Genomic DNA, 144,179 nt, shown 5'->3' with positions numbered 1-144,179 from the left:
ACAAAAAACACAACAAAACACAGATAAAATAAAATAATAAAAAAAAATAACAGGTTCCCAAACTTTTTAGCTTGTGACCCAAACGAGAGATTAGACATTTGCCTACGACCCAAACTAGTGACTGTTTTCACTACATTTGTTTTCTAATTCATGGAAAATGTAGTTTATTTGTCAATGAAATTACGTTGAAAAAATTACTCATAGCAAAGGACATTATCTAAATATCATGCACCCTCAGTGAGAATGTACAAACATGAAATGACCCGACCCGCGTCATTTCATCCATGTTTCATCTCTGTGACAACCCAGCCATATTTACATCCTTGACTGCTAATACACCAGATGTTGTTGTGGTTGATGAAGAGTCCAGGGAAGTGTCTGTATTAGAGATGGCAGCACCTTTGACCCTTAGCCTCGGACATTATATCCACAGATTGGTCACAGATTGGTCGCTAGAGGGTTTCAACTTCTTGGGATGCCCAAAAAGGAGGCAAAAAGGCTGGCAAAGTAATGTGATGTCTCTGCCATGATTGACAGCCGCCACATATGGCGGAGACTCTGTTACGTATACCCATACATGTAGATTACTGAGTGACATACTGAAGCAATAAGCCACAAGAGGCGAGTGGTTACCTGGTATTTTACACCGGCTTAAAATACAGGTAACCACAAGCCTCGCGTGGCTTATTGCTTTTCTAAAACGGTTACAATATGGCAACATGAAAAATCATAGACGTGTACCAATTAAAACTGTTCTACTTAACTAATAATACACAATAAGGTCTGCTCCGCAAGAAAGTAGTCCCCAGCTACAAGAAAGTAGTTCCTGACCAGGCTGCAGAAACAACACAGGTGCAGATAATTGGTTCACTGTGGAACACTGTGGAAAGAAATAACGCACCTGGGTTTGATATAAACTGATTCAAGGTGTGGATTGTAGTCTCATATACCCCAGCAACCAGCCAATCAGAATCAAGGACTGGAACTAGCCGTTTTAGAATGTTACTTATACCACTGAGTGGACTGTCCATTGTATCCTGAAAATGTACTATGCCATGATGTTGTGAATGTATTCTTGCTGCACCAATGATATTTGTGTCCCTGTATGTTTCTCCCTTATGTGGACATAAATAAATACTTAAAATGTGTGTCTACGTGTGTGCGTGTGTGCGTGCGTGTGCGTGCGTGTGCGTGTGTGTGTGCGTGCGTGCGTTTGTGCGTGCGTGCGTGCGTGCGTGCGTGCGTGTAGTTTGTACAGTGGAACATCCATCAGTGTGGGGTAAAGCTGTCAGAACAGGAGTTGCCTCAGGATGCTACTGGACCCTTCGTACTGTCTGGATACAGTGGATACAAACAGGTACTAATTAGATCTTGTCATATTATAAACTCCTATTGATATTAAGGTGGAGGCAACGGAGGCGTGCCGGTTCAAGTGGACTTGACCCACGCGAGACACCGACCAGCGAGCTAAAGCGAGCGAGTCGCCGTGTCGAGCGATGCGACTCAGCGCCGTTCCCCCCAGGCTCCACCGGGCGCGCCGAGCGTAACGTCAACGCTGGGAACGCTCCCGTTTTAATCAATGAAGGGTGCTCCACTGCCAACGTCGCACTGCTGTGTGCTGCGTACGTGACGACGTCCAAACACAAAAAAATCCCCCCTGTTCAAAGTTTTTATGCCGTCCACAACAGTCCAGTATGTATAAAATATGATTAAATGTAATTGCATCTTATTGCGACCGTCAGGTCGCACTTACTATCAAAACCTCCACCGCCTGTCTGTCTGTCTGTCCGTCAGTCCGTCCGTCAGTCTGTCTGTCACGTCACACTTTTGCCCTACTCATATCTCCGCCATCGTTGCCCCTATCCATGTGAAATTTTGCACACACACTCCTTGCCTGTCAAACCACAACCTCCACCCATCAATTCTCACATGGCCCTCTTCTAGCGCCACCATGAGGCCGATTCTTGCAAAACACATTTTTGGACACTGCACCTACAATTTTTGCCCTAAAATCACGCAAATCTGTACACAGTATGTCTAGACTCATCTCATCAACATGGATCTGTCCCATTTAGCGCCACCTTTTAAAACACATTTTTGGACACTACTCCTACAGATTTGGTCCTAAAATCACGCAAATCGCTACACAGTATGTCTACACTCATGTCATCAACATGGATCTGTCCCATATAGCGCCACCATCAGGCAGATTTTTTCAAACACATTTTTGGACACTGCTCCTACAAATTTTGGCCTAAAATCACGTTGCGACCTGACGGTCGCTTATCTCCCGATTAGGGAGTCTTACTGGTATTTAAATGTATTTAAGTCCTTTTCTGCTGTTGGCTATCCATTCACAAGGATGACTAGATGTCCCACAAATCCTAGCATATTTTTCATGTAATTACAGTGGTCTTCTTTGATAAAATGATGTATAAACACAACAGGCTATAATCATGACAAAACAAAGTGGTCAGTTGTGCATTGTTGCTCTCTGCTGTTTGTGTGACAACATGAACATTCAGGTCGGTCACAAATAGTTTTAGTCCTGTTTGAAAGTGCAATTTGAAATTTTCATGTTGTGTTGGAAATGGGATATTGCCATTTAGAACGAATAACTCACAGCCACTGCGGGGGAGCCGGTCGGACGTCAACGTGACGGCATCAATGAAGCCGCCACGACGCAGAGCAGCACAACGCCCCCCAGTGGAGCCCTGGCCTTAGAAGTTGTAAACCAGGGGGCCAGAATAGTCAATCTTTTGGCACCTGTACGCAACCAATCACAAGCTTCCGCGGGCAGGTCTTGCCATAATCGAGGTCCCGTTTCAGAGCAGATAAACCTCCCCCTCCCCCCATGTGCTCGGTCAGGCTCTACTGGGGAATTGACGAACACTCGTTATGGCAGCGTGAAATGAATGACGAGCGTTCGTCACGGCAGTAAGAGTGTTGATGAGAAAGTGTAATTAATGATAAATGATGTGTTATGTGTTATTACCTATACAGGTTCAGGTTCCTAGAGGTCGTCTGTTTGCGTTCGACTCCGAAGGGCAACACGTTCTGACCTGCTCTAACACTGGAGGAGTCATCTACCAGGTAACATGTATAAAACAATAACATCTACCAGGTACCATGTATAAAAACATAACATCCACCAGGTACCACGTATAAAACACAACATCTACCAGGTACCATGTATAAAACATAACATCTACCAGGCACCATGTATGAAAACATAATCTATAACATTGTAACATAATCATGGGTGCGTTCGGAAAGGTGCGGAGACGTAGAGTGCACTCACTGTGGCTTATTCACCAACGACCAGTTAAGAGGCAGCTGTGCCTCTGAAAAGCAGCCGTTGCTAACGTAACGTTGCTATTGAGAGGTAATTTAACTCATAACAACTCATAACAGCAGGAAGTGCTGTTAGTTTACACGTTGAAGTGTGTGAAACACAAACGACCAAAAAGCAGCAAATCTTGAAATTTTGCGATCATTTCCTCCATCGTTCACCGCTGAGAAGCGCTCGAGACACGGCCATGAAAACCAACCAATCAAAACACTGACGCACCACACTGTAAAACCCCATCGTCCGAGTAGAGTCTTTCAGTGCTGCACACTCAGCACTACTGGGTGTTCGAATGACACCACACCAAATAAACAAACGACAACACTATTTCCGAACGCACCCATAGTGTTCAGTATGTTAAGTTGACCATTTTCCGCCCCCCTCCAGCTGACCAATGGCGAGGAGCCGTGGCTGAACAACGTGCTGTCGCTGGGCGGACATCGCGTTTCGGTGGTAACGGTGGATTGGTGCTGCGCCGTGGACTGTGGAGCCTGTCTGACCGGCAGCATGGACGGCAAGATCAGACTGAGCACGCTCCTAGCCCACAAGACCTACTGAGCATGTTCTGTAGCCATCAAGACCTACTGGGCATCGGAAATCAGAAGCACGCTTCCACTTGCATCACAGAAACTTAAGTTCTCTAGGCCAATCAGAGGCAGGTGGGGCCGGGTATTTTCGAACGCAGCGCTCAAGAACAGCTTAGCCGCGCAACATCAGGGATGCTTGCTTTGGCGATGTAAACATTCCTAGCTTTTTACATAGATATAGCGATGTTTCTGGTTCACATTGGCACATTTCACCCAGTTTTTTTTCATCTCACTCATGTCACTTTGTCTGCTGACCTCACTCAGCAACGAAATAAAAATAAAATAAACAAAAAATAAAAATAAAACAATTCACAGGAGGCAAGCAGTGATCATCCCATGATGTGCACTGCAATGTAGTTTCAAATGCACTACATTGCAGGCGCTTTTTGAGAGTAAAAAACTAAAAAAGAAGACACGTGTGGCATGCATGAGCTGGGCAGATTGCCCCAGGAAATGTGCCAATGTGAACCAGAAACATCGGTAGAACGCCAGGCACCTCGTTCGTCGCTGCAGTTCATTGGAGCGTCCTGTAAAAAAGGGAAGGCACTCTGCCACTCAGTCACAGCGCATCTTTTCCAGGACTTCAATTCAATTAAAAGGAGCTTTATTGGCATGAGGAGACAAACGTTTACATTGCCCAAGCAAGTGCCTCTGGGAAAGAGGGAGTCCTGCCTCGTTGGCCTACCGAACATCCGTTTCTGTGACACACAAGGAAGGATTCCTTAAAAATTGCCTATACGTTTTTTACAGACGCCCCAGAGCTGGAGGAGGCGTCTACCTTTCTATGTCTATGGGTTTGTATACCTACCTACTGAGCATGGCCAGTGGCCACCAGGACCTAGCCTGGCGGGGCCTGACGTCATACTGCGTTCACTCACTCATTCCTTCGGCCTATTGGCAGCTTGAAAAGTGGGCGGGAGTACTTGCCATGACAGACAGACTCCTCTAACCAATCAGCGTAGCAAAACATCTCTCAGCCAGTCGGAAGAACGGCAAACAAACACGTCTTTTCGGCCGATGAACTCCGCTAGTGCATCCCCCGTGTTCCTTTTTAATTGTTGTAATTGATTCCAACTCTGAAATAACTGCACTTATTGCTTGTTTTATCGTTGGAGCGTTAACTGTTACACTTGTTGCATCGAGGGTAGCCATTGTTGTTTTGAAAATGCTGCAGCATGCATCTACATCACCGTCTACACATGGACCAATCAGGGAAAGCTTTTCACTTGTTGTCAGGAAGACTACGTTTGCTGTGCGGACAGCAGTCACTGATTGGCCCCGATCAGAAAATAATCAATATACTCACTGCCTATACCCGGAAGGCCAGACGTTATACTGGGGAAGGAATGAGTGAGTGAACGCAGTATGACGTCAGGCCCCGCCAGGCTAACCAGGACCTAGTGAGCACGCTCCTAATGACTGATTGAGGACCTGATTGAAGTCTCTCTCTCTCTCTCTCTCTCTCGGGCCTAGACTGACAGAGAAGTTCACATTTTATTGTCTAAATATAGTATATATTCTCTAAACCACTGGTTCTCAACCTGTGAGTCGGGACCCCATGTCCCCCAGAGGGGTCCCCACATCATTTTGAAGGGTCCCCAGATAATTAACTCAATGTACAACATGGTTTTCTCACTCAACAGTAAACAAACCAACATAAGGTTTTAAGTATTATTGAGATTATTACATTTGGGGGTCCTTAATGTCCTCAATGGGTAAATAAAGTGTGAGACTCTTTCATGTCTGCTTCTTTACTTATTACCATCGTATTTCCATTGTTCCACTGACTGTTAGTCCAGGCGTTTCGGGCAGTATGTTCATGGAATCGTGCACTTCATGATAGAAGCATGAAATGTGGCACACAGTTAGAACATGCCATATACGAAAAACATTCCTTTCAGAAAGGAATGTTATTCGTGCCAAAACAAATGCTTGCATTGGATTCAGAGTCCCACAAGTTTCCAAAGACAAATATGCGATGGCCCTATAGCCAAACATGTTCCATATGGCATGTTCTAACTGTGCCAAATTTCATGCTTCTATCAAGTGCACGATTTCTGCCCGAAATGCTCGGACTATGTACCCTGTACTGTTCCACGACTTGATTACTGGGTGTACCAAACTTTTCTCAGTTGATTCTAATGTATTTTTTTCGTAGAATCCAATTCTGCTTGGGACATTTTTGTATTGTGCATAGTTAATGAGATAATTTGCATATTTGAATAAACTAGCAGAATTAACAAGTAGAGGCGTATCCAACTTGTGTTTTGGTGGGTTTCTAGTAAAAGAATGAAGATTCTGTCTCATGCAGGTGTAAGGATATTTTCAGTGTAACCATTGGCTATGTTTATGGTAGTTGATGAGCATATTTTTATGCATATGTTACGGCTTAAAGCAAACACATGTTCATGTTCTGTTCAGTGTTATTACAAGTACTTATTTTTGCAAATATTATTATTCCTGTACATCTGACCACTACTGAAGCAGTAACTATCCAAATAAACTGCTCTTTGTTCATGTAATAAGCTAATATGACTAGACTATAAACGTAATTTGATTTCTGTATATCATTTATCATGACTTCTAGATCATATCTTTTGAAAACAATGGTCACTCACTACAAAATGTTCTTCGGTAATTCTTCTTGTAGAATCCATTTCTGCTTAGGCGATGTTTGTATTGTGCATAGGTAATGAGATATTTTGCGTATGTAAACTAATGATATGGTTAATTAATGTTGATTATGTGGGTGTAAGACAGTAATGTATTTAGTTTATGGCGCCAAATATTACCGTTGCATCATTCCTTATTACTACCGTATATCAATTAGTCCAAGGGTCTTAAACAAGGGGACCGGCACCCCTATGGGGTCCTCAGAGTTACTACAGGGGGTCCTCCAAATCTTTGTGATAACTTTGTTCTCCTTTTTTTATATTAACCACTTGAATCCTAGCGTCCATATCCTGAGAACTTTAGCCAAAAATAGCCGACCTAGATCGTCTATTTTCGGCAAACACGTTTGGTGTAGAGGGGAAAAAGAGCAGACTATGTACAGAGTGAAATGTCAAGTTATGTATTGACGGTTCAAGGGGATTAAATATGTATCTGAAAACACACATTTTGAATCCAAAATACAACGAGGATTGTGCTTTCAAACAATGAAACTAGGCCTATATGGAATCTATGAAAAGATTGTGGAGGTCCCTGCTTCATCTCTCTCAACTATGGGGTCCTTGGCCAGAAAATGTTGAAAACCTCTGAAATAGTCATTTAGTGATGCTGATGAGAATTCCAAACCTGCAGCTGTTTAGGTGCTGATAGAAGAACCAAACACACCTCGATCCACTGAGAATGGATCATGAGCTACTGTAGCACCTCTGCTGGAACAGATTATAGCCCCTTTTCGACTGCAGTTTTAGCACCACACAACACAACACTACACTACACCACACCACACCACATACAAATATCTACATTTTCCATTACACAAAAGTAACCCTAACGGTAAGAAACAAATTTACCCTTTTAACTGAGATTATAAAACAATATAAATTTGTATTAACTATCCTAAATTATAACACTATAATGTATTACTATGATAATTATAATACACTATAATAGATTAGTGGTTATAAAATAGAATCTATTATGTATTACATATATCCTGGTGGTCTAAATGAAAAGTCAATGAGTGATCAGTCATTATGAATTGTTTGGCCAAGCTCAGACCTATACTCTAGATTGGATACTTTTTAGTATCAAGTGGGCGGTGTGGAGTGGTGTGGTGTTGGGCCATGTGGTGTTTGTCCCCAGCTAAATGATGGAGAGTTATGTAACCAAATAGATCTTTAACTCTTGAGAGCGTAAAATGAAACCAAATGGACCCTTACAGGGCTTTAACTCTAGAGAGAGAGTATTGTTGAACATCTGCATGTCTTAATTGCGACCGGTCGCAATTTAGTATATGAATGGTTACAGCTTGACCGTATCTCTGTCTCTCTGTAACACCTGACACTGTGGTTCCCCTGACACATCACTGTTACATCACAGTGATGTCAGATACTCAGAGCAGGGATCTCCATAATACAGTATGGGCATAAAAGGGATCTCCATATATGGGCACAAAAGGGATCGTAGTCTGTCAGACGACAGAATCCATATGGCCAAGACAAATGGCTGCTTTTTACTCTTAGGTGTCTTTGGTTTAGAGAAGTCTACACAATTAGAGAATGTAGAAGATGTGTTTATTTAACATTTGCCTGTTATATCTCCTATATGGCACCAACATCAATTTACAGCATAGGCCTAACAAAAAAATCTATAGGCTATTTTTGCGTCATGAGAGGCTAATGGGGCTCAAATCCAGAATAAATAATGGACCTGAGTGATTGAATATTTTATTACAGTAGGCCTATAAACAACTCAAAACACACAAATGTAGTAGCCTCCAGTACAAGTACAGTTAAACACTCTGCCTAGAAGAAACACCCCAAAGAAGTCTTGTTTACGTTGGAGGTCCTTGGTATTCAATTCAGCAACATATAAAATATAATGACAGACAAATAAAACACAGTATATATATATATATATATATATATATATATATATATATATATATATATATATATACTGTGTTTTATTTGTCTGTCATTATATTTTATATGAGTTTAATAAAGGACCCCAATGACTCTCACAACGTTACACTCTTCATACAGCAGGTGGCGAAATGCTAGCTCTGTTCCATAGCGTTAGAAGTTCTCCTTAACACTATGTCACTGATGATCCGGTTGGTCTGCAGGAAGCCTGCTCAGCTTCTCTTCTGTAGTAAAAATAACAAATACACTTTCTCTACTCCAAAACAAAGAGTGTTTTCTGGAGGGGAAAGCCTACTTTCCTTAGTGGCAACACTCTGAGCCCCCACCCCACGTCTAAAATACACTTTTATGGACAGAAAAGATGATATTTCACCTGAAGGTGAAAATCTGGTCAATGGACATTTCAATTGACAGGATCTGTAGAGGGCGCTGTGGAGTAGCTAAAATGTCAGGTGAAATATCATCTTTTCTGTCCATAAAGTGTATTTTAGACGTGAGGTGGGGGCTCAGAGTGTTGCCACTAAGGAAAGTAGGCTTTCACCTCCATAAAACACTCTTTGTTTTGGTGAGTAGAGAAATTGTATTTGTTATTTATACTACAGAAGAGAGGCTGAGCAGGCCTTCTGCAGCGCAGCGGATCATCAGTGACATAACGTTAAGGAGAACGCTAGCGAAAGCCAACAACAGCGCTTCGGTCTTTATTGCGCATGCGTGAAACACGCTGACCCGGAAGTGGTATGTCCGAGTAGTTTTTCCTCGTGTGTTCGTGTAGCTGTGTGGTGTTGTTGTTGTTTGATTTAAGACTTTATTCTGCGTTCAAAATGCCTTCCAGAGGAGATAGAACGGTCCAAATGGAGTCTGTACGGATGGCCATCAATCAACACATGACGTCAGTGTTGGGAGAGGACATATTGTGTGTTTTGGAGAAACAAAGTGCTCTTGTCAGAGTGTTTGTGTTGGAGCGCCTCAGTGCGGCTGCAGAGTGGATGTGCAAACTCTTCCAGAGAGAGATAGAGGCACTAGAAACTTTGCTGGACCATCAGTCAAAGCTGCTGGATATGGCTTTTAATGTGGACACACAACTACACACTGCAGGTATGTGTCTGCTACACACTCACACTCACACACACACACACACACACACACACACACACACACACACACACACACTGCAGCTATGTGTCTGTTACATGTAGGGTTGCCACCCGTTCCGTATAATACGGAATCGTTCCGTATTGGACAATTAAAAGATGCGTTCCGTATTGAACCAATACGGAACGCGGTTTGTTCCGTATTTAACCAAATGCCCCATAAAGGTCTGTCACACAAACCTCAACACAGAATTTAACAATAATGAATGAAATAAAACACAGGAAAAGACAGCAAAAGGAGGGAGAGGCACGAAAGACCGGTGAGGCGGCTTGCAGTCTCCTCTCCTCTCCTCTACCCCGGCCCCTGTCTGCATATGCACTGCATGTCGCTATCAATCACCGTTGCCTAGTTACAGTCAGTGTGATCACTGCACACCGCACGCTTTAAAAATGTCGTCTGAAGACAATACTCCACCGCCTCAAAAAAGGACAGAAGCCTATAAAGGTACTGGTACAGACGCGAGTGGGAAGAAACAAACCCGTGGCTTGACAGCGTCAGTGAAGGTTGCTTGCCTACAGTGTGTGGAGAAAAATAACATGCAGTTGCCAGGTCTGATAATATAAGCTATGTTGGGCTAGGTTGGATGAAATTCCATGCAGTGTTGCCAAATCTGACTATTATAAGTATTTTGCGCTCTTATTTCTGTAAAGTTGCTCAGGTTTAGCTAGTGAAGCCTATTCAGCTTAAAGTAAAAATGTTCAATGTTCATAAAATAGGCTATGCTCAGGTTTAGGCTAGTGAAGCCTATTCAGCCTAAAGTAAAACATGTTTAATCTTCGTTGCTAATAAAGCACTTTAAACTTTAAGTATATGACTTAATGGTTTCTCGACTACCTTCTCTTTACTGACCACCAAGTGACCCAATACAAGAGCCAGGTTCAAATCATTCATACATTGCTTTATTTCATACAAAATTAACTTATTCATATTTTAGAAACAATTGGCCAGTTCAAACTGCAAAACAATATAGGTTATACCATGTTGTGTGTTATAGTTATAACTATTCTATGCATTTCATGGGTTTGGGACTGCATTTTTTCGCCGGCCGGCGGCTGTGCCACGCGCACGGAACGCACGCACCGCGTGCCCGGAAGAGGTGTTCCTTATTTCAATTTCTGAAAGGTGGCAACCCTAGTTATATGCACACCATACACTGTAGAAAAATATGGACGAAGCGAAGCCATTGGTTTCTATGCAGCGCAAATGGCCCTTTCTACCCCTTGGAATGGGACGTCGCCATCATAGAATTGTAAAGGCATCAGAGATGCTATTGGCTGCCAACGGTCACGTGCAACGCAGGGATACATGGGAGAATGTGGTCAGAGCCTCCCGAAATACAGCACACAAAGAAGAACACAGCCGGCTGGTATCAGTTTAGTTGGCCACGCCCCCCGCAACTTTATCATTTATTTAAAAATACATTGGACCACATTTCGACAAAACGAATATGATGGTGATTGAAAGGCAATTTTTAACTTGCGATAGGAACCATACAGTATTCATGAAAATGTTAATTAAGGTTAGAAAATGAAAGGGGAAAATGAATGAGATCCAATGGAGGGCAATTCTTTTTGCGATCGGCCGGGGGGGGAAACAGCGCAACTAGCGGCCAATCATAGGAAGTTTTAGTTCCGTATTGGAGTCATTTTAAATCGGCAGAACTATGCCCCTGACACACACACACACACACACACACACACACACACACACACATACACACACACACACTGTAGGTGTGTCTGTTACATGCACACACACAGAATTGCATCTTTCTAGTTTATTATTATTATTACTTGTGCCAGCAGAGCGTGCAAGTATGTTGATCGACCGGGTATGTTATGTCGCTGTCCTCCTTTGTTTAGGCCCGTAGCCCAATTAGGGTTGGACACGGTAACCGCCGTACCGCCGTACCGCGGTAAACCGAGGTCTACCGCGGTGTCAGTGTGCTTACCGCGGTAAAAAAAGACAAAAAAAAATCTATTTTTTATTGGAAAACAAGCGAGTTTTAAAACAGGGGAGAAGCGAGGACCGCATGCGCTCCATGCCGCTCTGCTCTGGGCCGTGTACCACACTTTGGAAGCCACATACGTCACTCTCACTCTCAGAGACAGACAGTCAGACCTACGCAGGGCAGCACAGCAGCAGCGAGGAGTAGGCTACAGAGCAGCGTAAACTTCCTCTGTAATCCACACGACACAAGGATGTTAATACATACCTTGTGTTGTGGCATATCTTTTTTTATTCATACGGATTACTGGCGGAGCGCGGGCCGCGTGGAGTAAACTGAAAATGAAACTATTTTACTTTTTCCTCCGCGTCGCACGTTGTGCCCCGTCTGGCGGCGCGTCGGCGATTTTATAACCTTTTCTGTCAAGTGTCTTGTAACTAAAACCTGTATATAGCAGCACTCAATCACTGCGATGTGAGAGTTGAGACATGACGTGAGTTTACAGAATCACTGTACACGATCTGACTACCCGTCCTCTTCTGGTTTGTTCACACAGCTGTTTGTGTCTGAAAAGCCCAAGTAGCTAGCCTACGTTACTATGGTAACCCGACAGTGCAGATCTAAAAGCTCAGAACGCGTCGCGGATGCGATGTGTTGTGAGCTTGTAGATCTGCTCCTTTCAAAGCCATACCCGCTGTGCTGTACGGAGAAGTATAACTCGGGCAGTCAGGCTGTGGAGAGGCGACTTTAGGGAAGATGATTGCAATATTTTGGCTTATCGCCGAACCTTAATTAATAGATACGGGGGTGCGGTAATTACCGCAGTACCGGCGGTAAATGGGAAGACGGTAATCGCGGTAACAAAATGTCGATACCGCCCCAGGCCTAAGCCCAATCAGGGACCAGCGTTTCTGGCAACGTCATCATTAACAGCCAATGAGGGAATGGTGATGCCAGTGGAGAGAGCACCTCATGCCGCACTCTGCTGGCGCACAAGTAGGCCATACAAGGCGCAAGATGGCACCTCGACAGAGTGCAGTTCTCAGACTATTGTTCTAGTCCGGCCTGTTTTTTTAGCCATTGCGCTCGTAATAAACAATATCCAAACAAAAACATTGATTATGACAAAGGACACCTATTAAGAGCTACAATCTGTTTTAGGTTTGTTTCGATGGCGTATGTAAACAGACTGCAACGCAAGACATAACTTCCGTTGGTTCCTTTCTGACATGTCTCCATTCCGACACTAACCCTATCTCTAACCCTTACCCTAAACTTAACCTCTATGGAAGTGTCACCACTCCGACAATAAGAAGTCAATGTCTGAGTGGCGACATGTCGGAATGGAGAGCAGTCACCACTTTGGTTAACCGCAGCACTTCCGCCACTTCCGGTGTCTACAGGTTCATGCCATTTACATTACATATTGTGGCCAGGGTGCCATTACTGAGTAAAGGGCTTTGCACACAGGACCGTTGCGTTTCTTTCCGTTTGCTGGTTATTTCCGTTTGCTGCATGATTAAAACGCATTGGATTTGGTGTGCAAGGCTGTGGGAATCCACACTACGGATCCGAAGAGGAGTCATAAAAGGAGTCAATGGGTTTTTACCGCATGTGACAAGACGCCCGAATCGAACTGGGTTCAATCGGGGAAAAAAACGCACAGCCGCAGCCACCTGCCGCATGCCAAATTCGGAGCCGGTGTGCATGAGGTCATAGAGAATCATTGTTTTCTTGCATGGGGCTTAAGTCCATTGAGTTCAATGGGGGAGTGATGCTATTTTGAGTCGAGCTTCACATGACAATCTGGCCATCCAGACAATAAATAGGCAACCACACTCGCAATTTCCAATTGCATCCTTTCTAGTTAGTACTTGTGCCTGCAGAGTGCACAAGTACTGCGTTCTGTGATTTTGTTTGTGGCCTATATTATTTATTTATTATCACTTCGCACTTGTTGATGGTGCCGTCACTAAGAATGCTGGTCCCTCATTGGCTACGGCTTGGATGGCCCCTCTGTGATTGGCTACGGCCCGTACGGAACAGTCTGTGGGATTACACTGGGCAGACAGATACGCCGCATACACTATCACCCAACGCAGTACTTGCGCGCTCTGCTGGCGCACAAGTAGGGCATACATGGCCACGAGTGCACAAGGATCAAGTTTCTCTGTTTTTGAGCGGCTCAAACAGCTCCTATGTTTCACTTCGTGTTATTACAAACATTAGAAACGGACAGAATCGAAAGCTGTTTTGTCCATGACGTCACGTAGCCAAAAAGAACGGATCAATGGAATGCCGTTTTGTCCATAACGTCATGGACACAGGCTTTCGAATTCTGTTCTTTCCATGAAATAACTTGTTTAGCTAGCTCCTTTCGGAACCTCTCCCTCCGCTATAGCTCCGAGATGAGGTTCCTGCTCATTACGAGCCCATATGAGTTATGTTCCAGGGATAGTTCGCCACGTTTTTGACCATTCTTACCTTCACCAAACATTGTATCCAAAAAGTAACGGTCCTATACCCATCGCTCACATGTCTACTTTTTTAACGGTGGGGGTAATCCAAGCGATATGTTGAAAAACAATACTTTTTAAATTGATCGTTTTGCCAACCAGTTCCATGTTTTTGTCAGCCTGTGGCCATTTCTCGCCCCATCTCGCCCCATCTCGGCCATTTCTCGCCTGTGGCCATTTCTTGCATCGCAATGCCATATTTATACTTAATTGTGTGCCGAAAATAGCCGATCTACAAGCTCTGCTCTGAGTGACATCCATGCGTACGACGTCGACAAATCATACAATTACTAGTTTTACTTCTACTGGATCTCTACTCCACTAGTCTTAGTTATACTGGATCTATTCTGCACTAGTCCCTCCCTAATGTTTAAATTGTCACTGTATTTTGACATAGTTTTACTCACCATAGCTTAGTTTTATTATTTTGTTTTCATCATTGAAAAATAGATTGTCGTCACCGCTTAAGTCAACAAAATGAACATTTGAGTTTATGTGCTGATGCTGCCTCTTTTCTCTCTCCTTCTGTCTGTGTGTAAAGAGGAGAAGCGCTGCAGGGGGGAGGCCCAGGAGGAACCACAACCTCCACGAAATGAGGAGAGGAGCTCCAGTCTGGTCCAGGAGAAACCAGAGCCTCCACAACATGAGGAGAGGAGCTCCAGTCTGGTCCAGGAGGAACCAGAGCCTCCACACAGTAAAGAGCCAAAGATGGAGCTTCTCCACAGACCAGAGGAGGCTGACGGCTCAACAATGACAATGACCGGTGAATTACTACCGGTGAAGAGTAAGGACGATGATGAAAGCAGAGACACAGAGCCTCCACAACGTGAGGAGAGGAGCTCCAGTCCGCTCCAGACAGAACCAGGACCGCCACACATTAAAGAGGAACAGGAGGAGGTGCTAATTTATAGCCTGGAGGAGGCTGACGAGTCATCGTTGACGTTAGTAGAAGTGAAAAGTGAAGATGAAGACGACGATGACGACACAGAGCCTGGAGCCAGCACCTCAACTCAGCTCATGGAGACAGAGGACTGTGGAACATCTCAACCAAACAGAGATGACCAGCTCCCCTCTGAATCTGTCCCTAGAGACGGTAATGAGTGGGAGTCGGCCGTAAACACGCTGATGTCACTGCAGACGCAACGTGACGAAGGACAAACGACGTCTCTGAGCGACGACCCGTCCACGAAGAAAAGCTTTTGTTGTACATATTGTGGCAAAAGGTTCAGTCGACAGGGAAACCTGACTAAGCACACCAGGATCCATACGGGCGAAAAGCCACTGACTTGTACAGTCTGTGGCAAAGGTTGTTTTGAAATGAGTCATCTGAAACAACACATGATGACCCACAGCGGGGAAAAGCCCTTTTCCTGTACCATTTGTGACAAAGGCTTCATTCAGAAGGTTAATCTGAAGAGGCACATGAGAAGTCATACGGGGGAAAAACCCTTTAAGTGCACAGTTTGTGAACAGATCTTTGGTGAGAGTCATCATCTGAAGAGGCACATGAAGACTCATACTGTACACGAGGAGAAGCTTTAACTTGTACAGTTTGTGAGCAAAGCTTCAATCGGAATGTTGGGAAAACCTTTTAGCCATACAGTTTGTGACCGACACTTAGGTCTAAAATTATCATTTGAAAACACACACGAGGACTTCATCATTCAGGGGAAAACCCGTTAGTTGTACAGTTTTGTGAACAAGGACCCAGTGGGAAATGTAATTTGGAGACGACCGTGAGAACTCATACAGTTGAAATATAAAACGTTAGTCGTAGTTTTGTTAAAAGATTTACTACTTACAATTTTTAGTTTTGTGGAGGTGTTTATTTATTTCATTTGTAGTTATGTTTCAATAAAAGGTATAAAACTGGACACAGGGATCAAATGCTGATCTAAGTACAAGTACTGTATGATGTATGTAATCTGCTGTAACCAAATACATACATTACTCTAATAGACCACCAGGTGTGGTTATATGTTTTTTATGTGTCTATGGAGTTAACATTACTCTACTAGACCCCCAGGTGTGGTTATAATGTTTTGTATGTGTAACACTACTCTAATAGACCACTAGGTGTGGTTATAATGTGTTTTTTTATGTGTCTATGGAGTTAACATTACTCTACTAGACCCCCAGGTGTGGTTATAATATGTTTTTGCATGTGTCTATGGAGTTAACATTATTCTTAGACCACCAGGTGTGGTTATAATATGTTTTGTATGTGTCTATGGAGTTAACATTATTCTAATAGACCCAGTCAAAAGGCCCAATCGAAAAACACAGCTTTAATGACATCATAAAATCGCTTTTTTTCCATACAGTCTCTTTAAATGATTGGCAACAAAATGGCGACAAAAACTAAAAACAAAACAACAAAAATCCACACATTCAAGGGGTGAGTAATCGATAGAAAAAAGTTATTTTGTGGGTGACCTGCCCCAACATATGTGACCACAACTTGTTATTGTAAAACTGTAGCTTTAACTGTATTTGCAACCAGGCAGTGTTTAACTCTTAACTATATAACTAACAGGCAGGGTTTAACTCTTAACTATATAACTAACAGGTGGTGTTTAACTATTAACCACCAGGTAGTAGGGGTGAAACCATTAATCGTAATCGAATCGATAATTTAATTACATTAGTTGTCAACTAATTTAGTAATCGAATCGGTCAACTAATCGCTGGAATTTGTAATAATACTTTGCAGGAATATAGGGTCAAGGACAAAACAAATTACTTGAATATTTATTTTAATGACCTATTCTTTAATCAAATGTATGGAGTCAGAAAAAGGTAAAAAAAAAATATAGTTCAAGGTTGTACTTTATTGTTACGTCTTTTGTACAGGTACATAAGAGTAAAATTTGTTTTTGTTTGGCATCCTTCAGTCAATGCAGTCATATATCAAAGAAAAAAACAATATAATAACATCAAACCACATCTAAAATAATAATAATAATAATCTAAAAAGGAGTGCAAAAGGCAAAAAGAGCAACAGGAAAAGAAAAGAGCATCCTCAGATGTACTTGTGCAAAAAGTTTGGCATATTTTATACGCCAACAGCATATTTTTCCAGTAGTAGTTGGGGTTGGGGGCTGGGGGCTGGGGGGGGGGGGGGGGTGCTAGCGATTCCCTTTTCCCTGGATCTTTCTCGTTTTTGACAGTTCGTTCATGTGCCTGACTGTCCGTGGAAAGAAGCTCTTTTGCAGTCTGTTGCTGGTAGCTTTGAGACTGCGTAGACGTTTTCCATGAGGCAGCATCTTGAACAGACTGTGGTTGGGATGGTGAGAATCGTTCATGATTCCACAGGCTTTGTTGACACAGCGCTCATCGTACAAGGCTTGGATTGGCCACTGATGCGTTCGGCTGTCCGCACAACCCTCTGCAGGGTCTTGCGATTGAGGTCAGTGCAGCTGCCATACCAGGCAGTGAAGCAGCCAGTCAAGATGCTCTCCGTGGTGCCCCTGTAGAAAGCCCGTAGGACTTTGGGACCCATCCCAGCTTTCTTCAGTTTCCTGAGGAAGTAGAGGCGCTGTTGGGCTTTCTTGACCACCTTTTCTGTCTGCACTGCCCAGGTCAGATCCTCAGTGATGTGTACCCCCAGGAATTTGAACTCTTTGACTCTCTCCACTGCAGCACCCCCGATCTTGAGGGGTGAGTGGACTTTAGGAGGCCTCCTGTAGTCAAAGATAATCTCTTTTGTTTTGTCCACATTGAGAGATAGGTTGTTCTCTTGACACCATGCTTCCAGATTCCCCACTTCTCTCCTGTAGGCTGTTTCATCATCATTGGTGATCAGGCCTATGACTGTGGTGTCGTCCGCGAACTTGATCACTTGGTTGGAACTGAACAGGGCCACGCAGTCGTGGGTGTACAGGGAGTAGAGGAGGGGGCTCAAAACGCATCCCTGGGGGGCACCTGTGCTGAGAGTCAGAGGGGCAGAGGTAATTTTTCCCATCTTCACCACTTGACGGCTTTGTGACAGAAAGTTGAGGATATATATATATTAGCAACCTAATAGGCATATATATATTAGCAACCTAATGATCAAAATGTAATAAATGATGTAATTTTTGAATGAATTATGATTGTTTTGTTAGAACAGTGTCTAAGATAACCTCAAATCTAATGTATAAGGTAATAGCTAAATAAGTACCATAATCCGATTAATCGTTTAAATAATCCTCTGATTAATCAATTACCTATGAAAATAATGGTTTGTTGCAGCCCGACCAGGTAGTGTTTAACTTCAAATTCAATTGTTCTGCTTTCAAATGGTTTGTAGGGGAACCTTACAAATTGCATTGTTTGTTCTACTGGCTTAAACATGTCAGGTTTCTAGGATACTTTATTCTTCCCTTTGTGAAGTTTCCTCATAAGGTTACATAGGCCTACTAGTGTACTGTTTTACTGTAATGTACACTTAGCTATTAAAAGCAGGTCTGTCTGATCAAGTCAAGTGTCTTAGTTTCTAGTGTTGACAGCTAACACATGGGGTGCCATTTTCGCAGATTTGTGGTTTCTGCTCCAACAGGTTCACAAAGTACTGTAACCGGTACCATATGAGGACAAAAAGCATCACAGAATAAGTGTGAGACGTTAATAAACGGAACGGCAAATTGTGCACAATTCAGACTCATTCATGAATCATTTAGATAGATAGATAGATATAGATACCTACCTACCTACCTACCTACCTACCTACCTACCTACCTACCTACCTACCTTCCTTCCTTCCTTCCTTCCTTCCTTCCTTCCTTCCTTTATTATACCAAGGGGGAAATCAGTCGCCCAGATGCAGCACAGCAGTTTAAGGTTACACAACAAAGAAGTAAAAAAAAAAAAAAAGAAGAAAAAAATTACTGTTTACAGTAAAAAAAAAAAAAAGCAAGGCACAATAAAAAGCAGAATATAAAGTGTCAAAAAGCTGTCGCAATAAAAGAAGAATATATATATATATAGGTCTATATATACGGTAAGTATGTGATCTTAAAGACCTACTTTGTGATCTTCTTGTCATACTGTCCACACTATAGAAGGTAATTTCATTGGCTTTTTGAAAACAGCAGTTGTGAGGCTTGAGTTTCTAGATCTACTATTTTCAAAAATATTAAATACAAATGTGGAATATTCTATGAAGCATTTTAACAACACAGATCTTGTATGGGGGTTCCTGGTACAACACATGTTCAGATGGGGGTCCCGCCTGTTACAACACATGTTCAGATGGGGTCAGGGGACCAAATACATAAGGGTGTTGCAGTGTGCAGTTTAGAAGGTCAACTTATGAAGTTATGTTATTATTTTGCAAACAAATATGTTATGACATCTTTAGTCATAAAGACCAGATGTAATAAACACTGTTGTGTTGTTACTAGACTCCAACATCACTGAACTGTCCACAATAATCATATTGTTCTCTTGCGATGCTCACTTTGTCCACTTGAGGGCGACAGAGACCGTGGAATAAAAGCAGAGGCAACCTGAATGTTTCTGACACCACAGCTTTGTGATATGTTACAACAACGTAAAAAATGTACTTTAATACAGCTGTTGATGAAATATAATAGCTACGTTCTGTACATGATAAAAAAACATTTGAATTACAAAAATATATGTGTAGGCCTATATTAAGGTTAAAAGTATTGCATGTAATACAATAAAAAAAGAACAGCGCCTCGGTCTTTACTGCGCATGCGCGAGACACGTTGACCCGGAAGTATGTCCGTGTAGTTTTTTAGCGTGTGTGTGTGTGTGAAGCTTCGAGTTGTGTAGCTCTGTGTTGTTATTGTTATTGTTATAGTAGTTCACGTTGTGTAGTTCTCCAATGCCTCCCTCAGGGTGTAAAATGGTCCAAATGGAGTCTTTACGGCTGGCCATCAATCAACACATGACGTCAGTGGTGGGAGAGGACATATTGTGTGTTTTGGAGAAACAAAGTGCTCTTGTCAGAGTGTTTGTGTTGGAGCGCCTCAGTGCGGCTGCAGAGTGGATGTGCAACCTCTTCCAGAGAGAGATAGAGACACTAGAAGCTCTGTTGGACCATCAGTCAAAGCTGCTGGATATGGCTTTTAATGTGGACACACAGCTACACACTGCAGGTATGTGTTTGTTACATGCACACACACTTACACACTGCAGCTGTGTGTGTGTTACTATCACATTATAGAGGTATGGTCTCCGCCAGGCTGAAAGGCATGGGGAGACTATGTTTTGCACCCTGCCCGTCCTTGCGTCCGTCCGTCTGTTACCAGCTAATCTCCGGCGCCGTTGGCCCGGTCGCTGACAAACTGAGCACACACACTCCCTGGATGGCAATTCAGAACCTCTGCCCCGCATTTTTCACATGGGCCTGTTTTAGCGCCACCAAGAGGTGAATTCTTGCTAAACACATTTTTGGACAATACTCCTACAGATTTTGTCCAAAAATTATGCAAATCGGTAGACAGTATCTCTACAGTCATGTGATGAACATGGATCTGTCCGATTTCCCATATTCCATCCTGATTGGCTAAGATTGGCTTCCAAAGTTTGCAGGATTACTCCGTTTTGAACAAGATTCCTCAAATCATGAACTCAGCGTGCAATCTTGGTGAAATTGTGCACATTCCCACTAGGCAGAGGAAGAAATGCCACTTCAAATCTTTCACATCAGCCTGTTGGTGGCGCTATAACAGCCAGATTAGTGTTTTTACCTATAATTCAGTTAAAACGTATGCGCACTCCCTAAGAGGGCAAGGAAAAGCTTTTGCCCTGACTTATTCACATCAGCCTTTTATAGGGCCACCAGGAGGCTGACTTATGTAAAACATTTGTTTGATATTCCTCATTCAGATTTTATCCAAAGACCACGCAATTCAGTAGCCTACACAGTCTATATAGTCATGTGATCAAGAGGGATCTGTCCAATATTACATATTCCATCCTAATTGGCTAACATTGCCTTCCAAATCCAAACTTTGCAGGATTGGTCCATCTTGAACAAAATGCCCCAAATCATGAATGCAGCTTGTGATTTCCAAAAGATTCTGCACGCACATTCCCACTAGGTCAAGGAACAAATGCCACCCTTTTCACATTGACCTGTTATAGCGCCACCAGTTGGTCAACTTTTGCTAAACTAATTTTTGCCACAAAATGCCTCAAATCATGCATGTAGTGTCCGATCGCCATGAAAGGCCAAAGAAGACATGGCACTCTTTTCACATAAAAGAGTGCCATGTTGTAGCGCCACCATGAGGCCACAATAACCTACATGACCTGGTGGACACCTGTGCTCAGAAGAGCACTGCTTCTAGTTTAATACTGTTACTGATATGAACAAACACAGAAACACTCTATAGCAATGATTACTGTCACAATATACAGTAGAGCTATTTAACACTGTTACTGAACAAACACTCTATAGCAATGATTACTGTCACAATATACAGTAGAGCTATTTAACATTGTTACTGAACAAACACTCTATAGCAATGATTACTGTCATATAGATACTCATGCCGGATACTCATCGTCAGTCTTCCGTTGCACCAGACTGTATTGATTGATTGAAGTGTTTATTAGAGGTTTTGCATAGGAAAAGGTATAGTTTCATGTAGGGCTGTCACGATATGACATTTTACATGACAATTAATTGTCACTCAAATAATTGGCGATTAACGATTTAATTGTGTATTTGTCGTTGATAATTACATTTCTGTTTGGCTTTTAGGCTTTGAAGTTGCATATGGTAGATATGACACATAACCTAAATATACAAATACATTACTGACATATTTGACAACTTACTACTTAAAAAATAACATTGATAGTGGAAATAGCCGATCTACAAGCTCACAACGTGTCGATCTGCTATTTCCACTATTTCTGACATTTTTCAACATTCACGATTATGACGATTATGACAAAATAATTGCGATAATGTCAAATAATCACGATTAGACGATTATGTAATAATTGTGACAGCCCTAGTTTCATGACTGTACAGTTCACTGGGAAACTAAAAGGTAAGGCAAAGCTCATTTCCGCTGAGATCCTTCTCTTTAACTCATATAAACGGGAGCATTCGCAAATCACGGGAGTCAACAGTCTGGCCCCGCGAGACTATCGATGACGTGACATCCTATATATTGTGTATAGCTTCAATGTACCTTATTTAATTGTTTTATCCAGGTTCCAGTGCAGCGGTGAAGACGATTGGTCCAGAGTCAACCAGGAGTGTTTCTATTAAACAGGAACCTGAAGATCACCTGGACACCAGTGAGTTTACTCATCACTAGATTGATTTATTTGTGTATTTATTTATTAGGCTGGTTGCCTGACTCCGCCAGATGGTGGCGTATTGAGTTCCTCATACTCCATCTGGAACCGCTCAGGACCAACCGCTGAAGAAGGCCGTCCCTTTTTTCAAGCTATTTGGCAGGTGATTGGATGGGACCGTCTGTCTATCACAACCTGGGCGTGCGCACTCCAACCACTCATATTGACGTGTCTGCATGACGTATAGCAGCTGTGCCGGCAGGAAAGTAAACACTAAACGCAAGCCTCTTTTTTTCAAACGCACTTCACGGCGCGACCCCCGATGGAGACCGAGGCGGGGCGCGGGGGAACGTGACGTGAAGTGTGTTTGAAAAAGGAGCCTTGCAGCAGCTGGTGGTAGAGGCAAATATGAATAGTGAAAGAACTAATAGTGCAACTGCAACACCCGGTCTCGCTCAGATCCCGCCCATAGCTGCCGCTGATTGGTTGGAACTGGGCTCTGTGTGGTGAAGCACCAATCTCTGAGCGGTTCCGAATGGAGGCTGGATGAGGAACTCAATACGGAGTAAGGTTAGGTTGCTATAGGCAACCAGACTATTGTTCTTTATCAGGTTAGGTTGTTATCACTCTAAGCTAACGCGGACAGTTTCTGTATGCAGATGGGCGGGCGCGGCGAATCCTCGAGTCTCTGGCCAATAGCATGTGTTCTCCTCCCCCCACCCCCCTCTGCTCCTCTGCTCAGTGCAGAGAACGCTGCTGCGTCATGACGTCAACACATTCGGTGCGGCGCTCTCTGCACTCTGATTGGTAATAGGGAAATTCTACACTTCCTACAACAGTGATCATAACGCGTTCACCCAGGCTCCTTTTTCTTCTTCTTCCGATCGCCAAAAGAAGCCTGGGTTTCCGAGGCTAGGTTGTTATAGGCAACCAGACTATTGTTCTTTATCAGGTTAGGTTGCTATAGGCAACCAGACTATTGTTCTTTTTTTTTTTATTATCTAACCTCGAGTAAACCTTTTTCATGTAAAATCTTCTGTAACCCCAGCGGAGTCCTTTCTAGTTTTTTGATGTCTTGTTGTAGATCTATCTTTTAACATGGTTTCTCAAAGTGGACGCTGTGATGCAGGTCCAGGAGAGCTGCAGGATACTTTGATAATGTTTGTAATTCATCAATAATATCACTTCAGTTGAACCACTCAGACCCTCTAGAGTAGACGTATTGCTTGGTGCGTTCTTTTTCAATCTACACCAAATCCCAACGCTAAAAAGCTAAAGTGATATTTCACCTTGAAATAAAATTAGACTAACCCTCACAAATTAGATTTTTTTTTGCACGTTGATTAAATACTGTATACTGTATATATTGCATATACAGTATGTATGTTTCATGTTTATTTCATTTGACAGTGAAATATCCCTTTAATGATGAATCTTTTGACTGATATATTGTCAGAGAATTTTAAACCTTCTAATCTTTTGACCGATATATTGGCAGAGAATTTTAAACCTTACTAATGAAATTCGCTCTTTCAACTTTTATGTTTTTTTCGCAAACAAACGCCCCACTTCATCATACAAGAGTGTTTTCCCTGCCTGATTCATGGTGTCCACCTCATATTGACCAGCCAGGGCCTGTGGACAATAGGGACAACAAAAGCATCCAGGACTCCTCAGTATTTTCATGAACCATTTAAACCTTATAGGCGGTATAAGGAAAAGTGCTTAGAAAATGAATTTCGTTCCCACGTCTGGGCACTACTCATTCAATGCATTTTTGCATAGACAATACCCTTGTGGACTTTGGGTTAAAAGTTCTCCGCACGAAACCTGCACGACTTTTGTCACCAACCAGAATTGTATATAAAAGTGAATAACAAAAAAATTAAAATCTTGTGCTGCTGTTTTTGCTTGTAAAATGTACTATATTAATTTTGGCAACACAAAATCTTTCTCAAATGTCATAAATACATCTACTTAACATCTGAAACAAGTATTGGTGCCTTAGTATTCTCATATGTGAATTTAGATCGTGAAATATAGCAAATTTGTTGAAGAAAACGCCTCAATATATGTGATTGGCATATCACACATCTCACAGCCAACTGTGTAATGAAAGGTACCTTGGCCAGAAATGGATGGAAATCAATCAAACTGCTATCACACCCCCCTAAATTAGAAAAATTCCCAAAATGGACAAGACTATAATAAATGCACAAAAGGTCATGTCAGGTATAAAATATGTATTTAAGTACCACAGAGTGTCCCAACATTTGTCATTTGTAGGCTACATCAAGACACCCCCCAACCAAAACAAAAACGCATACAAATGTTGGCAGCATAAGCAGGGCCGGTTCTAGGATTCTGGTGGCCCTAAGCTAGATATATTTTGGTGGCCCCCCAAAACCAGGGGTGAAAGTGGCTTGAAGTTCTTGCCGGAACTCCCGGAGATGAAAATCAGGGACACCTCTTGGCCGCGGCTGAATAAAAATCATAATGAAATCTGAAAATGAATGATAGTGATCCAATCATTTTGATAGTTTAATCTGTTAAAAAGAATGTCAAACGAACCTAGAGTAGCAAGTTCACACTTTTGAGTGTTACTTGCATAATATCCTATGTAAACCACACTTCACACCCAAATATGTCTGAGAAACTTTAACATTTCCTTCTTCTGCTGCGTGTTTTTAAGTGTTGCGAGTAGCCTACTGAAAACTTAATTTTATATTTTCATGCCCTGTGGTTTTAACAAGAAACGTGGAGACTGCCATGCTCAACTAAAACGTTTTCAGACTTATCAGGATGAGAAAACAAAGCAACCTAACCTACAGACATCGTATTGCAGGGTGGAGAGCAACTGTGGTTCAACAAGACTGTCATTGATTTTTTTATTATGTATTGTAATTTTGTATTTACATGTTTTTATAGGATATTTGTACATAATGTTTCTTCAATGGACCCCAGGAAGATTAGCTGTTGCTCCAACTTCAGCTAATGGGAATCCATTATATACCCTTTATGTGCACCAGCACCCAATGGAGGCAATGCATGCTACACAGGTCACAGGTTAAACTGCATGCTACACAGGGACTAGGAAGTCAGTCGCTGCCAAATAAATTAGTGCTGAATTGTCAGATGTCATGAAAGCTGTGAAGAAGCTGTGAAGAACACACTGCTCTACTTCACCATTCTGAGGCTTGATGGATTTTATATTGTCACACATTTTTAAGTTATGTGTTTAGTCAGGAGTTTTTACTTCTCCAAATTAAAGTTTTGTATCTAGTCAGGAGTTTTTACTTCTCCAAATTAAAGTTTTGTATCTAGTCAGGAGTTTTTACTTCTCTGAATTAAAGTTGTGTATCTAGTCAGGAGTTTTTAGTTCTCCAAATTAACAGCACAGAGCTGGCTGACAATTTCAATGATGATGTCTGGGTTGTGAGCTGCACAGAATGTTAAGGTTCTATGCAAGGCTACAATGCAAGCACCATTCACGTTTCTGTATGACAGAATGGAAAGCATTCCAGGAAAAACGAATATACAGTATGGGGTCCCTGCTTCATCTCTCTATCAGCTAAGGGGTCCTTGGCCGGGAAAAACATTGAAGACTCCTTATCTACATAAAAGCAGAAATAATTCATCCAGGGCAGGTGCACAAACCTATCCATACTGTATATCCAGAGCCAAAAATCTTTAGGGGGGTAAAATTCCCCAAAATGCTTAGAAAACTGCATGTTAGCACAGTTATACCTAACACTCCCAGCACAACCATCCTCTGATGTGGCCCCCCTAGTGTTTGTGGCCCTAAGCAACCGCTTATATTGCTTATAGCAGAAACCGGCCCTGAGCATAAGTAAACGTAAGGCTGTGCTGTGACAAAATACAGCAAATGTTAAGCTTTCTCCTCCCACGTGTATGTATTGCATTTAAATGTGATAAAAGCAAATCTTGAAACAAAACGAGTATTTAGCTAATTTTACATGCTGACATTGTGCATATATTACTCATCCCTATCACTTTCATCCAGGGGTCATCAATATGTCTGTACTACGGACAAAATGTGTCAGTGGCTGATTTTATATCTTGTAATGTCTTGTTTTTGATCATATGACCCAATTACTGAATTCGAAGTCAACAGGTTTTCTTCAGAATATCTATGGACATTGTGACATTTTGGCATATTAGGAGTCCAACCAGTACTAGTACGCCCTTAACTCTGAGATTGTACAAATGGAACCAAATGGTTCTCAGAGTTACACACATGTTATGGTAACTCAGGGCTTGCTCTTCTATGTGTTTCTGGTATATATTATTGTCCACTCATTTAGTATGTCCGTGGCAAAAAATATATATTTTGACATAAATCTCCACCAAAAGCCAGCATGGTGATGAATGACCCTTGCTTAATCAGAGTCATCATCCCATAAAGCTTGTTTCTTTTGAAACATTCTCACAATTCTGGCACTCCGTTTCCGACCTGTTCTGGCACTGAAATAAATCAGTACAAGACAGTATTACAGACATACTGTACAGCACACTGTCCTGTAGATATGTTGAGCAAGGATGATGTGGTCACTGAAGATGGGTTAGTGTCCACTGCTGACATGGTGTGGGTTGGAGGGGTGGAGGTGGAGCATAGACTTGAGCTCTGCAGAGACAGGGCTGAGTGTAATGCCATCCAGACCGCTTGCTTCCTTGGCATCAGCATTATATGTCTGTTCCAGTAGCAAGTCAAAAGAAACACTACTGTTGTGGCTGCCATCTGCTCGTCAGCCAACAAATACACCTGCCATCAATGCTTCATGTACCTTCCACTCATGCTGGGATGAGTGGAAGGTAGCCAATAATGCTAGCCTGTGGGTGAAAGTTTACACAGAATGCTGAAAAGCCAGGTAAACCAGCTTCTGCATCTGGAGGAGAATTCGGCAACTGTGATGTTGGAAGCTATTCTACCTACAGTAGGTGCCACACAAGTAAAAGGTCTTCAGCCAGGCCATCTGATGAAGTCTCTAGAATCTCCAACTTCCCAGTGCTCAGGAGACCTGGACTTCTGTCTGTCTTTGCTTGCTGACAAGAAACACTTGGGAGTAGGTGGTTCAGCAATGTGATGAATTAAAAATGTCATCTTTAAGATACATTTAGCTGTATCTTAAACGATGTAAATAGATGTAAATAGAAACAAAAAAGCCAATCTACATTGTTGTGAGCTTGGCTTGTGGATTTATACCTGGATTAATAGGGTTCAAGAGTGTATTATCTTGCATTAGGCCTATATACCTGGGAAACAAAGAATAATCATAGCCACAACAAATAATATGTCAATTATAATTCCCGCAATATAGGTTCTCTACCGCAAAAAGCATTAAAATGTTGCGGTGTATGAGACCATGTGTTGCGGAGAGGGAAATCTCGCTCTTTCGAACGACCGCCATTTCGACAAAGGAGCGTCGGGAGGGTTAGCCACTCGACCCACGGAGGTTAGGTTTAGGGTAAGGGTTAGAGTTGGGTGTCGAAAAGATGACACGTAGTAAGAGCGAAACACTCCCGTTGCGGAGGATGATAAAATGTTGCGGTGTATGAGACAGGGCATTCACGAATAGTGATTTTTAGTATTCGAATTATTCAACCTCAAAGTATTTGAATAGTCAAATATTCGACAGGACTGGCCAAACTGTCAAATATTAAGTCAGCAAGAGGCGAACATTGTGAAATGAAAATAGCAGATCTACATGCTCACAACGCCTCGCGTTGCGAGGCGTTGTGCGCATGTAGATCTGCTATTTTCACAATATTTATCTGCGGAACCGAGTCACATTAAATGTAATACCTACAATTCCAAGTGCTTGTCAGGGTGAGGGTCCCCAGTTCAAATATGTTTATTTTGGGGGTCAAGGCCTAAAAATCGTTTGAGAACCCCTGGTATAGAGCATAAACAAATTCATCCACCAGGGGCATTGACAACTCATTCTTATGACTTCCTATCTAGCCAAGCTTTATAAACTATATATTTTTTAAAGAGAAAACAATAGAAAAATAAAAATAAGCAAATATTCGACGTGAACAACGTCGAATAGTGACTTTGATATTAAAATATTCGAATCGAATAGTGACTTTGATATTAAAATATTCAAATATTTGGTGAATGCCCTAGTATGAGACCAACAACATGTTGCATCTTCATGTTGCTGGATGTAACAGGCTGTGGCTCAGGAGGTAGAGCAGGTTGGCTAATGATCCGTGGGTTGGCGGTTAAAATCCCGGCTCCTGTCCACATGCCGAAGAGTCCTTGAGCAAGACTCTGAACCCCTAACTAGGGATGGCCAACGGTTAACCGTTACCGGTAAACCGATAAGAAATTGGTAAGCACTAACGGTCAATTTTGACCGATAAAAAAGAAAAGAAAAAGGAAATCAACCCATGTGTCACACCAAAAGCCCCGTACACCAATATCTACGCAACATCAAGTCATCAAGTCATCAACCATGCAACTATACGCGCTGTGGTCACACATTTCTGGGACACCAATATCTGTGTAACATCCACGCAGCATTCACGCAACTGCGAGTCTGCGACGCTGCTTGATTTTGGAGTCGTACACGCTGACTTGACTTGTTCAACAAATGCTCCGTCGTCGATTGGATTTTACAAAACAGACCCCCGTCACATTGAATCCCGTTAAGAAGAGCTTAAAACACAACTTTCTAATGTTACATGTTGACGACGTGAGGAACGCTAAAGTCGTCTTGGTTACAGAGAGTAGCCTAGGATATGCGAAAATAACACAGCTCAGAGTCGCAAATTCAATGATCGCTGCATCAGCACACACAAAACACGGTCGAGAGAGAAGAAAATGAATGAAATGGACATCACGTTTAGCCGATTCAACCACTCCAAAAGTCATACGATTGAAAGTTATTGCTCTACATGCGAGCATCTCGTTGCTGCTGTTTTTAGGCGAGAGCCAGGGAGTGCACAGAATTTTAGAGAGTCATGGGCTGAAGGGCCTTTTGGTGGACAATTCTGTTGATAAAAGTTAAGGGCTCCAGCCCCCTTTGCTGTATGTGCGCACGTGCCTGGCGAAAGCGCATCACATTACAGATTGATCATTTCAATCCCACGTTTCTTTGCAAAAACACATTTCTTTTAGAAAACATTTGTATTCTTGTTTCTCCTAGTTTTATTGTTTGTAATGTGTAAATATGGCACTTTATTATGGCGAAAAACGGATGTATTTTCCTTTTTTTTAAATCGCAAAAATAGCGCATTTTTGAACACATGAACACCCATGTGTGTGAATGGGTGAATGTAATGCACTTTAGCCTTGGATAAAGGCGTTATACAAATGCACCATTTACCATTTATTTTTAGCCAGAGACACTGTCGGTACCGCAGAGTTAAAAATGTGTCTGTACTAGTAATAAATACCACAATAACTACAAAACATTTAGTTACAGCTGAAATACTTAACGGTTGACCCTGTTTTTTTATCTTTTTGTCCAGAATTCCTGCACCTGCCTGCCTGCAAAGAGGACATTTCTCCTGAGCATGAGGAGAGGAGCTCCAGTCTGGTCCAGGAGAATCCAGAGCCTCCACACAGTAAAGAGACAAAGATGGAGCTTCTTCACCGACCAGAGGAGGCTGACGACTCAACAATGACAATGACATTACTACCGGTGAAGAGTAAGGATGATGACGATGATGAAAGCAGAGACACGGGGCCTGCAGGCAGCACCTCAACTCACCACATGGAGACAGAGGACTGTGGAACATCTCAACCAACCAGAGATGAGCAGAGTTCCGACTCTGACACGGAAGACAGTGATGAGTGGGAGGAGACCAGGGTAAACACTGTGACGTCACTGCAGACACAACGCCAGGAAGGACAGAGCGACGAGCTCTCTCGGGACGCGGACTCGCCAAAAGAGACCCACTCCGCGAGGAGTCGTAGTTTGAAGCTCTGCTCTTGTAATGTCTGCGGCAAAAGCTTCAATCGAACGGACAATCTGAAAACGCACATGAGGATCCACACGGGGGAGAGACCCTTCGGTTGTACGGTTTGCAGCAAAAGCTTCACGCTCAAACAAAACCTCAAAACGCACATGGGAATCCACAGGAACGAGAAGCAATTCCGTTGCGCGATTTGTTTCAAAGGCTTCACTCGGAACGCACAGCTGAAAAAGCACCAACGGGAGAAACACGCAGGTGAAAATCCTGTAGGTTTTACAGAGCCTGAGCCTGCAGCCAGCACCTCAACCCTACGCATGAAAACAGCATCTGATGCAGAGGACCGTGGAACTCCTCAACCAACCACAGATGAGCAGCTCCTGGATTTACATGTTTGTGAGTCTGACACCGTGGACGGTGAAGAGCAGTCAGCTTCACACACGCTGCAATCACCGAAGACACAGAACGTAGAAGGACAAAGATTAGGTTGTACAGTTTGTGGCAAAAGCTTCAATCGGACAGACAATCTCAAAATACACATGAGGATTCACTCGGGCGACAAACCCTTTAGCTGTGCAGTCTGTAGCAAAAGCTTTACCCTCAATCAAAATCTGAAAACGCATATGAGGATTCACACAAATGAGAGACCCTTCAGTTGCACTATTTGTGACAAAGGCTTTGCTCAAAAGATTAAGCTTAAAACACACATGAGCACTCATACAGGGGAGAGACCGTTTTGTTGTACAGTTTGCAGCAAAACCTTCAATCGAACTGAAAATCTGAAAACACACATGATGACTCATACTGGCGAGAAACCGTTTAGTTGTACACTCTGTGGGCAAAGCTTTCGTCACCGGGGTACACTGACCAATCACATGAGGACTCATACGGGGGACAAACCCTTTAGTTGCACAGTGTGTGGCCAATGCTTCAGTCGAACTGCAAATTTGAAAATACACGAGGATTCACACAAGCAAGAAAACCTTTAATTGTATTTTTTCCTTTTTTTTTTTGGCACAGGGTTTGGTTTATAGGAAAATCTTAAACTCTTGTGAGTTCATACAAATGTTTTCCAGCTGAACTGACACATGATGTATGACATCTGTAGAGCCTTTAGCCGTAGACCTACAGTGAGGGGCACCGGGTTGCTTCAGTAAGACGCGTGCGTGATGAAATTCAATGTCCAGAAAGTTGTCTTAGTTTGGATATGTCAATCCATTTATTTTGCATATACTTTAAGACATACAGTGATCCAAAAAGCATTGAAAGCCAACCAAAACCCTGCGTGGCGACACACGACACGGTCTAAAACTGTTTGGCGTTTTCCCCTTTGCACACCTGAGTTGCCACGGCCATTGCCAAGTATAAATGTACCCACCCCTTGTGGTAGTACCCACCCCCCTATGGCAGTTGCCATGGTGACAGATAGTACCACACCTCTGTGATGAATGAAAATAATAAACAAAATAAACAATTGTATTTTGGCTCCAACAACATCTATGACCATGAGAAGTCATGTAATGAATGAAAATAAACATGGCCAATCAATTACTGCAATATATGTATCTGATTTTACTTCTCACTAGTTTGTGTGTGAATTTGAGCAGATTTATTACATCCGGTGAGGACGCAATGACCGGAAAACTTCTGAACCAGTACATATCTGACCCAGTACATATGTGACCAATTCAAAATGTACTTGAGTAAAAGTATTAAAGTGCCAAAAGTAAAAGTAGACGTTTGAAAATACATTTGATCTACAAGCTCACAACGCGTCGCATCGCGACACATTGTGAGCTTGTACTGTAGATCAGCTATTTTCAAATAGCCTAGGTATAAAATAGGGCTAAAGTGGATTCATGTATGTTTTATAATATAATCATTTATATCTATTTTACACTAGCAGTGATCAGAAAATCACCTTCTGTGGTATTGTGTAAATATTCAACCAATGAAATCTATTAATACTAGTAAGACGCCTCAGGGCGACATGGGTGAGGTCGGGGGAATGTTTGGCTATCTGGCCAGTGATGTATATTGGACCAGTTACCCATGTGCTGGAGGTTGTAATGTATGTTTTTAACTCATTCTGTGCCAATGACTGCTTATGACGGTTTTTTTCCAATAGCCCTGTGTGCCAATGACGGCTTATGACGGTTTTTGTGTTTTTTACATAGAAAAAAAAAAAATCGTTTTTTTTTTTTTTTTTTTTTTAAAGATGTCAAAATGACCTGAGATCAGAGAGATGCTTTTCTCTGTTTGTGTGTTCGCTCCCTCGTTTAGCTGATTGAGAAAATGTGTGTTCATGTGTGTCCATTCTAGTGGATGGACACTTTTTTTCATTCAAACAGCTCTATCTCTGGAACCATTTGTCCGATTGACAAAATTCTTTTTGCCACTGAATCACAACAACTGTGTCTGTTTCTGTGGGGAAAAAAATTATAAAAAAAAAAATCATTTTTTTTTCATTGCATAGTAAAGAAAAACATACAAAATCTCGGCACAGCTACATTGGAGCCATTTTGGCATCTGGCACAGAATGAGTTAGGCCAAACAATCAAAATCTACAAAGTAACTATGTTTTCAAATATTGTAGTGGAGTAAAAGTACACTATATGCTTCTGAGGAATGTACTGGAAATTGGAAATACTCCAGAAAAGTAAAAGTTAAAAAAAAAGAAAAACAAGGATTGAAGTACAGTACTTGAGTAAATGTACTCAGTCACTTTACACTTTAATCAAGGCCTAAAAAGTACACCATCCCTGCTGGCATTTTGTGAAAGGGTGTGAGCTACAGCAGCATAGGGAACTTGTTCAAATTGATGGCAAGATCAGTGCAGCTGCAGCATGATATCAGAATACTCTAGGACAGTTTGCACTCATCCGCAGGCCAGGGTATTCAAACATAATGCGCCCAACTGTATTATGTGTTCTGACCATTCAGACGTAATATTGATATCGGAGACATGTTTCAAAAAAGTAGTTACCGTAATATGCACAATGCACATTATAGTGTGTTACTGTTAGAAGCAACTTTTGATTTTAAATACATTGATTTAATTGTACATTTTTCCAGCTACATTAGGTATGGACTACGGACATACCTGGGAAGGGACGCATCCAGTTCTGGTGTAGTGGGAAGGCAGCATCTCCTATGAAGACGTGGGGTACCGGTCTTGTTTTACCGGGCAATGCTACCAATCCAGGAAGGTCTAGTTTCCCGTACAGCAGACCTGACCCAAAGTCAGACTGAGAGAAAACTAACCCGTCCGACTCTCTTCCGTAGGCCCCCACGTCCACCATGTTGAACCTGTACCTGGCGTCTCGGACAGCCATTAACACGATGGAGTAAAGCAGGGTTCCCCAATTAGTTTTCCCCAAGGGCCAAATTATGTACCAAGCCGAGGGCCACAACATTGCAGGGGGCGACGGCGGCGTTCCCGCTACTACAGTGACAGTTCAGATATCGTCGTAGTCGGGTGAAAATCTTGTATGTCCAAAACCGTTCGTTTTGGATTTATAATTTTTAAAATTATTTAAACTAGTGAAATAATTTTCACTACACACGAGGCGTTGTGTGCTTGTAGATCTGCTGTTTTCACTACTTTTGTGCGACGGCCTTGTATGATTTGCGAAAGAACGTACAAACTTGGAGATACGAGATATCGAGCCGACAACGACGATACACTAGTGTTGTTGCTGCTCTTATACTACCATTATTACTGGGGTTTGTGTGGGCCGCAAATGGCCCGCGGGCCGCCTATTGGGGAACCCTGGAGTAAAGTAATCACTGCCCCAGTTTGGTGGTGCCTCGAGAGTGACATGCTTCCCATCGATGTTCCCGAGACAATTGGGGTATAGTTCCATAGACGCCAGAAATCCCTTGCTATCTCTTAGAACTGCGCCCTTGACAGAAAAGCAACAAAATCGTCCTTCAAGGCCTGCCAGATGGCCTTGCAGACCTAGGCTCTGACATAATGGTGCACACTGTTGAATAGCCCAGTCTGTAGCTATTGGCCACGATCTGAGGTGCCGCTCCAGATGCTAGCACGCGAAGAGTAACCGCCAACCTCTCCACGGGTGGGACCGGCATGCTGTGTGTAGGTGCATGGTTGATCAGCGGCTCGACGCAACATAGAATGTCGTCAAAGCAACTGGCTGACATCCTAAAATAATCCAAATGGATCTCCTCGTCCATGGCCCAGTGTGTAAAACCATAACATGTTCCCACGGTTGGCAGGTCTGCATCTCCCATTCAGAGCATCTCTCTTTTTAGAAAAAACAAGTACAAAATCTCTTCAATTCCATTTTATTAAAACTGTAAAGTCACACACATGTCTCGATACAAAACACGTTAAAATCATGGAGGCAATATTAACATCAATATAAAACAATGCATTATGAAAATCACAAGGCACAAAACCCATCAAAACTATTTGCTCATAATATACATTTATACAAACATCTCAATCTAGCTCACATTTGTTTGTTGATTTTCTTTTCATATTTACAATTATACAAATATGTATGTGTAAGATATGTATGAGTAAATCCATGCAACTTCAACCAAGAAATACAAAAACAAAACATAAATCCATCTGCTGTGAATTTCAACTTTACAACTTTCACAGTCAGAATGCAAGTAATAGTACAGTAACTCAGTTAGCGTTTTCACAGCTTAAGGGAGACCAGGGAACTTAGTAAAAACCTCTGTGTTCATTTAACCGTGGGTCTGAGAACACAAATGTAACCAAACTAGAGGTTCGCGGCCCTTCGGGCCGCTCACATCTAGAGTCCACGCCCGCTTCTTTACTAAAAAACTTTTTTTTTTTTTCAAAAAAAAAAAAGTTTTTTGAAAAAAAAAAAGTTAAAAAAACTTTTTTTTGGGGGGGAACTATTGTGGCGGAACTATTGTGCCGCAGCGCACGTTTCCGGTCGGACATATTTGACCGCCGGACGCACTTCCGGTTAAGAACTCCGTGTGCCACGTGATCAGTCCTAGCCAATTGGACTGCTTTGGGTCGTCGGTCGAATGCACCGTTCTGTCAGTTTCAAATTGTAGATAGAGATGGACCCGCTGTCTGAGGGCCAGGAGAAGAGAAGTGAGCCTTTTGCCTTTCCATAGCAGGCCTTCTCACCGCGCATTGTGACGTGCTGCTGTGAGCGATCACAACCGCATCGTAAATCACAAATAATAAATCACCGGACTACTTTTTATGACTTCATGACATTAAGTCCCACTGCGGCAAATCGGTAGCATTAGCATGTAGCTAACAACATATCACAGACAGCTGAATGTGACGTTGCCTTTCCAAAGTAATAAAACAAATCTCCAATAAACATTAACATAACTATAATCGATTATATCACATCGCTGCATGGATTCAGAACTGTACACGGCCACATCGCAATGCATCTTAGAACCCATTATTTTCCGTAACTCTGATTTCTAGTCATCAGACAACATTAGGACCCTCAACGGAAGAGGATTCTATGAATGACAAATCAGGGTTTGTCCAAACCCAGTTCCTCATGAAGGGTTGGATCTAGTTGATGAAGTCCAGTGATCATCTTCCGCGAAGCTTTGTTCCCTTTCTTTCTCACCATGTCGATTAGTCGTCTCGCTTTCTCAGCTCTGCCCGTCAAATCTCTGACCTCGTCCATCTCTTCACAGTTGAGAACCTTATCAGCGTACAGGTTGTCCAGCAGACCTTTGATCACGGCCTCTGACACTCCGTTGACGAACTCTGACCGCACGGACTTCAATATCTTTGCTTCCTGTAGGGGTGTGGTCACTGTGGACACAGGAAGTGGTTGCATCACTTCCTGAAGGGGCGTGGTCACTGTGGACATGGCTGGCAGACGTGGTCTGGTGGCTGGATGGGATTCTGGAGATAAAACAATGCAGTGTTTTTAGTTAGAATAAAAATACATTATTAAACTGTCGGATTGACACTGACTGACTGCATTAAGCACTGTGAGAAGCAAGAACTGTATATGAATTCGGCCATGGACCCCCTATCTATACAAGTACAAGTATTTTGTTCCAAGGACCCCCATTACAATCAGAGGTGGAAAAAGTACTCACATTTTGTACTTAAGTAAAAGTATCAATACTGCACTGTATGTACTCCGTTACAAGTAAATGTCCAGAATTCAAAATGTACTTGAGTAAATGTATGAAAGTATTGACCTCCAAATGTACTTAAAGTACCAAAAGTAAAAGTACTAAAAGTTTGAAGCTTGTGAGCTTGTAGATCAGCTATTCTCAAATAGCTTAGGTATAAATTAAGGCTAAAGTGGGTTAATGTGTGTTTTATAATATTATAATTTACACCTGCAAAGTAACTAATAACTAAAGTGTTCAAATAAATGTAGTGGAGTAAAAGTACAATATTTGAATCCAAGATGTAGTGAAGTAGAAGTAAAAGTATTGGAAATTGGATATATTCAAGTAAAGTTCAAATACCTCAAAAGTGTACTTAAGTACAGTACTTAAGTTAATGTACTTAGTTACTTTACACCACTGATTACAATGTTTGTGTTATGTTTCAAAGATATTCCATATTTTCAAGATTTTATAATAGCAGATTTACAATTGCACTGTGATGCTTGCAGATCTGCTATCTTCAAATAGCCGACGTATATTAAGAGGTTCAACTGATTTTGATGTTAAATAAACATAGTTAGCCACTATAAGGGACCCCCTGCAACCCCGCAAGGACCCCATTTGAGAACCACTGAGCCAGAGGACGCCACACAGTGCTACAAGTGACACTTCCATCTGTTGACGAAACCTACTGTATTTGAGGAGTGGGGAAGAGACTGTGTTGTGGTCCCACCTCTGTGTTAAACTACATAATGCTAAATGGTGCATTTATATAGAGCTTTTTATCCAAGGAGCTTAACAATGATAAAGCATTACATTCACACACACACACACACACACACACACACACACACACACACACACACACACACACACACACACACACACACACACACACACACACATTCATTCACGGGGGGAGCCCGGGATCGAACTGGAAACCTCATGGTTGCTGGCTGCTCTACCAGCTACCCCTGAGCCACTGCTGGCCCGCCATTCAGACATTCAATGAAATACTACCTTCCAGTATGATGTCGTCCTCCCACAATGGGTCGTCCTCGGGTCCCAGTAATGTCAATGGGAGTTCTGCTGCATTCACATCAACCTTCACCATGAACGTTGGATGGTAATTTGGTCCATAGTTCAGATGATACTTGGTCTTGGTCTGAAAACAGAGATATATTGACTTGTATTACTTAATAGTGTAATCCTTATTATTTGCTTAATTCACAATATATTTATGAACGTTAGACTTGCAGTAGAAATGGAATTGACAGGACAATAGTCACACTATTTTAACATTAAAAGCGGGGTTGTAATTTGAACATACCTCAGGTTTCACTTTACAGGTAGGTGAAGCACATTGCAGTCTGTACAACTGGTTGTGGGTGAGATCACACGCAGAGGAGGTCTTGATGAATTCATCCTCTTTATGTTGCACTTTCACCTGCAATGGCACCAACACAATAAACCAGACCCAATGAACCACCAGACCAGACCCAATGAACCACAAATGACCCAATGAGCCACACCTACAGACTAGACTGGTTGTCTTTTCACATTCTGAGTCCATTTCAAGTCTAACAAAACAAGATTCAAACTCTCTAAGATATTAGCTACTGAACAGATGACATATTTTACCTCGTCGAGAGGCACATTGCCTGGGAGCATCAAGACACTCAGTTCCCGTATGCCACGTTTGGGTGCTTGAAGGAACAGCAGAACTTGAGCACGAGATGGAAACAAGGTGTCGTAAAGCCTCAGCCACAGTCCAAACAGAGACAGGTGGGGAACATTCACAATCACGTGAGTCTGGGTCACTCTCAGTGGTTTTAGGAGGTGTCTCCCCTCGTCTGTGATGTGGACCACACCAAGGTCATCACCTGGGAAAGGTTTTTAAAACATACATTTAATTTTATGGTAAACAAAACTTAAAAAGAAACCTGAAAGTGATACTGTCTGCACCTCATAAAATGCGCTAAACCGCCACAATACATTCAAAATGTCTGACTTCCTGTTGGGTTTAGGCCATGGGTCCAAGAGACTTTTCCGTAAGTAAGTACATCATATAGATGTGTTTCAATTCTCATACATGTAGATGAAATCGTATTGCAGGGCTTCAACTTTAAAATGTCCTAAAGAGCCATTTAGTAGGGCAGGAGAGAGGGGTCTACCAGCACCCCAATGACACTTTTTCGAAACCTGTTTTTTTTGGACCGTTATGATGTCTAGTTATGATTTCTGCTTGTTGCCGTCGCCAACTAATGTCCCATGGGGTTCATTTTTAACCTTTTCTCACAACTATTCCCAATCTGAACCATACAATGGTCATAACAGAAAATGCCATAACGCTTGATGTAAACAACCTACAGGGACAAATGAACACACTTTTCTATATGATTTTGACCCAGGGAATTCATTAAAGTGGTTATTTTTTACATTTAAGCACATCTTGACCCTATTTCAGGACAGAAACGGCGAAGAATAACCCAAAAATGTTCAAAACACGTCTATACTTCTCTTTGTACAGATGAATTAAGGTGTATTCTTTTGATACCACAGGTTTTTTAGGACCCTTATGATGTCTAGTTATGATTTCTGCTTGTTGCCGTGGTCAACTAATGTCCCATGGGGTTCATTTTTAACCTTTTCTCACATATCCCCAATTAGTGTGAGGATTTAGGGGAGCAAATGCTAATTTCGTGCAATTTTGACTTAAAGCGTGAAATTTTGCACAGATGTAGCCCAGGGCTTGCTCTAATGATTTAGCTAGGGCGCCCGAGTCTGCGACCTTCGAGGTCTCTACAGCGGTCAAATCAAGTTGGGCTTCCATTGACTTTCTATACAGGAGGAAAATACCCAGAAAAAGATTTTTTTTCTGGGTATTTAAGGAGGATCTGAGGGGTCTAACTAGAGGTTTGTCATGATGCTGAATCCATTGCAGGCATTTGTTTTGCACAAAAAACATTCAGTGGGCTAGAAATGGCCTTAGAAAACAATACACGTATGGGTGAGTATTCATGTTAGTCGGAGGCCTTAGGGTTTTTTTTTCTCGTGCTAATCAGTCTAAAAGTTCAAGATTTTGCACAGATGTAGCTCAGGGCATGCTCTAATGATTTAACTAGGGCGCCCGAGTCTGCGACATTCGGGGTTGCCACAGCGGCCAAATCAAGTTGGGCTCCCATCGACTTTAGTGATGAAAAGTGATGAGTCATCACTTTTCAGAGTTGTGTGGGTGCTGTGGCGACCCCGAAGGTCGCAGACTCGGGCGCCCTAGCTAAATCATTAGAACATGCCCTGAGCTACATCTGTGCAAAATTTTGAACTTTTAGACTGATTAGCACAAGAAAAAAAAACCCTAAGGCCTCCGACTAACATGAATACTCACCCATACGTGTATTGTTTTCTGAGGCCATTTCTAGCCCACAGAATGTTTTTTGTGCAAAACAAATGCCTGCAATGGATTCAGCATCATGACAAACCCCTAGTTAGACCCCTCAGATCCTCCTTAAATACCCAGAAAAAAAATCTTTTTCTGTGTATTTTCCTCCTGTATAGAAAGTCAATGGAAGCCCAACTTGATTTGACCGCTGTGGCGACCCCGAAGGTCGCAGACTCGGGCGCCCTAGCTAAATCATTAGAGCAAGCCCTGGGCTACATCTGTGCAAAATTTCGCGCTTTAAGTCAAAATTGTACGAAATTAGCATTTGCTCTCCTAAATCCCCACACTAATTGGGGATATGTGAGAAAAGGTTAAAAATGAACCCCATGGGACATTAGTTGACCACGGCAACAAGCAGAAATCATAACTAGACATCATAAGGGTCCTAAAAAACCTGTGGTATCAAAAGAATACACCTTAATTAATCTGTACAAAGAGAAGTATAGACGTGTTTTGAACATTTTTGGGTTATTCTTCGCCGTTTCTGTCCTGAAATAGGGTCAAGATGTGCTTAAATGTAAAAAATAACCACTTTAATGAATTCCCTGGGTCAAAATCATATAGAAAAGTGTGTTCATTTGTCCCTGTAGGTTGTTTACATCAAGCGTTATGGCATTTTCTGTTATGACCATTGTATGGTTCAGATTGGGAATGGTTGTGAGAAAAGGTTAAAAATGAACCCCATGGGACATTAGTTGGCGACGGCAACAAGCAGAAATCATAACTAGACATCATAACGGTCCAAAAAAAACAGGTTTCGAAAAACTGTCATTGGGGTGCTGGTAGACCCCTCTCTCCTGCCCTACTAATTAGGCCATGCACCTTTTCAAGACCATTAACAGTTCTACTGCCATATTTATTATGTATTTATTTGTGCTGGTTCCAGCAAAAAGTAGATTACCTTTGCGATGTTATAGAAAATTATCTATGGATTATATCAAAACCAAATCTTTTTCAATGGACACATACTGTATATCTGTACTGTAGAATGAATGTGAAATGGCCCTCCCCTCTTTCCATCGTTCAGAGTGTAGAAATGCATTTCCTTGATCAGGTCCACAGAGAACAGCCAGGAATAGAATTGGACATCATTGATGTTTACGTGTAGTGGAAATTTGGGAGCAGCATTACGGGAGTTGTTTTTACTGTACACACCCACGCGACCCCTCATCAGCTTACAGTCATCAAACAAGGTAAAAGAACAAGCGTTCGTATTGCGCCGCGTTCAGAATTGGGACAAGCTTTAACGCTCAAAGCAGTAAAAGAGTTAAAATATGTAATATATTCGCCACGAGTGATGTTTGTGTAAAAGTGCTAACCTTTTTGAGTAGTTTAGGCCCTCAAAAATGCAATTAATTTGAGCATAAAATAATAATCGTTGTAATTTCAACAGGGCTTCACACTTGTGCAATGCTCGGTCTCGATGATAGTTGATGTCTTCTGTCAAGATACATACCTTCACCTCCCTTATGGCTTCTTGGATACGTGTCTGCTGTCTTAAAGACAAAAAAAGAGAGATAGGGTTTCATTATTATTATTATTTTATAAATGTAATGCTAGCCACTGAAAATAAGAATCTCTAAAACAATAGAAAGAAGTGAATGAAATCATTTTTACTCTTATCTTTTATATTCTTTAATTACAATCTAAAATATGAACCCTTGTGATAGGTATTTTGTTATGGTTCATATCATCTTTTTATCAATGGTGCCTAAGACACAGTGACTGTGTCCTGTTATACTCATGTCATGTACAGTACCCACAAGGTCTCCGTCTGGTACAAATCAGGCCTTATCAACTGCCTGGAGCCTGTACCTAAACAATGAGAATTGTTTTGGTATTCTAAGGCTCGGCCTGGGACATTTGGTGTCATCCAGACACCAGCAAGGACATCTCCCCCCAGGAACCCTGTATATGGACTCTTTGTCTTGTCATTTGTGGACAAGAAACATATCCTATGAACTGTTGAAACGTCATCTATACTGACTGACCAAATGACCATACATAAACTCATGTCAAAACATAATTTGTCGGAGAGAGCACGAACCATTGACTATTCTGTTGTACCTTTGTCTTGAATACTCTCTCTCCATAGTAAAACGTTCCATTCTCACTCTGAATCACTCACCTGTCTTATTTCTGTGTGATGGATTATTGTATCTCATATGGGAATAAGAAGGTGTTGTTGTTTACAAATAATATTTCCACCACCTTGTTGTAAAAAACTAAAGTTGTCCTTTAAATGTAACTTATAACGCAATTTCCAAAGTGCCTCCGGAGTAAACTTAAAGTAAATGTAGTGTAAGGAAAATGAATAATTTCTACAAAGTAACTACACAAATAGTTAAACATAATGCAGGTGAATAAACTATATATATATATATATATATATATATATATATATATATATATATATATACATATATCTATTTATTTTATTTTTTTTTGACACTAAGGCTTGCCCACCTGCCCCCGGCAGGTAAATAAAACGTAGAGTTTGCTTTCAGGTTGCCCAAGTGCTCATTTAAGAGGGGACGCAACTGTCTAACACAACACAAGATATCTGTCTAAACAGTGCTCTGTCTTCTGGTCTGTGGAATTTAAAATAAAAGTACCGTTTACCTATAATGTGCTGTTTTCACTGTTGCAACACTACACAGCTATGTAGGAATTTGGATAAAAATGTAGTAGCGAGATTTATCGCACAGCCCCAGGGGGTAAAAAAAGGGTTAAATTGAGTGGTAATTAAAATCTAACCTATCATTTTATAATGGAAGATTTACTTTTCGGGCAAGTGGGCATGACCTTTTTTTTATGAAAAAATAAATATGCTAGATTGTAGTGGCATTGAAAAAAAAATCACTTCTGCATCAGTGATAACATTTTCATATTTTTTTCAGTATATTGAAAACTCAAAAGTACCAGAAATTCACTATGTTGGGCATGTCCCTAAATCAGACCTTTGAACTTCATCTCCAGATTAAAGTAATACAAATGGTTAAATTAATTATAAATGTACTTTGTATTTCCACATAACTTGAAAAGTCATATTTCAATTTCATATTGTTAATTTATGTGCAATTTGAACATTTTTTTCAACTGTTTAACTGTTAAATATCACTGTCCCTCATGCATGCGTCATTAACATCACACCAAACATTTATGAGAACAATAAAGTTTTATTCAAACAACCATGATGTGGTTGCCATGGAAATTAGCAGTACCAGATCACATGACCAGACATGGTCATGTGATCTGGTACTCCATAAATGTAAGTAATTTAACGGTTTATACGCCCTGATCTGAGAGTACCTTTATTGGGTGTCATTACCAAAAAAGTTACTATTTGAGCACTGTTAAGCTAATGCTAAAAATGCAAATGCTAAGAATGCTAATGTTAGAAATGCTAATGCTAGCTAATGTTAAAAATGCTAATGTTAATGTTAGAAATACTAATGCTAAAAATCTTAATGCTAAAATGCTAATGCTAGCTAATGCTAAAAATGCTAATGCTAATGCAAAAAATGCTAATGCAAAAAATGCTAATGTTAATGCTAAAAAATGCTAATGCTAAAAGACTAATGTTAAAGCTAATGCTAATGTTAAAAATTCAAATGCTAATGCTGATGTTAATGTTATAGCTAAAAATGCTAATGCTAACACCAACCACAACACAAGGTTGCACACACTTAGCGAGCTGCAGGCACATGTAAAATTTCGTAGAAATGTTCTTTTCTAGTTGAGCACTGTTGGTCAGAAATAAATACAATCATGTTATTTATGTATAGGCTATTCAATGTACATTAGGGATGCGAATCTCGACCACTGAGGCAATACAATACGCACCTCGATACACTGCCAGCGATACAATATAATTGCCCGATTGAAGATGGCGCCGAGGGGCAAGGCTGCCGTGTCAGGAGTTCCTCAATGACAAGCAGTTGTTTTAGTATTAAATAGTTATTTTATTAATCTTTTTTTTTAATGATACAGTACGATGGCTCCTAAAGACATCCTAAGTAGAATCACTTATGATAGGGAGACATTGTTAAGTTTTAAAGACTTCTTTACTCACAAGACTGATGGGGTCCAGTTGGAGTATGTGGACCCATTGTTTGTGAGGTGCGACACCGAAGGGAATGGCGTTCAGCATCAAGATGACAACCCATTGCCAGGTGAAAAGAAAATAAGCCGAAAACGTGGAAAGAGAGGGGGGATTCTAATAAAATTAAGGACAAGAATCGACAAAGGCAAGAATCCTCCTCTACCCTGCATCTTGTTGGCAAATGTCCAGTCACTGGAAAACAAACTGTGTGAACTGCGCGCCAGGGTTTTATACCAAAGAAAGATGAAGGACTGCAGCCTTATCTCTTTGACTGAAACCTGGTTACGGCCCGACATGCCGGACAGATCTATTGACATTCCTGGTTTCAGTGTATTCCGTGCCGACCGCTGTCCTCGGCTTTCAGAGAAGGCGACAGGCGGAGGAGTGTGTTTGTATGTAAACAACAAGTGGTGCGAGCCAAACAACATCCATGTTATGAAAACTTTCTGTTCTCCTGATGTGGAGTTTCTTGCTGTGAAGTGCCGACCCTTTTTCCTACCGAGGGAATTTACATCAACTATCGTGATGTCTGTCTACATACCGCCCAGCGCGGATAAAGACAAAGCCCTCAGAGTACTGCATGAGGAAATAAACAGTGCAGAGAATCAACAGCCCGAGGGGCTTATAATTATAACCGGAGATTTTAACCAGGCTTCCTTGCGTAAAACACTCCCCAAATTGTATCAACATATAGATGTTAAAACAAGAGGGAATAATACGTTGGATCATTGTTACACGGCCCACCGGGGGGCATACAAGTCCATACTGCACGCTCCCTTTGGAAGGTCCGATCACTCTGCTATACTGCTGGTGCCAAACTACACACAGAAGCTTAAACGAACTCCACCCACCGTGAAGTCCGTGCTCTGCTGGGATAGTGAATCGAGCGCACAGCTCCAGAGCTGACTGGAACAGACGGACTGGAAGATGTTCAGGGAATCAGCAGGTAACAATGTTGATGAATTCGCAGACACCGTGACAAGCTATGTCAGTAAATGCACGAGTGACATTATCCAAAGGAAAACAGTGAAAATATTCCCGAATCAAAAGCCATGGCTAAATAGCCAAGTGCGCACAGCACTTGTAGAAAGAGACGCAGCTTTTGCTACAGGTGACAAGGACGAAATTAAAAGAGCAAAGTATAACTTGCGCTGCGTGATTAGAGCGGCTAAAAATGAATACAGAGATAAGATTGAGACACAGCTAAGCGACAATAACTCGCGCAGTGTCTGGCAGGGGCTGCATAATATAACAGACTATAAAAGCAAGCCCAAAAATGCAGCCAATGTCCCTGCATCCCTCCCGGAGGAGTTAAATAAATTCTATGCACGCTTTGATGTGGTAAATGTAGACCCCCCGCCCCAAAGAGCCCCCACCACCGTCGCCCTGCCCAGTGCTCTGGTCATCACAGAAGGGGAGGTGTGTAAAGAGTTTAAAAGAATTAATATTAAGAAAGCAGCAGGTCCAGATGATATTTCAGGTAGGGTGATTAAAACGTGTGCAGAGCAATTGGCTGGTGTCTTTAAGGATATATTCAACCTCTCTCTTGCCACGGGTGTCTATCCCTCCTGTTTTAAATCAGCTGTTATTGTACCAGTGCCAAAAAAGTCCAAAATACTGAGCTTAAATGATTGGCGACCTGTGGCTCTCACATCTATTGTGAGCAAATGTTACGAGAAGCTAATACAAAAACGAATTCAAGACAGTTTGATGCCAGGTCTGGATAAGCACCAATACGCATATCGTAAGAACAGATCAACAGAGGATGCAATAGCCACAACTCTCCATACAGCTGTCACTCACCTGGAAAATAAAAACTCCTACCTGAGGATGTTGTTTATAGATTATAGTTCTGCATTCAACACTATTGTCCCCACTATACTGGACACAAAACTCAGGTTATTAAACCTCGACCCCCTCCTACGTAACCTGATTTTGGATTTAGAATAGAAATAGAATATGGTCCCGCGCCTTCGGGACTGTTTTTGTCGCGTACATTTGCACATACGTGAGATTTATCTCTGCATTTTACCCATCCTATAACAACTAGGAGCAGTGAGCAGCCATACATAGGCGCTCGGGGAGCAATTTTGGGTTAAGGTCTTGCTCAGGGACACATTGACACATTGCTGCCTGACCGGGAATCGAACCAGGGACAACCAGGGGAACTGGTTCCCCAGGCAGGCTCCCTAACCACTCAGCTACTCATGGTCACTGATCTGAAGAGACGTTTGGGTTGTGTTTTCCTTCGATGTCTTGAAGAACGTCTGTGGTTGAGCAGCTTGCAGCTCTTAAATACGTCTGTGGTTGAGCTGCTTCCAGCTCGCAGGTCTGTACTGCTCTTATGTCAGTTTTCAGGTCTGTGACTCTGCCTGGCCTTGTTATACTCTGTCGCTCAAGCTGATGTCACTGTGATGTCAGCCATGACCATATATAGACTCTCCACAGCAGCCAAATGTGGCGTGTGTGGTCTAACCTAGCAAAAGAGAAAAGAAAAGAATATGGTCCCGCGCCTTCGGGACGTTTTTTTTTGTCGCGTACATTTGCACATAAGTGAGATTTATCTCTGCATTTTACCCATCCTATAACAACTAGGAGCAGTGAGCAGCCATACATAGGCGCTCGGGGAGCAATTTTGGGTTAAGGTCTTGCTCAGGGACACATTGACACATTGCTGCCTGACCGGGAATCGAACCAGGGACAACCAGGGGAACTGGTTCCCCAGGCAGGCTCCCTAACCACTCAGCTATGGTCACCCTACCATTTCCTGAGGAACCGACGTCAGGTGGTAAGGATGGGTGCCATGACCTCCACTTCTCTGACCATCAACACCGGAGCCCCCCAGGGCTGTGTCCTGAGCCCCCTCCTCTATTCCCTCTACACACTGGATTGTGAGGCCAAGTATGGTTCGAACATGGTGATTAAGTTCGCGGATGATACAACTGTGCTGGGCCTGATTAAGAACAATGACGAGACGGACTACAGGAGAGAAATAGACAATCTGGCTCAGTGGTGCGAGAAGAATAACCTATCCCTGAATGTTGACAAGACCAAAGAGCTGGTCATTGACTTCAGGATGAAGGGTCAAAAGGAGAAGCTAGACCCCATCATTATCAACGGATCGGTGGTGGAGAGAGTTGACAGCTTCAAGTTCTTAGGAGTCCACATCTCTGATGATCTCAGGTGGAACGTGCACACTGAGCATGTTGTAAAGACGGCCCAACAACGCCTCTATCACCTCAGGCAGCTAAAGAAATTTGGCATGGGAACAAGGATTCTGAGGACTTTCTACAGAAGCACTGTGGAGAGTGTTCTGACCGGTAGTTTCACTGCCTGGTTTGGGAGCTGTTCTGCTCTCAATCGCTCTGCAATGGAGCGGGTGGTGCGGACAGCACAGAAGATCTGTGGGTGTGAGCTCCCCTCCATCCAGAGCCTCTACAACAGCCGGTGTGTTGCCAAAGCCAGGAGGATCATCAAGGACCCATTCCATCCGAACCATGGAAAGTTTGTGGAGTCGCGGTCCCATCGGAACGGGACAAAATACCAAAGCCTTGTGGGCAAGACTGAAAGAACACAAAAAACTTTCTTTTATCAAGCGATAAGACTCTTGAACAAATAGTGCTATGAGATACAAATGTGAAGTTTTTAATTTAGGAGTTACAATTTAAGATAGTCTTTGTTACTTTTTAAACTTAAAAGCAACCTTTTAGCTAACTTTTAATATTTTCATTATGTGATGATGTTTTTATATATATATATAGACAATTTATATTATTTTTATACTAATGATGAACTGCAAGTCTGAGGAGCACTGTCAAATGAATTTCACCCTTTTATATTTTTAAGGTGTGACAATAAAGTATTTCTGATTCTGATTCTGAATTGCGATACATTGAAATCCTGCCGATACGATACATCACGATACACCCCTGTTCCCGATACGATGCGATACGATTCACGATTCACCACGATTCAAGCCCACATCCCAAAATTTACAAAACATAGCGACTAAAAATGTATGAAATTAAATTCAAGGCAATTTATTGTTTCACTGTAGTACTAGGCTCTGTCTAACAACCCAACATATAGTATTCTGGGAGAACACAAAGCTGCTGGCTATTGTAGAATTGTTTGATAACTAATCATATAGAAGGCCTATGTCATTATTAGTATTGATGGCTTAACTTAAGGTAGCACCGGGACACTACAGTATACTATATGTCTTCAACTGGGGGTCAGGGACAGGGTCCCCAATCCAGGGTTATTACAGGGGGCCTGCCAAATATTTGTGTGATACAGTAGGCTATAATGCCTAGCCTACAGCGAGAGTCCCTGCTTGATCTCTGTCTGAGCTAAGGGGTCCTTGACCTGAAAAACAATAAAGTCCCTCCCTGGTTTGTATTATTATATTATATTATATTATATAATATAATATAATATAATATAATATAATATAATATAATATAATATTATATAATATATATTATATTTAATCCAGGATTATGCATTTTTTATAGCCAAAATGTTTTAAAACAGACAAACAAGCTCACAGCGCGTCGCATCCACAACGCATTGTGAGCTTGAGGGTCTGCTATTTTAGGTGCGACACCCTTGTACTGCGATGTATAAATTAGCAGGGCTGCCAAGTCTCACGCTTTGAGCGTGAGAGTTACGCAATTTAACCTCTTCTCACGCCACACGCCACACATGCCATTTCTCACGCAATTTTACAGCCATCCCACGGACCTCTCCCGAAAGTTGCGGGGGTTTTCTCACTCGGTAAAAGTCGCACGGAGAATTCTAAGCGCAGTGAATGCAGCTGCTCTGCTCCTCCACTCTCTCTCCCCTCTACACATACACACATGCAGGCGACGGAGCGAGAGAGAGAGCCCTACAGACGGCGGCTTTCTCGCTTCGATCTGCGGGGCCGGGGATCGCGGCGCCCCCGCGGTGGAGAAACACACTCGCTCCGCGAGTAAACGCCGGGCAATATTTCACAAAGATGACCACAATCCAGCTCTTGCCTCCCGCGAGCGCATGCACGAAAGAGCCCACGCGCAATCATTTCATGGGTTATATCCACTTGTCTTGAACCCTAATATCCCCATATTCTGAGGAGGGCTTTAGAAGAGATAGGGAGGTTTGCACCAACACTAGGCCTACTAGTCTACTACTCTACTAGAGGGAAGAATCCCAGTAGCCCAGTGGTTCTCAACATGTGGGTCGGGACCCCCAGGGGTCCCCAAATTATTTTGTGGAGGTCGCCATGATTAACTTAATGTGAAACATTGTTTTCTCACTCAACAGTAAACAAACCAACATAAAGTTTAAGTGTATAGAGGGTATCTGCACATTTCTAAAGTGACAAAATAGCTCTAAGATGACAAATTAAACATTGGCCAAATTGTCAAGTAATAGAGGCAGACATTGTGAAAATAGTAGATCTACATGCTCACATGTCTATTTTCACAGTAGAACCGTGTTATAGCCTACAAAATGTTGCCTGAACGCTTATAGGGTGGAGAGTCCCCAGTTAAAATATGATTATTTGGGGCAGTCTGAAAAGGTTGAGAACCACTAGCCTTACTAGTAGTACTGTATTCAGTATTAGTAGTTTTACTAATAAATGTATATTTATTGGTCATTCTTGTTGCAAGTTTATTTCTACTTGTGCTGGTCACTCAGTTTGAATGCTTTATAAGCATGAGGTAGTGACCCCGTCTGCGCCAACCAACTTAAGCCCCACACGCCACGAAATCGCTCTAAATCGATGTTAAAAAGGCCAAAAAATTTCGCAGCCCCCCCCCCAAAAAATGTCTCACTCTTAAAAATGTCTGAAACTTGGCAGCCCTGAATTAGGCTTCTTTCCCAGAGCAGAACTAGCAGCAGAGAAAGTGAGAGAGTTGCTTGCATCAAACAGGAAAGTTGTAGAACAGTGACAAATACTTTGTTTTAAACGCAAGCAGTAGTCCTACAACACCCAGCAACATTGTTGTTGTGTGTGCAGTTAATATAGCGCAGAAGATGATCTCAATCAATTGTCCGTCGGAGATTCGCTAAGAAACGGCTGTTGATTACATATCACTCAGCCTGTGCTACTCTGTGACAACAATCAGCGCAGCGGACTTGGATGTTATAAAGCTAAGTAGGCTACTGTACTACTAATCTTGCATCTTTTTAACCCGCGGGGCTGCTAGTTCGTCTGTGTTGAATCACTCGCATTTCGCTGCACTGTCTGTCTCCCTGGTTGCCTGCAAGCCCTGCATGCAGAGCGCAGATGTTGTCCAGTCGCAGCTCGCGTTAAAGACTGGCTTTTGGGGAGGGGGCTGAACGCTGATGATGGTGCATTCATGGCGCCTCGGAAACACAGGATAGAATTAAATACTATATGGAAGAACCGATACAATCGCGGAATTTACCGATCCAGACACTCACGGTACGATCCATCACGATTTCAGCCGTCTATTGTACCGGTACACACTGAATGAACCGATTCACTCGTATCGCGGACGTTTGTATCGCGATTACGATCCGTACCGCCGGTACCGGTATATCTTTGCATCCCTAATGTACATTGTATGCTAGCAAACCCGTTTCCTTAGCAAGGCCATGAATTAGCCATCTTTTTCTCCAGAAAAGTGAATAATGTCATTAACATTAATGGCAAAAATGGCAAAACACTTATTGTAATCCGCCATACTTAGTTAGTTCACAAGAATAATGATCCCACAAATTTCGACATGTCATAACTGCCGCACAATTTACACCACCCCCGCAATACATACATCAAAATGTGCGGTTTGGCCAGGAATAGGTTGCTATTACTTTTCTTTCTGATCCGCGTTACCATGGCGACGTAATTCGCAAAAAAGAAATCCCAAAAACCCCTTTGACTTTGAATGGGGGACTCAAAAAAACTTTGGTGCCACATAACTCTGGCATACTTTTGCCTAGCAACGTGATTTAAAACTTTAATACGCTCACACGACTTTGGACTTTTTCAGGCCAATAGGGACGAGCTGTAATTGATTAAGCCCCACCCCCTCTGTGTTCCTATTGGCTATGCTTTAAACAGCCATAACTCCAGTTCACAGCATGGTACCGTCTTGAAACTTGGTGTCTGGACTTAAACGACCAATAGGGACTTATTACTCAAGCCTGGCCCCTCTTAAGCCCCGCCCCTATCTTCCTATTGGCTGAGCTTTAAACAGCTATAACGCCAGTTAGCACTTAGCAGCATGGTACCGTCTCGAAACTTGGCGTGAGTACTTAGATGTCCAATAGGGACGAGCTGTAATGATTAGCCCCGCCCCCTCTGTCTTCCTATTGGCTGAGCTTTAAACAGCTATAACTCCAGTTTGCAGCATGGTACCCTCTCAAAACTCTGTGTCTGAACTTAAACAGCCAATAGGGACTCAAGCCCCGCCCCTCTTAAGCCCCACCTGTCTTCCTATTGGCTGAGCTTTAAACAGCTATAACTCCAATTCCTAACATGTTACTGTTCTCAAACTTGACGGGTGGTCTGACAGATCTAAAGGCTAACCGCTAATGCTAACAGCTACTTCCACTAATGCTAATGGTATAAATGCTAATGCTAATGTTAAAATGCTAATGCTAATATAAAAAATGCTAATGCTACAAATGCTAATATAAAAAATGTTAATGCATACACTTAGCGAGCTGCAAGCACACTTAATTTCATAGGAATTTTCTTTTCTAGTAATGATTATATTCTGACCTGGGATGGGGGCTGGATGGACCTCAGACGGTGGTATTTATGAAGCCCAGTGTACTGACAGGCAGTGCACAGGTCATAGTCAGGACACACTGTACACTTATACCTGGTCCCCCAGATACCTACCTCACAGCAGTCACAAACCATTCCAGGGTGCTGGATGCAAGGATCTGGCAAACACAACAAGAGAAATGTATCAGTTAGGAGCACAGGTCTGAGCCAGGCCAGGTAGCTAAAACTGACCTCATGGTGGCGCTATACCAGGACAATGTGAATACTTTTACATGGGGGTTCCAGGATTGTGCATTCAGAGTTTCTCACTGATGGCTCCAGCAGTGCTTATAGCTTTGTGCATTATGTAGATTATGTAGGTTACATGCAAATTGTTGCTACTGAGTAGGAGGAGTAGCAACAACTGTTGTGTTGTAATATTGTATTGTAAAAAATAGAATAAAATATGAATTAAATTGCCTGTTATAGCACCCCCATGATGTCAACTAGAAAAATTTGTTTCATCCTTGACCTAACATTTACAAGGAAATATTAATCACGATCATAGACTGTAAAAACTCCAATGGCAAATTAAAATCCGCCATCTTTGAAGTTCTGGTTTCGAAAAGAAACCGGAAACGACTGATATTGTGCAACTTTTGGAGTACGTTTAGTTCCTAAAAAATGCGATCCATTATGGGTAATAATAATAATAATTTTGCAATTTCAATAGGGCTTCGCACTGCTGCAGTGCTGGGGCCCTAACAAGGAAAACATGTGAATTACTGGGAGGTCACCTGGAGTGTAGGATAAAACACATGCGCACACACACACACACACACACACACACACACACACACACACACACACACACACACACACACACACACACACAGTTTGTTATACTGTATAATTGTGGACAATGCTGAGAGCTGCTCCTCACCGGGCATGACGGCACAGTGTGGCAGGCCTAGCTGGCGGACACACTTCTGAGGACACTGGATGTCAAACAGAGGCCCTGCAGGAGTCCCTGCTGTTGTCTGGAGCCATCTTTCATCCCAACAGACAGTCCTGAAGACCACGTCTCCTTTCCCTGTAGTTCCAAACACCAACCCTGTCGCTCTGCACTGGAACAGCCCCGCCCCGGGGAGCTGGAGCCTGAGACACAAAACACACATTGTTATTGATATCATCTCTATTGACTTCATGAGGAGTCATGTTGTCACATGTTGCATGTATTCAGTCATATCTATTGACTTCATGTGTCGCATGTTGCATGTATTCATTGGTCATGTGACTTAATTAAGGACCTGTATTCATTGGTCATGTGACTTACATACCTGTATTCATTGGTTGAGTTTTCTGTGATCACGATGGGAGAAACTCTGGATGGAAGGGCCGCTCTGAAAGACCAGAACAAACCAACATGTTATAAAACACATCAAATATCAGATCTATAGAACATGTTATAAACACATCAAGTACCAGATCTATAGAACATCTACATGTTATAAACACATCAAATACCAGATCTATAGAACATCTACATGTTATAAACACATCAAATACCATATCTATACAACATATACATGTTATAAACATAAAATAACATATCTATAAACATTTACAACATGCAACGTGTTGTGAGCTTGTATTGAGGCTTTAGGGTAACAAAAGAGAGAGAGAGAGAGAGAGAGAGAGAGAGAGAGAGAGAGAGAGAGAGAGAGAGAGAGTGTGTGTGTGTGTGTGTGTGTGTGTGTGTGTGTGTGTGTGTGTGTGTGTGTGTGTGTGTGTGTGTGTGTGTGTGTGTGTGTGTGCCTTACTCTATCTGACACAAAGACACTGAGGAGTCCTTGAGCATACAGAACCCAGCATAGAGTGGTTCAGTGAAGGAGGCCTGGAAGGTGTGCAGGTGTGTGTGTGTGTCGGAGGACACTCTGTAGAAGGACAGACGGCCAGCAGGACAGTCCACATACACTGCTACTCTGTAGCAGCCAGAGGGACGGACACGGAGGATGGTTAACTTCTTATTGTGACGTACAGAGTATCTGTTGTCTGGACCAACACATTCCAGAACCCAGGACCTGTTGTTGTATCCTAACATAGAGTCATCACCCCATCCTTTCCTAGAGATTCCACTCTCAGTCACTGCTATACAAACACATCTACTCCAGGTGACCTCCCAGTAACTGCCTCCAGTCAGAGCCTCTCTACACAGAACCTGTGGGACGCCATGAAATCTGTTTGGATGATCTGGATATGATTGGTCCTCGCTGGTCCGTCTCACCTTTCTGTTGTTCTCAGACAGAGAGAGGCATGGTTCTGCTGTGTTTGTGTCCAGTGTGAGAGGACAGACACCTGATGGACAGAACAACACACAATGTTTGATTACATCACAAAGTACTGAGTAGAGATGTGACCATGTGACATTTCATACAATGCTTCAGTGTGAACTTAAATACCACAGATTGCATATTTATTACTTTAAAAATACAGTATACAAATGACCAAAAAGCACATTCAAATGCAAAAGAACACTATACTTTAGCTCTGCCCCTCCTCCCGTGTGTGTGTGTGTGTGTGTGTGTGTGTGTGTGTGTGTGTGTGTGTGTGTGTGTGTGTGTGTGTGTTTGTGTGTGTGTGTGTGTGTGTGTGTGTGTGTGTGTGTGTGTGCGTGGCCATTCAAGGTTCGAGGTTTCAAGGTTGTACTTTATTGTTACGTCTTTTGTACAGGTACATAAGAGTAAAACTTATTTTTGTTCGGCTTCCTTTCAGACAATGCAATGGTATATATAAAAATAACAGCAGAACAACAAAAAAACAACACATCTAAAGATAAAATACCAGTAACACTCCCTAATCGGGAGATAAGCGACCGTAGGTCACTGATCTCCACAAATAGGGCAAAAATGTGTTTTGCCAAAATCTTCCTGATCCATGTTGATGACATGAGTGTAGACATACTGTGTAGTGATTTTCGTGATTTTAGGGCAAAATCTGTAGGAGCAGTGTCCAAAAATGTGTTTTTAAAAATCGGCCTGGAGGTGGCGCTATATGGGAGAGATTCATGTTGATGGGATGAGTGTAGACATACTGTGTACCGATTTGCGTGATTTGAGGGCAAAAATTGTAGGAGCAGTGTCCAAAAATGTGTTTTGCAAGAATCGGCCTCATGGTGGTGCTAGAAGAGGGCCATGTGAGAAATGAGGGGTGGGGTCTCCGCGCCGGCAAGGCGGACGAATAGGTACCGGCCCCGGCTGTCCCGGTCGCTCCTAGCCGGAGTTACGGCATTTTATGTGAGCTGCAGTGTAGGGGGTCCTCCACTGGGGGCGCCACCACTTTTGCATCCGTTCTGGAGCACCAGGAGTGGGTGGTCCCCGGGAATTCCCCGTGAGCTGCCCCGTGGGGGTGGTCATTTGGTCAGTTTAGCACATTTGGTCATTTTTTACATCTGGGGGTCCCCCAGGGACCTGGGGGTCCCTGGAGCTCCGGGGGTCCTTGGAGGTTGTAGTTTGGCAGGTAAGGAAGGTGTGTGCAAAATTTGGCATGGATCGGGGCAACGGTTGCGGAGATATGAGCAGGGCAAGAGTGTGACGTGTGAGGTGTGACAGACAGACTGACGGACTTACACTTTGTGTGTGACAGACAGACTGACGGACTGACGGACGGACAGTAAATGCGACCTATGGTCGCAATTAAGTCGTAATAATTAATAATGTCACAGTTCGCTCCTCGTGGACCTTCGTGGCCACATGGAGCCATGCCACAGACACTTTCTCAGTATTATCATGCACTACATAATAAAGACTCAGTCCGCTCCTCGCAGTCCCTTGGAGCCATGCCACGTAATCAGATTCAAACCTCGCATACACTGGACACTGAATGTACTGTCTCTTTAAGACTATGTGGACAGAAGGCTTCAGCTTCTCTGTAGAAGCTTGCATCAAGTTTCTCTTGTCAAGACTGAAGAATTATTGCTATTGCCATTCACACTGTACTTTCTTGTCAGTCTGGACTTTAGTTTTTGAACTTTGAGGCTTTGCCCTTGTTTTGAGTTTTGGACTTTAGGCCTTGTTGCCTTTCTGTATCTGGTCTTGTATTTTGGTTTTGCCTTATTTTGTACTTTTGTACCCAGTGTTTCCTGTCTCCCCCTGTAGTTGTTTTCCTGCCTTGTCTAACCTCACATTGATTAGTTATGTTCTCCTCCTGTGTCCTGTTATGCCCCAGCCAATCCCAATGTTGATTGTATTTTGAGTTCACCTGTGTCTAGTTGCCCTGTGTATTTATGTCATAGTATATTAGAGAAACAGCACATTCGAGACGCGGAGCACTCGTGGTGCGGCACGGGGCGGAGCAAGCGGTCGCCACAACAACGTACTCCAGGCGGTGCGCCGCTCTATTGTCCACGACACTGCGAGCGGCTACCGAAGCCCCCCTGTATCCACGAAGCCCAAACGAGTTACGAGGCCCCCCTGGGTCCACGAAGCCCCAAGCGGCGCGAAGGCCAGCGGACCTTGGTCCTGCTCTTCGCCCCCGAGCGCCGCAGGCGCGAGTGGCCGCGAAGAGCGGGCCAGGGCCGCGCGGCCGGCGGAGCGCCGCGCGAGTTACGAAGCCGTGGTGAATGCAATCGTTATATTTATGCCCAGGCCGTAAGGCCTGGGCAAGCGCACGTTAAACGCCCTGTCCAAGTGACTACAATGGAGCTAATGGCTAGGCTAGGCTAGGCTAGGCTAGGCTAGTAAATAAAGAGTAAACACTTCCGGTCTGCGGCGAGTTCAAAGCGTGACGTAACTCTCTTATATACACTCTGGTGAATGGCAGAGCAGTGGCTGACGTCGCCATCTGGTGGTGATTAGTGTGTGGTGAACGTCAAAACGAGTGCTCCTTGACAACTTTTACTGGTTTCTTGAACATACTGTAACATATATACTCCCCAGTGTGTTCTGTTCATTGTCGGTTCGTCATCGTAAGTTGTGGTTTGCTTTGCTGTCTTGTTGCCTGCGCTTGTTATCTAGTGTATCCAGTCTTTTGAGTATTTTGTGCCTTGTGTTCATGTTCTGCCCTTAGTTTTTACCAGTTTAGTGTTCCCCTTCTTGTATTGCCTTTGATAATTAATACATTTCCTCACAACTGCACTGCTTTGCCTCTGACCTTCGTTCTGCTCTTGAGTCTTAAACCTCCTGAACCAAACCGTGACAAATAATGACTTAGGAAAGAAAGAGTGCAAAAGGCAAAGAGAATGACAAAATTATCTTCAGATGTACATGTGTATACAGTTTGGTATATTGTATACACCAATGACATTAGTTTCCTGTAGTAGCTAATGTACTTTAACTTTTTATAAACAACTTCACAGTGTGTTCTATGTGCAACAGGTTGGTATAATTAAAAATCGCACCTGTGCGAAGTGAGCTGTGCAAACACATTTAGGGAGTATGATATACTGTGGACTTAGATTTTCAAGCGTTTTTTTCTTTAAATAATCATATATGCTTTTCCCTTTTAAATTGAATATATTAAATAATACAAGAGGGTTTTCAAAGGCCTTTTATTTGTATTTTATACTTGTATTAGCTGCCTGTCATTTATAACCTGTGAAATTATCCAGTCTGTCTAAAAGTGTGGTTATTTTCTCCGCTTATGGGTGATATTCATCTAATACGAATTTGAAATTCAAAATCAATGGTCTGTTCAGTCTGGTCAATTGATTCATAACATGAACGGTAGATATTGGCTAAAGCCAACCAATCAGAGGTATCCGTGCCTCCGTGTTTATGACACTATTATTTGAGGGCAAAGCCATTCGAAAACCAAAGAGGCCAGAAAATGAATATATTAGTAATATCGCATCTACACTGAGACCTTATAAGAAGTTTGGACCAGCTCTGCTACCAGAGCCTGAGGACTCTAGTGGTCCTTGTCGTCAGTTAGTCGACCAAGTCACAATGATAAGTGACCTTATTTGCCTCTAGAGCTCAAGGCCAAGACCAAGACCTAAGAGGTTTTTCAAAGGCAGTTTATTTGTAGTTTATATCAAAGTGGATTCCAGGGACACTGTGGGTTGGGGGGTCTAAATTGACCCATACAACTCTGGACGCTGACAGGTTCATTTGGTTCCATTTGTACACTGTCAGATATAAAGGGAGACCTTGAAATCTAAAACTTTGGGAAACACTGCACTAGCCTTGGCCATTAGATCAATGTAGGCCTATATTGTACTGTGCTGTTTTATGACAAATTGTAACATTGACTTTTGTGTCAATATTTTAGTCTGGTTACTACCATAACCAATCTCACCAATTCAAATGTACTTCTTCTACATGCAAGACTTTCTAGTTTCTACATAAGAGATATACTGATTCTGCATGAAAATCTAATCTGAATAAACCTGAATAAACCAGTGTTGTCAAACTCCCTGAACGTTTTTTTTTTAAATTTTTATTATTTTTACAAATGCCATATTGTTTGGCTGTTGTTATGCAGCTAAACAATATGATATTGCGTTTAAAATGGGGTTTCATACCGAAATGCATTTATAGTGTATAAAATACAACATAGCGTTTTCACAATATGTTTACACATTCAAATAACTTTACCATTGACTAGATCAAATTGAAATCGAGACAATCCAGTTTATGTATATCAAAGCATCATTTTATTATTCATTTTTAGATCATGTCAGTCTTTCATGCAGAACATTAGTGATGGAAACGAAACGACTGCTCAGAAAATACAAATAAAACCTTTTAGTTAGCATATGTATGCTTTGTTGTTATGTGCTCTTCACAAGCGAAGATAGATCCAGCACTCCAGATCAGTAGCAGCGATGATGAAACACAAGGTATCTGTATGAAAACAAAGGGTAAAGAACGATTAGATTTTCATAAATAAGCAGTCATAATAAATGCCTCAGTCTATTGAATACTGCAGTGTTATTCATTTATCGATAGACCCCACAGCATAGATCATTTAGCAGCTCCAAAGTTATAAATCCAGATACAGGGTCATCGTCCTGGTGGCTTGTGTGGACATACTGTATGTCAAAATATATTTGTTGCCCCAGACATAATTTGACCAGACAGTATAATTACCAGAGCGGCAAAGCGCTAGCCCTGAATGACCAAACAGGTCTGTAACCAAAAGGACCCGTAGGGTTCGGGTTAGTTATGATGGTCTAAATACACGTTTTGAGTCTGCTAATGCCTAGATTGTAAACTACTGAACTAATAAAATGCCACATTTTCGTAGTAAATCAGTATCATACATATCCTGAAGCTGGAGAAGTTGGCCTACCGTAATTGGGTCATATGATAAAAATGAGAACATTATAATGGTGTAATAAAAAAATAAACATTTCCACGCTCTAAGGCCAGTAAGGGACAAGATGACCCGGCCGCAGGCATACAAGTCATACGGTAGCGTTAGTTAAATGTAATTATCGAAATATGTTTGCATTTGTAAATAAAGATGACCTTTTATTTCACTTACCGATTGGAATGTGTAGAACTTGATCGTTCCATGCTGTATAGAGTAAAGATGTTAGTTTGTTTCTTTCGAGTTGTTTACGATCTGGGCGCCATTTCTGGAAACTGCTGTTCTATGCGTGTTCTTATGATGGGCAAAAAGCTCCTCTCCAGCGCCCTCTGCTGGAGAGGAATCACATTTTCATTGTCCCTGAATATAGCTTTAACGCTTCCAGTGCCAGCCCCTAGATGGCGCCATATAATGCCAGGCTTTCTCCCATAGGCGAGCGCTTTAGCATCCGGGGACTCACGTTGCAGTGACGCGCGTGCTCACGTTCGTGCACGTCATGGAAAGGTCCCGGATGAAAAGGGCTACAGAATAGCTATTAGCATTTTGTCATTTAAAAGATCATTTTTAGGCGATTTCGCCGTAAATAAACCTCGCGCCGCTTCCCTAAAAACACAATCCAGAGATATGGGCCTCCAAAGATGTGGTTTTTCATTGGATTCGGCGACGATTCGCGGCGGCGTTCGCGGCTAACGGCCGGCCGGGGGCGCCCGGATTTGGAACACCCTGCTTGAAAATTTAGGCACAGGCTTCAGAAGGCCTCGGATCATTTTATTCATTTCATTAAAAAAGCCGAACTAATTCAGGATCGGCACACTGGACTACGTTCCGGAAGAGGTGCTGAACATTCGGTAAACATTGGGGGGCTCAAAAATGTATTTTAAACCATTTTTAATGGAATATATCGTCGGACCATGCTAAATGGCTAGCTGGCTAGCGTAGGACGAGCCAGGACCACCCACGACTCTACAAGCAGCTCAGGGTAAGTGAATTAATAAAAAAAAAATTGTATTGGATTGAAATAAAGCCGAACTAGTTCGGGATCGGCACTCAACAAGTTAACTCATTCTGTGCCGATCCCGAACTAGTTCGGCTTTATTTCAATCCAATACAATTTGTTTTTTATTAATTCACTTACCCCGAGCTGCTTGTAGAGTCGTGGGTGGTCCTGGCTCGCTAGCCGTTAGCCAGCTAGCCATTCTACTCTGTCCAACGATATATTCCATTAAAATGGTTTAAAATACATTTTTGAGCTCCCCAATGTTCACCCAATGTTCGGCGCCGCTTCCGATGAGTACACGAGTGTGCCGATCCCGAAGTAGTCCGGCTTTTTTTAATGAAATGAATAAAATGATAAGAGGCCTTCTGAAGCCTGGCCTGATTTTTCTAGCTACTAGCCGAAAGCTAGCAACCTCCCGGCCGGCCGTTATTTGCGAACGAAATCGCCAATCTCCGCCTAATCCAATGAAAGACCACATCTTTGAAGGCTTATATCTCTGGATTGTGTCTTTAGGGAAGCGGCGCGAGGTTTATTTACGGCGAAATCGCCCAAAAATGATCTTTTAGATGACAAAATGGGAATAGCCATTCTGTTAGCATTATCATCCGGGACCTTTCCATGACGTGCATGAACGTGAGCACGTGAGGTCCTGGAAGGTGAGGTCCTGGAAGCTAAAGCGCTCGCCTATGAGAGATACCCTGGCATTCTATGGCCCCTAGAGGGCGCTGGCACTAAATGAGTTAAGCCCCGCCCCTATCGTCCTATTGGCTGAGCTTTAAATAGCTATATCTCCAGTTTGCAGCATGGTACCGTCTCTGAACTCACTGTGTGTACTTACATGGCCAATAGGAATGATCTGTAATTGCTTAAGCCCCGCCTCATTTGCCTTCCTATTGGCTGGGCTATACACATCCATAACTCCACTTCCCAACATATTACTGGTCTCAAACTCGGTGGGTGGTCCCACAGTCCCATCGGCTAACTACTAATGCTAACCGCTACTTCTGCTAATGCTAAGCTAAAAATTATAAAATGCAAATGCTAATGCTAACAAATGCTAATGTTAAAAATGTTAATGCTAAAAATGCTAACGCTAAAAAAGCCAATGCTAAATATGCGAATGTTAATGCTAAGAATGCTAATGCTTTAAATGTTAGTGTTAATGCTAAAATGTTAATGCTAATGTTAACAAATGCTAATGCTAACACATGCTAATAAATGCTAATGTTAACAAATGCTAATGAAAAAATTGTTAATGCTAAAAATGCTAATGTTAAAAATGCTCATTTCCTGCGACCCACGTAGAACCCGTAAATTTTCCGCTGTACGGCCCTGCCATGCCCGTAGATCCCGGAAGTGTGCTTTTAAATTATGTAATGCTAAATTACACTCTTACCCAGCCCCTGACAAAGTGTGAGCCTTCTGTCATAAAGGGAACCAAAAATATCACACATCAAAGTTAGTGTGTTTGAAAACAAGAGTGTAATAAATGTATAAATCTCAATAAAAGTGTATAATTCTCCCCATAATCCACAGTGAATGCACAGTGAAGGCATTTCACACGCACCACTGCAGCCTGCAGCCCCCCCCCCCATTCCTACACCAATCCTTGACCTAACATCTATGGAAGTGTCACCAGAATTAGAAGCATGTCAGAATGGAGAAGGCCCCCCAAGCGGAGGCTATAGCAACAACAGTGCGGCTCGATCTAAGAGACCATTATAAATAAATCAAACACAATCCCGTGACATTTTCACTTGAAAAGCCCCAAACTGCCATGGGCCAATACAATACACAGCTCCATAACGCCCCAGAAATGTTTCAAAGTCTCCACAACAAAATAGTAGGCTATGTTGCAGCCAGTCCGGACAACAACAGCTAGCAGGGTTGTCACAAGGGGGGGGGGGGGGGGAGTATGTGGGGCTGAGTTACTAGGGCCCAAGGTGGAAGGACCTTTGGTATTTTATACTTTTGCTATTGAAAAATAGCAGATCTACAAGCTCACAGCGCGGCACCGAGTGCCGCGCTGCGAGCTTGTAGATCTGCTATTTTTTAAATCCCCATATGAAGAACATTCATGGGGGGCCCACAGTGAATCCTTGTACCCAGGGCCCAGAACCGACACCCTTGGTTCAAATCAAAACCACCAGTCCACCACAAACACAGACACAAACAATACATCTACATACCGCGGCTTCCTCAGACTTGGAATATCCACCGATTCCGGGGTCCCGGGGGTGGCGAAAGAGGGCAATGGACTAAATGGAGACTCCGCCGGGCCAACCTCCGTGGAGTGAGTCGCTAACCCTCCGGTTGAGATGATGGGCGTTTGCAAAAGCGAGAATCAGTCTCCGGACAACCACAGAGTAGACAACAAATACGAGTCAATGGTCGCCTGCAGACCGGGGCTCCCCGGGGGACCCCTTCTCCTTCGCCGCTGGCGCCCCGCATCTTGTCTCGAAGCAGCCACGGGACACCTGCGAGCAGGGCCTGACTGGTCGCGTCGGTAAAAATACATCCTCGAGTGTGCGCGACGATTCATTGAAAGTAAGTTGTTTTGTTTTCATGCAAAAGTTTTCTGTGCTTCCCCCACAGCGTGTCGGCGTGCGTGTATGCGCAATTGCGCATGCATGCAACGCATGTGCATGTGAGGTGCACATGCGTGCAGACTGAAAAGAAAGTGAATATCGATCCATCGTGCGCGCGCCTGCATCTCCCCCTGAGCGTGTGATGTGATCAGCATGTGTGATCGCAGGCGCAGCAGCAGTGGGATGTTGTGATGCGTTCTTCTTCTTTCGGTTTTCTGGCGGCTTGTGATCCGTTCTAATTAAAGCCCGCCTACTATATCCGGTTATTTACACACTCACATACATGCAAGAAACGTTTCTGCATCCGGTGAGTAACGTAATCCCAACCAATTCAATTCGGTGGAGCTTTATTGGCAAGAGAAAACGCAAGTGTTTTGTACAAAAGATTGTTTGCTGGGTTCTCGCCAAAGCAAGTGTCACAAATAAAATAAAAGCAGTTGAAAATGGGTAACATAATATATACAGTTGGAGGGGGTACCATTCCCCCCTGCTTTTACTGCTTAGCAATATATATTTATATTTAGATCTGCTATTATGTATATGTGTGTGTATAGCCTACAGTATTGTGTGTGTGTGTGTGTGTGTGTGTGTGTGTGTGTGTGTGTGTGTGTGTGTGTGTGTGTGTGTGTGTGTGTGTGTGTGTGTGTGTGTGTGTGTGTGTGTGTGCATGTGTGTGTGTGAGTGTGTGTGTGAGGAGGTACTGCAGACCATCGTGGGCCAGTCCAATATAAAAAGCGTATTTCTCTTTGTGTGAAGTAAGACGCCCTAAGGGCAAGAGGTGGCCTATTACAGCACTATTACACAATTCCAGTTATACACAAGTACACTTATTACACTAGTACACTCATCTGATAAGTGCCTGAAGCCATAAAGACAGATATCAAGTGAGTTATTTGCTTGAAAAGAGAACATTCACAAAAACTTAAATAACTCCTTTTCATTTGATTTTAAAGCTCGGAAAATCAAAAAACAAGGGTTTTGAAATGGCAATAACTATAGAATGGTACATCGTAAATGCAAGATTATATTTTTTTGGTGCAAACACAGAATTTAGGAAAAATGTAAATATAAAAAAAATATATTCATTATACAAAATGGCAGAAAAGCCATATAGTGGAGTTCTTTGTACATGCAATTTTTAGTTTTCATTGTCAATTTGTGTTAAAGTTTATTTTTCACTTCCAATTTGTAGATTATGGTCTATAGAACAATTTTGGTTCGAGTGTCAAGACAGTAGATTGAAGAAAAATATATTTTTTGCCCTATTTCTAAAATGAACAAAATCGGAATTGTGTTTTTTGAACAGTGTCTTAGTTTTCCCACAACTGCTGTGTAATATATATATTTTTATTGCTATATCAAGTCAATACTGTGTGGGGAATCAATTGGAGTCAAATATTTGTTTTGAATATTATGATATTTCACACAATGAGACAATAACATGGTTATTACACTCATACAAAACAATATGGTTACATTTTTTCCTGTACCACAATATAGTGCCATTGACTTTAACAACTATTAGAACAATATTCTAACATAGACAAAATAAATCTAACACCTATATACAGTCTGCTCTTGTCTAGCTAGTTCTCACAAGTAGGCCTACATTTGCACAGATGTGTGCATTTCAACTTTTCCTTCATGTAACTGCACCGAGTGCAGGTTGGCATACAAGCACTTTTACAAGACAGTGCACTTCACATTTTAATATATCCTTGGCAAGGGGCAGAGTGGTCCAAATGGGACCACTAATCCCATAATCAGTGGGACTGTGGACGGGCATCATGGACCTGAATGAACCAGTAAGACTCCCTAATCGGGAGATAAGCGACCGTCATGTCGCATACACAAACTTTAGATCCATGTTGATGACATGACTAGAGATACTGTGTACCGCTTTGTGTGATTTTAGGGCAGAATCTGTTGGAGCAGTGTCCAAATGTGAGAAATGAGGGGTGAGGTTGTGGTTTTTGCAGCCAAGGAGTGTGTGTGCAATGTTTGGCATGGATCGGGGCAACGGTGGCGGAGATATGAGTAGGGCAAAAGTGTGACGTGTGACTGACAGCCGGTGGAGGTTTTGATTGACAGAGTACTACTACACATATGCAGATACATACATATGTGCTGTTGCCCAGGGACTTGCTTGGAAGACTGTTCAGATGTTGATCCAAAGCATCAGTTGCGGGGGTTCTTTCCATATCCCTAGTTTTCTGTGAGAATTGTGTCATTCAAACACAATCAACATCATTGCCCTCGTTTGAGTCATCAGGGTACAGCCTACAGACAAAGTTTGTCACCACCTTTTTTCAGCCTTGGAGATGCTTATGTTGGAGTGTCAGTGAGGGTTACAGATTCCTACATGAGTGATGGCACTTTGCACATCACCTTGCAGCAGGATCACTTACCCTTGAATTTGAATGACGATGTGCTGTCTGAGCCAGTGAATGCATGGATAGAGCCATGCCCTTGCATGTTGTCATGCCCAGGTTTGTGGCGATGGTATTCTAGGAGATCATTCTAGTAGTCTTTACAGCTTTGAAGGAGATCCAGATTTCCACAGCTGATACTAAACCGGATTCGGCATGCCATCGACCCTCACTTGAGGGAATACCAAAACAGCTTTCGAGAGGAGAGAACCACAGTAGCCCAGATCTTGGCCTTGAGAAGACTGATCGAGGAGGTGAAGAAGAACAACCTGACAGGCTGTATTGTGCTTTATTGACTTCAAAAAGGCTTTTGACTCAATACACAGAGGCACCATGGTGAAGATCCTGAAGGCCTACGGTGTCCCTCCCAACCTACTCCGGGCAATAGAGACCATGTATGCAGGAACACGGGCCAAGGTGGTGACCCCAGATGGCAACAGTGAGGAGTTTGACATCCTGGCTGGGGTACTGCAAGGAGACACCCTAGCCCCCTTCCTCTTTGTCATAGTCCTGGATTATGCGGTCAGGAAGGCCATCAGTGGACAAGAGCAGGATCTTGGCCTCAAGACGGCACCCTGCAGTAGTCTTGACAGACCTAGACTACGCGGATTACATCAGCCTACTCTCCAACCAATGCCAAGAAAACTGAGGTGATCACCTATAAGATCCTCTCAGAACATCCACCTCTCACAACAACAGGAGGGAGTCAAGGACTTCAAGTACCTGGGCTCATGGGTCAACTCTACAGAGCAAGATCTTTAAGTGAGGAAGGCACTTGCATGGAGGGCCCTTAATGGCATGGCTAGTGTATGGACAACCTCCCCCGACAAACCAAACTCAGCTTCTTCTATGTGATGGTCTGTTCTCCTATATGGCAGTGAATGCTGGACCTTGCTCTGCAGAAGTCTCTAGACGGGTGCTACACCAGAATGTTACGTGTAGTGCTCAACATCAGCAAGAGTTCACATGTCAGCAACAAGAATCTGTATGCTGGAATATTAAGGGTGAGCGATAAAATAGCAGCCAGGAGAATGAGACTTGCAGGACACTGCCAAAGACAACAAGAGCTGCCAGCCAGTAAACTGGTGCTGTGGGAACCAACACATGGGCACCGGTCACGAGGACGTCCCACAATAACATATGTGGATGTACTCAAGAAAGACGCAGGAGTGCAAAGCACCAGCGAGCTGGCCGGATGTATGGAAAAATGGGATGACTGGAAGCGACGATGGAAGGCTCGTCTGAGGACGACCTAGAGAGAGATGGCCGCATTCAGAGCTTGGATATGATGAAAATTACACAGAAGCACTACAACAACATCTGTGTCTCCAGTATGCACCATCCCAAGTGATGATGTTTGAAGGGCATATAGAAGATGTAGGCCTACTAGGACACAAGTGTCAGCTTCCTCATGGTTGCATTGATCCATTGTTGGTGGACTGTTTCCAACGTGGTGGACTTGATCAACTGCAGTAATGTAGACATCCTTGTCATCTGGAAACTGTGAATCTGTTAACTTACTTGAAAGGAATGAGTACAGCTCCTTCTTACTTAACAGCTCCTTCTTGTTGTCAATGTTTGCCAGAAACTTTTGCCAATTTCAGTACTCCACCATCAATAACAAAAGTCATACACAATTGGTACTCTGAATGTGGCCGCGGAAATCTGGATCTCCTTCAAAGCTGGAAAGATTACTAGAATGATCTCCTTGAACACCATCACCACAAACCTGGGCATGACAACATGCAAGGGCATGGCTCTATCCATGCATTCACTGGCTCAGACAGCACATCGTCATTCAAATCCATGGCAGGGTAAGCGATCCTGCTACAAGGTGATGCGCAAAGTGCCATCCCTCATGGAAGAATTTGTAACCCTCGCTGACACTCCAACACAAGCATCTCCAAGGCTGAAAAAAGTGGGCAATGATGTTGGATCATGTTCGAATGACACAATTCTCACATAAAATTAGGGACGTGCAAAGGATTCCCCCCCCCCCCAACTGATGCTTTGGATCAACATCTGAACAGAAGCGTCTTCCAAGCAAGCGCCTGGGCGAGAGCACGTAACTATGTATCTGCATGAATAGTATTGTAGTACTATGTCATTCATTCATTCAGGTCCATGATGACCGTCCACAGTCCCACGGATTATGGGATTAGTGGTCCCATTTGGACCACTCTGCCCCTTGCCAAGGATATATTAAAGTGTGGAGTGCACTTGTAAACGTGGCACTGCTCTGAAGGGAGTCAAGGACTTCAAGTACCTGGGCTCATGGGTCAACTCTACAGAGCAAGATCTTTAAGTGAGGAAGGCACTTGCATGGAGGGCCCTTAATGGCATGGCTAGTGTATGGACAACCTCCCCCGACAAACCAAACTCAGCTTCTTCGGATTATGGGATTAGTGGTCCCATTTGGACCACTCTGCCCCTTGCCAAGGATATATTAAAGTGTGGAGTGCACTTGTAAACGTGGCACTGCTCTGAAGGGAGTCAAGGACTTCAAGTACCTGGGCTCATGGGTCAACTCTACAGAGCAAGATCTTTAAGTGAGGAAGGCACTTGCATGGAGGGCCCTTAATGGCATGGCTAGTGTATGGACCACTCTGCCCCTTGCCAAGGATATATTAAAGTGTGGAGTGCACTTGTAAACGTGCTTGTATGCCAACCTGCACCTGCACCTGAAAGAAATGTTGAAATGCACACGTCTGTGCAAATGTACTTGTGAGAACTAGCTAGACCAGAGCAGACTATATATTAGATTAGAATGTTTATTCTTTGTTAAAATATTGTTCTAGTAGTTGTTAAAGCCAATGGTACTATATTGTGGTACAGTTAAAACAAATGTAACTGTATTGTTGATGTTGAGTGTAATAACCATGCATGTTATTGTCTAATTTGTGTGAAATATCAGAATATACAAAACAAATATTTGACTCCAGTTGATTCCTCACACAGTATTGACTTGATATAGCAATAGAAAAATATATTTTGCACAAACAATTGTGGGAAAATTAAGACATGTAAAAAAAATCTTAATTCCGATTTTGGTTATTTGTGTTAATAGGGTAAAATATATATTTTTCTTCAATCTGCTGTCTTGACACTCGAACCAAAATTGTTTTATAGACCATAATCTACAAATTGGAAGTGAAAAATAAACTTTAACACAAATTTGAAATGACTGAGTGTCCAGGCACCCCACTAATACAGTACAATGTTAAAATGGCAGCAAATGAGTTAAACATGCTAATGCTAACAAATGCTAATGCTAACACATACTAATAAATGCTAATGCTAAACATTTTAATGCTAAAGCTAAAAATGCTAATAGCAAAAATGCCAATACTAAAAAATGCTAATGCTAAAAAAGCTAATGTTAAAAATGGTAATGCTAATGTTAACAGATGCTAATGCTAACAAATGATAATGCTAATATGCTAATGTTACAAATGCTAAAAATGCTAATGCTAGCCATGCTAAAAATGATAATGATAATGCTAAAATGCTAATGTTAATGTTAAAAATGATAATGTTTAAGCTAATGCTAAAAATGTTAAAGTTAAAAAAATCTAATGCTAATGCTAACACTAACCGCTACACAAGGTTGCACACACTTAGCGAGCTGCAGGCACACTTAAAATGTCTTAGAAATGTTATTTTCTAGTAATCTTTACAATTACAATAGGGTCCTCACACTACTCAGGGGTGCTTGGGCCCTAATAAACATTGCGATTACAATAGGGTCCTCACACTACTGTGTAGTGCTCAGGCCCTAATTAGTGTCTGGAGCGAGGAGATATGTGTGTCACACACACACACACGCACGCACGCACGCACGCACGCACGCACGCACACACACACACACACACACACACACACACACACACACACACACACACACACACAGTGTAACATGTACTTACATGTTTTAAGGAGTTGAGGTGGAAGTGAGTTTTCTTCTTGATCCAACCTTTAAAAGGAAGCACGTGTTTTTTTTTACGACACATAGACATGTTCAGTAACAGTGTTAAATATCTCTAGGGATGCCACGATATGAGATTTTGCAGTACGGTACGGTATGAAAGAAAAAATACAGTGGTGAACGGTTTCTATGGTCTTTAGCGGCGTTTAACCCTGCAAGGCCCAATGTAGCTTTTTGACACATTTATATTTATATTCACTGTAGCTATTCCTCACACAAACATACGTAAAATGCTTGTAATACAGTATATATATATTTTTTGGTGATCATTAGAATGTCTAGAACATGTACATTATGTTATCATTGTGAAAAATATCCCCAAAATGTAACTTAGAGAGCATGATTTATGATTTATGGCTATAAAACCTTTAAAAAAGGATTAGGACTCCTACAACATCATCTGATTTTTTTTCCACAAGTAGAAGTTAATTCGGGCCTTACAGGGTTAAAATAAATCAAAAGTATATAGAGTATATTTTTGTATATTTGTTTGTATATGTATATCTTTTATACTAGGGGCCATTAAAAAAACACAAATATTATTCTTTGAAATTAATATTGTATTAGACTATCAAATGAATTGAGTAAAAGTAAATCATGATTATAACTCTTATTAATTAATATTTATAAATAGGCTATGTATGGTTGTATCATTTAGATTTGTTATATCTATAAATGTCAAAATCAATAAAATACATAAAATATAGGCTACATCTGTCTTTAAATGCTACAATATTGTTGTAAGACAAAGGAAGTTGTTCTGCCATCAATAGGGGGAGCGAGAGAACTAGTGGGGGAGAGAGAGAAGAGGAAAAGTGTAGTTGACAGTTCAGTTTCAGTTCACTGAAACTGAAATTGTAATGTTGACATTACATTGTCACTGTTACTGAAAACAGATCTACAAGAGGACAACATGTGGTGCAGGGATACTTTATAGAGATCAATTTGGAACGTGCAGGACCCCTAAAGGATTATTTTGTTCCATATGGCCAATGGAATATGATCTGTTGTCAACAGCAGCACACAGGTAGGAAAAGGTCTGAGCGTTTTGGCATCTCTGCTGTGGAAGAGTTCATGTTTCTCTCTCTCTCTCTCTCTAGTTGTGATCATTGCTATAGATTTTTTGTTCAGTAACATTGTTAAATAGCTCTATATTGGGATAGTAATCATTGCTATAGATTTATTTTTTGTTCAGTAACAGTGAAGGGCAGAGATGAGCCATCAGAGTGATTAACCTCTTAAAATGATTCTATACTGCCTGAATGACATCATATTGATTAGCCTCTTAAAATGGTTCTATACTGCGTGAATGACATCATAGTGATTAGCAGAGATGAGGGTTATATTGGTGCTAATGCATCGCAAAGGATTGTTCATACTCTCTCCGACCACCAAACCTTTGGTTGGAGAGTACCGACTTTCCGACGTGTAGCTTTCCGAACTCTAATTCGGAATAATGCTTTTCGGAAGCTGTGAGTGAGGTCATTTTCTAGTCATTTTGAACCGGACCTTTCCGACAAAAAAGTGGTGTTTGGAGAGAGTATGAACAGGCCTTAACACGCTGAACAGTCAGTTTGACAAATGGATGCACAAGACGCTCCAATGCTCGACCGCTCCAAGTATTCATAAACTCTAAAGGCCTGTCCATACTGTCTCCAACCACCAAACTTTTTGTCGGAAAGGTCTGGTTCAACAAAAATATTACGTCACTCACAACTTCTGAAAACCCCGAATTAGAGTTCGTAAAACTGCAAAAAGTCGGAACTCTCAGATGAAAAGTTTGGTCAGAGACAGTATGGACAGGTCTATAGAACAGACAAGCGTATTTTCATTTTGACAAATGGGAGTACAAGACGGTCATCCCGACAATCTCCAAGTATTCATAAAGTCTTCTGATAAAGCCAAGTAGCCAGCAAGTATTACACTCTATTACCCAGCTATTACAGCCTACATAACACACTAGATGTGTTGTGACGTCCTGTTTATGCCCATATATGGTGTTCTTCATGTGATGTCATGTCAGAGTACGTGTAGAGTACTGATAAGACATTACGTGAATGAATAGTTAGAAGTTAGATAGATAGATGTGATACAATCTGGGAACCCATTCAGTTTGTGTCTTGCAGAGCATCTCTCAGCAACCATTTGATCGTTTCAGCATGGACTGACTTCACACCTCTACTCACTTGAGAGTCTGGATTCCAAGGTCCAGCTCTTTCAGATGAGAGAGGTTGGCCAGACAAGAAAAGCCTTCCTCTGAGACCAGACAGTATGCCAGCCTGAAAAGAGAAAGAGAGAGAGAGAGAGAGAGAGAGAGAGAGATCAATCTCTTGCTGATATTCAAGTAGAGATCCACACAGAACACACATTCTAAAACGGCTAGTTCCATTCCTTGATTCTGATTGGCTGGTTGCCGTGGTATCTGAGACTATAACCACCACCTTGAATCAGTTTATATCAAAGCCAGGTGTGTTATTTCTTTCCACAGTTCCGTGAGGCTGAACTAGAGAAGCGAGCATTTGATTTTCTCTCAAATCCTGCCGTGCAGGTCCTTCTAAGCACCGCCCACATGCATAGGACAGTGACTGAATGGCTCCGGGCTGGGCTTGTAAAGGCGAAAAGCGCCTCTATTCTCCAGGCACATACTCGGCTGTTAGTTTAGGTTGCTATGCTAGCGTTTTTGATGTGATGTTCACCCACATAGCAGCTAAATCTGGATGAAAATAAACATGTGTATGGATCAAATATGGTTCTTAACTCATTTAACGCCGATCCCGTGATGACTCTCGACATATTAAAAGGTGTCCACAGTGCTGATCGCGGGATGACTCGCGAAATATATTGTATATACAGGCTGAGAGCGTCGGAAACACTGGGCTGACGCCTTGTGTTTCCCAACGCCTCTCAGCTGGTGTATAATACCCCGGTAACCACTTTGCTTTATTATTCACCTCAGAATCTCCAGAGTGCAGTGAGGACTCTTCAGTCCAGCAGACAGGATCTTTACGCCTTCATTCTGCAGCTCGTTCCAGCTGAGATCCAACTCTCTCACACAGGATGAGTTGGAACTGAGAAGTGATGACAATTCCTTGCAGCATTTGGCTGTGATGCTGGTTTGTCTCAAGCTGAATAATAAAATAAATAGCAGTTAATTCAGACAAAAACTGGCTTAATCACATATTTGAATACTCAATGACTAACCCTTACCTCAGTAAAACTATGCCTAAACCTAACCCAAACCCTAACCTCAGTAAAACTCATGCGGCTCAGACGGCATGGCTCCGTTGTGGATAGTGGCGTGATAGGGAACGTTCGGTGGCTGGTAAACCCTACGTAGTTGTTTCGAATCCTAGTTGGGGAATAACTTTTTTTTTCTCAGACCACTGGGCATACCCAAAGCGTCCCCTACTTGAAGCAGTAGGCATACCCAAAGTGTCCTCTCTTGTGATGCTGTAGGGTACTTGACAGGGCGTCAGGTGTGTGACACCTTGGGGGTGAGAATGTGTTGTTCATTCACATTATGTCAGTATAGCCAACTAAAGTTTGATTTGTTAAGATGAAAATAATGCATCATTAAATAGCGAATCACGTTTGAACCTCCATAACAGTGTAGTCATATCCACTAGCAACAATCATCTTCCTCTTATGTTTTTCCACTATGCTGAGCACAGTGCATGTTGGATTCATGCTAATGTGTATTTTCAGACATTTAACCATATTGGCAAAACATAATTATCCCACGGTTTTGTAACCCAGTGCTAAGCTGTAATCCTGGGCTCTGCTCTCCCTCTGCCAACCTGGGGAGAGCCTCGATCTGAGCTCATGCCTACTTCAGTGCATGAGTAGTCCAAGACGCTTCTTTTCACCTGACGGGGGAGTTTCCCCAGTTGGACGTAACGCATGGAAGGAACACGCTAGTCCAACCAGTTCCGTTCCCCTCCATCAGGCGAGTCCATGAATTAAATACAGAGGGCTTCCAATGTAAAAAACAGTGAAAAGTCTTATTTGGGATGTTCCTTTTAGGCAGGGTGTTTAACTGTACTTGTACTGTACTACATTTCAATTGTATTGACTATACTTGTACTGTTCTCCATTTTTGTCTAATACAATAATCAATCAATCAATTAGAGAACAGGATTACTGTGTTTTTATTGTGAGAGTATCTACCCTAGGGGACACGGGGAGAACATGCAAACTCCACACAGAAAGGCCCTTTTGACAACCCCACCTAGGTTATGGGCACTGATAACGCAGAGGAGAGAACACGGCGAACCCAGCGCCCCCAGGTGGGAATCATACCCAGGACCTTCTAGCTGTGAGGCGACAGCACTACTGACTGCACCACCGTGCCTCCTAAAGTTCACCTTTTACTCTGTGCTTGCTAAACCAAAATAGCCGATCTACAAATTCACAAGGCATTGTGAGCTTGTAGATATTGTAGATCTGCCCTCCCCCCATCCCCCTATTAACTCTGAGGACCCCTGGTTTTCCAAAGCTATCGAGTAAATCTAAATAAGAAATATCTAATTTTGCAGTAGTGATTTGCTACTTTCAAAAATGAACATGCTTTTTCACACAGTGCCACATATTGTCCACATAAAGCACATAACTTACTTATTCAGAATTTAAACTGATGTTGAACACATGTATTTAAAAGCATCACATTTCTATAGGTATAATGGAAATCAACAGCATGATCTGATCTAACCTGAGAATCTCCAATCTGCATTGTGTACTCTGCAGTCCTGGAAACAATTCCTTCACCCCATCGTCTCCCAGGTCGTTTGAGCTTAAATCAAGTTCTTGAAGACTAGATGACTCGGAACAGAGAACAGAGGCCAGATATTCACAGCTGCTCTGGTCGAGGCGACAGTGACACAGCCTGAATGGAGATAAAAACATATAAGCATGTCTTATTCAAGTGTATTTGCTGTCTGCACTGATGACAATCTGATAAATAAATCTCATTCTCAAAACATACTGTCAGCAGCTCTGACTCACTGGACAATGATAATATATCCTGTTAGATCTGTTAGTGTTTCCACCTATGCTGAAAAGGACTGTTTCACCTGTTGCCAATTTAAATAGTTTATTCAGTACATTACTTAGTATGTGTGGCTTTATTTAATCACCTCTTGCTATCTGGATGTCTACTTGCATTGTGGAATAATAAACCTCTGAGCTAGAGTTTTTATTTTTTATTTATTTTTAACCAGTTGAACTTTTGCAAGAGGGCCTGGTCTCTTGTCTGTGGACAAAGACCACTCTATGTATAATGAAAGTGTGATTTATTTCTTTTTTTTTAATATGTAGTACATTGAAATCTGAAAATTGTTATAGCATATATCATTATTTAAACATTGTTTCACCCCAATTTAAGAACCATGAAAAATCTGATCAAAGATAACCTTTTGCATAATGTTTCTAAATCTACCATGCAGGGCTGGCTACAGTTTTGCGCCCCAGGAGAGATTACAATCTGGTGCCCCCAGATTTTTTTTCTTTTCTTTTTTTCCCCCCTCACACACACATTTAATGCAGTAAAGTGTTGTGGTTTCACCCGTTTCGGGTCATTTTGACCCAGTTTTCAATTTTCTCCATGACATTTCTTCTGCTTGGCTTATTTGCTGTACTAATCATGTGATATGAAAATGTTACATGTCATGCATTTGCAACACCCCCCTGTATTAACATATAACACGCAGGGCCTTCGGTCAATTTGACCCAGCCATTGAAAGTGTAGGCTAAAAGGCTAATATTTAGACCATTTCTTTCTGAGAAAACATTGGACATCGATTTTCTAGTACATAATTTGCTCACCATAACTAACTACGTGCTATATTCAATCAATACTAGAAAAGAGAAATTCTAAGACATTTTACGTGTGCCTGCAGCTCGCTAAGTGTGTGAAACCTTGTGTATCGGTTGGTGTTACCATTTTTGGTTGGTGTTAGCATTTTTAGCATTAGCATTTTTATTAACATTAGCATTAGCATTTTTAATAGGGACTTATTATATTCACATTGGCCGTTTGAGTCCAGACACCAAGTTTCAAGATGGTACCATGCTTTGAACTGGAGTTATGGCTGTTTAAAGCCCAGCCGATAGGGAACAGGTTTCCATTTCGACCCCCCCCCCCACTTCGAAACCCCCCACTTCCCCCCCCCCTCCCACTTCGACCCCCCCCCCCCATTTCGACCTCGCCTCACCCCCCCACTTCGACACCCCTCCCACTTCGACCCCCCCCATTTCGACCGCGCCCCCCCCCCCCCCCACTTCGACCCCCCCCCATTTCGACCGCCCCCCCCCCCCCCCCCCCCCCCCCCCCCACTCGACCTGGGGTGTGCAAGCGACCTCCACGGATCCCGCAGTCTCTCTCATTCTCTCTCTCCATCCATCTCTCTCTCCCTCTTCTCTTTCTCCATCTCCCTCTCTCTCTCTCTCTCTCTCCTCTCTCTCTCTCTCTCTCTCTCTCTCTCTCTTTATTATTGCTATTATTATAATTATTATTATAATTGTTATTATGGCGCAGGTTTTGTCCGTGCTGGTGCGTAATAGGCTACTAATGACTAATTCCTGCTCTCATACTCTCTCTCCATCTCTCTCTCCCTCTCTCTCTCTCCAGACAATTAAAACATGATTTATATACATTGAATGAATACAGACACATCACAGATATACAGTACTTAAAATTAGAAAAATCCTTGAGAATTGACCGAGCAATAAGGCTTTGTGTGTCCACCGAGGCGGCGCAACACCCAGGCAGCATCGGAGCTTCCTCCGGGGGTCCCCGGGCCCCGCGGACCACCCGCCTGTCACCCCGCCGTTCAGTGGGCACCTGGGCCAGCCTGCCAGGCCCACCCGGAGCCCCGGGCAGCCCCCTACGCCCTACTGGAGTGGAGCCACTGACAGCAACGACGCGCCATTCCCGCATTAATGATTGAATAATATCCTACAGAACAGATGAAATCACGTAGCTGTAATGTAGGCTATATTGCTGGCTTAATTTGTTAATTATCAGGAGCAATAAATATAGTCTATACGCCTACTTGATTTAACAATAAATAGGCTCAAGAAAGTTGCAAAATTACAATTGGTCACTGTGACATGGTTATTTATCAAATCTAATCAAAGCTTTATATAGGCTATGGCTTTGCGTCGCTCACCGAAAGATCTGCAAACTCGGCAAGCATGTTGTGTAGAGTCTGTATAGACATACACCTCGTTGTGTGCGTGTAGGCCTAAATCGTCTATTTTTCGCTGTTTGGCGACCAATCCCGACCCTCCGCGGGTTCTGGCTGCACGGGGTCTGTCTTGTTATCAATCTTCGGCCAAAAACTGAAGACATGGAATATAGGCTACTGACAAGGCGCACCTTCGCACGACGCTAATAGGCTCTTATTAATCAGAGTTTCTGATTAATAAGAGGCTGTAGCGTCGTGCTCTATATCTCCTCTGATTCAGAGGAGATAGAGAAAGGTGTGTGCGTGTGGGGACTGAACTGGACCTCCTGTCTATAGGCTACTTTCCTGTGCGTCTTTGACTATACTGTACCAACCACAGAAGCCTACCACACACACAGACACACTCCTGGGTAGGTCTGTTATTGAGCTGGCCATATAACAGCAACGCATTGTACTTTTTCTTGGAGTAGGCTATTTGCTTTATTCAATCATACATGCATTTTGCACCAGTGCTTATTACTGCCTATTTTGCTTAGGCCTATTTAATATGCAATGAATTAATTAAACGGGTATAGGGATTAATGGCATCAATGGACTGTTACTGTAGGCTATATGGACAGCCTTAAGCGGAGGACACATTTCTTTATGGCTGCTTTTCAACCAGTGGTCCTTGAGGGGATCCCAGGTGGTCCCCAGCTAAAGAGTTGTGGACCACCTTATATCTGTAACTAAAATGAAACCAAATGGACCCACCCGTTAACTGTAAGCGTAAAATGAATTGACGGTAGGGCCTATAGCTGGCACACAGCGCGACGCGTCTGTCTGTCTGTCTGTCTGTCCGTCCATCACAGCGGCGCTTGCACCCCCCCCCCCCCCCCCCCGTTATTTATCTATCCATCCAGAGCGCGCGGGACAGACAGAAAGGCAGGCAGCGCGACAGACGGCCAGCGCTTGTCTCTCTCTCTCTCTCTCTGTCTCTCTCTCTCTCTCTCTCTCTCTCTCTCTCTCTCTCACAGAATGGAAACGACAGTTACCATACTACCAGACCAGTAACGACTCATCGAGAGAGGGAGAGGTTCATATATTGAGGATACAGCCAAAAGCGACCTGATCATTTAGTTGACAGCGCCATGCAGCCGTTAACTGCTGCTGCTTATTTATTTAGGAAAAGAAACAAATGACAGAAAGAGAGAGAGGGAGAGAGCGATCGAGTGTGCATAAAGTTCAAGTTCATTAGGCCTACGTGTATATTCGTTTTTCCCGAGGGGCGATTTGGTTGCAGCAATAGGCCTACATAACTTAAGAGCGCAAATGTGTGCGTGTGTGTGCGTGCGTGTGTGCGTGTGTGTCCAGAAACGTTTTGGAAACGCCACCTTAATTGTCTTCTTGGCTTGCGATCATAAATAGCCTACGAATAACGAAACCACCAGCAAAATATCCTATATCCTTCATCAGATAAATTAAGGGGACTGGGGTAAAGGGATATAAGAAATTGTCCATTTTATTTTAGAAGTATTTAAGCATTTTTGTTCATTTTTGTTTGCACTTGTATATGGAGCGATTGGAGCCTATTAGGCTATCTTATAGGGTTAGGGTTACACAACATGCATGCTTGCGAGTTTGCAGATCTGGTGAGCTACCCAAAGCATACTATAAAGCTTTGATTGGATTTGATTAAATAAGCCATGTCACAGTGACCCTTTTTGAGCCTATTTATTGTTAAATCAAGTAGGCGTATAGACTATATTTATTGCTCCTAATAATTAACAAATTAAGCCAGCAATATAGCCTACATTACAGCTACGTGATTTCATCTGTTCTGTAGGATATTATTCAATCATTAATGCGGGGAATGGCGCGTCGTTGCTGTCAGTGGCTCCAGTAGGGCGTAGGGGGCTGCCCGGGGCTCCGGTGGGCCTGGCAGGCTGGCCCAGGTGCCCACTGAACGGCGGGGTGACAGGCGGTGGTCCGCGGGGCCCGGGGACCCCCGGAGGAAGCTCCGATGCTGCCTGCGTGTTGGCGCCGCCTCGGTGGACGCACAAAGCCTTATTGCTCGGGTCAATTCTCAAGGATTTTTCTAATTTTAAGTACTGTATATCTGTGATGTGTCTTTATTCATTCAGTGTATATAAATGTTTTAATTGTCCCTCCATCAAACCATCAAGCTTGAAGTAGGCCTACAGAAATAATACTAGCCCGTTACAAGATTGCGTTGAAGAGAGAGAGAGAGAGAGAGAGAGAGAGAGAGAGAAAGAGAGAAAGAGAGAAAGAAAGAAAGAAAGAAAGAGAGAGAGAGAGATGAGGGGGGAGATGCACATAAACTCATTCCTTTTTTTTTTCTTCTTCCACCCCTATGAACTGCCGCTCTACGCACAGCTGAATCGTTCGCTTATAGAAGCAGCGGCCGCGCATTGCTTTTGCAAAAATAGAAGGGCTTTCCTAGGGTCGGAGTGGTGATGTCTATAGCAAAACGGGGACACCCTGCCTTTCCGACAGGTTTATTCGAAATGGCGATGTTTCTAAATCGAGACGTTTAGGGTCGTAAAGGCGATGTGCATAGAAAAGAGGGAGCACCCCGCCATTTCGACCCATAGAAGTCAATGGTCGGAGTGGCAGGGCGTCGGTATGGCGGGGTGTAACCCAGCCGATAGCACCCCATTCCCGGCCGAGCCGCACGTTTTGATGTTAGGGTTGGGATCTGTTTGGTTTTAACCGATTCCGATTTCTTTTTGTTTTCGGTTCCCCCATATTGGTTCCATGTAGAACTGGTTCCTATAACGGTTCCGGAAGTTCTCATGTGTGTGTGTGTGTGTGTGAGTGTGTGTGTGTGTGTGTGTGTGTGTGTGTGTGAGTATAGCCTATAGATAGACAGATAGATGGATAGATGGATAGATAGATATTTTTGAAGTGTGCCTGCCATGCAATGGCAAAACACTTATGGTAATCCGCCATACTTAAGTATATAATAACATTTCGGCACATAATAACTGCTGCACGATTTACGCCACCCCCGCAATATATACATCAAAACGTGCAGCTAAACGCTAATGCTAACCACTACATCTGTTAATGCTAAAGCTAAAAATGCTAATACTAAAGTTAAAAATGCTAATGCTAAAAATGCCAATGCTAAAAATGCTAACTCTAACAAATGCTAATGCTAACAAATGCTAATGCTAAAAATGTCAATGATAATATTAGAAATGCTAATGTAAAAAATGCTAATGTTAATGCTAAAATGCTAATACTTTGTAATTAGCTAAACTAGTGGTCAGTAGCTGTATTGCTTTTTTCGTCCGTTTTTCGCCCGGAGTCGTCGCGGACCACCGCCGCGGACCACCGGAGCGGCGCCGCAAACCACCGCGACCGATACGAATCCGTGGAGGGGTAGAGCGTAATTTTCTGGCCAGGATTTGGGGATTAACTCTTATTGTGGAGGGGAAAGGAACTTGGAATATAGTAGTTTGGACCTTATTAACGTTCAGGGTGCCAATCCCGAACTAGTTCGAGATAATTATTTATTTTTTTTATAAAAAAAATAAAAATAAATGTATAAAATTGTCAAGCCGGGCCGCCGGCCGTCATCTGTTTACACGGCCCGCGAGAGCGTCGCACTGCCGATATTTGCCATCCACTCCAATGCAATCCAGGATCTTTAGAGCTCATTTTCTCTGTTCCATGCATATCCATGAGGTGTGCAAGGTTTAATCACGGCTAAATCGCCGAAAATAGGGCTTCTAAAATGCTTGGTAGCCAATAGCTAACTTCAAGCTAACTTTTCATGCACTGTTCCTGTTCGTGCACAAAGGAAAGTGTTCAGGCGCATCATGGCTGCGCACGGCTTGTGCATATACAGCGTATGTCTATGGTGGATTCTATGGCCATTGGGTGCCCTCTAGTGGTGAAAAGGTGGCACTGAAAGGGTTAAGAGGTTAAGAATCCTTCACCATCGTAAACACTGTAGCTGAGGGAGGCTACTTCCTGAAGAGACGGCAGATACGCTGTGATTGGCCGGTAGTGTATCTTTTTTTTTTTTTTTATTCCACGATTTTGCAACCCATTTTTCACCCAGTGCCAATTGCCTATGTAATCCTGGGCTCTGCTCTCCCTCTGCCGCGCCTGGGGAGACAACGGACTGACCTCATGCTTCCTTCAATGCATGAGTAGTCCAAGTTGTTTCTTTTCACCTGACAGTGGGGATTTACCCGGGATGGACGTAGCGCGTGGAAGGAACACGTTATTCCAAGTTCCTTTACCCTCCATCAGGCACCCCGGCTGGCCAGGGGGAGGCATTATTGAGACCAGGATTACTGCATGTTTTTGTGAGGGTATCAACCCTAGGAGACACGGGGAGAACATGCAAACTCCACACAGAAAGGCCCTATCGCCAACCCCACCTAGGGTGTGCGCGCTGATGACGCGGAGGGAGAAACACGCCCCCAGCACCCACAGCGTCCCCCGGCGGGAATCGAACCCAGGACCTTCTAGCTGTGAGGCGAAGCGCTAACCACTGCGCCACCGTGCCCCCGGCCGGTAGTGTATCATGTGTGTATCATCCGCGATGTGATTGGACAACGTATACACAACGTATACGGATGATGCAGATGACGTAATTTTGCAGGGAAATCCCGCCCCTGTCACGGCTATGTAGAAAACATAAAAAGAGAAGGCTTTAGAAGCTGAAAATAACAGAGTGGGTGTTCTAAAACTTTAGCGATTTAACAGTTAGGACAATTTTAAGATTTGTTTTATAAAAAACGTTACATGGTATAACTTTAATGTTAAATCTAAAGCTAAAATGTTATTGCAAATGCTGATGTTAATGCTAAAATTCTAATGCTAACACCAACTACACAAGGTTGCACACTGCAGGCACACTTAAAATTTAGTAGGACATTCCTTTTCTAGAAATATAATACAAATGATGCCTTAAATAGATATGAGTGTGTTTTAGTGTGTGTTTTAGTGTGTGTGTGTGTGTGTGTGTGTGTGTGTGTGTGTGTGGGGGGGGGGGGGGGGGGGGGTACTGTACGTCAGTTTCTGCAGTCTACAGCGAGGACTCTTCATTGCGTCACAAAGCGACTTCATCATTGGTGGCGTCAGGAAGCAGACAGTCATTTCCAGTTCCAGGAGATGTGAGGGATTAGAGGTGAGAGCTGAGACCAGAATCTCACAGAATGTCTCATCGATGGCATAGTTATCAAGTCTGTAATGACAGATTAAAAGAGGAAATTAGTTTTAGTTTTATGTCAAAACTTTCCATGGTTTTCATGACTTCTACTACATTACCCATAAGCCTCTCTGATCCTCAGCAAATCACAGAGGCAAAACAAAAGACATTGTGAGCCCTATTTTGATCGACCAGCTCTTAAGATAAATCTGTCTCTTAAAATAAGAGATGGAGGTGTGACCAATTGCCATTTTGCTATTATGAGTGTGGTAATTTGAGCACTATGCCAAGGCGCCAATGACAACAAGTGCGCAAGTTAAATTACGCCACAACAGGAGGCATGGTGGCGCCTGCTGTGACTTCTCTGTCGAGGTTGGCGGGCCAATCGCTGTCCCTGTTTCCTGGAATGTGCTGTAAAACGGACCAGTCAAATCTCCCGCACGTCCTGGGTTCTCCCCATAACGACCAATCAATTTGATTCCTTACAGCGCAGTGGTTGATTCCCTGCAATCAAGCCCCCACCTCCAGAATCAACATGACACTCACTCAGACAGCCATGAGCCATTCTTCCGCGTTCCTGGACGCAGAAGCCAGCCAAGAAATAAATACAAAATAACGTTTGATTTTTATAGATTTTGACACTTTGTCAGCTTGTTCTTTTGTCATTCTATGGTCTAGTTACTGTGGTTTTTAATGTGACCCTATTTGGAAATCATTTGGCTGTTCATTGCAACAAGGAAATGTTATTTACAAGCCTTTCTCATGTCTCTTCTCTTGTTGTCATGGCCTGCTACAGTATGTGATGCACTGGACCTGCCAAACTACACAGACTGTGTGGGAATCATTTTAATATTCAATTTGATTGACTGATCATTAATGTTACAGGCTTACAGCCGATCGCTTTGATTATGGACTGCTGCTGCTGCTGCATGCCTCGTATTGCATCGGAAACACTGTGAAACATCTACCCTGGAATTAATCATTCATGCTGCAGACCTAAATGCTCCAGTTATTTTATTTGTGTCTGTTTGAGAAGAAGCATGAACACTTTATTTATAGATTAATAACTCCACATGCCGGGTTTCCTTAATTTCGCGATTTGGGCACGATTAAATGATTAATTAATGCTTGTTTTTGCCTTCAATTTCATTACAAATAAATCAAACCAACACTCATTCAGTTAATAATAATATCCTACCTAGAATACCTAATTAGCAGAAGTGATAGAGTGTCAGTTCCTGACAAATGATTAGCGAAGCATTACCATTCACTCTTTCAGTTTGATTAATTCATTGCACAGCAAATAAAGACCCGATTACAAACGTTTTCTATAACAAGTAATTGTAGATGATAGTTATAATTTATATCATATCAATTATGGTTTTATATAAAGGCAAGCAAAGCTCAGAGCTTTGAGAATCAATGTCAGGGAATTTCCATTTGGAGCGCAACACTGCATGGAGAGCTGGTAGATGGCTATTTTCAAATGCCAACGTTTCAATATTTACAGTTTTAATAGGGACACAATACAGTCATTGGTCATGCTGTGCTTTCCAAGGAATGAGGAGACATTTTTTGTTTTGTTTAAATCACTTCATAATGACCAACTTACTTGACCAAGCCATGATTGAATAGACCCTATGCGTAATGCACGGCGCGCAACACACACAAAAAAACAGAGTTACAAGATATCAACGCATTGCGTCATGGCGTGTCGACAGCTTACCCAGTAAACACAAGCCGTCATCTAGACCTATGGTCTACGGTTAGCCCTCATTTGAACTGTCTATCGTCAGTCTGTCTATAGACCGATTGTAGCTGATTACATTTAATCCATTATTCCATACTTGTTGATTAAAAAAACAGCTTTAATATGCACACCTGGTTTTCAAATATTGGACTAAAGAAATTTTAAGAGCCAATTTCGCTATATAGTCTAGTTTAGTTGTAGCCGTCATCTGAACGCTTCCATTTAAACGATATATCACCGTTTAGGACAAACGTGTGTTAGACCATCTTTTTTTTTAATACATTTTTATCAAGTTGTTCATTATCGGATGCTAACAGTATAGCTTGTAATGATTAGATCTCCCGGTTGAGCAGTTTTCTGGTCATTGCACGTCTTTTATCCGTCTATAAAAAGCTGGGCAATAAGTCCTTTGAAAAATTCTGTAATAAATAAAAAAGTGTAATAAATAATGCCGTGGTGCTGACAGCATAGGCTATTTCTTCTCTGAGTTACATTCATTCTGACAGCAATATAAACACAAACACGTACGGCTGTTCGACTCTCCCCACATCCCCACCATTATAATGATTAAATAAAATCGTTTTATAATATGCATCAATATAAAGTTAGTTTCCCTTGTCAAGCAAAATGCACCGACCATTTGTATCGGAGGCCGTGGTGTAGTGGTTAGTGTACGGGTCTGGTATATAGAAGATCGTAAGTTCGAATCTGGGTGGCCACCTATGTCAAACATGAATAGCAATAAAATGCGCTATAGATTTGATCAGCCGCAGTACGACGTGTAGGTTACAGGATCCCAAAACCAAGAAATTGTGTTTTTAAATCCTGCTGGCTGCCATCATTTTCACTACTTTCGGCGGCCGCTAATGGCGAAATGTAGTCGTATAAATGACGGTGATACAATGTCTAGGCTATGTATAGACGTTGAAAAAACTTTAAAATTTAAACTCGTCACAGACCGGATCTAGCTAGACGTCCGGTTAGGGCGAAGACGTCATTTGAACGCTTTTTAACCCCCAAATTGCTTAGTGGGTATACATCTGTTATTTTGGACACATGGAGAGATTTGGAGACGGCAGCGCATCAACCCGACATTTCGGTGACTCCAGAACGCAAGTAGATTGCGGTTAATAATACCTATAGAATAAGGCTACAAAACACTTCATAGACTATTTGATTTATTTCTGAGCTAGTAAGCCACTTCATAGATGTTTCCTGAATCTAAAAAACAATCAATGACAACTGCTTCTAACAGAAATAGTGTTTTTATTAGGCTATTAGGCAACGCAACAAATGCAAATGATCACGCATGTTTTAACCATATCCTATAAATAGCCAAACATTTCATTATGAAATGTAACAGTAGGTAAAGAAAAATATAGGCTGACAGCCTACCAAGGCAATAAAAAACTATAGAGTAGGTGGGTTGGAGGTTAATGTTGATCGCCCCAGCTGCTTCAATTCCCAGACCCTATATGGTCATTTCTCAAACAATTAGTCTACTCTTAGTCAAATTTGTATTCTGTGAACTCTCTATTTATTTTCTTGTATGACATGTGTTAGTAGGACGGGACCTATCTCCCTTTCTATTTATGCTATCAATTAAACATCACGCCTATGTGGCTGTGGCGCTCTGGCGCGCCATGGACAATTGTCTTTATAAACTTTTGCAAGAAATATAACCCCGATTTCAATAACAGTGGTCAGTAGGCCTACATGCAGGCTATAGTGCTGTCTGTCAAAATATATTTTATTTCAAGACTATAAAAAGCTTAGGCTATATTGTCACCGCATACGATTATGTGCCTATTCATATTTTTTTCAAACAAGCAAACACATCTAATAAATTACATATAAAAAGAATAATAAGAAGTAGGCTAGGCCTAGTGAAAATAGCCAATCTACAAGCTCACAGCAAGTCAAGACGCGTTGTGAGCTTGTAGATCTGCTGTTTTCACTAGTTTGGGTCCCGGCCAGGAAAACGTCTAATCAATTGGTGTCGGATATAAATTGCGTCTGCTAACACGGTAACCGGCAGGGCCGGATCTAGCCTTTAGCACTAGGTGGGGCAGGAAGAAATGATAGGGGGGTCACCTCCATCCCATGCCACGAAGCGGCGTGGGCGGAGAAAAATTGGGGGGACAAACCCCCTAAAACACCCGAAATGCATAGAAAACTAAGCATTTTGGCACACTTATACCTATAACACAATACAAACAACAGGTCTTACACCTATCTCTCTCTCTCTCTCTCTCTCTCTAATTTGTTATCAGTTTATCTATCCATCTGCCTAGTTGTAGCAGAACATTTCAAATATTTTAATATTTTTGAAATGTTAGATTTTTGCATGCCATCATGTTTGGTGGGGCAGAAAGGGCATTTAGGGGGGCATTGCCCCCCCTTGCCTATGCCTAGATCCCGCCCTGGTAACCGGACAATATTTAGGTGGTTGTCAGAAAGAAACGTTCATGTACGCACCGTGGCGCACGCACTGTAGGTCACCCAGATACATCTCTCGTTCTTTTGATTGAATACTTTAATAGCAGTTTGCATATAAAAATCACAGGGACAGGGCAGTATTACTTCATGCGCACGTTCATGTTAATGTGTTATGGTTACGTTATCGTATAAAGGCTCCGTCTGGACTCAATATTGATGTCCGGTGTGTGTGGTTTACTATGATTGGCGGAGCGTATCATTTTCTGTTGCCGCGACCTCGACAAACACGCAATGGCCTTGGCGCAGTTGGTAGCGTTGTCGCCTCACAGCTAGAAGGTCCTGGGTTCGATTCCCGCCGGGGGACTCTGTGGGCGCTGGGGGCGTGTTCTCTCCTCAGCGTCATCAGCGCCCACATCCTAGGTTGGGTTGGCAAAAGGGCCTTTCTGTGTGGAGTTTGCATGTTCTCCCTGTGTCTCCTAGGGTAGATACCCTCACAAAAACAACAGTAATACTGGTCTCAATAACGCCTCCCTCTGGCCAGCCGGGGCGCCTGATGGAGGGGAAAGGAACTGGTTGGAATAACGTGTTCCTTCCACGCGCTACGTCCAAACCGGGGAAATCCCCCGTCGGGTGAAAAGAAACAACTTGGACTACTCATGCATTGAAGGAAGCATGAGGTCAGTCCGTCTCCCCTGGCGTGGCAGAGGGAGAGCAGAGCCCAGGATTACATAGCTTAGGCAATTGGCACAGGGTGAAAAAATGGGTTACAAAATCGTGGGATCAAAATAGTCGAGGACCCACATGGCCAAAAGCTCAAAGAAAAGAGGGGTACCCGTGATTTTCTGCCATACTTTTTATTTCAGTTTTATCTATTAGGTTGGTCATTAAGGTCCACAAAATGAGAGGCCTGCTCTGCCGGAAACATCGCGAAAAAAAGTTATGCCCATTTGTATATTCACTGTCCCATTGAATCCACTAGAAATATTAAAAAAAGAAAAAAAGTCTGCTTTAATTAGCATGTGAGGGGTCAAATTAGGGATTCTTCGTGATTCTGAATCCATTGCAAGCATTTGTTTTGCATGAAAAACATTCCTTGGGCAAGATATCAACCCCCCAAAACAGTCAAAAGTGATGAGTCATCACTTTTTTTCCACTTTTCACAGTTTTGGGCTGCCGAAAAGTAACCCAAGCAATGTTTTTTTATGCAAAACAAATGCTTGCAATGGATTCAGAATCATGAAGAACCCCTAATTTGACCCCTCACATGCTAATTAAAGCGGATGTTTTTTATTTTTTTAATATTTCTAGTGGAGTCAATGGGACAGTGAATATACAAATGGCCATAACTTTTTTTCGCGATATTTCCGGCAGAGCAGGCCTCTCATTCTGTGGACCTTAATGACCAAACTAATAAATAAAACAGAAATAAAAAGTACGGCAGAAAATCACAGGTCCCCTCCCATTTTGGGGACTGGGTCCCCGACTAAAATGATAGTTAAAAAAGAAGAATAACGCCACAATGGGACATAACGTTATGTTGTACAGGGGTAGACATTATGACAAATCTGAGAAATTCCATAACTTAGAAAACAAATGTCTAACAAGTAGTGAAAATAGGCAATAAGCCATCTACTGTAATAGAATTCAAAAAATGTAATCTTTGTTTTCTCCTTAAGGTGACCAGAGTGTCATTGGGTTAGTGTCATGTCAGGGATATTTATTCTAAGCTTGAGAACAACTGTTGAGTGAGTCACTCCTTCACCTGTCACCAGAATGTCATGTCCTGTCTTGTATTTTTCCTGACCAAAGAGCCTTATAAAGATATTTGTCAACACGACTTGACAAATTTTGATTTCTCTCTGAAATGTATCAGAGGGCTGTGTAAACTGTATGTGGGAGTTGGAACCTATGCTGTGATGGTATAGTGTTGCTGCTCAGGACTCAGGAGCTCTTTTTTAATAAATTTTGATTGTGTTTGAACACTTCTCGAAACCTTTTCTTTCTCACAGTATATACTTTATGCAGTATGATAGAAATATATCATTTAATTGTGGTAGAAATATTTATAGACTGTCAAATGTGTATTTATCAACTTAACGGAACCTGTGGTGGCAAAATTCATATAACAATCATTGTGGTATTGATTTATTAAATGTCCTGCATGTTCCTCTCTGACAAACCCCTTACAAACAGCCGACTCACACACATTCTATTTCAAGTATGCCGACTGTGTGTGTGTGTGTGGGTGTGTGTGTGTGTGTGTGTGTGTGTGTGTGTGTGTGTGTGTGTGTGTGTGTGTGTGTGTGTGTGTGTGTGTGTGTGTGTGTGTGTTAGTGTTGTAGTACTCGAGTCAATGACTCATCTCTTGTCAGGACTCAAGTCCAAATTTTCATTGACTCGGTCTCGCCCTTAATTTGAGTTGGACTCGACTCGGTCTCGGACCATTTGACTCGGGACTCGCCCCCCACCGAGTCCACTCGAGTCGAGTCACTACAATGCAATGGAATAAATGTTTAATCCATATGAGGAGCGCATTCACGTTAAAATTAATAGAGCTGCCATGTTAAGTAACGGAGCATATCTGACGCGCATCTGATAGGCACACAGTAGTAGCACGCAAACACACACAGGCACACACATGCAGAGCCCCACTCAGCACAGCAGCAAGCAACTAATCTGAGTTCCCAGAAGTTCTTTTTTTCGCCAAACGGACACAACAGCACAACAGTCCACTCTGCTTTCCTCTTACCTGCAGGATATCCTTGTGTCCCCCAAAAAACAAGTCCTTATTGTAGGAAAAACAGCTTCCAAACAAGACTTTGTGATCATAAGTAGTTTAATCCACCGGCACCGCTGGATTAAGAATTTACATCTTTTTGGGTGTTGGGGGCTGATGGGGGAAGCTATGGAGGGAGACGCAAGTCTCTCTCTACTGTGATGAGACCTACAATAAAGTATAAGTTGGAATCCTGGCATTGCAGTCCTGCATCTTCCTGATCTGTTTATCTTACTTATAGTAACATCAAAAACGTCCATTACACTACATGCTTGCAAACATGACGCATTGTGAACTTGTAGATCTGTTGTTTTCACTAGTTTGGGTCCCAAGCAAACATCTAATGTATCTTTTGGGTCTCAAGATAAAAGGTTTTTAGAACCACATTTAGATTTTAGATTTAGATGGTTAATTACAACATAGCGTTCTGTGTGCCCATCATTATGAGGGTCAATTCTTGATTGTTATTTGTGGGATCAAATGTTTTACTTGCATGAGAATTTGCAGTATTATTTCAGTGGTTTTCAACAGGTTTAGACCTTGTTATGAAAAGTTTTTATTTTATTGAGAATTTGCTGTGCAGTGCTGTTTATTTATGAAAACAAGTTTGATGTGACACATTGTCATGTGTATTTGCTGCACTACATGAATCTTAAGGCAGTGGTTTTCAGACATTTATGGCTCAGAGCAAATAGCGCTTTTATGTGAAATATGTTAATATTTCCCCTTAACTCATTTCCCGTGATCCCCGTCGAAACCGGAGATTTCCCGCTGTACCTCTCTGCGATGCCCGAGGAGCCCGAAGATTTAATCATTATGAAACGATTAAAAGTATAGTCGCTGTATATAGCCGCTTCCGAGACTTTAGGCCCGCCCCCTAACTGTATCCAGTCGTATTTCCTGTTTAGACCGGATCTTGGTTTCCATATCCGGTCTGAGAGCCAATCGCAGCTGCCGTCCCATAGGTAAGCGTTGTAAACAGAGGAAGGAGCGTTTTTTTAATTTATTTGATAGCTGTTTGATTCTTGTGCCCGCCTGGCATATGATCCGCGCACATATCGTCTGCTATGTGCGCGAACGTGCCCACGTGTTACCATAGCGCACAGCTGGCTGTTTCCAACGTTTTCTTATGTAAATACTGGCGGATTCAGCAGGATACTGCCTGGCAACGGATTTGTCTATTCCAATGGATTTTTTTTATTCGAAAGCTGTCATCTTGTCTACCGGTCTACTACATGAGTTGCGCGCAGTCTAGATGGGCGAAAATACATTGAAAAGTATTTTGATACAAAATACAAATACTGGGTCAAAAAATGTATCAAAATACAAAATATAAATACAGGCCAGAGACATGTATTTGAGATTCAAATACGTATTTTGTATTTTGAAAATACATAAATACTTTTTTATAAAAAATGATGCAATGATTAGTACTTTTATAGATTGACTGCCAAGTATTAAATTAATTGCCTGTCAGAATTTCGAAGAATAAAGTGCCTTCCAGACGATACGCGGTCACCGCCTCCTAGTAATTAATTTTCAAAGGGAGGCGGGCGGCTATTTTGGCCGTTCGGAGAAGTTTTGGGGCGGCGAGGCGAGCGGGCGCGGTCCCGTGAAATCCCCGCGAGCGTGCTCATTTGTGCATGCGTACGCGGGCGGCAAGAGATGAATTGTGTTCATCTTTGTGAAATACTCTGTGTGTTTGTGTCTCACCGCAGTGCAGTAACCGCTGACCCAAGCGGCAGCCATAGCAGTGACCGCGTATCATGTGGAAGGCACTTAAATTGACCATACTATGGTGTTTGTCTTGAGCAGGCAGCCTAAATGTTTACACTGTGTGCCAGTGTAAACATTTAGGCACACAGTCAGCGGTTACCGCACCGCGGTGAGACACAAACACACTCGATCAGTGAGTAAACGCCACAAGGTATTTCACAAAGATGAACACAATCCATCTCTCACTGCCCATGTACGCATGCACAAACGAGCACGCTCACTGGGATTTTCTCAGGACTGCACCCGCTCGCCTCGTCGCCACAAAATTTCGCTGCGCGGAAGAAATAGCCGCCCGCCTCTAATTGAAAATGAATTACTAGGAGGCGGTGACTGCATATCGTCTGGAACCCACTTTAACGTTATCTTCTAAAGGAACTATGGCATCAGACTGAATGCACAGGTGCCTCTGCGCCAGTACTTCATGGAGTGCAAAACAGCTCTGCCAGCCTTATAATAATAACTAAAACTGCACTCTGTCGAGGTGCCAACTTGCGTCTTGTGCACAAGTAGGCCATGTATGGCCTGCTTGTGCGCCAGCAGAGCACGCCATGAGGTGCACTCAACACTGGCATCACCACTGGCGATGCCAGTGACATCACCACTGACATCACCAGGAATGCTGGTCCCTCATTGGCTGTTAATGATGACATTGCCACAAATGCTGGTCCCTTATTGTGCCTACAGCTACCTACCTACCAACCTACATACATACATACACAGATGAACGCAGTACTTCAAAATTGTAATCATAATGCACTTTACATTTGAAGCAAAGTCAAGTGCTATGGCTGTATCACACACACACAAACCACCAGCAAATTAGATTGAAAGAAAATGTATCTTTCCCCCTACAGTTTAAACCTTTGTGAATGTCTAAACTGTGTCCATTTGAGAATAATTTACATTAAAAAGTATTTTGTATTTCAAATACAGGAAATACTAGACCTGAATGTATTTTGATACAAATTACATCCAATTTTTTCCATCCCAGCCAAATACAAATTACAAAATACAAAAAAGTATTTCAAATACGTATTTCAAATACATGTATTTCAAATACTGCCCATCTCTGATCATGCACTATGCGTGCACGTGCCCACGTTAAAAGGTAAGGACAATTTGGCAGCTGCTTAGTACAGCTATGTTTAAAATGGCAGCAAAATTGTTCAGATACAGCAGTCACAAGGGAAACTATAATAAGTTATGTTTGGCGTTTAACCACTTAAAGGACCAGGTCACCTCTGGGACAACCAGATCTTATTTTATTGTGGTGTGGGACACGATCAACACAATCCTGAGTTATTTTTTGTGTTCAATCTGTGTTTTTAGATATTTTAGTATTTCAGCCGATTTCAGCATGCTACAACTGGTCATATGATGCAAAATGCATCATATGACCAGTTGTAGCATGCTGAAATATATCTAAAAACACAGATTGAACACAACAAATAATTCAGGATTGTGTTGATCGTGTCCCACACAATAATAAATTAAGATCTGGTTGTCCCAGAGGTGACCTGGTCCTTTAAAAAGTAACTAGTTACTTTTATTAGTTACTGCGGCTTTGAAAAAAGTAACTAGTTACATTACTAGTTCCTAAAGCCCAGCCAATAGGAAGACAGATGGGGAGTGGCTTAGGAAAGTACCCACACCAAGTTTCGAGATGATACTGTGCTGCAAACTGCAGTTATAGCTGTTTTTTGTTCAGCCAATAGGAAGACATGGGCTGGGCTTAAGTAATGAGTCCCTATTGGCCATTTAAGTACTCACGCCAAGTTTCGAGACGGTACCATGTTGTGAACTGGATTTATGGATGTTTAAAGCTCAGCAAATAGGAAGAGAGGGCCAGTCATGACGTGACTCGCTCATCCCCTGGTTCCAATGAAGTAATTCTCTATGGAGAATAACATCGAGTCATCTTAACCCTCTAAGGCCCGCATTAAGAAATACTTGAAATAAAAAATTGAAAAAAATCAGATGGTGTTGTAGGAGTCCTATTAAGAGGAAAATGTAATGTTTTTTTCAAAAAAATGTTTTTGTAAGATTTTATAGCCATAAATCAAAAATCATAAATCATGCTCTAATTTACATATGGGGGATATTTTTCACAATAATAACATATGTACATGTTCTAGACATTCTAATGATCACCAAAAAAAATAGTACAGGCATTTTACTTATGTTTTTGTGAGGTATAGCTTCCATGAAAAAGTGAGATGTTGTTCGTCAAAACTCTGGAATTTCAGCGGGTGTGGCGGGTGTGAATGTTCAGCCCCTGTGGGGGGTATTTATATGCAAATATTGTGGCCAATGGCATTGTAATACTAAACAATAGAATCCAATGGTGGTGTTTAGGTGGTAGGGGGAGCTAAAATAAAATGATTTAAACCTTTTTTTGGATAAAATACAAACGTTGTAATATTACAACCGTGGGCCTTAGAGGGTTAAAATCGTCTCATATAAGCATTGCGGTCCAAAAATAAACAAACGGTCTTTGCGATATTGTCGGCGAGGTGGCTCTGTGTGGTTTATGATAGTCAGTCACTCATATTTTATAAAACCTGTTTCTAGCGAAAATGTAACTAATTCGGCGACAGTAACATTAGCGTTTTCTCACCATCAGATATGAGTCAAACCGCTGAGATAATTTGTTTATAATTGGGACACAGTTCTTATATGACACAATATGAAAAAGGTCTATGGGAATTCAGAATGGGGGAAGAAAACCATGAACCAGGTAGGATGTGTAAATTACGTCACACTTCACTACTCTATTGGCTTTTTAAGAGCACACAGCGAGTTTCGAAACGGTACCCTGCTGCAAACTGGAGTTATAAATGTTTAAAGCTCAGCCAATAGGAAGATAGGGGCTGGTTTTAAGAGGGGGTGGGGCTTAAGTAATGAGTCCCTATTGGCCGGGAAAAGTCCAAAGTTGTGTGAGCGTTTTAAAGTTTAAATCACGTTGCTAGGCAAAAGTATGCCAGTGTAATGTGGCGCCAAAGTTTCTGTTCTTTTTTTTCAGAGTCCCCCAATCAAAGTCAATGGGGTTTTTGGGCGTCATTTTTTTGCGAATTACGTCGCCATGGTAACGTGGATCGGCAAGAAAAGTAATAGCACCCCATTCCCAGCCGAGCCGCACGTTTTGATGTATATATTGCGGGGGTGGTGTAAATCATACGGCAGTTATTACTAGGCCGGTCACGATTCACTCAACTCACGATACGATTCGAATCACGATTCAAGGTTCACGATTCACGTAGTCACGATTTGTTCAAGACAAATTTATTTTCCAGAAAAATTACGCCCAAAAAATCCACAATTGGGTTTGCAAAGCTGGTGTCATACTGGGATGCCCCTCCCCCGGCAGCCATTTTGGGAGGGTCGGGGGATATATACTAGCTATAGTAGCAGGGCTTGACATTAACTTTTTGAGGCACAGTGTCATCTGGACAAGTACATTTCCCATTCACTTGTCCAGGCACAAAAGTAACTGGTCAATTTGCCATTTCAGTCTTGTTTATTCTTTTTTTTTTTCTATCTTTTTTCTTTTTTGGACAAATAAATAAGACCTCCTTGGTCCCCTCCACTCCACAGTCCATAGTCTGCATACAGCACAAAGCTGCTAGGAGCATCACAGAAAAAGTTAAACCAAAAGCAACTAGTATATTTAATTATTTTTCCTTAAATCTTTATCCCACGATTTTGTAACCCATTTTTTACGGTCAAGTACATTTTTAATTAACTTGTTCATAAGGATTTATAGTTGTCCCGGACAACAGGACAAGCCAAATGTCTATGAGCCTTTCTGCAGCGCAAAAAAAAAATCGAATAAAAAATAAAGTTGAGCCTCAATGCATGCATGCAGCGTACTAGCTCTAAGGAACATTTTTAAATGTACTTGTGGCTTTTGGTTTCACTTTTTCTGTGACGCTCCTAGCAGCTTTGTGCTGGATAGACTATCGACTGTGGAGTGGAGGGGGCCAAGCGGGTCTTATTTATTTGTCCAAAGAAATAAAATAAAAAATGACTGTGAGATGGCAAATTAACAAAGTGACTTTTGTGCCTGGACAAGTGAAAGGGAAATGTACTTGTCCAGAGGACACTCTACCTCAAAAAGTTAATGTCAAGCCCTGCTACTATAGCTGTGGCTTTTGGTTTCACCTTTTCTGTGATGCTCCTAGCAGCTTTGTGCTGTATGCAGACTATGGACTATGGAGTGGAGGGGGCCAAGGGGGTCTTATTTATTTGTCCAAAAAAAGAGGAAAAAATGAATAAAAAGACTGTCCAGATGACACTGCGCCTCAAAAAGTTAAAGGGATATTACACTTTCAACAGGGAAACACCTTATGGGCTTTTCTCCACTTACACACCCATCGTAACTTCTAACTCCATTTTAACCATGATAGATTAATTAAAAAAACTAATTATTTTTCTGGTGTCTCATATACTACACTCCTAATACGTGAGCAGGCCGTGTTTTTTCGATACTTTTTTCATTTATTTTTAATAATTATTTGGGGGAAATGGAAAAAATGAAATACTTATAAATAATTATCAAAAATAGATGAACAAAGTTATCGAAAAAACACGGCCTGCTCACATATTAGGAGGGTAGTAGGAATCACCAGAAAAAATAATGGGTGTTTTTAATGAATCTATCATGGTTAAAAATAAGTTTAAAGTTACAATGGGTGTGTGTGGGTAGAGGCCCTGGGCCTGGAGGGCCTGGTAACATTTACATCAAATATCTAAATATTGAATCAAGCAAATTAAAAACTGTTCAGGGTGTTCATAAAAGCCTGATTAGACGATAAAATTACCAACAGTTTTTTTGAAAGTGAAATATCCCTTTAATGTCAAGCCCTGCTACTATAGCTAGTATATATCCCCGACCCTCTCAAAATGGCTGCCGGGGGAGGGGCATCCCAGTATGACACCAGCTTTGCAAGCCCAATTCCAGTATTTTCTTTTCTTTTAACAATACTGTTTTCTCTTATGCTCTTTTCAATACAGAAGAACTATCAAATGACAAAAAACAACAATTACATTTCAGTTATCTTACAAGGAATCCTGTATTTTTTAGACGTTCTCTTATCCTCTATAGTATACAGTAGCAAAAAGCAAATTACAGAAAAGTGTAAACTTATCAATTTTTTAATGAATGCTTTTTTTCCTGTGGTACATAGCAAGCCAACTGTACTGTATGCCAGGCACAAACTAAGGCATAACGACAACTCTTACCCTTTTCAAAATCAATACTGCATCAACGTCAAGACCTAGTGTCTCATTGTGGATAGACTGTTCAAAGTCCCTGACTTTCTAGCCTCGGAAACCCAGGCTTCATTTGGCGATCGGAAAAAAATGAAGCCTGCTTGTCGTACAGACTTGTGGGTGGCGTCATTCTACTTGCTTCAGAGTCCTTCAGCTTAATTGGTTTAACTTAGCCCCGCCCCCTCTTCTGATTTGCTGAAACTGTATTTGGCTTTATCTCGTCAACCGTTTGTCTTACAGACTTGTGGGTGGCGTCATTTGACCTACTTCAGAGTCCTTCAGCTTAATTGGTCTAACTTAGCCCCGCCCCCTCTTCTGATTCAATGAAACTGTATTTGGCTTTATCTCATCAACCATTTGTGGTACAGACTTGTGGGTTGCTTCATTTGACTTGTTTCAGAGTCCTTCAGCTTAATTGGTTTAACTTAGCCCCGCCCCCTCTTCTGAGTGGCCGAAACTTTATCTGGCTTTATCTCGTCAACCGTTTGTCGTACAAACTTGTGGGGGGTGTCATTTGCATTGTTTCAGAGTTCTTCAGCTTAATTGGTTTAACTTAGCCCCGCCCCCTCTTCTGATTGGCTGAAAATGTATTTGGCTTTATCTCGTAAACCGTTTGTTGTATAAACTTGTGGGTGGTGTCATTTGACTTGTTTCAGAGTTCTTCATCTTAATTGGGTTTAAGTTAACCCTGCCCACTCTTCTGATTGGCCAAAAATGTATTTGGCTTTATCTCGTCAACTGTTGTCGTACAAACTTGTGGGTGGTGTCATTTGACTTGTTTCAGAGTTCTTCAGCTTAATTGGTTTAACTTAGTCCTGCCCACTCTTCTGATTGGCCGAAAATGTATTTGGCTTCATCTCGTCAACCGTTTGTCGTACAGACTTGTGTGTTGCTTCATTTGACTTGTTTCAGAGTTCTTCAGCTTAATTGGTTTAACTTAGCCCCGCCCTCTCTTCTGATTGGCCAAAAATGTATTTGGCTTCATCTCATCAACCGTTTGTCGTACAAACTTGTGGGTGGTGTCATTTGACTTGTTTCAGAGTTGTTCAGCTTAATTGGTTTAACTTAGCCTCGCCCCCTCTTCTGATTGGCCGAACATTTATTTAGCTTTATCTTGTCAACCGTTTGTCGTACAGACTTGTGGGTGGCGTCATTTGACTTGCTTCAGAGTCCTTCAGCTTAATTGGTTTAACTTAGCCCCGCCCCCTCTTCTGATTTGCTGAAACTATTTGGCTTTATCTCGTCAACCGTTTGTCTTACAGACTTGTGGGTGGCGTTATTTGACTTGCTTCAGAGTCCTTCAGCTTAATTGGTCTAACTTAGCCCCGCCCCCTCTTCTGATTTACTGAAACTGTATTTGGCTTTCAGAGTCCTTCAGCTTAATTGGTTTAATCTAGCCCCGCCCCTCTTCTGATTGGCAGGAGCTTTATTTGGCCTCCACTTCCCAGCTAAAAAAGCTAATGTTAAAAATGGTAATGCTAATGCGAACAAATGTTAATGCTAACAAATGCTAAAGCTAATTTGTTAATCTATCTATAAATGCGAGAAGTCTCTGTCTGTCTGTAATCCGCGTATCTCGAGAACCGTTCGTCCCACAGGCTTCAGATTCGGCACGCGCGTTCCCCGCCGCCGCGCGGAGTGCAGTGCCGGGCCTCGACCCGACCCGACTCGCGGTTTTCCGAAACCGGCGCAAAACGTTCGGAATCTCCTTATGCGGAGCTGATTGTTGACATCAGGCTGTTCCGGAGGAAATCGGCACAAGCGCTGACTCATTGTGACATCACTTCATAAAAGGCTCTGAGATCACGTACGCCACATGAGTCAACAAAAAATGCCATGGTTACGTATTCTGATGTTCCTATATGGGCATAAAAGGACACAGGCAAACATATGGTCAAAACGGCTCTTATGACAGCACGAAAGGTTCGGATTCTGATGTCTGACATCAGGATTTTCTGTGAGTGTGTATGTATGTATGTAATCCGCATATCTCGAGAACCGTTCATCCCACCGGCACGCGCGTTCTCCATATATGGGCATAAAATGAATACTGTGTACCGGTACTGTGTGTGCAGAGATCTTCATATATGGGCATAAGTGGACAAAGACAAACAGATGGTCAAAACAGGTCCTATGACAATAGGTATATTGGGGTTTGCATTAAAGGGTGGGGCATTCATGGGGTTTGCATTAAAGGGTGGGGCATTCATTCCCTATTTCAAATTTGGCACGCGCGTTCCCCACCGCAGCAGGTAGCGCAGTGCTCGGCCTCGACCCGATACACGATTTTCTGGAACCAGCACGAAAGGTTCGGATTATGATGTCTGACATCAGGATTTTCCGGAACTGGCACTGTGTCTGCATAGATCTCCATATATGGGCATAAAATGGATGCAGACATACAGATACAGATATCTCCATATATGGGCATAAATGGACACAGGCAAACAGATGGTCAAAGATTTCCATATATGGGCATAAAGCGGACGCAGACAGACAGATACAGATATCTCCATATATGGGCATAAATGGACACAGGCAAACAGATGGTCAACACGGGTCCTATGACAACAGGTATAATGGGGTTTGCAGTAAAGGGGGAACCGGCACTGTGTCTGCAACACAGTCGGAGGCACAGACAGATACAGAGATCTCCATAATGGGCATAAAGGGACACAGACAAACAGATGGAGGAGGAGACAAACATAAGACAAGCAACAAAAAGTGTGACTGGGAGGACATCGATGATGCAGATTTAAATTACTTTACAGCTTTTGCTGAAGAGAACAAGGATCAGTAGTCGAGATCTGGGTTGGCTGAGGTGCAGACGGAGGAGACAAACATAAGACAAGCTAAATCAACAGCACAAGACTGACAAAAAACAAGTTCAACTCAAGCTGAATTCACTCTCCCACTCCAAAAAAGAAAAAGAAAATAAAAGAGACAAAGACAAACATAAGACAAGCAACAAAGCGTGGGACTGGGAGGATGACTTGAATTATGCAGATTTAAGCAGGCTGCGTATTCTGCTTAAAGAAGAAACTGATAAAAAGCTACAGAGATCTCATATATGGGCATAAAATGGACGCAGATAAATAAACAGATAAAGAGTTCTCCATATATGGGCATAACATGGACACAGATAGACAGATATCTCCATCTTAATTGGTTTAATCTAGCCCCGCCCCTCTTCTGATTGGCCGAAGCTTTATTTGGCCTCCACTTCCCAGCTAAAAAAGCTAATGTTAAAAATGGTAATGCTAATGCGAACAAATGTTAATGCTAAAAATGCTAGAGCTAATTTGTTAATGTTACAAATGCTAATGAATGCTAAAAATGCTAAAATGCTAATGCTAAAAATGCTAAAGCTATTGTTAATAAAAATGCTAAAAATGTTAATGCTAAAAATGCTAATGTTAAAGCTAATGCTAAAAATGCTAATGTAAAAAAAATCTAATGCTAATACTATCACCAACCACTATACAAGGTTTCACACACTTAGCGAGCTGCAGGCACACTTAAAATTTCTAATTCATTTTCTAGTTACTATATACTATTTACTTACTATCTACTATTTAATACTTTACTATTCTCAAGCTCAAACTTAAAAGGATCCCTGGCTAATACGACAAATATGCCTTAATACATTATAATTGTCCTCTATAACTACAATGTAACATTAAAAACACCTTAAAGGTGGAGTTCAGTCAAATAAAGATGATAACTAGTGTATTCTCAGTTTGTCACACAACAGAGTGATGTATTATTAACCAACAGACAAGATTTTAATGATGAAAAAAATCTAAAAGTAAAAAAAAAAGTGTTTCAAAGTGTGTCAAATCAAATACATATTTTTCTGGCCTTTCTGACAAGGACTGTAGGGGCGTGGCCTATGTACACAATGAAGCCACGCCCATTCACAGAAGTATCCACTTTGGTTTTCTTGATAAAAAAAAAAAAAAAAGGCACTGAAGTACATTTACTCAAAAAAGAAAGTAACTAAGTACATTTACTCAAGTACTTTGTATTCAGGCACTTTGACTTTACTTGAGTATTATTATTTTCATTAGTTAGTTTCCACAATGCAGTATAGTGTGATACTTTTACAGTTTTACTCAAGTAAAACATTTGAGTACTTTTTCCACCACTCTCACTCGCACGCACGCACGCAACACACACCCACACACACACACACACACACACACACACACACACACACACACACACACACACCGTGATTGGCTGAGAGGGGCAGCAGTTGCAGACAGTGGCGTCAGTTCAGAACAAGCTAAGGTATGGCAACATGACTGGTGTCTTATGACACCAGTCATGTTGCCATACCTTAGCAACTAGTAGGGCAGGAGAGAGGGGTCTACCAGCACCCCAATGACATGTTTTCGAAACCTGTTTTTTTTGGACCGTTATGATGTCTAGTTATGATTTCTGCTTGTTGCCGTCGCCAACTAATGTCCCATGGGGTTCATTTTTAACCTTTTCTCACAACTATTCCCAATCTGAACCATACAATGGTCATAACAGAAAATGCCATAACGCTTGATGTAAACAACCTACAGGGACAAATGAACACACTTTTCTATATGATTTTGACCCAGGGAATTCATTAAAGTGGTTATTTTTTACATGTATGCACATCTTGACCCTATTTCAGGACAGAAACGGCGAAGAATAACCCAAAAATGTTCAAAACACGTCTATACTTCTCTTTGTACAGATGAATTAAGGTGTATTCTTTTGATACCACAGGTTTTTTAGGACCCTTATGATGTCTAGTTATGATTTCTGCTTGTTGCCGTGGTCAACTAATGTCCCATGGGGTTAATTTTTAACCTTTTCTCACATATCCCCAATTAGTGTGGGGATTTAGGGGAGCAAATGCTAAATTCGTGCAATTTTGACTTAAAGCGCGAAATTTTGCACAGATGTAGCCCAGGGCTTGCTCTAATGATTTAGCTAGGGCGTCCGAGTCTGCGACCTTCGGGGTCGCCACAGCGGTCAAATCAAGTTGGGCTTCCATTGACTTTCTATACAGGAGGAAAATACCCAGAAAAAGATTTTTTTTTCTGGGTATTTAAGGAGGATCTGAGGGGTCTAACTAGGGGTTTGTCATGATGCTGAATCCATTGCAGGCATTTGTTTTGCACAAAAAACATTCAGTGGGCTAGAAATGTCCTTAGAAAACAATACACGTATGGGTGAGTATTCATGTTAGTCGGAGGCCTTAGGGTTTTTTTTCTCGTGCTAATCAGTCTAAAAGTTCAAGATTTTGCACAGATGTAGCTCAGGGCATGCTCTAATGATTTAACTAGGGCGCCCGAGTCTGCGACATTCGGGGTTGCCACAGCGGCCAAATCAAGTTGGGCTCCCATCGACTTTAGTGATGAAAAGTGATGAGTCATCACTTTTCAGAGTTGTGTGGGTGCTGTGGCGACCCCGAAGGTCGCAGACTCGGGCGCCCTAGCTATATCATTAGAACATGCCCTGAGCTACATCTGTGCAAAATTTTGAACTTTTAGACTGATTAGCACAAGAAAAAAAACCCTAAGGCCTCCGACTAACATGAATACTCACCCATACGTGTATTGTTTTCTGAGGCCATTTCTAGCCCACAGAATGTTTTTTGTGCAAAACAAATGCCTGCAATGGATTCAGCATCATGACAAACCCCTAGTTAGACCCCTCAGATCCTCCTTAAATACCCAGAAAAAAAATCTTTTTCTGGGTATTTTCCTCCTGTATAGAAAGTCAATGGAAGCCCAACTTGATTTGACCGCTGTGGCGACCCCGAAGGTCGCAGACTCGGGCGCCCTAGCTAAATCATTAGAGCAAGCCCTGGGCTACATCTGTGCAAAATTTCGCGCTTTAAGTCAAAATTGCACGAAATTAGCATTTGCTCCCCTAAATCCCCACACTAATTGGGGATATGTGAGAAAAGGTTAAAAATGAACCCCATGGGACATTAGTTGACCACGGCAACAAGCAGAAATCATAACTAGACATCATAAGGGTCCTAAAAAACCTGTGGTATCAAAAGAATACACCTTAATTTATCTGTACAAAGAGAAGTATAGACGTGTTTTGAACATTTTTGGGTTATTTTTCACCGTTTCTGTCCTGAAATAGGGTCAAGATGTGCATAAATGTTAAAAATAACCACTTTAATGAATTCCCTGGGTCAAAATCATATAGAAAAGTGTGTTCATTTGTCCCTGTAGGTTGTTTACATCAAGCGTTATGGCATTTTCTGTTATGACCATTGTATGGTTCAGATCGGGAATAGTTGTGAGAAAAGGTTAAAAATGAACCCCATGGGACATTAGTTGGCGACGGCAACAAGCAGAAATCATAACTAGACATCATAACGGTCCAAAAAAAACAGGTTTCGAAAACATGTCATTGGGGTGCTGGTAGACCCCTCTCTCCTGCCCTACTAAACAGGCACGATGAAAAGTACATTTTTATTATTTCCCCCTGTAGTCAAGGTATGGCAGCTGCATACCCCTGCCATACCCAATTGACGCCCCTGAGCAGTTGCCTGCTTCAGTCTGACACAGATACAGGCAGGGGGAGAAGGAACGCTAGGCTAGGCTAACTGCTAACCAAACGCCGTGGTCTGTGGAATGTCAGAGTGAAAGTGGAGTGTGGATTGATGCAGGCACGCACGCACACGCACAGCGTGTGTGCGTGCGTGTGTGTGGGTGTGTGCAGGGGCGGGCTGGCCATCTGGCATACAGGGCATTTGCCCGGTGGGCTGGTAGGCTAGGGGGCTGGGGGGGCTGGTGTAAAAAAAGTTCTGACACATTTTGGCACTAATCATGTTCATACACCGCTGTTTGGTGGTGAGAACTGTATGTTATACAATTTATGGATTGTCTAGTTGTGTAGTTATCATTTGTTGTCTGTAAAAGTTGTGGTATTAAACACTTGTGTATTTATATGTGCCGCCCTCGACCGGTAGAGTATCTTCGCGCGCTTTGGTTGTGGGGGCTGGTCTGGCCAAGATGCCAGGGCTGAATTTTAGTCCCAGTCCGTCCCTGGGTGTGTGTGTGTGTGTGTCTGTAGCAGCAGCAACAACAGTGGACGTTACAACTGTGTGGACGTTAGCGACCAGGCTAGCTGGAAGAAGGGAAGATTTGCCTAGTAACTGATCTCATACAGCAGCCTATCAATGTAATTAATTAATAGCTATCACCGTGATGCGCAGATTACGCACCACGGTGACAAGCATTAAAATATGACATCCCAGTTATGATTAAAAAACGTAAAGCAGTCTTATATCACAATGCTGCAATATAAAGTTCCAATTTTTTTAACAGGGGTTTAGAAAAAACAATTCTACATATAAACTATGTCTATAAACAAATAGCTTAATTCACTGAACTGGCACTTTAAATAATCTTTCACTCAATAGGGGAAATGCTCGTCGCAAGTTGATGATGTCATAAATGTCATTTGTGATCTATCCCTATGGAATTTATGGCATGCATGTGCAAATAAAAACAAACGTAATACTTCCATATGTTTAATATGAGCATCAAATCAATATTTCAAATGTGTTTGTGTTTTGTTTTTTTGCACATGCATGCCATAAAAATGACACATGACATTTATGACATCATCAACTTGCGACAGGCATTTCCCCTATTGAGTGAAAGATTAGCTATTTCTAGAAGAAATAAAATATTTAAGGTGTTTTTAATTTTACATTGTAGTTATAGAGGACAATTATAATGTATTAAGGCATATTTGTCGTATTAGCCAGGGATCCTTTTAAGAGGTGGCTTTAAGCAAGTCAAACTTAGAATCATGGGTAACTATCTGCTCCATCTGTCCCTGTTATTACTCATAACTTGCTGTATTTGTGCCCCCTAAATGTTCTTACATCACTGTTTTGTACTGTATTGTATGTATTGAATGTATTGTATGTTTTGTACGGATAGCCTTTTACCACTTTTGTACAGCCTGAGCCTGCCCAGGGACTACAGTTGAAAATTAGGCTATGGCTAACTCTGGCTCATTTATATTGAGGTGAAAACTGACATGTCGATTAATGAGTACTGTCCCTGTCAAATAAATAAATACCTAGAAGCATTACATGAGAACGGTGTTTTTATGCCCCAAGGCATCCCCCCTCCATCTTATCCCCACAAGTCGTTTCTCCTCAAGCAAGTGAAATTTCGGTGCGCTTGTACAGGGGCTGCACCGAAACTAAGTGTGTTGTGTATGCCTTACACATGTTTGTATATAGGTTTCGAATACATGGCTGCTGTGTTTTAATGAAGACAAATTTCAGTGTGAACTGACAATAAAGTACTATATCATATAGTCATTCATTTAGATTAATTAATTACAGAAAGAATATCGCGTTAAAAATGAACCCATTTTACATATTTTTGCACCGCAGAACCTTTCTCACTGGACGTGTTTGAGCCGTGCCGTATCTAACGGCGCACCAACCTTTGCAGGCAGCCTGCTGCCTGCAGGGTTTGCCTGCTGCCTGCAGGGTTTATGTTAACCTCGCGTCACCAGGCCTGGTCTTCGTGGTCTTCGACCGGATGACATCCTACATCATTTTGATTCAAAACGGACTACACTTTGGCAGGAAACACCAAAACGGAAACAGTTTCAACCCAGTTAGCGCATGCACAAGATTTGCAGTTTCTGCTAAAAAGATAATAATAAAAATAATACAATAAATTCATCTTTTTGAAAAGCTGTCATCCTCCTCATTAAGTTATAGGCTACTCCTACCCTAGACTGGGGTCGTAACAGATATTGAGACACCCTGTAGTAACTCTGAGGACCCTAGAGGTCGCGGACCCCCTGTTGAAGACTGCTATATTATTATTAAATAAGAAATGTTTTCTCTTCTGGCGAAACAGTATTTTTTAGACATGAGGTGGGGGCTCAAAGTTTAACCTGTAAACTTACTAAGACTAAAGAATAAACATAAACCCTGCAGGGCAGGCAGTCAGACCGGAGCGGAGACCACATGAATCTCCCCCAGTGCAAGATATCATGAGTAGATATCATGGAACATTTACATTTAAAAAAAAATGGATGGGAGCGTGGACAAATTATGCTATAAAGCATTTGCATATCACCAAAGCACATCAAGCCTCAAGCACCGCTATGCGAAACATGTTGCTGTTAGCCAGTTAGCATAGCTTAGCTTCCACATTAGCCTCTTTAATCCAACCTGGCTCTGTTGGTCCATAGCGTTAAGCGTTCTCGTTAACGTTATTGTACCGACAAGACCTTGTGCAAGTTGTGCTCAGCCTTGCCTGTAATGAAAAGTAAAAATAAAAATAAATAAAAAAATACTAGTAGTACTCACCAAAACAGACGGTTAGGGTTAGTTGAAAGCCTTTCTTTAGTGGTAACACACAGAACCCAGTTATGAAAGGAGACTACAAGGGGAGGTCAAGGTAAATGATCAACGGAAGGAGGTAGCATTCACTGACGCTGTTGTATCTTTTTTCTCCTTTGTAGTGTTTATATTTGTTGATGACATGTAATATTGTGATTATTTTGTATGCTATGTTGATTAATTGAATATATAGAACCACAATGGAAACAAGACCCAGGACTTTGATGTGTTTTAGCCTCAATGTATGACTGTACCTCGGTTTACATTTATGACTAATAAAGTATTGTGTTATTTTTTTAGCCTTAATGTCTGACTGTACCTCTGTTTACATTTATGACGATTACAGTATTGTGTTATCCTTTTAGCCTTAATGTTTGACAGTACCTCTGTTTAAATTTATGACGAATAAAGTATTGTGTTATCCTTTTAGCCTTAAAGTCTGACTGTACCCCTGTTTACATTTATATCCCTTTTGTCTTAATGTCTGACTGTACCGCTGTTTACATTTATGACTAATAAAGTATTTTGTTATCATTTTAGCCTTAATGCCTGACTGTATCTGTTTACATTTATTTCTAATAAAGTATTGTGTTATCCTTTTAGCCTTAATGTCTAACTGTACCTGAGAGAGAGAGAGAGAGAGAGAGAGAGAGAGAGAGAGAGAGAGAGAGAGAGAGAGAGAGGGGGAGAGAGGGAGAGAGAGAAATGAAAACATTAAAAAGACCCAGCAAGAAGACTCAACTTGAGCTATCCGTGGTCAGGACTTAAACTGAAGAATGACCCTAAAATCACCGATCAAACACAACGTGTTCAGCTTACTGTGGCGACGTGTGTGATAAGGAGAATAGTTTATGTTTATATTAAACATTGCATTTCACTCAAACATTCTGAATTGCATTCTGAATTCTCGAAAACCTGACAGTGATGGTTGGACCCCCCATATTCTCTGACCAGTTTGGTTCACCGACCCCATGTAGTGTGCTCTATTGTTTCAGATTGCTAATCAACGACTGTCTGCGTTTAATGTATTGGGAGTCTTTTGACAGTATTGTTCTCTGTAAATATCCATGTGTGAAGTTTGTCTCAGTCTGCGTAGGTGTTAAGGCGTTTGTCCGGCCTTCTCTGAGGTTGTTCCTCCCAACCACAATGTTGTGGGCAGGGCTTATGGTATATAATGGTCTTCTCTGTAATGTATGCTTCAGAATTCTCAGAGTAAAACCAAGGACCGTTGTACTTCTGTCTCTTCACTGCGTGGTTATTTCCAGACTCAAATAGGGGGTATATCCCACTCTATCAATTTGGTACTTCTGTCTCTTCACTGCGTGGTTATTTCCAGACTCAAATAGGGGGTATATCCCACTCTATCAGTGTGCTATTACTTTTAGCAAAAATTGGCCAAAGGAAGCTGTAGAAAGCCTTTGAAAGTGCAAACTTTAAACAGGTACAGCTCATGCTGTTTGACATACAGCCATGAAACCTGGACACACAATGCCGAACAACTTTGACACTCTGACTTTTGACCTCTGACCTTTAAATCTCCCACCATTTTGAAATATATGAAAATCAGTAAAAATCTATCTCCTCCTGGGATTTTCGCGTCAGGCGCAATGAACTTTTTTACATGAAATCTGGACCAATACCTACTCAGGCTATGGGGTGAGAAGTTTGTATGTGAAATAATTATTTGGTAATAATTCAATGAATATTGCGTTTTATGCAAATTATTCTTCTGCCTCTAAATCATACATGCAAAGTCGCATGGTCATGATATTTGGCAAAGATGTAGAGGGATAGTCCAAATATCACTGAAAGCAATCTTATTCCAATTGGCAAAAGGGGGCGCTATACGAAGCGTTTGAAAATTCAAACTTTAAATGGGCATAAGTCATGTCTCGTTTGGCTTGAAGACATGCAACTTGCTTACTCGCGTGCCTTGACTCAAGAGGAACACATCTATGTCTTTCTCAAGTAAGCTCCGCCCTTAGATTTTCCACGATTTTGAGCAGTTTGTAAACACACTTAAACACATTTTTATCCAGGGATTTTCGCGTCACGTGCAGAGAACATTTTTTACGTGAACTTTGGACCGATATCTAAAGATCTGTCTGATCGTATTTTTCTTTTTTTTTATTGAAACATTCTTTTTAATAATTCAATGAATATTGCATTTTTATGCAAATTTTTCATCTGCCTCTAAAACACACATGCAAAGTCACATTTTCATGATGAAATACTGTAGACACATATCACTGAAACCAATCTTACCCCAATTGGCCAAAGCGGGGCGCTATATCATTTTGAGCAGTTTGTGAAGCGGGGGGAAATACAGTAAGGGCAAAAAATTGCCAAACCGTTACGCGTTGAATACAAGCACCAAATTTGGTACAGATGTCCCTTGCGTCATCCTAAAACATCCTAGAAGGGCTGCCCAAAAAAATCTTAAACAGGAAGTGAGTTATGGACAAAATTAAAAACCATTGACTGAAATGACACCAAAATAATCTCTAAAAAGCAAGAAATGTGGCACACATGTCCCGTGGGTCATCCTAAGACATTCTAGAAGGGGTGCCCAAAGAAATCTTAAACAGGAAGTGAATTAATGACAATATTGAAAATGGCCGCCTACTGTGTTGGCTATTGCCTCAAAACCTATAGAATCTCATAGAGGCATATAATTAGGCACACATGTCCCTTGGGTCATCCTAATGGTCATCCTAAAATGACCGCCTACAGTATTGGCGATTTACTCCAAAGACAACTAAAGAATCTCATAAAAGCATACAATTTGGCATATATGTCCCTTGGGTTCTCCTAAGACATCCTAGAAGGGGTGCCCAAAATAATCAGGGAGTGAGTTATTGACGAAATAAAAAAGAAATTGCCGCATACAGTGTTGACAGATGAAGCAAAGACACCTTAAGAATCTCAGAAAAGCATGCAATGTGGTACAAATGTTCCTTGGGTGATCTTGACAGTGTGGAACTACAAGGGGTGCCCAAAAAGGGACTTCATAAAAGCCTATATCAGTTGGTACATATTGAGGACTGCTTATTATCCTAGAAGGGCTATTTATTTGTATGGTTAATCCTTTTGAAGCGTTCAGCCAGAAATCAATCAGTTTTACAGTGCTTGAAATGTCCCCTGTCACCTGTGTTCTGTATGACAAGACAACTGACATTAAAAATGTCAATAAGGAAGAACCTGTTTGCTCAAAATTGTCTCTCAATGGAAACCATTCCTCCCATACGGATGCACTGCTACAACATTCAAATCGAGCAGTTTACCAATCTGGCATTTGGTCCAGAAACCTGCAATCTCTACCATCTCCTGAAAAATATGGATGAGTTGCTGATTCATGGACACCTATGGACACTCTTACTAGAGGCTGCCAAAGACGGTGGAGAACTCCAGTGTGGCTGTAAAGCGTAGCCCCTCCGTTTGAGAAAGTGTAGATGCTGGGATGCTGAGCTGTCAGTGTTATGCCAATGTGCTGGTAATCATGAAATGGCACACATGAATAGTTACTAAACACTAATCACAAAAAAGCAGTAATAATCTAGAAAGATTAGATAGAGTGAGGAGTGCAAAGAGTGAAGATATGGTGCAAAATAAGCAATAAGCTGTAGAGTGCAAAATAAATAAGCAGAGATGCTGAGTAAAATAAATAAGAATTTGCAGAGGGTTAGATAAATAAAGAAGATTCAAAGAGTAAAGTAAATAAAAAAGGATTGCAGGAAGTAAAATAAATAAGATTTACAGTTTACAATTTAGGCATTTAGCAGATGCTCTTAATCCAGAGTGATTTACAATAAGCAAGATAATAGATCAATACATCAAATGCATAAATGTTAATCTAAGAAAAGTTTCAGTAATTAATATAAAAATTAAAACATAAAAATGCTATCTACAATATGGTCATTGAGGGTGGGTAGGCAAGTGCTACGGTAAGTGTTATAGGCTAAGGTGGAGTCTGAAGAGGTGAGTCTTCAGACCACGGTGGAAGCTAGCACTCGCATGACTAACAGGTCATTTTGACCTGTTTTTGAGATTTAGAAATGGAATTAGATCGCTCAGGAAACACTCAAAACATTTCATTTCATATTTACAAAACGTCTCAAATGGTAGAAAAAAAACAAGACTTTGCTTGTATGATAAGGAAAAATCATGAAAGGGAAAATTTCTCAGAGTTTCCCGAGCAAACCCAAATCACCTCAAAATCTCAAAATCAGGTTCAGTCATGCGAGTGCTAGGGAGTTAGTCTACAGTTCTAATTGCAATGGGAGTTTATGGGCCAGGAGGGGGAAGAGTCTAGGACGAGTGGATCGTTGTCCTGGTTTTTTTTTTAGCAAGGGTTCTGTCAGCATCAGGTTTATGCAGACTGTGCAGTCGTCAACTGTTTAAACAGCCAAATTACTTCAATATGGTCCCTTCCCAAAACGATAAATAACCCCTTCTGGGATATAATAAGGAACACTTAATGTACAGTACATGCCAAATAATTTCCCTTTATGTTTTCTTCAAAAACTCACTTCCTGTTTAAAACTTATTTGGGCACCCCTTGTAGGAGGCGTTAAGATCACCCAAGGGACATTTGTACCACATTTCATGCCTTTATGACATTCATTAAGGTGTCTTTGCATCATCAGTCAACACTGTTTTTATGCATTGTTGTCTTTTTATGCTAAATTTGTTATGGAAAGCACTTTGGTTCAACTGCTGTTGTTTTTAAATGTGCTATACAAATAAAGGTGACTTGACTTGACTTGACTGTAGGTGGCCATTTTAAATTAGTCAATAACTCACTTCCTGTTTCAGATTATTTTGGAAAACCCTACTAGTGTGTGTTAGGATGACACAAGGGACATTTGTGCCCAGTTTTATGTTTTTATGAGATTCCTTAGTTGTCTTTTGAGTAAATTGCCAATACTGTGGGCAGCCATTTTCAATTTAGTCAGTAACTCACTTCCTGTTTCAGATTTCTATGGGCCCCCCTTCTAGGATGTCTTAGGATGACCCAAGGGAAATGTGTGCCACAGTGTATGCCTCTATGAGATTCTATAGGTTTTTGAGGCAATAGCCAACACTGTTGGTGGCCATTTTCAATATTGTCATTAATTCACTTCCTGTTGATTTCTTTGGGCATCCCTTCTAGGATGTCTTACTCCAGGGCTCCACTGGCGGCGTCGCGTTGCTCTGCGTCTTGACGGCGTCATTGACGCCGTCACATTGACGACCGACCGGCTCCACCGCAGCGCAGCGGCTGTGACTGTGAGGTATTCATTCTATGGCCAATATAGCCCATTTCCAAAACAACATGAAAATCACTTTCAAACAGGAATAAAACTATTTGTGACATGAATCCAAATGTATAGAGCACACTATGTTCACAGCAGAGATAGCAATGCACCACTGACCACTTTGTCATTATTATAGCCTGTTGTAAGCCTACATAATTTTATCAAAGTAGACCGCTGTAATTACATACAAAGATATGCTAGCCTAGGATTTTTGGGACATCTACCTTGTGAATGGATAGCCAACAGCAGAAACGCACGTATATAGCCTACATTTAAATATACAATGCATTTATTCATATTTTATACATGACTGGACGTTGTGGACGCCGCCAAAACATTTAACCGGGGCGATTGTCGAGTTTGGACGCCGTCATCGGAGCGTCCGACGTTGACGTTACCGTCGGCAGTGGAGCTCCCTTCATTGATTAAAACGGGAGCGTTCCCAACGTTGACGTTGACGCTCGGCGCGCTCGGTGGAGCCGGGGGGTTAGGATAACCCAAGGGACATCTGTACCAAATGTTGTGCTTGTATCCAACGCGTAATGGTTCAACCCTTATTTCCCCCTGCTATTAAACCCGTTTTTATCATGGGATTTTTTAGCAATTTGCATGAAACATTCTCCACACAATCTAAGGACCTTTATGCCTATTTACTCACCCCAGTTCCCAGTGAAATTCTCAATCTGCATTGGCTTAGAGTGGGAGATTCGGCTGACGCATCATGTCCCCGTGCGTTTCGCGTGCGCGATCCGTTCACGTAAATGTCCCCTCAAATAATCCACGTGTGACTCAAGAGTAGAACTGAAAGGTTTCGCTAGCATAGCACCCAGCACGGCTGCAGTAGAAGCACTCGTGTACAGACAGTAACCGAATGGGGGAAGGTGCCTTGGAGAAGGAAAGGGCCATGACATCACTTCTGCTTCATGTCAGACCAGCCATGAGCTATCGATGCACGAGTGGTGACTAGGGAAGGTTAGACGATCGCAACTTTTGCACAACATATTTTTTTATAACAAAATGCCTCAAATTACGCACGCAGCGTACGATTGCCGTGAAAGGCCCAATAGCGGGGCAGTTAAGGAGAACAATATTTCAGTTCTGGAAAGAAGCACCAAAATTTGACAGAATGTACCTCTTGGGTCATTCTTTAGAAAAATCACATTAGACACTTAATTTTCAAAATGGCCGCCAGTTTTAAAGATGGCCGCCTTTTCGGATATGTTTTACAGTACGCCAGCCAGTTAATATTGAATTTTCATAATATTATAGTTGTTTTGTAGGTTTTAAAACATCCTGAGTTCATATATTACACTTTTAAAGCAGCCAGAATAACCTTTCTGACTTTTGGGTGGGGTCTTTCCTCACCTGGGACCCCCCAGACAGAGCCCTGAGCCTATTTCAGTAATCGCTCTGCTCCTGCTCCAGAACAATGTTAAATTAGATCTGAAGTATGCTCTGAAATCAAAAATGACTAGTAGCAAATAACAGAGGTCTTCCACGGGGGGTCCGGGACCCCTGGGGGGGGGGGGGTCCTCAGAGCTACTACAGGGGGCCTGCCAAATCTCGATGAGATCATTTATTTTTTATTTTTTTATTTGAAACTTCGAATGTTTTTATGTATCCTGGTTTTATGTATTGTACTTTGATGGTTTATTAGTATTCTCAGTATTATTTATAATGTGTTTGTGTTAAACAGTTATGGTTGACAGCTGTTACTGCAGGGATTGCAATAATGAAGGTATTGCAACATTTCGCAGAACAACATTTCCATTTATTGCACTGCACTCACACTGACCACACACACACACACACACACACACACACACACACACACACACACACACACACACACACACACACACACACACACACACACACACACACACACACACACACACACACACACACACAAACAAACACACACATCCTCTTATAGAGCCCATGGTCAATTACGCCCAAAGAGATTCACTACAATACAGTAATTTCAGACAGATATATTCGTCTTCATCATCATCATCATCTTCAATGTCCAACCTAATAGTGTTGACACAGTCTCCACCATAGCATAGAGTGAAAGGCCGGTTGTTTGAGCAGCTGCACCGTCCCTTACAACCTGCTTTGCAGACACATTTGATGAGCTCAAGTACTGCCTTTGGAGCAGGGAGAGCAAGAAACCTGACTGGAATATACCCTCCACTCTCTGAATTCCATCTATTTTCTTCGATTGGTGGAAGCACAGGGCAATTTGTCAGGTATGATTTATCCTGCATTGTGACAGAGTTGGCACGGAGGTAATGTGGTAGCAGTGCAGCATGAGTTGGAGGTAGCATCTCACCTCCAAGTTCTTTGACAGAAATAGTTCCCATCTGAGTAATCCCAGGGTTGTTGGACCTTTTGAACTGTAAATATGGCATGCAAAATGTTCCGACTGCAATGTTGATGGAAGCTCACCATTTATAAGCTCAGGAGGAATGGCCAATGACCTTGCCAAGGTCCTTGAAGCAGTTAATGGCTTGGTCATCATCATCATCATCAAGTAGGCATTGACCCATGTATTTTTGGTGATTCCAACAAATGTTCTTCCCCAGTCAGCACCTGAAAAACTATGTACGCAAAGGAACCCTTGACATTTGAAACATCCAATAACTTGAACTCACTCGAATATATCAATTTCCTTTTTTTGTACCGGAGGCAAGGAATCTGGGTATCAGCCTCTTCATGTGTTTGCACTTCCACAAAATCATGTCCCTTGATGAAGGTATCGTATTATGATGCCTACTTTGTTATACCTGACAAATTGCCCTGCCCTGAGCTTCCATCAATTGAAAAAAAAAGAATAGATGGAATTCAGAGAGTGGAAGGTATGTTCCCGTCAGGTTTCTTGCCCTCCCTGCTGCAAAGGCAGTACTTGAGGGACGGTGCGTCGGTGCAGCTGCTCGAACAATAACCTGCCTTGCACTCTCCTCCCTGCAAATTCTATAGTGGAAACTGTCAACACTATTAGGGAGGACATGTATAGTATTGAATTTCTTTGGGAACAATTGACCGTGAGCTCTTTAAAGGACAACTTTAGCTTTTTACAACAAGGGTTCATATTTTAGATTGTAATTAAAGAATATAAAAGATGAGTGTTAAAATGATTTCATTTACTTTTTCTATTGTTTTAGAGATTCTTATTTCAGTGGTTGGGGGCATGCGTACAAGTGGCTAAATATGTCATTTTACACAGAATAAGCCCATTCCCAAGATACAACGCAACCTTTCATGGTTGGATGTGACTTATGGGGGCTAGAAGTGTTACTGTAAACAGCAATAAAGAAACTGCTGGCTTATTGTGTCTAAAAAGACATATTTAGCCACTTGTACTACGCATGCCCCACATTTTAGCACGGTAAACGCGATAAAACAATAGAACGAAGCAAATGAAAACATTTTAAGATTGAGTGCCAATCCCGAACTAGTTCGGCTTTATTATCGTATCGCAGAGTGCCGATCCCGAACTAGTTCGGCTTTAAAAAAAAAAAAAAAAAAAAAGAAATTGAAAAAAATTGAAAAAATAATGTTTTGAAATTTTTTTTTGGACCCCATCAAATCTGGTGAACATGATTTCAATCGCGATTTTGCATGTTCCACCCCCATACAACCCCATCTAACATACAGGGCAGCCATTTTTGTTTACATAACATGTAAAACATAATGGCTATTATCTCAAGAATGCCTGAACGGATTTCCAATCGGATTTTTTTGTTTGAAAGCTCTGAACAAACTGCACAAATCGCATTGGATTTTTTAGAGCTCATTCTTCTCTGTTTTTTTCCCATGCATGAGGTGTGCAAGGTTTAATCGTGGCTAAATTGCAGAAAATAGATCTTCTAAAATGCTTGGTAGCCAATAGCTAACTTCAAGCTAACTTCATCCTCTTCCTGTACATGCACAAAGGAAAGTGTTCAGGCATGTCATGGCTGCAGGGCTTGTGCATATACTGTACCAGCACTGTCTAAGTAGAATTCTCTGGTCATTGGGGCCCTCTAGTGGTGAAAAAGGGGGCACTCAAAGAGTTAACACTCACTTTTTCTTTTCTCTAATTACAATCTAAAATATGAACCCTTGTTGTAAGAGGATAGGGTGCGGGTTTTGGGGTGACGATAACAAAGAGGTGTGTGTGTTGTGTTGTGTTGTCAGTGTGAGTGCAGTGCAATAAATTGTTAGATAATAAATGTTAGACTGCGCGCCCAAAGTGAGAAGTTGCAATACCTTAATTCTTGCAATCCCTGCAGTAACACCTGTGAACCTGTCTAACACAAAAATGTTATAAATAATACTGAGAATACTAATAAAAACTGTTTCAAATAGGGGTGTAACGATACATTTTAATAGCGATTCGGTACATATCACGATACATGGTTGACGATACGATACATGGACGATATTGGTTCATTCATGGCGATACGATACGATTCGATTTAATGATTTAAAATCGATATAGTAACTATTTAGCAAAGAAATTAAATCTGTGTGAAAGGTGTAGATAGTGCAGGTTTTTAAGGGAAACGTGTATTATTATGGATATAAATAAGTAAACACAGTGATTATCTGCCAAATACATGGACATTGTATATTGACAAACCTGCACCTTGACATGAACACAGAGATTACACACATTTATCGATAGACCCTTGTAACTATATGGAAAGGAAAAGTAATTAAACCCCTCCTTTTCATTTTTTCTTCTTAAAAATGATAAATACAATGCACAAGTAGGTAGTATCGATACAATCGATTATTTGCACTGCCGATTCGATACGATACAAAATAAAACGATACGATTCGATTTTAGCTGTTTTAATTTCGATATACTTCGATTTTTTAAGTTAAAAACGATATTTCGATACAGTTACTATATCGTTACACCCCTAGTTTCAAAAGTTTTTTTTTTTCTTTTTACATTTGAAACTTTCAAATGTAAAAAGAAAAAAAAAACTTCCCCATCAAGATTCGGCAGGCCCCCTGTAGTTACTCTCGGACCCCCTGTGGAAGACCCCTGGGTATTTGCTACTACTCATTTTTGCTTTCAGAGCCCAGTTACAACAACTTTAATGCTTCAGTTATGATCTAATTTAACATTGCTCTGGAGCAGGAGCAAAGCGATTACTGAGATAGGCTCAGGGGTCTGTTTGGGGGATCCCAGGTGAGGAAAGACCCCAACCAAAAGTCAGAATGGTTATTCTGGCTGCTTTAAAAGTGTAATAAATGAACTCAGGATGTTTTAAAACCTACAAAACAACTCTAATATTATGAAAATCGTACATTAACTGGCTGGCGTACTGTTCAGAGGCAGCCATCTTGGAAACATGGCAGCCATTTTGATTTTTCAGTGTCTAACGTGTTTTATCATAGGAACAACCCCTAAGGAGTACTTGTGAAAAGTTTTAGGTTTCTTTCCACTTGTGAAGTATTTTAGTGCAAAAATGCATTTATCTGCCCCGCTACAAGAACACGTGGCGCCCTTTTCACATTGGCCTATTATAGCGCCACCAGGAGGCCAAACAAACCTACCTGACCTACAACATTTCTCAAGGTATAGTGTGCAGTGTTTCCCCTATATGCATTAAGGAGTGGCGGGCCGCCGCCCCTTAAAATCTGGCCCCCGCTCTATGATTCTTTTTTTTAAAGACTTTTTTTTTTTCAAGATATTATTTTTTTTTTTTTTCAGAGGAATTATTTTCACAACGACATGACTCATGTTTAGAAATAAATACAGTTGTTTTCTCGGTTAGGTACGGCTGGAAGGAGATTATAGCGCTCCTCTGCTACACTCATTGATTGGATGGAGAAACAACAGCTGTGCACCGAGTACAAACCCACTCGTCGCGTCGCATAGGCACTGTTAAGCTGGCAATACACTACAAGATAATCTGGCCCGACTGAATTGGGTAGAATTAAACACTACAGGATAATCTTTTCAGATTATTTGACCAGATAATCTAAACGGGCTCACACTAGCCGTTTTGAACAGTCGGGCGCTCCGCACGCTACAGGATTCTATCCAGATTGAGTCGGGCTTGAACACAGCAATAATAAATAATATAATTGATACAAAATGCCACGGGGGCTGTTCTGAGCGCTGTGCTTTGCAACACGCACGCACACGCACATACAAACACATTACGTTATCCACTCACTCAACACACAACACCGCCTCACGCAACGGGGGAAAAAAAGCTTCAATATGGAAGTTGTGTCCTATTTTGATGATAATATGAGTTCACTTTGACACGTTTCATGTCCATCCAACTCTGACATCCCCTCTCTCTCCTGCGCTATAGTCGAGTGCTGCTCCTTCTCACGGTGCCTGATTTATGATTAGTCGTATGACGGTGTAGCGCACACAGAACATAGATCTCCAAGACCAAATGGTGTCCCTTCCGTGCCACGTTGTAGGCTTGTAGATCAGGGGAGAGCCCCCGTAGTAGGCGTGTACTTCTTTGATGTGATGTGCTGGACTGGTCGCAGCCTATGACTGACTGCAGACAGTGGCTGGTAGCGTTATTTCTTCTGTTTGTTTTTTGGATCGCGTTACCGTTGAGTTTTAATTTAAATCCCAATCATTCATGATACAACCTAATGGACGGACGGATGCTATGAAAAGTGTGTCTGTGTGCGCGCGCGTGTGTGTGTGTGTGTGTGTGTGTGTGTGTGTGTGTGTGTGTGTGTGTGTGTGTGTGTGAGTGAGTGAGGCAGAGGGAGAGGTGGAGAGAAAAAAAGAGATGGATCTGTCACTCAGTCAGATGTATGCTCAGAGACTTGCGTCTATCAGCGGCTGCTGTACCTATTTTCTCTCAGTCCCCTGCTGCTCTTCCAGTCTTCCAGACCAGTACTGATCCAGGAAAATATCAAACATGTTTGAAAAGAGTCGGGCTACCCCCGACCCCCGTTTCAGTCGGAGGAAGCCCGATTGTCGGGAGGGTAATTAAATAGCCCGATTATCGGCTAGTGTAGGGCCGCCTTTACAGGAGAAGTTTACTTGTTGTCCCATTCATCATTACAGCTTAGCTGTACATTTCTCAAGATTCATTTAAAAACGTATTGATAATGATTTTAGAGTGGTGTAGTTTGTGGTTGTCTGTGGCTAAATGTGCAGTTTGTGTCTGACTGTTAGCAAGCAACCTAGCCTACAGTGTGTGGAGAAAATAACATGCAGTTGCCAGGTCTGATAATATAAGCCATGTTGGGCTAGGTTGGATGAAATACCATGCAGTGTTGCCAAATCTGACTATTATAAGTATTTTGGGCTCTTATTTCTGTAAAGTTGCTTGTAAATAATGGTGGTTGCCAGGGCACCAAATTCTGGGCCCTGGGTACAAGGATTCACTGTGGGCCCCCCATTAATGTTCTTCATAGGGGGAGTGTCAGTGGTGCTCAAACCTTTTCATGTTAAGGAGGACCCCCAAAATTATATGAATTTGGCCACGGACCCCCATCTCAAAATAGTTCCAGGGACCCCCCAGAAGCAAAATATGAGTTACAAATGTTAATACATATTTTCACGACTTTTCAAAAATAGCAGATCTACAAGCTCACAGCGTGGCACTCGGTGCCGTGCTTGTATAGGCCTATCTGCTATTTTTCTAAAGTATAAAATAATGAAGGCCCCTCCACCTTGGGCCCTAGTAACTCAGTCCCACTTTCCCCCCCTTGTGGACGCCCCTGGTGGTTGCTTGTGAGCTTGTAGATCGGCTATTTTCAAATAGGGAAGTATTTAGGTTGTGTGCTCATGTGGCCTATAGGCTATTCACTTATTTTGGGCTTGTTTTCATAGACCTGGTTGTTTATTCCTCCTGACAAATCTGACAACAGAACTTACTTAGGTTATTTACTTAAGTTTGAAAAGCCAAATAGTATTTATTTTTGTGTGTAAATAAAGCACTTTGAAACTGAAGATGATGGCAAATGTTGATGATAATAAAATAATGATCAGAAGATGATCACCAATGTTGATATAAAATACAAATCTATATATTTATTTTTTAACTGAGTTAGAATCGCGCAAACACACCCAACCCGAAAGTTAACTCGAGTGACGCTTTTGGTGACTCGTCACTCGACTCGGACTCGCCCCTCAAAAACTCGTGACTTGACTCGACTCGTGCTCATAAGACTCGTTAAGTTCACGAGTCTTATGAGCGGTGCTTAAAATAAAGATTGTTCACGACGTGAACAATCTTTATTTTAAGCACTATAATGCATGACAAGCACGACAAATATTGCCTTTCCTTCTCCTTTCTTCTTTCTTTCTTCTCTGTTGCGCGCCGCTGTGCTGCTGAGTGTTGCGCACGGAGACAGCGGCGACCGTGTTGTTTTTCCCAACGTATTTAAGCGCAACGGTGGGGGCCAGGAGCGCTTCGATGTGTTCACTTGGACCGCGCGCAGCTCAGGGCCGTTGGGAAAACCGCAGTCTGTCTCGCAAAGCGTGGCAGACACAGCCGTCTGCATGGACCTTTCATCCTAAGATTTAAATATTAAAACGGCGAAATAAAACATATATGTTTAGCTCATCATCAGCTATTTTACTTCAGCTAACCTGGCATTTGTTCAATAATTGTATAAAATGATAGGATTATCTGTGAGAACCTGCTTATCTAACGTCGGGTTTCTCTCCAGAGCGCAGCCTCCTCTCGTAATAATATTAATAATGTTCCACTACCACCAGCTGCAGCTATAGGTCTAATAGCTGAGCTCATTAACCCCTCGTAAGTTAACTTATTGTTTAAAGCAGTAACGTGAGGTTACCATGCCCAGTAGCCCTACTGTTACACTGCTAGAGGATTATTAAATTGTTTTTTGTATCTGTTGCGCTCGCACGTAGTGCGTCTTTTCAATCGCGTCTTTTCAAACGCGTCGGCGTCTAGATAAGACGCCGACGCGCCATGACAAGGTGGATTAATAGCTTGCAACTCTGATTTTTTGGGAGCCTTATATAGGCTAAACAATATAAGCCATAGTTGATTTTGAGAGGTTTATAGGCTGAACAATAAACCTACAGTAGCCTAGGCCTAGGCTGTTAGTTCAGTAGCAGCAGTAGGCAGGACAGCTGCTGCATGCAGCCTTTCAGAATAAGATTTAAATATTAAAACGGCGAAATAAAACACATATGTTTAGCTCATCATCAGCTATTCTACTTCAGTTAACGTGGCATTTGTTTAATAATTTGATAAGATAATAGGATTTTCCGTGAGACAGTGCTTTTCTAGCGTCGGGTTTTCACTTTTTTCTCCGGTGGGCTCTTCTCTTCATGATGTCAATTCCACCAGCTGCATCTACTAATTAACCCCACGTAATTATTGTTCAAAGCATTAACGTGAAGTTATGCCAAATATGCCCGTAATGTTACAGTTGTGCTGTCAGGATTCTTCACAGCACTGCAGTAACTTTAAAAAAGAAAAAGAGCTTTTAAAAAAGCAGGAGGGGAGTGGAAATGAAAGGGAAAAACTTTATGCTAAAGAAGTAAAAGAAAAGCTTTATTTTGGAATAAAGATTATGTTGAACCATGTTTAATTTTTTTTATTTATATCTTAACTAAAACTGCTATTGAAAATGATGCTGTATCAATGACTAAGTAATGTATCAATCCTGACATACTGTCTGTTTATATTAATACAGTAAAGGAGTGATCATGAATACAATCATGCACTTGCCAGTACAATTTAATTAATATAGTATATTAATTATACGCTGGCAACAAACGTTTACGACAGTGATGTAAAATGTATTCCCAGGTCCAATCCCCACTGAGAGTACACGTCGCTATGGTAACCAGTAGCGATACGTTTTACGGCAGTAACTGCAGTAAAGTGTTATGTTGCTTACTGTCCAGCTCTGGCGGCTTCTTCAAATAGAAAATTGTGATTGCTTCGCAATTTCTATTAAAAACAACATTTGAGTACTTGTCTAGCTCAAGCTGTCTTAGGAAAATGTCAGTACAGATAGCTACAAAGGTCCACAAAAAGGATTTAAGTGTCAAGCAAGCAACTGAAGTGTGGCTGGTTTTGGGATTATTTTATTCATTGGATGATGATCGGACGGCCGGGGACCCTGCTACTATTGGACATAACTGCGTTGCTTCCAAGGAACTTTCACCGAGGAAGGAGAGGCAGGAGGTCTACTTCAGAGCTGTTTTCTGGGGGAAATGGATCCATTATTATTAATCGTGGAACATTTAACAGCCTCCGTACGTCCGTAGCGTGATTGTGAGTACATACATGCATGTGTCTTTCCTAATTTAGCCTGCCATGGCTGCTGGCTGCTGCTGTAGCTGTATCTGTGAGTACCGGGTGATCATGATGCGCCATCTAACTTTTTCAGCTGGAGGCTAGATCATTATAAAAAATAATAAAAAAAGATATATATGTATATAAAGACTCGTAACTCGACTCGGACTCGCCACTTAAAGACTTGAGACTCGACTCGAGTCGTCCCCCAGAGACTCGACACTCGACTTCGACTCGCCCCCCAAAGACTCGGCACTCGAATTGACTCGTGACCACGAGACTCGTGGGCATCTCTGCCGCTCCCCGCAACTCTCCCCCCACTCCCTCAGCTTCTGCCTAGGGCAGGGGTCTTCAACATTTTCAGGCCGGGGACCCCCAAACTGATGGGGAGATTGAGCAGGGACCCCCTACCATACCACCTCGTAGGGTGGGGGGGTCGGGGCTACGACATATTTTTTATTTTAAACATGTACATTAAACAAGTTACAGCGAGCAGGGTGGGCCGTACCACTACCATTTCTAAACATACTACTTATTAACTGAGAACCAATGTCAATACTATCAACAATCTGTCAATTGCATAGTAATTATATATTCAAGCTATTCAAAATGGATAGAATCATGATTTATTTTTTAACATAAATGTGAAAAATGGCCAAAAAAAATGAAATCTTTTTTTTTTAAGCAATAATTTCGCGGACCCCCTGCAGTACCTTCGCGGACGCCCTAGGGGTCGCGGGCCCCCTGTTGAAGACCCCTGGCCTAGGGGAAACACTGGTGCGACCTTCTGTCGCAATGATTTACTCCATTTTAACATCTTAAAATTAACATGAATACTAACCGAGCCTTTCTGCAGTTCCTCACAGCTGGCAGCAGTCTCAGTCGCCCATATAGAGATGCGTTGTATGACATCGGGTCAAACTCATCCAGAACCTCCTTTGACATCAGCAGCATGAAGGCCAGAGCTGAACACTCGGTGTCAGAAAGTTCCTTCTGTGATCTGTTCCCTGGCTTCAGGAGCTGTTGGATCTCCTGCAGTACAGAGTCATCCTTCATCTCCATCAAACAGTGGAAGATGTTGATGCATCTGTCAGGCGAGTCATCGTAGTCAATCTCCTTGAGGTTGTCGATGACTCTCTGGATGCTCTCTGGACTGTTCTTTCTCTGACATAGCAGGCCTCCTAACAGTCTCTGACTGGACTCCAGTGCGAGGCCATGAAGGAAGCGGTTAAAGAGGTCCAGGTGGCCGGTTTTGCTATGCAGGGCTTTAAGCTGGACTTTCTTCAGGAAGACATACAGTCTGTCATCATCATCATCATCATCTTCATCATCACTTTCAGATTCAGAATCTTCCAGGAAGGACTTCAGCACCCCTGTCTTCCTCTCATTGAAACAGTACATCAGGTAAACTGCAGCCAGAAACTCCTGAATGCTCAGATGAATGAAGCTGTAGATCTTTGTCTGGAAGAGGACACTCTCTCCTCTGAAGATCTCTGTGCACAGTCCTGAGTACAGCGAGGCCTCTTTGACATCAAGACCACACTCTTCCAGGTCCCCATGGTAGAACATGATGCTGCCTTTCTCCAGATGTTCAAACGCCAGCCTACCCAGCTTCAGAAGAACAGCCCAGTCAGATGCCATGAGCTCCTGTTGATTCACGTCTTGTGAATACTTCTGCTGATTCCGTCTTATCAGGACCCGCAGGAAGTGGCCGTACATCTCAGTGGGGGTCGTGGGCAGCGGTTTTGTCTCATCGGTCTTCAACATTTCCTCCAGAACGGTCCCAGCGATCCAACAGAAGAGGGGGATGTGACACATGACGTAGAAGATCCTTGTTGCACTGATGTGTGAGATGATTGTGCTGGCCAGCTTCTCATCACTGAATCTCTTCCTGAAGTACTCATTCCTCTGGAGGTCTGTGAACCCTTGTACTTCTGTCACCCTGTCAAAATATTGAGGAGGGATCAGATTGGCTGCTGCAGGTCTGGTAGTTATCCAGAGGAGGGCTGAGGGGAGCAGATTTCCGTCGATGAGGTTTGTCAACAGAGTGCCCACTGATGATGTCACTGTGACACCGGAAACAATGGCATTGCTGGGGAATTGCAATGGAATCCTGCTCTCATCCAATCCATCCAAGATGATCACAGTCTTACAGGCAGCGAGCTGCTCTGCTGTGAGCATCTTCAATGTTGGATGGAAATCATGGATCAGTGTGAGAAGACTGTACTGCTTATTTCTGACCAGGTTCAGCTCCCGGAACGACATCAGGATCAAGAGATCGATGTGTTGATTGGCCACGCGCGCCCCCCAGTCCACAGCGAACTTGCACGCAGAGAAGGTTTTTCCAATGCCGGCGATGCCCTTTGTCAGAACAACTCGGATGGGTTTTATTCTGCCTGGTAAGGGCTTGAAGATGTTACAGCACAAGATTGTGTTTCGAACAAGGGTCTTGTCCGTCTTGGATGCTTTCTCAAGCTGCCACACCTCATGTTGCTGACTAACTCCTTCACTGTCTAAGTCTGAGAGGTAGAGCGTTGAGTAGGTGCTGTTGATGGAGGTTCCAGGTCCAGTAATGTCTCCTGTCAGACCTGCTAAGCTCTTCATACTGGTCATATGTGGCTTTAGAACCTTCAGCAGACTGGCATCCACTGGAAAACAACAGTTTATCAGTGTTAAACACACTTCACATCCTATGGAAATATGTTTTTATTTTCTAACCCAAAATAAAATATACATCCTGACAACTCTAAAAGTCAACAACCACAACAATCTTTGACTATTAATGTATTTATTATTTATCTATGCCTTTATTTAGTTATTTATTTATCTATGTATTTATTTACTTTAATTTTAATAGAGATAGAGAGAGAGAGAGAGAGAGAGAGAGAGAGAGAGAGAGAGAGAGAGAGACTTTACTTTGTACAATGATGGTGGGATGGTCACACACTGAACCACTGGACGGATCCTCAGTCCTCTCTCTGTGGACACACACACAAACACACACACACACACACACACACACACACACACACACACACACACACACACACACACACACACACACACACACACGCACACAGGCACACACACAGGCAATTACTTGTCTATTACTATGGACTAACTAGAGGTTATGCATATAACCCTGGTTCTGTAAGCTCTTGAGGTGTCAGCCACTTCTAACACAGCATGCACCCTCGAGGACGCAGCCACATCCAGGCTATAGAACTGGCACAGCGCCCTCACCGGACAATGGCAGCTCAAACGTCTGTCTCCCACTGATGCAAAAGGTGGTGGGTGAAAAGCGTCCAGTTCAATCAGAGAAATAACCACCAAAAGGTTATTGGGCACAAACGCCACGCTGGGCTTGAGCAAGACCTTACTGTAATCACTAGCAAATTTCCAGCACCAGCAGAACCGTATTTTAAATCCACTGATTCCAACGGTTGGAAGGGCTGGTTACAAAGGACGTCCAACACCACTGTGGTGTTGATCCCAGGTTGGGAACAGGGGTCTAGAGACCGACCAAAGTCGTCTCACAACCTTGAGGAACCGGCACACCAATGGGTGCTGGAACACAGGACAAGACAGCCTCCAATATGAGGTTTGACGTGCTTGAATGCCAGAAAGACTGCCATCAACTCCGTGTGCATCCCTCCATTCAGACACTAAGCCTATAACTAACCCTAACCTCTATGGAAGTGTCACCATAACAATTAGAAGTCAATGTCTGAATGGCAGCATGTTGGAATGGAGAGCGGCCCCCATCAACTCCAGGTAGTTGATATGTGCAGCCCTGGGGTTGGCGTCCCACAACCCCTTTGGCCGCCCTGCCCTCATGGTTGATGCCCCATCCCGTGAGGCTGACGTTGATTGTGATGACTTTGTACAAGATGATTGTGCCTATGCTGACTCCCTGAGGCCACATTCATCCAGGGTTTGAGCGCTCGGAGGCATTCCTCCGTCACTTGAACCCACTGAGAGCCCAGAAAAGACGGGATCTTAAGAGAAAGCATCCACAGTTGAGAATGGCCGAGGCCATAAATCCCCGCTGCTCGCATGCATGTCCTGTACGTGACTCGGAGCCCTCAGGTGAACGTCACACAGACAAGGAAGCCGTCTATCCTGTCTTGGGATAGGCGGGATACCAGAAACGTCCAGCGTGACCCCTATGAAGGTGGTCCACTATGACAGAACCAAGACGCACTTCTCATAGTTAAAAGAGTAAAGCAGAGTGAGCTTAGGTGCGAAATAGCCATCTCTGTGTGGCGACGTACCTCCTGGCTCGAGCCAGTGCTGAGCAACCAATCGTCTATGCAGGTGGATACCCCTGACGTCTCAGAGGGTCGATCGCTGCCTGGGTACAAAGACCATGGGACTCAGCGACATCACGAATGGGAGGACTGTGTACTCGTAGACCCGCCCCTTGAACCGGAAGGTTTTGGGGTGCTTGTTGAGACTGCACAGGTCCAGTATGGGCCGCATACCCCCAACCCTTTTTTTTCTTTTTTTTTTTTACCAGGAAATGTCTCGAACAGAAACTGAGGCATTTCTGTTCCAGCGATACTTCCTGGAAAGTGCCTTTGCTGAGAAGGGAGCGTATCTCCTCCTTCAGTGTCTTTTCTGACATCGGTGGTTTCGATGTCCCCCTGATTTGGCGCAGTACCCAGGGATTCAGACCGCAAGCTTCCTATTGAGCCAAAAAACGTGCAAGGGGGATGAAAAGCAGGGGAGATGCCGTACTTCCACAAGGGGCATAATACAGGGATGGCGGCTCAAAGGACCGTGGAGGCCACTTCCTGTTGGGCTCTCTTGGAATCGGTGGTGAGCCGGAGGTGCTCGACTCCGGGGAATGGGTTGTTTGGAGACAGTTGGAGGCCCATGAGGTGCTTCTTAGGATCAGCACCAGACACCGCTTAGAATGTGATGGGCGCCAGCCACCTGGCGTTCGCCAGCATGGCACAGGTGCCCATCGTTCGCCCAGTCCATTCAGTAGTGATTGTTCAGCTCGATAATGAGCTGGGTATACGTCTCCTAATCTCCTCCATCTGCTCGGGGGTCACCTGGTCAGTGATCTTCTCGTTAGGGGTAACGTAAGAAGAACGATGAGTATCCATTTAAAGCGGAAGTGAAGCCTCCTCCCCACTTCCATTTATTGCCGTTCAGGAGGTGTAGTTCCAGACTCTATATAACATTCAGGAGGTGTAGTTCCAGACTCACTCTAAATAACATTCAGGAGGTGTAGTTCCAGACTCTATATAACATTCAGGAGGTGCAGTTCCACACTCTATATAGCATTCAGAGATTGTGGATTAGTTGTAGCGACCGTCAGGTCGCAGTTACTATCAAAACCTCTGCCACGTGTCACTCCCCCATTTCCTGTCAGTCTACTATCCTATCAATAAAGGCATAAAATCCCCAAAACAAATCTTTAAAAAAATACAGTGTTTCACTGTGTCTGGGAGTCTGGTTCATTGAAGTAACATGAATTAAAGTTTACAGTGTTTTACTGTGTCTGGGAGTATGGTTCATTGAACTAACATGAAATAAAGTTTAGTTTCTTACTTTGTCTGGGAGTCTGGGTGTTCACTGATGTGTTCTGGTCTCTGGTCGTCTCTTCTGGAAACATAAAAACAGACTTATATACAGTACATCAACCATGTATGCAGTACATTACTTACTGACTTATATACAGTACATCAACCATTTATACAGTACATTGTAGATTTGCTATTTTCAAAAACAGATCTAGAAAAATCTTTGAATTACTGTTTAAACATTTTAACAACATAGGGTGTGCATGCATGACCCAAAGTATTTTCAGAATGAGATCTGTGTCAAAATGTATGGCCAATTCAATAATCACAAACGCAGCAGGAGCGGTTTTGCAGTCGCTAAATCGCATTGTGGTGAAGAAAAAAAGAGTTGAGCCGTAAGGCAAAGCTCTCTGTCTTCCGAGCAATCTTTGTTCCCACTCTCACCTATGGTCAAGAAGTGTGGGTCACTAGAGGTTCGCGGCCCTTTGGGCCGCTCACATCTAGAGTACACACCCGCTTTAAAAAAAAATAAAAAAAAAATAAAAAAGGTTTTTTGAATAAAAAAAAGTTTTGGCCTAATTGTGTTATTATTGTTACTGTAATAGGCCTGCCAATGTTTTATTTCCATTATTTCAATGTTTTCATTTTAGCAACACACACACACACACACACACACACACACACACACACACACACACACACACACACACACACACACACACACACACACACACACACACACACACACACACACACACACAGACACACACACACACACACAGACAGACAGACAGACAGACAGACAGTATCTTGCTGTGAACTCTAGATGTGAGTGGCCCGAAGGGCCGCGAACTTCTTGTAAGATACAGGCTCTCGGCTAGCTAGCTACAGGCTCTCGGCTAGCTAGGCCAGTAACAGTGGATTCTAGTTTGTTAATTCCAGAAGAAAAGCTTGGTTGCTGGTTGGCTATTTCATCTTCCCCCCTGGACCCCCTGGACCCAGGGTATGGTATATAGCTGCATACCCCTGCCATACTGTTAGGGGTCCCGCCTGTGACCCCAGGTGTATGGCACCCTGTCTTTTGGAACCCTGTGCACTGTGTCTGCTGAGTGGAGAGAGAGAGGCATCCAGCTCCAAGATGGCCTTGGACTGGAGATGACTCATCAAATGCAGCTGGCCACGCTAACGAGCTGTTATCTTTTCTCTGTCTGGGAACACAAATCTTGGACTGAGGTGCCAGCCCGTGCTGGGAGATTCCCTAGCATTTGGTCCGTGTTGTTATCTCCTATCCGTCAGCATGAGATAAGACATCCTGGGAAGAGCGTGTTTCCCAGAAGACTTCTGATGCAAGAGCGGACACTCCCCAGTCTCGCATGAATAGGGGAGTCCTAGCCTGACCTTGAATGTCTGATTTTGCAAAGATGTGCGTGTTAGTGCATGTACGTGTGCAAGCGAGTGTCAGTATGTGCTAAACTAAAGTTCTGTGTGTGTAAATCACGTCACTGTGACACGACGGAGTTCTGTATAAAGGAGACTGCTTCGTGTCTCCTGTTCAGTCTGAGTTGTTCAGTGTTTTTTTAGAGAGTGTGTTGAGTTGTTGCAGCTATCCCCGGCCCGTTAGGGGTCGGGGATGGACCTTTTTGTACTTAGTGCAATTTTTGCACCACCTGTCTATGTATTTAGAGAGACTTTGACTCTGTTAGATTCTCTGTTTTTAGTCAAGTACTTATATCGTACTTCTTCATTATTTCATTGCCAATTACTGTATTGGTGGTTTTATATTTTGTAACTGTTTTTACCAGTAAAGCTTTTTATTATTCACTTTTATCTGGTGTCTGTCTGAACTCATTTTTTAAGAGTTTACAACTTTTTAAGGTTTGACTTTCTCTCCTTCCCTACGGGGAAGGCTGCACTCATGGGAGGAAGGTTTTGAACACCTTCAGGCACTCGAAGTAACTTCTGGCTATGGAGCTGAACTAGACCTTTGGTAAGAATCAACACAAGTGTTTTCTTAAGTTAAAGGTCCTTCACCTTTTCAGAGGCTGACACTGCGCGGGCAGGTGTCAGTTGGGTATGCTCGGCGGACAATAAAGTACAAATCCCTTCACCCTAACCGGACGGACAGTTTGTCCGCAGTGGGCTCTTTGTACTAATAAAGTCGAGCTGCCTCTCTCCATAAACAGCCCTTGGTGAGAGCTACAAGGTTGGACAGACTCATACTTTCATTGTCTTTGTGGTTTTGCATTCTCCATTCAGACCTAAGGTCTACATTTCTAAAGTAAGGTGCATATCCTGGTCTCTAAAATAAATAGTTGCTGCAGAAAGTAATAATATTCACCAGTTAAAGAGGGTCTCATTGATAGCTCAATCCTTATTCAGAGAAGTGTATTTGTACAGAGGTGCATATACAGTAATAGTAGGTTTATACAAATGAGAAAGGTTATAACACCTGTTTGTGTTAACTTAAAGGTATAGTGTAGTGTTAGTGACAGTGTTTATTAAAAAAGATCTGGTAACTTCTTGGGCTTAGGACCTGAGGAGGGTTCCGGACGGCGTCGGGGATTATCCTAAGAGGTGAAGGGGTATTCAGTAACCCGGAGCTCATTACACATACCCAAGTGATGCCCCTGATCCTAGCGATTGAGACTCTCTCTCTCTCTCTCTCTCTCTCTCTCTCTCTCTCTCTCTCTCTCTCTCTCTCTCTCTCTCTCTCTCTCTCTCTCTCTCTCTCTCTCTCTCTCTCCCCCTGTGCAGCGCCCCCCCCCCCCCCCTTCCCTCTTGTAACCGGAGACTCTCTCTCTCTCTCTCTCTCTCTCTCTCTCTCTCTCTTGCTCTCTAGCGAATGAGCGGACGGCATAGGGTTGTGGGCGGTATTCCTTACGCTCTTCTCCCTACAAGGTACGTTCTTCTCCCTACCGTTGAGTCGAAGTAGAGTTGGAGTGGATGTCAGAGTGGGCGTGGACGTTTTTGGAAGTGGGATGCGGCAATAAGCCCATTGTAAATATAAGATGACCGAACGTATAAGTCTTGTGTACAAGCGGCCGAAATGAGTCTGCCTGGTTCATTGAACTAACATGAATTAAATTTAACAGTTTCTTACTTTGTCTGGGAATCTGGTTCATTGCTGTGTTCTGGAGACTCTGGTGTCTGGTCTTCACTTCTGTAATCAGAATAAAAGAAACACTTTGTTTCTGTCTCATAAATGACTGAAGAAGAATCCTTAATAAACATAAACTAACATGAATTAACGTTTAAAGTGATTGTACTTGTCTTGGTGTCTGGTTCATTACTGAATGTTGGATAACTACACTGCTCAAAGAAATTAAGGGATCAAAATGTTCCTTTAATTCTTTTAGCAGTAGGCTATATTTCTAAACTCTTAATAGTCTGTCTACTAGGGGTGGGGTCGATTAATCAATATGGCAATATATCGATATAATCTACCGACGATATGTGAATTGATACAGAGGTTGCTCTATCGATAGATTCGATACGGTGTGAATCTTGCTGTTACAACACAACACCCACAGCTGGCGACTGGCGCAGCAAGCAACATGGAACGTGTGTATGTGTATATCACTGTGTATACTTTGATCTAAAGTTACGTTTTATATAACAGATGGAGTTGTGATTTTCGCTGTGTATACAGCTTCTTACTTTGTCTGGGAAAACACATCCAGAGAAATCTGATATAAATCTGACCCAAAGCATTTTCAGAAAGGGATCTGTGTTGAAATATATGGCCAATACAAGTATCACAAACTATCTGAAAATAAATGCTAATTAATGTTGTCTAACATGAATTAAAGCTTACATTGTGTTACTGTGTCTGGGAGTCTGGTTCATTGAACTAACATGAGTTAAAGTTTATAGTGTCTTACTTTGTCTGGGGGTCTGGTTCATTGAAAGTTTACAGTGTCTTACTGTGTCTGGGAGTCTGGTTCATTGAAAGTTTACAGTGTCTTACTGTGTCTGGGAGTCTGGTTCATTGAACGTTTACAGTGTCTTACTGTGTCTGGGAGTCTGGTTCATTGAAAGTTTACAGTGTCTTACTGTGTCTGGGAGTCTGGTTCATTGCTGTGTTCTGGAGACTCTGGGGTATGTCTCTGGTCTTCACTTCTGGAATCAGAATGAAAGAAACACATCTTTTCTGAATCATACATTCCTGAAGAAGAATCCTTAACAGGAAGAGAACATTTCTACAAAATTATAAGTGTGCTTGCAGCTTGCTAAGTGTGTGCAACATTGTGTAACGGTTGGTGTTACCATTAGCATTAGAATTGTTTACATTAGCTGGCATTAGCACTGACTATGGACACTTATTTTTGGCCCTGCACTGTTGGGTTGTGTTGGTTGAATTGAGTACTATTGCAGTGTTGATATGGCGGTGAGATACTTGTGTTGCACTGACTAGCATTGACTGTTATGTACACTTTTGTTTGGCACTGTTTGTTAAGTTGTGCTTTGAGCATTGCTTTTTTAGTGCGTGACGTGTCACTTATGAGCGCTGAATATTTCTTGGTCACTATATATATATATATATATATATATATATGTCACAGTTAGTTTGAGATTCAGTTATATTGAGACTAGGAGCGCTCGTTGTGCGGCGCGGGGCAGAGCAAGCGGTGGCTTTGATCCACACACGCTTTGATGTGCAACAACAGAGTGTCGGCAGGATAGCGCCTCACCCCACAGAGGTTAGGGTTAGGGTTAGACATAGTTTTACTGAGGTTAGGGTTAGGCATATTAATTAACTCAGCGGGTGCCCACGAGGTGGCAACGCGTCAATCTCTTTGATGTCTACGTGTGCCCAACGCCGCGTTTGCCGCGTTGTACAGTAAACTATACTGTACTGTAGCTACTGTACTTGGCTACCGCGGTGATGAAACAAACTCCATTTCCCAAAATGCACCGCAAGATCACATGACGGGAAGTGCTGTCTGCCCGTTCACTGCCCTGTTTAGCTGCTGCACAAAGATGCAGTTTTCTCCTAATCTAGCTTTTAAATCACTGTCATGTTCAAAACGGCGGCCTCTTCTACCGGCCGTGACACAAACGCTGTGGCTTAGAATTGATAAAAAACGGTCCTGCAAGATTTTCGCGAAATAAACAGGACATGCTTGGATTACATTTACTCAGATTACTTTTTTCGTCAGTACCTCGAAGGTAGGTAAAATGGCGGGTTGCCATGGGCATTGGGCACCAGCAAATTAAATGTTGAATAATTATGGGCATTCAATGTGTTAAGCTAATGGCTAAACACAGTTGAGCTAAGCTGGTAGGTAAACAAAGAGGGGTCGCAGACGAGTGACGTCACCAACTACACAGTGAATGGCTGTGTTGTCGCCATCTTGTGGTGATTATGCAGAATTACACAGGTGTGTTGATAAGTGACTATCAAAGTGAATTCACTCTTTGTCAAGTCCCGCCCCATGTCGCCTAGTTACAAGTACCAAAAGAAAAACATCTACATGATATTAATAAAAAAGGAACAAAAAAGTACAGTAGTTACATTGCAAAATGGGGGTTTCCCCCCAAAAATACATGTTTTAATTAGTTTAATCCTCTGAAACAGGCAGAGGGCAGAGAGAGAGAGAGAGAGAGAGAGAGCAGTGGATCTTGGGTACCTCTCACTGACCAGGAAGTTGTGGAACTATAGGCTCACCCTCAACATAAAATGTATTTTAATTGTAATTCTGCCCATTTACAATATATGTAGGCCTACCCAATCGAATATCTTACTTACATCGATATCTTTCATGTGAACTAGTTTGTTGAAGCTTATTCATTGTAATGATCAAAATCGCTATGACCGCGTCCCACCATACGGGCCGTGGCCGTACCGCGCCGCACTGCATGTCTATGTATGTGCATGTCCCATGTATGTGAATGAAAGAAAGAGGTCATTGTCCCACTGCATATCTCCGCCCCCTTTAGCAAAAGAGAAGATTTTTTCTGGTTGGGCAGTCAGGGACCAATCACAAGGCTGAACTACAAAACGAGTGCTCCTACCCCAATCTAACTGAGTTAACCAAACTAACAGTAACAAATATTCTTCTTTCTTTCTATGACAGCTTTTTTTACACTTATGTTTGTATTATTCTTTTTTCTGCCTTGCTTTTTTTGACTGTACACAACAGTACTCTTTTTCTTATCTCTTTGTAACTTGTAACCTTTAACTGCTGTACAGGGGAAATTCCATGGGATAACCAGTAAGACTCCCTAATCGGGAGATAAGCGACCGTCAGGTCACAGTGTGATTTTAGGGCAAAATGTGTAGGAGAAGTGTCCAAAAATGTGTTTGTAAAAATCGGCCTGATGGTGGCGCTATATGGGACAGATGCATGTTGATGAGATGAGTGTAGCCATACTGTGTACCAATTTGTGTGATTTTAGGGCAAAATCTGTAGGAGCAGTGTCCAAAAATGTGTTTGAAAAATCGGCCTGATGGGACAGAGCCATTTTGATTATATGAGTGTAGACATGCTGTGTAGCGATTTGCGTGATTTTAGGGCAAAATCTGTAGGAGTAGTGTCCAAAAATGTGTTTTAAAAAATGGGCCTGAAGGTGGCGCTAAATAAGACAGATCCATGTTGATGACATCAGTGTAGAGCAAGTGTGTACCGATTTGCGTGATTTTAGGGCAAAATTTGTAGGAGCAGTGTCCAAAAATCTGTTTTAAAACATCGGCCTGAAGGTGGCGCTAAATTTGACATATCCATGTTGATGAGATGAGTGTCGACATGCTGTGTACCGATTTGCGTGATTTTAGGGCAAAGATTGTAGGAGCAGTGTCCAAAAATTTGTTTTTCAAAAATCAGCCTCATGGTGGCGCTAGAAGAGGGCCATGTGAGAATTGGTGGAGGTTGTGGTTTGGCAGGCAAGGAGTATGTGTGCAAAATTTTGCATGGATCGGGGCAACGGTTGCGGAGATATGAGCAGGGCAAAATTGTGACGTGTGACGGACGGACGGACGGACGGACGGACGGACGGACGGACGGACGGACAGACAGACAGACAGACAGAGACAGTGGAGGTTTTGGTAGTAAGTGCGACCTGACGATCGCAATAAAGGTATCTATCTAATGATTGTTCTCCGTTGTGTTGTTTGATGGATTTTACTGTACAGAAGTTCTATATGCACCGTCCCAGTGAAGGAGCACGGCTCGTCGGCTCATCATCACAGAGGCGAACCCAACGAGGTCGTGCCAATTCTTGGCCATCTGGCCAGTGATGTATATGGGACCAGTTACTCATATATGGAGACCCCTGCATGATAGTCAACAATTATGTCAAAACATGCCCATATATGGGCATTACCAAATATGCGCATTCCCAGATATGTCCTTAATATTGATAACATATCCTTAATAATGTCCTTACTATTGATAATATAGGAATCTCCTTATATGGGCATAAAACATATGTTAATTGGTAAAGCCAAGCAGGGCCTTGGCGAGTTAGGGCCTGGGTTTGATGCCTGGGGATCTCCATATATGGGCATAAGGTACCCTAACAGGGCATCATCCATGGGAATGCCCATACTGTATATGGACATTTTATTTATTGTATCCTAATAACATGTGGCTGGTTCAGATCCCTATCTGAACCAGCCACATGTCACAGTGACAGTATGAATATCCAGGGTTTTTGAGGTGATGTCACGTGAGATCACTTCCTGTACGGAAGGACGGAAGGACGGACAAGCTGCGACATTTCTCATGGTATACTGCGACCTTCGGTCGCAATAAGCCAAAAATAAGCAACTAGGGCATGTCAGTCAGACTTTATTGTCTAATATTGTTTTAGAACAGTGGCTCTCCATTTTCATGCCAAGATCAAGGACCCCCAATTGTTTTTATTTATTTTTTTCTTCTTTTTTTTCTACTTCACAGAAAGAAGAACAACTTATAATAAACATATTTGGCAACACAGACCAGTGCAGCAGCAACTGTATTAGTAGCCACAAATCCTCATCTTCTCCTAATAATTCTGCCTTAATTAAATAGGCCTATTCTTGATTCTGCTTCTACAGAAATATGATATTAACTCAGTAAACATGTTTTTTTTTTTAATGTAACAATAAAACAGTGATCTTACCTGGAGTCTGGTGATTTGTCTTTGGCTGCTGGAGACTTCCTTCTTCTGGAAGACTGTCTGGACTTGGTTAACTTTGACCCCATCTTCTGGAATTTAAGGACAATCTATGATGCAGATCAGAGAAACCACAAATAAGAGTTAGAGTGTGTGTGTGTGTGTGTGTGTGTGTGTGTGTGTGTGTGTGTGTGTGTGTGTGTGTGTGTGTGTGTGTGTGTGTGTGTGTGTGTGGACAGGGAATTACTACTTTGTGGGGACCTCATGTCTAGGGTTGGGATCCGGAACCGGTTCTTCGGGTACCCGGTTCCGAAATTGAAGAACCGGAGCCGGTTCCATCATATTTTTATGAGCGGGTCCTAAAACGGTTCCTGGAATTTCTCATCTGCCTTCATTTGGCTCAGCTGTCAGCTGCAGCTGTAACAAGCAACTGTGGTGACGTCACACGCCAACTACATGAGTGAGCGAGGTGAAAACACCCATGGAGAATGTCGGACCGACAAGCGATAGCAGCGGGGAAGTGAAGCGTAAACAGAACCATGCCGAAGGTGGTAGAAAAAGGAGCTCGCAAACGCTCGAAAGTTTGGTTGTACTTTGAGGAGGTGGAAAATGAGCACGCAAGGTGCACTAAATGTGAAGCAGTCATTTCCTACAAAGGTGGAAGCACCTCCGCTATGGGGAAACATCTTAGATCATGTCATGATATTCAGGTAGGCAAGCCATGTACCGTGTTTGAAAGCCTCCGGAGGTCCGTGCCAGCAGAGCCCCAGCTGGGCGCCTCGCAGGCGGGGGAAGAGGATGACATGGAGTCGGCAGCTGGTTCCCTTTCTCCAGGCTAGTACAGTACTATTACCAACTACCCACCACTACGGAGCTTGAAATAAACATTTAACTATAGGCTTGTTGTACATCTGTTGTGTATGGCGTTCCTGTTATTAAAACGCTAAATGATGCGACGTTTATCTGATGTTGTATGAATAACGTAGATCATTCATACATCAGACAAACGTCGCACCATTTAGCGTTTTACGCTAAATGACTCGGTACTCAGTTACAAGTTAAAACTTACTCAACTGCTGATACATTGGTTCCAATTATCGTTCATTAATATAATGTAATATTTTTTCTATAGCGAGCTCCGATATGACCAGCAGCAGTCAAGTGAATCCTTTCACAAGGGCAGCTGCTGGGAGAATGACAACCGAAAGAATTGAGGAATGTCACCGTTCTGTGACCACGTTCATTGTGAAGGACGCACAGCCGTTCTCCACTGTGGAACGTCCAGCCTTTAGGTATATTTATCTGCATGCATATAAGTATAGTCTTGTTTTGGTTAAGTAATAATAATACAAATATAATAAATAAATAAATAATACATAAATAAAAATAGTTTTTTGTCAATTCATTTTAGAAATTAAAAAGTATTACTATGTATTTTAGTATTAATCAGGGTATCACTTTTCCCCCCTTTTTTCTCTTTTCTTGTATTTCTCTCAGGGGCATGTGTAACACTCTGAACCCTAAATATCCACCACCATCCAGAGACTGTTTAGCCAACACACTAATACCAGCTTGGTACAGTGTTGAAAAGGGAAATCTAGTGACAGAGCTAACAGTTGTGAGGAAGGCTGCGATCACCAGTGATGGCTGGACTGCAATAACAAGAGACCACTACATCACTGTCACACTGCACTATGTAATTAAAGGCCGTCTCTGTCAAAAAGTCCTGAAGACCCAGGCAGTCTACGAGGCACAAACAGGACTGGTTGTAGCCGAAGAGATAGAGTCCATCCTCAGAGAATTCAACATAGACATGAAGACTATTGTTGCAGTCACTGTGGACAATGCCTCCAATATGGATGTGGCTGTGAAGAGGCTGAAGACCCTCAAACTCGGATGCTTCGCACACACCTTAAACCTGGCTGCACAAAAGGTCAACACTGTTCTCGCTGTAAGCAAGTGGGTAGCCAAGATCAGAGCTGTTGTTGTTTGGTCTAGGAAGACCAATATGGCCAAGCCGGTCATGAAAGAGAAGCAGAAGCTGCTGTGTAAGTACATTTTTTAATTTTTTTTAAATTAATTTACATACAGAATGAAATTATATTTATATTAGAAATTATCCATATTCACATAATCACATTTCTTTCTCTCTCTCTCTCGTGTGTGTCTGTCTGTCTGTCTGTCTGTCATTTCAGCCCTTGAGGAGCACGAGCTAGTGCTGGATGTGAAAACCCGCTGGAACTCAACCTACTTGATGATTGAAAGGTTCATCGAGCAATACCCAGCTATTCAAGCAACCGTCCTGGATCAAAGAGTTCGGAAGGGAGTGGAGAAAGAGAAGTGAGTATAGCATTTAAATACATTATTAAAATAACATTACTATTTATGTTAACATTGTGTTTTTTTGCTTTTGTAGATTTCCATAACCATTTTAACATTATGTACTACATATTGTATTTTTGGTAGATTGGAGAGAATCACAGATGATGACTTTAGAAAAGCAGATGAGTTCATCAGGCTTATGAGAAAACTCTACACCAGCACCCTGGCTGTATCGAGCGAGAAGTCACCAACATGTGGAGAGATTCTTCCAATCCTGAAGAAGCTGAAGGCTCACTACACAGTAACTGATGAAGACTCTTCCTTTGCTATCTCTATCAAGGAGAAGATATGGACTGACCTGTCCAAGCGCTATCAGGTATTAAAATGTATCAAATTAAATACAATTTGCCAATGTATCTGAATACTTAACAAATTCACTGACTGTGCATCTATTCATGTTTTCTTCTATCTATGTTTTGCAGGATGAGGATATAGCAGATTTTCTGGAGGAGGCCACTATAATGGACCCAAGATTTAAGGAGACAATGAGCGACAATGATGAGGCCTGGGACAGACTGAAGACAATAGCAGTTAAGACTGCAGAGGTAAGCAAGCACATTAGCCATGATATTTGTAATACGAGCTCGAGCTGTCAGCCTAAACTGAACTACTGCCTACCTAATGATGCTTTTTCTTTTTTTTTTTATATTTTTCAGCTGCGAGCCCGCCCAGCAGTACAGGAAGAATGTGCAGAGACTGGTGAGACCACCCAGAGTCACAGTGTCTCTGACTCTGAACTGTCTGCTGAGGATGAGGAACGTGAAGAGGAGAATGTGGAGGTAAGGAAGGACATTTCCTTTTCTTGGGAACAGTTGTCTTAGCGCTTAATCATCAATCATCACACCAACACAGATGTTATGTCAACTTATATTTCAGGTGCGGAGCCATTCTCCCATTCCCAAGAAGAAGAAGAAACTGTCACCCCTAGAAGAGCTTTTTGAAGAGGAAGAGAAGGCACTTAGAAAGTCAGCTGAGACCAAGGGCCCAGAGTCAACTTATGAGAAATTAGAGATAGAAATAAACCACTACAGGAACCAGGAAACAGCTATCGGTGTGACAGCAGATCCTGTTGCTTGGTGGTGGAAGAATAGGTTCTCTCTCCCCATCCTGTATGAGTTATCTTCCACATATATGTGTGTACAGGCATCATCAACCCCCTCGGAAAGGGTGTTTTCGTGTGCTGGAGACACTATTAGCGAGGAGCGCTGCAGGATTCTCCCAGAAAAAGCAGATATGCTCATTTTCTTGCAGAAGAACACTTAGAAGTTGGACTCTGAGAGTCTGAGTCACTCATGTGACATGTCATGATCTCAGGATTGTATGTTTAGGCTGTCTGATATTTAGGCTGAGAAACTAACAGTGAAGTGTTGGTAACTTATGCTGTTGTCTAGTTAAAGATCTAGTTAAAGATCTACCTACCTCTACCTTGCCTAGTTGCCTACCTCTGTCACTCATAATTGAATATTGTAATGTAAAATAATTACAATAAAGCTGTATTTGTCTTGCATTTGTGTTTATGTACTTGTTTATATTATAAGTATACATTGTATATATTATAAGTATAGGCAAGTCATCAGAATATACAAAAAATGATATATTTGGAACCGTTTTAGGAACCGGTTCTACCCGGATCCGAAAAGGGGTACCCGAAAAAGACTCGGAATCGGTTCAAACCAAACGGATCCCAACCCTACTCATGTCCCCACAAAGATAGTACAATCAGAGGAAAAAAACATGTGGGGACAAATTAATAGGTCCCCACAAGGTGTTTAGGGGTTAGGTTAAGGGTTAGGGTTAGGGTTAGGGTTCAAAATGAATGGAATGTCCCCACAAAGATAGTAGACTATGTGTAATGTAGCAATTGCAAACCTGTGTGTGTGTGTGTGTGTGTGTGTGTGTGTGTGTGTGTGTGTGTGTGTGTGTGTGTGTGTGTGTGATAATTTGATGACAGGGTGGCAATTCGGTATCAATATCCAATGTAAAATGCCATATTGGCATCGAACGGAAATCTCAAAATAAACCTCATTGATGACGTGATAAAAAAATGCTCGTCCAAGGCCTTGGTAACATATAGGAAGACTCTGTGGTCCTTCTCTCCAGCAGGTGGCAGTGTACTCAATTTGCTAAGAAAACAGGAAGATGTGGAGGAAGAACAAAAAAGAAAACCACAAACAAGAGATATCACTAGAAAATATTTCTTTGGTTGGAGTTGTTCTAAAGGCAGTGAAACTGACGATAGCATTCCCATTTTATCTGCAAAAACACATGAACTGTTGCTGCCCGCACAATGTACAAAACACTGATGCTGGCCTTCAAAGCAGCCAAAGTTATGGCACCAACATACCTTCAAAGTCTGTCTAGACTCACTCCGTGGTTCTGCCAGACTCCACACTTACCATAGCACTTGTCTACCCATTGGGTGATTTTATAACGTTTAACTGAAAATGTGCTTGGTCTACCTAAATGTTTTCTTAGATTAGTATTTCTATGCATTTTATGTATTGCTGTATTACCTTGCTCGTTGTAAATCGCTCTGGATTAAGAGCTTCTGCTAAATGCCTAAATTGTAAATTGTGAACCTCTCCAAGGAACCATCACCTTACCGTGGTGGAGAGGTTTGTGTTCCCCAGTAAACCCGAGAGCTGAGTTGTCTGTAGCCTAGAGCTCCTGGTAGGGTCTCCATGGTAGAGTGGAGCCTTGTGATCCTGGAAGGGTCTCCATGGCAGAGTGGTCTCGGGGGAGGGGCCAGACAAGGAATGGTTCAAAAACACTCCATGGAAAAGCTAGGAAGAAGCCTGGGGGTAGAGCTCGGCAGAGAGCGCCTGGTGGCCGGGCTCAGCCCGAAGAAGCAACGTGGAAACATTTTCTCCGCCACCCGCGTTTGGAAACAGTGGGGTTGGGTGCTCTGCCAGACGGGTGGCAGTGACAGCAGGGACCTGGGCAGCAGAGGCTGACCTTGGGGACGTGGAGAGGAGCTGAACCGATCTCCATCTGGTGGAGATTTGGTTCAGATGGCAGGGGAAACCACTGGACAGACCTGGAAAACCCAAGCGGTTAGAGCAGGTGAACTGGGAAGGTTTGTATGAGAACTCTGTCCGGGAGGAATTCAACTCAGTCGGCGGAGGTTCCCAACCTGAAAAAGAATGGGAAATATTCAAAGCCTCTGCACGGTGGCGCAGTCCGTAGCGCTGTCGCCTCACACCTTGAAGGACCGCCGAGGGACACTGTGGGCGCTGGGGGCGTGTTCCCAAGTCCACGTCATCAGTGCCCATACCCTAGGTGGGGTTGGCAAAAGGGCCTTTCTGTGTGGAGTTAGCATGTTCTCCCCGTGTCCCCTAGGGTAGGTACCCTCACAAAAACATGCAGTAATCCTGGTCCCTATGATGCCTCCCCCTGGCCAGCCGGGGCGCCTGATGGAGGGGAAAGGAAGTGGTTGGAATAACGTGTTCCTTCCACACGCTACGTCCAACTGGGGAAGCTTCCCCTGCTCACTCCTCATGCACTGAAGGAAGCATGAGCTCAGTTTGGGGCTCTCCCCAGGTTGGAAGAGGGATAGCAGAGCCCAGGATTACAGCTTAGGCAATTGGCAATGGGTGGGAAAACGGGTTACAAAATCGTGTGATATAAAAAAAAAAAAAAAAAAAAAAAGTCTCTTTTGCTGAAGCTGCAACTGTGAGCTGTGGTCAGAAGGTCTTAGGTGCCTAAAGGGGCGGTAACCCTCGAACACCCTGGTGGACAGTGGGGGTCAGGGAAGCCGTCCGACTGAAGAAGGAGGCCTATAGGGGTCCGTTATCCCAAGGGACCGGAGGAAGTTGCAAGGTACCGACAGCAGCCATGACTGTGTCTGACACTAAGCAGCGGGTGTGGGATGAGTTCGGGGAGTCCATGGAGAAGGACTGTCGGGCGGCACCAAAGGTGTTCTGGAAGACCATACGACACCTCAGGAGAGGAAAGTGAGGAACCATCCAAACTGTGTACAGCAAGGACATCTCGTCACGTCACGTCACGTCACGTCACGTCACGTCACACTTTTGGCCCTACTCTATCTCTGGCACTGTTGACCCTATCCATGCCAAACTTTGCACACACACTCCTTGGCTGGCAAACCACAACCTCCAGCCCTGCTTTCTCACATGGCCCTCTTTTAGCGCCACCATGAGGCTTATTTTTTCCAAAACACATTTTTGGGCACTGCTCCTACAGATTTTGCCCTAAAATCATGCAAAGCGGTACGCAGTATCTCTAAAGTCATGCCATCAACATGGATCTGTCCCATTTCCCATATTCCCTCCTGATTGGCTATGATTGCCTTCTAAAGTTTGTGTATGCGACCTGACGGGCGTTTATCTCCCGATTAGGGAGTCTTACTAGTTTACTTTAGTGAAGGTCTCATTCATTCAGAAGTTTGTAGCTTGCCTTATCGTGGTTATCGTCTTCCCATTACCGACGGTATTGCAGTAATTACCGCACCCCCGTATTTATCAATTAAGGTTCGGCGATAAGCCAAAATATTCCAATCATCTGCCCAAAATTCGCCGCTCCACAGCCCGATTACCCGAGTTATAGAGGAACCTAATGTCATTTTTTATCTTGTTTGATTGAAATACCTCTAGAACATTATTCTTAGATATAAAATGAGCTGAGAATCAAAGATTTACAGCCCCAGCAAAGTTATATAGTCCAACACGTAGGTCCAGTTGCAGCCATTCTGAAGACTGGCGGCCATCTTGAAATTTTTTTAAAATGTTGTAATTGTGTGTGGCCACTGGCCAGATGTTGATTATCAATTAGGTCATATCAAGGTCTGCACACACACACACACACACACACACACACACACACACACACACACACACACACACTTCAACGAGTTTGAGCACCACTTCTTGAACTGCGACACACTTCTGACGTGAACACTGAACGCGAGGAGGGGGGAACTTATCACAGGGTTGGGTAGCGTGTATCTATTCTGCATCTAGCTTAAGGCAAGACCTACATTCAGGCTCAGCTTTTACGGTTCGGAACAAACTCGGTTCTCGGTGGAAAAGCTCACCTCTGGTTCGTCCCATAGGCGGTTCGGTCTAAAAGCACCCAGAGTGTGTTTGTAAATTAACCATTTAACATGTATGGTAGGCCTACTACTAGCCTTACACATTAAGACGTTGCGACCGTCGTCACAAATGCGGCTGGGTAAATAAATACAATGGTCTGTGATGCGCTGATAAACTAGACGCTCAGAAACCTCTGACATATTGAAGGATTTTATAAACTCTCCCCCGGACAGACCGGACAGGACAGCCCCCAAAAAGAGGACATGTCCGGGGAAAAGAGGACGCATGATGATCACCCTGTTTCACTCACCATAAACTTATAGAGTATAAAAGCAGACATTAAACAACTTGAGACCTCACTCACCAGTCACCATAAGCTTATAGAGTATAAACTCACTGCTGTTTAATAGCCTACAGATGTGTTAAAGTCTCTCATCAGCAATGCAACATCATATATTATTCATTATGTTAGAACTAGTAAACATGACCAACCATAGGTCAGATAAACAACAGTTTGATTACCTGCTCCCACAGTCAGGATGTGTTGTTTACAGCTTCAATGAAGAAGTCATTAAAGTCCTGTTTGAAGTTCATCCTGGTTTAATGGTAAACCATTAATGTCCTGTTTGGAGTTCATCCTGGTTAATAAATGCTTCTATTTGTTACAAAAGAAAAGGCCACTAAACTTTAACTGAAACTTTAAAACAACAAGGTGTGGTACGTGTTTCACTTCCTCGTTTGAAATGAACATAGTGGGAGGAGAGAGAGAGAGAGAGAGAGAGAGAGAGCGTCTGTGGGAGCAGACGCGCAGACACTCACTGTGTTCATTCATTGTTCCGTGTCTCCCTCTAGTGGACAGAGTGCAACAGTGCAGGTGCAGAAAGAGTGCAGAAAGAGAGGCGGCACGTCTATAATGTGAGCTTGTAGATTGAATGTTTTCGACGGAGCTCACGCGTGTGTGAGAGTGATGAGAGAGACAGAGAGTCCCCGACGCTGCGCTGCTGCTGAGATGTATAAAGCCTGGTTTAATTAATTCAAAGATTCAAAGAGGTTTAATTAACAAGTAAAAGCTGTGAAATGTTGGTGAGTCACAACTGTTACTTTTCAGGATTCAAATAAAGATAGAAGATCAAAGCTCACAACTTGTCAGATCTGCTGGTCTAAGTAGGCTACTTTGGTGTGACACTCTTGTAGGTGAAGTATTCATATAGGCCTATTATAGTTTTATGAGTATAGGCCGCCTATACTCATAAAACGTTTAACTATGGAGAATAGTCATTTTAGTTTTTGCAATTAATATTATTTAAAGAAAGAAAGAAAGAAAGAACGAACATATTTTTTTATACTTTTTATTGCAATAGTTTCAATTTTTTACATTTCTTATTTCACATTTCGTCTATATTTGCAACTATTTTCATTTTCTTTTTTTCTTTTTTTTAAGTTACAGAATACACCAAGTGGTAAACAACAGTCACATTTTCCCAAATTGTTATTCGAAAAAAATACCCTAATCTAATCATTTCCATAATTCAGAAGAATGTGATAGTACTAATAGTGAATGATATTAATAATAAAAATAAAAATAAAAATAATAGTGTGCATGGGGGGGGGGGGTCCTCTGTGTTGCGCATTATTAGTTGTCTCTTTTTGTGGCTGGTCTCACGACCAGACCACCTTTTTATACTTAGATTGAGTACTTCGTCCGAACCACCCATTTGGTGTCAGCGCTAGGTCTCAGCAGTCATTTCCTTTAGTTACACGACCTGAAAATTTGTCCATTTATTCCATCTTCTATTAAAGTCAGGCTCCTTATTTCTAATTCTAAAGGAAAGAACATCTTTAATTAATGGCTAAATTAATTCAGGGGTCTTCAACGTTTTCAAGACATGGACGCCTTAGGGTCGATTCACACTGTAATAAGGAGCCTAACTAATTTCGGTTCGGCACTGTCCAAACCCAAATATGGGTCGTCGTCCCCGGTTCGGGGGGGCGTCAACCGGTGCAGCCGAAATGTTGTGACCTCCCGACTTAATTTCGGTACTCAGCGGTGTCTTCGCATTCATTCAGCCCGGCTTCAAGTTCATTTTCTCGGCTATGAAGCCAAGGAAACAGCGGTAATTTGGGAGGGAGACACGCCGACTTCCAAATGCTTGTGTGGCCGTGATTTGAGCGTTGCATAGCGGATACATTGTCAGCTGGTTCTCACTCTGGCTGGAGAGTGAGGCGCGCGACACACACACACACACACACACACACACACACACACACACACGCACACACACACACACACACACACACACACACACACACGCACACACACACGGCTTTGCTAGTCACTGACCGTTTTCAAGAGGAAAGAAGAGCTTAAAGTAAACACAACTTTGCTAGTGTTTCGTGTTGATAGCCTATATTATCTCTATGGTTTATAGCAGATCTGCAAGCTCTATAATGTGAGCTTGTAGATTGAATGTTTTCGACGGAGCTTGCGCGTGTGTGAGAGTGATGAGAGAGACAGAGAGACCCCGACGCTGCGCTGCTGCTCACTGCCAGTCACTGGACCTCCAGCGTGCAGCCGCGAAGGCCAGTCAGATATGTATCCACCCTGCAACGCTCATTTCTCGGCTACAAACGTTTTCATGCCACAGACCTCCAATATTGACGGTTACACCCCGCCATTCCGAAACACCGCCATTCCGAACATTGACTTCTAACCCTAACCCTACCCCTAACCCTAACCCTAACCCTA

At 42.4% G+C, this 144,179-nt stretch overlaps 3 protein-coding genes across 3 annotated transcripts in view; 1 reads left to right on the top strand and 2 right to left on the bottom strand.

The window, feature by feature from the left end:
- The window catches only part of wdr91 (WD repeat domain 91), a 39,907-nt gene extending 34,146 nt beyond the window's left edge, over positions 1–5,761 (top strand). The window contains exons 16-18 of the mRNA XM_080743951.1: positions 1,250–1,357; positions 3,004–3,093; positions 3,737–5,761. Coding sequence (XP_080600077.1) covers positions 1,250–1,357; positions 3,004–3,093; positions 3,737–3,907 — 369 coding nt within the window. The 3' untranslated portion in view covers positions 3,908–5,761. The remainder of the gene's footprint in view (positions 1–1,249; positions 1,358–3,003; positions 3,094–3,736) is intronic.
- Positions 5,762–35,860: 30,099 nt separating this feature from the next.
- Positions 35,861–53,841, bottom strand: LOC308300763 (uncharacterized protein; the record flags this gene model as incomplete). Its single annotated transcript, XM_080744664.1, has 9 exons — positions 35,861–36,243; positions 37,485–37,629; positions 37,795–37,911; positions 38,106–38,347; positions 41,363–41,402; positions 51,750–51,916; positions 52,681–52,895; positions 53,078–53,140; positions 53,561–53,841. 9 exons carry the CDS (start codon positions 53,839–53,841, stop codon positions 35,861–35,863), a joined length of 1,653 nt encoding a protein of 550 aa, XP_080600790.1.
- An 18,156-nt stretch (positions 53,842–71,997) lies between these two features.
- On the bottom strand, positions 71,998–142,034 carry LOC308300762 (NACHT, LRR and PYD domains-containing protein 12-like; the record flags this gene model as incomplete). Its single annotated transcript, XM_080744663.1, has 12 exons — positions 141,956–142,034; positions 134,007–134,110; positions 129,957–130,022; positions 129,004–129,063; positions 125,932–125,985; positions 123,286–123,347; positions 122,597–123,017; positions 121,977–122,353; positions 121,211–121,874; positions 81,267–81,440; positions 73,759–73,932; positions 71,998–72,175 (listed from the first exon to the last, which is right to left on the bottom strand). Exons 2-12 carry the CDS (start codon positions 134,087–134,089, stop codon positions 71,998–72,000), a joined length of 2,313 nt encoding a protein of 770 aa, XP_080600789.1. The 5' UTR covers positions 134,090–134,110; positions 141,956–142,034.
- Positions 142,035–144,179: the final 2,145 nt, after the last annotated feature.

Source organism: Nannobrachium achirus (genome assembly GCF_963921795.1).
Source record: "Nannobrachium achirus genome assembly, chromosome: 16".
NCBI lineage: Eukaryota > Metazoa > Chordata > Actinopteri > Myctophiformes > Myctophidae > Nannobrachium > Nannobrachium achirus.
The sequence above is the reverse complement of the archived record's forward strand: the minus strand, read 5'-3'. Positions and strand labels throughout refer to the sequence as shown.